We start from the raw sequence: 144,179 nt of genomic DNA, 5'->3' as shown, positions 1-144,179 counted from the left end.
ATGCGTGTTTGGCGCCGTGCAGGTGAGCGCCACAATCAGGACTGCATACGACCGAGGCACACAGGGCCAACACCCGGCATCATGGTGTGGGGAGCGATCTCCTACACTGGCCGTACACCACTGGTGATCGTCGAGGGGACACTGAATAGTGCACGGTACATCCAAACCGTCATCGAACCCATCGTTTTATCATTCCTAGACCGGCAAGGGAACTTGCTGTTCCAACAGGACAATGCACGTCCGCATGTATCCCGTGCCACCCAACGTGCTCTAGAAGGTGTAAGTCAACTACCCTGGCCAGCAAGGTCTCCGGATCTGACCCCCATTGAGCATGTTTGGGACTGGATGAAGCGTCGTCTGACGCGGTCTGCACGTCCAGCACGAACGCTGGTCCAACTGAGGCGCCAGGTGGAAATGGCATGGCAAGCCGTTCCACAGGACTACATCCAGCATCTCTACGATCGTCTCCATGGGAGAATAGCAGCCTGCATTGCTGCGAAAGGTGGATATACACTGTACTAGTGCCGACATTGTGCATGCTCTGTTGCCTGTGTCTATGTGCCTGTGGTTCTGTCAGTGTGATCATGTGATGTATCTGACCCCAGGAATGTGTCAATAAAGTTTCCCCTTCTTGGGACGATGAATTCACGGTGTTCTTATTTCAATTTCCAGGAGTGTACATTACATAATCGCAAGACAGAAATTCGCAACTGGAATGTAAACTGCAAATTGATCCAGCAGATGTGAATTGTTAACTATAATTTGTTTGTCATGAGCTTAAGATTAAAACTGAAAAAATAGCAGAAATGAAGGAAATTGAGAAGACAGGGCTGAAAGAATGGAAGAACTTGACCTTGAGGAGAATTTAAAAAGAAACATTAGGCAACGAGTGCCTCAATCAGGGTTAAAGAAAATAATATAAAACGAATGGATAGCCTTGGGAGAAGACACAGCGAAGGTAGATTAGGAACAAGTAGGCAAAAAGACCTAATACGATACGTGTCCTAGGGCAAAAGTGTAAATACTCAACTCAACTGAAGAAAGGAGAAAACGTAAGTGCGAAAAAATGAAGCAGACAAAAGGGAATACAGGCATCTAAATACTGACAGAAACTGCAAATTTATAAAGCAGTAATGTCTAGAGAAGATTTTCAAAGTTGTAAAGGCAAACATAAGAAAAATGTATCATGTAGAAAATTAAGTGTAGCTTAGGAGAAATAAGTAACATCTATATGAATATTAAAAGGTCAGAGGCAAAAATGGTTCAGATGGCTCTGAGCACTATGGGACTTAACTTCTGAGGTCATCAGTCCCCTAGAACTTAGAACTACTTAAGCCTAGCTAACCTAAGGACATCACACACGTCCATGCCCGAGGCAGGATTCGAACCTGCGACCGTAGCGGTCTCGCGGTACCAGACAGTAGCGCGTAGAGCAGCTCGGCCAGCGCGGCGGGCTCAGAGGTATAGACACCACTAAACAAAGGTATGTATAGAGGACTATATAGCGGAAAGAATCTTGAAGAGAGTACTGTGGAGAGAGAGGTCAATTTAGAAGAGGAGTAGATGAAAAATATGATTGGTGTGAGAAGAATCTGACAAAGTACTGCAAGACCTAAGTCTAAAGAAAGTATCTAGTAAACACAATATTTTCTCCGCATTATTATTGTCTTGAGGATAATTGTGGCAAACCTGTTGCACCTGAAATCCAAGATTTATACGAGAAGTGCGAAATATTTCAGACTTCAAGAAGACTTTGACAATCTCAACTAGAGAAACGTTAGCTGCTTATAAGTGTAATTATTACTGACCTGTCAGTTTAAAAAGGCACGCTTCGAAAATACTAACACAAACTATTTATCGAGAACGAACAGACTGATCGAAACCTACCCAGGAGAAGCTTAGTTTGAATTCCAGAGAAATATAGGAACACGTGAGACAATGCTGATACTAACTCTTTCTTAGAGGATAGACTAAAGGAATCCAGATATACATTTTCGGTTTTTGTAGATTTAGAGAAACATTTTGAGACTGCTGACTGGGATACACTCTTTGAAATTCTGGAAGTAGCAGAGGTAAAATGCAGGGAGTAAAAGGTTATTTACAACTTTTCCAGAAATCATAATACAAGAGTCGAAGGACATGAAAGGGAAACAGTGGTTGAGAAGGGAATGAGACAGATTTGTAGCCTATCCCCGAAGTTATTCAGTCCGTACAATGAGCAAGCAGTAAAGGAATATATCACTTCATAACACTTCCCTCGAATGTCGGATTGTCTCTTTGACTAGGTTGCAGTCGACCTCTGTTGCCTACTGTCCGTAGTAGTAAGCACGTTCTTCCCTCCAGATGGCAGTTATTCTAAGACCGTTGGCTAGTACATCTCTGTCACATGCGAAACAAACTATTACTCGAAAATACGTAGACATACTCAGCAACACACAACATATATTGTGGAACTAGTACTCGCAGCATAATCGCTGGAATGTCCTGATACATGACGATGACTTTCAGGACCACGATGTTAACCGTTCACTAAAGAATGAGGAGCACAAGTGGTTTCCCTAGCCTGTAAGTCTCCATTGCGTCTCCCATATGCCTTGACAAGTTGTTCCAAAATTTGTTAGTCCAATGAGCACCCAGTTTACTGACTGACTTCGTTCCCAACCCACATTTCTGAGAACTCTCGAAAGAATCATATGGAGTGACTTCATTAACAACAGTACACAGCTTAGAAAAGGTATTTCTACTGCTGTTTGGCGTTATCTCATTTGCTAACATTTTCTCTATTTTGGATAAGTATTTTTGGAAGTATAAACCGTACAACGTACAACAGATTCTCTCTAGATAATTTTATTCTGATTTATTGTGTTTTTGAGCAACCCGCCGTTAACTCAGTTGTAGGTATGTGACGTGCATAATGACTTGTCTGTTCTTGCTCTAAATACTGATCAGCCCTTCGTCAGTAGGTCCTACCGTATTGCGCAAAGTGTGGATGACGGGAGACAATGGCTAGCCTCAGTGAAGCAGTAAGTGCTGTCGCAAGATGATATACCTTGCCAGCCTGTCAACACAAGTTGTCACGCAGTCTTAACTACTCTGATTTGTCGCGTAATCTGTGAAAACAGTTCACATTTGATGACCCACTTGTCTTATATAACATATAAGATTGGGTCCGCCTTCAAAGATAAGCGAGTAAACAAGTCGTATATAAGTCTCGTCTGAGAACCAGACCGACCACTACAGGTCTGCGGCAGCCTAGACACAACTTGTCGCCAGAGATGGGAACCGTATTTCGGCTTCCTTCAAAGAGTGAAATTCCGAGTAGTGTTCATTATTTCAGCATGGTCAGAATTTGAATATGTAATCCCCGTGCTCAGACATAAGTTCCCTGCAGTTTCTCCATCCATCCCAAGTTGTAGATGTATACCGATTGTCATTACGTGAAGTAGTCAGTACACTTTTCATGCAAAAATAAACTTATTCTCAATTTTGGTGTGCTCTTTACCGCAACAGAGTATCCCTGTATCATGGCTGTTAGCAGCATAAAATTTGCAATAGGCTGTGCTCATCTAACATTGGCAAAACCTACATTACAATCGCTGTGGCCCCTTGTATAAAAAGAAATTCATACCAGAATAAACCCTGAACTTCCTTAATTGATTACGGTACAGATGAAGAGAAATTATGCCATTCTATAGGCCGAGGGTGTGTGGCCACTACGATGGATGGTGGAATTGGGATTGTAGGGTCAGGAGCTGGTATTCACCACCCTGGGCGGGGAAATAGTGGAGCAACGAGTGGTTATCTGGCTGCAGGCTGAAGTTCATGAGGAAAACATTATTGATTAAACATACATTTTATTGGTGAACCCACTACAACATTCGTAACGAAGCTCGGTGCTGGCAACGACCGCCAGGCCGTTTAATGGAGACAGCAAATGTGGTACCGTTGAGTTAAGCAAGCAGACTGCGGCCTATAATAGCCCACGGTAACGCCAGTGACTCAGCGAGAATGCTGACGCATGGTCGTGTGGCTGCATGTACACCAGCTGGAAGTAACTTTGCAGCTCAGGGCAGGTCGCGTCGGAAGGTGCAGAATCTCTCCGTGGACTCCGTAGAGGAAAACAGCTCTCAGTAGTTTGTTGTTGTTGTGGTCTTCAGTCCTGAGACTGGTTTGATGCAGCTCTCCATGCTACTCTATCATGTGCAAGCTTCTTCATCTCCCAGTATCTACTGCAACCTACATCCTTCTGAATCTGCTTAGTGTATTCATCTCTTGGTCTCCCTCTACGATTTTTACCCTCCACTCTGCCCTCCAATGCTAAATTTGTGATCCCTTGATGCCTCAAAACATGTCCTACCAACCGATCCTTTCTTCTAGTCTTGTTGTGCCACAAACTTCTCTTCTCCCCAATCCTATTCAATACCTCCTCATTAGTTACGTGATCTACCCACCTTATCTTCAGCATTCTTCTGTAGCACCACATTTCGAAAGCTTCTATTCTCTTCTTGTCCAAACTAGTTATCGTCCATGTTTCACTTCCATACATGGCTACACTCCATACAAATACTTTCAGAAACGACTTCCTGACACTTAAATCTATACTCGATGTTAACAAATTCCTCTTCTTGAGAAACGCTTTCCTTGCCGTTGCCAGTCTACATTTTATATCCTCTCTACTTCGACCATCATCGGTTATTTTACTCCCTAAATAGCAAAACTCCTTTACTACTTTAAGTGTCTCATTTCCTAATCTAATTCCCTCAGCATCACCCGACTTAATTCGACTACATTCCATGATCATCGTTTTGCTTTTGTTGATGTTCATCTTATATCCTCCTTTCAAGACACTGTCCATTCCGTTCAACTGCTCTTCCAGGTCCTTTGCTCTCTCTGACAGAATTACAATGTCATCGGCGAACCTCAAAGTTTTTACTTCTTCTCCATGAATTTTAATGCCTACTCCGAATTTTTCTTTTGTTTCCTTTACTGCTTGCTCAATATACAGATTGAATAACATCGGGGAGAGGCTAAAACCCTGTCTTACTCCTTTCCCAACCACTGCTTCCCTTTCATGCCCCTCGACTCTTATAACTGCCATCTGGTTTCCGTACAAACTGTAAATAGCCTTTCGCTCCCTGTATTTTACCCCTGCCACCTTCAGAATTTGAAAGAGAGTATTCCAGTTAACATTGTCAAAAGCTTTCTCTAAGTCTACAAATGCTAGAAACGTAGGTTTGCCTTTTCTTCTCTCTTTTTTTTCTTTTTTTTCTCTCAGTAGTACCAGAGTTTAAATATGGAGACATATACGACAATATGCCCACACAGGCGAAGGTGGCTGAGTGACTGCCCAGCCCCAGTCTCAAACAGTAGCCCTCCAGGGTGGAAGGCTGGCAGTGACTGGAAGTAGCCCTGGAGGTGCCTCACTGGATGGAAGCAGCTAAGTCCATGACATCGGACGCAGAATCAGCAGTAGGCTTGTAGTTAGAGGACAGCTTGCAGATTCATGTCAACTTTTGGACCAGCCTGAACCTCTCCTCGAAGCTTGCCGCAGCCAGATGCATGCATTCGCCTACAAACCTACAAATGGCTTGTATGGGCTTGGTGTGTGTTTGCTTTGACAAGGCATCTGTTCCCATCACGTGGCCCCAGCAGAGTCTATGGCCTGATCGTGAACCGCAGTGGCTCTTTCTTTTTGTTGAGTCTCTTTAATTGCGATGCTTGTTCTCGGCTATACCGGATGTACGGTAATCAGCCGACATTGTGGTGGAAGTTTATGTCACATTAACAAGTAGTTCCTGATGTAGCCGAGTTTTGTCGGATACGGCCTGACCTGATTCCATGGCCTCTTGCGTTAGCTTTGATAGTGTTGTTATTGTTCAATCGTGTCAAAAGATAGCGGCCCAGCGGCTTGGCTATCACTTAGATGGGTGGCCGTCTGATCTGCTGAGAGCTGTTGGCAAGCCGGTTACACTGAGCTGTTGTGAGGCCAATAGAGGAGGTACTTGACTGGGCAGTATCGGTTCCAGTCACAAAAACTGACAACGTCTGGGAGGGCAATGTACTGAGTACATGCCCCTCCATACCAGCATCACATGACACCTGTGGGCTGATGATGACTCGGCGGTCGGTCGGCACCATTGTGCCTTCAAGGCCTGTTCGGACAGAGTTAAGAGTCAAAAGATAGAGTTGGGACTACACCAACATAAAAATTTAGTGATGGCTGTAAATGACGTTAATTTACACGTAGTGTTGCAATTTGCATACCCACATTGTAGCTAGAAATGTAAATATTAACGTGAGTACAGAGCTATACTTAAAATTACACAGACTTGTGGCAGCAGGAATCATCTTTGTTAAAGAAAGAAAAAGTGGCCAGGTGCGATTATGACTCGCACACTGAGGATTCTGTACAAACTTCATTATGTATATAAACAGTTCATTCATCCCGAGAATCGAGTATCTCGACCATTTTTGCTAATTATCGCCATTAACACTGGCAAGATGTGGCCCCAAGGATTTCAAGATTTTCTAGAACGTTTTAATCCCAATAATCTAAATGTTACAGCAAGTCTTCCAGGAGGAAGGCGACCATTATTATTTTAATAATCAGTAGTTCTTCAATCATGGCAACTGGATCGCGGTGGTACGAGTAAAAAAAAATTCAGCAAGGAATGATTTTATTTCTCATATGACGCGTTTCGGAAGTTACACTTCGTCAGAAATCCAGGAGCGGTTGTTGTTGTTGTTGTGGTCTTCAGTCCTGAGACTGGTTTGATGCAGCTCTCCATGCTACTCTATCATGTGCAAGCTTCTTCATCTCCCAGTACCTACTGCAACCTACATCCTTATGAATCTGCTTAATGTATTCATCTCTTGGTCTCCCCCTACGATTTTTACCCTCCACGCTGCCCTCCAATACTAAATTGGTGATCCCTTGATGCCTCAGAACATGTCCTACTAACCGATCCCTTCTTCTGGTCAAGTTGTGCCACAAACTTCTCTTCTCCCCAATCCTATTCAATACTTCCTCATTAGTTATGTGATCTACCCATCTAATCTTCAGCATTCTTCTGTAGCACCACATTTCGAAAGCTTCTATTCTCTTCTTGTCCAAACTATTTACTGTCCATATTTCACTTCCATACATGGCGACACTCCATACAAATACTTTCAGAAATGACTTCCTGACAGTTAAATCTATACTCGATGTTAACAAATTTCTCTTCTTCAGAAACGCTTTCCTTGCCATTGCCAGTCTACATTTTATATCCTCTCTACTTCGACCATCATCAGTTATTTTGCTCCCCAAATAGCAAAACTCCTTTACTAAAGTGTCTCATTTCCTAATCTAATTCCCTCAGCATCACCCGACTTAATTCGACTACATTCCATTATCCTCGTTTTGCTTTTGTTGATGTTCATCTTATATCCTCCTTTCAAGACACTGTCCATTCCGTTCAACTGCACTTCCAGGTCCTTTGCTGTCTCTGACAGAATTACAATGTCATCGGCAAACCTCAAGGTTTTTATTTCTTCTCCATGGATTTTAATACCTACTCCGAATTTCTCTTTTGTTTCCTTTACTGCTTGCTCGATATACAGATTGAATAACATCGGGGAGAGGCTACAACCCTGTCTTACTCCCTTCCCAACCACTGCTTCCCTTTCATGTCCCTCGACTCTTATAACTGCCATCTGGTTTCTGTACAAATTGTAAATAGCCTTTCGCTCCCTGTATTTTACCCCTGCCACCTTTAGAATTTGAAAGAGAGTATTCCAGTCAACACTGTTAAAAGCTTTCTCTAATTCTACAAATGCTATAAATGTAGGTTTGCCTTTCCTTAATCTTTCTTCTAAGATAAGTCGTAAGGTCAGTATTGCCTCACGTGTTCCAGTATTTCTACGGAATCCAAACTGATCTTCCCCGAGGTCGGCTTCTACTAGTTTTTCCATTCGTCTTTAAAGAATTCGTGTTAGTATTTTGCAGCTGTGACTTATTAAACTGATTGTTCGGTAATTTTCGCATCTGTCAACACCTGCTTTCTTTGGGATTGGAATTATTATATTCTTCTTGAAGTCTGAGGGTATTTCGCCTGTTTCATACATCTTGCTCACCAGATGGTAGAGTTTTGTCAGGACTGGCTCTCCCAAGGCCGTCAGTAGTTCCAATGGAATGTTGTCTACTCCGGGGGCCTTGTTTCGACTCAGGTCTTTCAGTGCTCTGTCAAACTCTTCACGCAGTATCGTATCTCCCATTTCATCTTCATCTACATCCTCTTCCATTTCCATAATATTGTCCTCAAGTGCATCGCCCTTGTATAGACCCTCTATATACTCCTTCCACCTTTCTGCTTTCCCTTCTTTGCTTAGAACTGGGTTTCCATCTGAGCTCTTGATGTTCATACAAGTGGTTCTCTTATCTCCAAAGGTCTCTTTAATTTTCCTGTAGGCAGTATCTATCTTACCCCTAGTGAAATAAGCCTCTACATCCTTACATTTGTCCTCTAGCCATCCCTGCTTAGCCATTTTGCACTTCCTGTCGATCTCATTTTTGAGACGTTTGTATTCCTTTTTGCCTGCTTCATTAACTGCATTTTTATATTTTCTCCTTTCATAAATTAAATTCAATATTTCTTCTGTTACCCAAGGATTTCTAAGAGCCCTTGTCTTTTTACCTACTTGATCCTCTGCTGCCTTCACTACTTCATCCTTCAAAGCTACCCATTCTTCTTCTACTGTATTTCTTTCCCCCATTCCTGTCAATTGTTCCCTTATGCTCTCCCTAAAACTCTGTACAACCTCTGGTTCTTTCAGTTTATCCAGGTCCCATCTCCTTAAATTCCCACCTTTTTGCAGTTTCTTCAGTTTTAATCTACAGGTCATAACCAATAGATTGTGGTCAGAGTCCACATCTGCCCCTGGAAATGTCTTACAATTTAAAACCTGGTTCCTAAATCTCTGTCTTACCAGGAGCGGTTACTACACGTAAATATGGCGTTTCGAACTGTATGTGAAACAATATACACATGACATTTGAATCTGTATGCAATATAAAAATTCGCAGACTATACCTACAATTCTGAGATTGGATTTTTTCTGTAAACAGTGGCACGCTACAACTGAAAAATTAGTGACGCTCTCTTTTTTATTATTTCTTCCAAAAATGTGGCGCATGAACAAAGCCGACTTTCTTACCTTCTTTAGCGTGCAGAAAAAGCAGGGGCTGTTTCGGCCATTCAATATAATTCACAATCCAGACCATAAGTTTTAGTTTCAAACTGTATTAAGTGTGGTATTCCAGGTGAAGTACGACATTGGAAAAAAGAATGTTCCAGTCACAGGGTCCGTGGCTGTATGTCGTTATATCCAATCTATAGCAAGTGCTTCAATGCTAAATGATTGATTCACGCCTACAGAATTTCCATTAAGTATAAAAAATTGATCATGAGAATGTTGATAGATCATATAGACCAAGCCTATGTGAGAAGTTGGTTGGAATAGCAGCAAGGTACATAGTCAGTAGATGAAAAATATGACACTATATCCATTCCAATTGAAACTTGGACCTGACGAGTCTCTTATAAAAGTATTCTATTACACCAAAATTTGTTGTGGTATCCAAAGAATTTGCATATGTATCAATGTAACATGTAGTCAAAGAAAGATGGGAGATTAATTCGTACTGCTCGTCAGTCTTAGGACACTGCCAGTGCTTTCATTGAAGACAATAAAAAAATCCAAAGTAATAGCACGTTCCCGGGTTCGATTCCCGGCGGGGTCAGGGATTTTCTCTGCCTCGTGATGGCTGGGTGTTGTGTGATGTCCTTAGGTTAGTTAGGTTTAAGTAGTTCTAAGTTCTAGGGGACTGACGACCATAGATGTTAAGTCCCATAGTGCTCAGAGCCATTTGAACCAATAGCACGTTACAGGCAGTCATTGTAAAAGATTATGAGATACAATGTGTTCAACAATGGGTAATATGCCAGCCTAACGAGGCATGATATCTGTCCTGCATTTTGGACAGAAACAGACTGCGATGGAACATTCAGCTTGTAACAAGCAGGAGTCTGCTACAAATCTCCATCTTCCAATCCTAAGTTTCTTTCATTTTTTCCTTTGTCAGAAATTTTGTACTTGTTCTTTCATTAATGCTTTCACAGCATCCCACTACGGTTTTCGCCTGTAGCGCCGCATTGGCGTTACACTGAAATGTGAAAATTAATGTGAATAAAATCATAGATCTGTGCTCACAATGTATTCTGTTTGATTTTTATACAAAAAATACAGTGGAAAAGCAGCCACTGCAGTTGGTAATTATCAGTAAAAGCAGCCACTACAGTTGGTAATTACCAGTCAGAATTTCGTAGTCGCTTTACAGCTCGCTAATCACTTTTAATCACTAAAACTGCGGGACTGTAAAACACAAGTCTCACTGTCATATCGTACAAAGTTCGCGTTTCGACACCAAAGTTGGCATCACGGATCTATACCACAGACTTTAGTGAAGGCTCGCTGGAGTCCCCAACCACTTATGCGAGGCGCTCCGTAAGACCACGCCTCCCTTCTGAGACACCAGCGCACTCACGCAGAGACCAATATAGTGCCCAGCTCGCAAGAACTCAGCCCAGGTTCATGACCTCATCTGAAGGAGTCAATCTCATAGCAAGGAACCAATGTGATAGTTAAAGTTCGTAATGAGTGTACCTCGTAAATGTGGATTATTGTACATTGGGAGAACTGTATGTTAATCTGTGCATCAAGTGACACTTTAATAGTCAATGACAGCTGTAAATTATCCAGTACTTCTGTCACAAAGCATTGACTTCAGTGGTGCTGTGAGGTCAGTCCACCACTAGGATCTCTCGCTATGCACTCCGGGCTAGTAGACAATGGTTTGCGGTAACTACCGAAGATTTGACACTAGCAGCAACTTCCCACGTATACAGCACATCTTCAGTACCAACGTCATAAATTTTTTTAAATGGAACTATGTTCAGACACACGTACTTACGACTGATTCCAGAATGTATAGAAGCAAAAGAAGCACTGAAAAAAGCTGAATCATACAGGGCAAAAAAGAAATTTTTCACGAGAGGTAAGGTACTGTTAACCCAAGCTACATAAAAGCGACACTGAGAAAAAATTATTGAAAATATTTGCTGTATATGGTGAAACTAAATAGGATGGACAATGATGACATAAATACACTTTGCGAATGGGAGGTTATTGATTACGATAGTTATTTCTCGTGTACCAAGCAGAGAGGCGAAGAATTGTAGTGCGATTTAGAGGAAGATATAGTCAAAAAAGGGAAAAGACAGAGGTACCTAAGCAGTGATAGCCATCAAAAACTCTCAAACTGTACGAAAGGGCTTTAATGATAAGAAAGAAAGATAGTAGTTGGACTTATTGTGAGCAAATGGTTAAAAAAAATTGGTATCGGGGAAGTTTACTTCAATATATCCCCGGCCGACCACCTATCTCGTCCTTTCTACATGAGACACATGAGTGTATTAATTTGTCTGTACATATGACCTACGTTTCCCTCATTCTGGGCCGACAGAGCCTATATTATTTATACTGATACTAATTCTGAACATGGACAATCATAATGATGAACTCTGGAAAGTGTTTGCTGTCCTTTTTAAATGGAATGTTCAATATGCTTTCTTAAATTTTCTTACCACCCAATACCAATACCTCCCCCTCTCTCTCCCCTCCCCCCTTTGTCACCCTGCAAAGCAACGTGCGATGTACATAGTGAATCCGTTGCTTTGCCATTGTAGCGTCAGTCGAGCCCTATTCGCTGACTCTGTAAGAATGATTTTCTGCACTAAAACAGTACAGCTGAATTTTGAGAACAATTATTTTGGCGTTAATTGTTTCAGTCTTCAGTATGTTCTGGATATTTCTGTCAGATTTAGTAACGTGGAAGTAATGCGGTTACTATTAGTGTACGAAACGGCAAGATAATATTGTAAAAATATTACCGAAGATTCCAAAGTTGATTTTCTTGCTGCTGATCGGTTTCTCGTAATGCCCTACCGGTGCTACCTTTCCCACGTTTCATAGTCAGCCTTTCAGTAGCTGGTTTAACATTGGATTGTTTTGAAAGTCAACCTTACGCAAAAACAACTCCTAGACATGTTTTGACACCTATGTGTCATCTTCTACCGGTCCAATTTTTATTCTTTAAGGGACAATACTAAATTTATAATAATTTAACTGCTGTAGGCCAAAGAATTGCAGTATGTGTAATTTGCTTTGTTTTGTTTAGACGCGCACCTTAAAATTACATCGCTAAATGAACTGCATTATTATACACCCTTTTATGTGCTCTTTTTTGTCGTTTTTTGAACAGTATGTCATCTGCAAACTAGCCACGAAGAAAATTAATGCATATTTATCAAGAACTGTTTCGTGGGTTATGTGCGTTCCTGTACTCACATTTTTTTTCGCCCCGTTGCGTCTCTAGTTTCGATTAACAGCTATTCAGTGTACTGTTTCCGTACAGTTTTTCACACAATTTTTGCTCAACAAAAATAAACAAATTGTGTTTGCATAACGCTTATTTTCAAAAAAACTCAATTTTAAATCGCAAACATGGAAGAACATCAAGAGGAGCTTCAAACCTTAGTAAAATGGGCTGATTTAACATGTTGAATGCCACACTAAGTGAAAATACATCATAGTTTAGTCTGGATTTCTTAAAGGTCTGTTTCCGTCCAGAAAATAAAGTCGAAAGTCTAAATCAGCATTTGAGATGTTTACATATTAATGCCGCTGAACGTGTTTTTCCATGTAGCTGCTGTAGATCTTTCGGGTTGTAAAACCGTGGCATATTTCGTTTCACTTCCAAACCTGACGAAAAACTGATCATGAACGCGCTCGTTATGTTCCGTTTTATCCTTTGATGCACCAACTGCCTTCCTCGCAGACCTAAATACCTATAGATGTCGCGTTTATCCACAGGTTCAATTATTTTCCTATCGCTCTTTTCCAAAGCAGTAGACGAATCTTGCCCTTCCTTATTTCACTCCTCAACTGTCTGGACAGATACATGATTATGCTTCTAGGAAACATTTGTACAGCTACTTGGAGATCGGTCATTTGTGTTTCGATTGCGATATATTTTTTAATGTCATCTTACGTTCATCAGACTAACATCTGGAAGACTATAAAGGTCTCAAGCTTTACTCTTGAAACCTACCACTCTTGATCCTAATTTCCTCTATAACCATTTTTATGTTGTTTTTTTTTCAGATGTATATGTGTCTTCCAGTGTTTCCTCAGTGATGATAGAATGCTAAATACTGGTGTGTTTATGTAATTTTCTTATTCAATTATTATTATTATTATTATTATTATTACGGAGATGAGCTTACAATACAGATCTAAAGGAAACAGGGACATACACATAGGACTGTCATTTAAAAGATGGAATTCATGCCACAACAGGTCGAGAGGCCCATTTCGTGAAAAGCAGAAGAGGACTGTTACTATGTTAATTTATTCTTCCGTCGTTTCTTGGTGGAACAACGCGTCAGTAAATGAAAATACTGTAGAACAATCGCAATAGACAAGACTATCATTATTATTATTAACTAGTGAACAACCTGCGTTGCCCAGATACGTATTTATTTCAGTCTTCAGTTAGTCCATATCCTCCTTTCCCGTCTCTCCATCCACCAGCTCCTACCCCTTCTATACACACGTATAATTTTAATTGATGTGTTTATACAGGTTGCTGCAGTTACGTTTCCACGCAGCTCACTGTTTATGGCACCATATATCCTGAACTATGTGTCGTAAAATGATATATCTTTGCTAGTGTAACGGCATATGTGAATATTGTCTGCAAAATTTGCTGCAAACAGAATTAGCGGTAATGAAGTAACAATTTAAAAGGTCACACCAGATGCAGAAATTTTACTGCACGAACAGCGAAAATGTAGTACACAATAAACTTTTTTCCTTTCATCTTTTGAGGGGTGTGTCAACGAGATTTTTTTTTGAGTCGTCAGTCTTGTAACAGGGTTGTTGCGGACTGCCACGAATTTTCTCCTGTGGCAACGTCTTCATCTCAGAGCAACACTTGCAACCCACGTTCTCAATTATTTGCTGGATGTATTCCAACCTCTACTTTCCTCTACAGTTTTTACCTTCTACAGCTCCATCTGTTATCGTGGAAGTTATTCCGTGACGTTTTCACAATGTACTACCATCCTGTCACTTCTTCTGATTAGTGTTTTCCATAAGTCCCTTTCCTCGCCGATTCTGCAGATAACCCGTTAGTTCCTCTTCTTATCAGTCCGTCTAATATTCATAATTCTTCTATGTAGCAAATGCTTCAATTATCCTTTTCTCCGGTTTTCCCTTAGTACACGTTTCACTGCCGTACAACAAAGTGATCCAGACGTACATTCTCAGATATTTCTGTCTCAAATTAAGGCCTATGTTTGATACTAGTAGACTTCTCTTGGCCAGAAATGCATTTTTGTCCAGTGCTTATCTGCTTTTTATGTCCACCTTGCTCCGCCCGTCATGGGTTATTTTGCTGCCTAGTTAGTAGAACCCCTTAACTTCATGTAATCCGTGATCGCTAATGCTGATGTTAAATTTTTTCGCTTGCTCTCATTTCTGCTATTTCTTATTAGTTTTGTGTTTCTTCGATTTACTCTCAATCCATATTCCGTACTCATTAGACTGTCGACTCTATTCAACAGATCCTATAATAATTCTTCTTCACTTCCACAAACGATAGGAATAAAATCAGGAATCTTTCATTGATATTCTTTCACCTTGAATTTTAATTCCACTCTTGAACCTTTCTTTTATTTCCGTCATCGTTTCTCCCCCGTATAGATTGAACAATAGCGGCGAAAGACTACATTCCTGTCTTACACCCTTTTTAATCCGAACACTTCGTTCTCATCTTCCACTCTTATTGTTCTCTCCTTACCCTTGTACATAATGTATATTCTTTCCCTCTAACTTACTCTTATTTTTCTCAGATTTTGAAACATTTTGTAACATTTGACACTGTCGAACGCTTTTTTCAGGCCGACAAATCCTCTGAACGTGTCTTGGTTTTTCTTTACTCTTGCTTCCATTATTAACCACAACGTCAGTACTGCCTTTCTGTTACCTTTACCTTCCCTAAAGCCAAATTGATGGTCATCTAACACAATCTCAATTTCCTTTTCCATCATTTTGTATATTATTCTTATCAGCACCTTGGATGCATAAGCTGTTAAGGTGATTGTGCGATAATTCTCACAATGGTCGACTCTTGCAATTTTGGAAATTGTGTGGATGATGTTTTTCCGAAAGATGATGGTATATCGCCAGTCTCATACATTTTAGACACTAGCGTAAATAACCGTTTTGTTGCCACTTCCCCCAATGATTTTAGAAATTCTGATGGAATTCTTTATATCCATTCTGTCTTATTCGTTCTTAAACCTTTCAAAGCTCTTTTAAATTCTGTTTCTAATACTGGATCCCCTATCTCTTCTATATTAACTCCTGTTTCTTCTTCTATCATATCATCAGAAAATCTTTCTCCTCATAAAGGAGTGCAGTGTATTCTTTCCACCTATCCGCTCTCTCCTCTGCATTTAATAGTCGAATCCCCATTCCCCTTCTATTATAAGACCCTAGATTTTAATTTCACCTACGGCCGTTTTGACTTTTCTGTATGCTGAGACAGTCCTTCCTACAGTCATTTCGATTTCTTGACATGTTTCACGCAGCCGTTTCACCTTGGCTTCCCTGCACTTCCTGTTTATTTCATTCCTAAGTGACTTGTAGTTCTATATTCCTGAATTTCCCTGAACATTTTTGTGCTGCCTTGTTGCATCGATCAACTGAAGTATTTCTTCTGTTAGCCATGGTTTCTTCGCAGTTACCTTCTTCTTCTGTGGTTGCCTATTTTTTTAGTTATGTCCATTTCTCTTCAACTTAAACTCCTACTGAGTTATTTCTTATCGCGGTATCTCTGAGAACTTCAACCATACTTCTTAATTCTTTAGTATTTCTGTATCCCAATTCTTTGCCCATTGATTCTTTCTGATTAGTCTCTTACGCTTCAGCCTACTCTTCATCACTTCTGAATTGTGGCCTGGGTCTATATCTGCTCCTCGGTACGCTTTATCGTCCAGTAATTAATTTCAGAATCTCTGCCTGACCATGATGTACTTCATTTGTTGCAGAACTCAATTAGTCTTTCTCCTATCTCATTCATAGTACCAACCAATATTCTCCGGTAACTCTTTCTTGTACTACTTTCTCTATAACCACATTCCAATTTCCCTTGACTATTAGATTTTCATCTCCCTTTATGTACTGAATTATCCATTCAGTATCCTCGTATACTTTCTCAATCTCTTCATCTTCAGCCCGCGACGTTGACATGTACACCTGAAATATCGTTGTCGGTTTGCTGTCAGTTCTGGTAAAATGGAAATGTCGTGTGGCTAGGGTCTCCCGTCGGGTAGACCGTTCGCCTGGTGCAGGTCTTTCGATTTGACGCCACTTCGGCTACCTGCGCGTCGATGGGGATGAAATGATGATGATTAGGACAACACAACACCCAGTTCCTGAGCGGAGAAAATCTCCGACCCAGCCGGGAATCGAACCCGGGATAGCAAAGCTATCAACTGTTCACAGTTAAGTCATTGTCTGTCCTACCTTCCTATTCACAACGAGTCCTACTCCCGTTATACATTTTCTGCTGCTGTTGATGTTAGCCTACAGTCGTCCGATCAGAAGTGCTTGTCTTCTTTCCATTTCACTTCACTGACTCCCACAATGTATAGAGTGAGCATTAGCATTTCCCGTATCACATTTCCTAGCTTCCCTACTGGGTGCAAACTTCTGACATTCCAGGCCCCGACTTGTAGAGTGTTATCCTTCATTTGGTTGTTTAATCATTTTCTCGCGATCACCACTCCCTTGGCAGTGCTCCTGGAGACCTGAATGAAGAGATCATCATGATACTTTTTCAGTTACAGCCCGCATGTCCTGTGGAGACACATTATGTCTCTTCAGTGCCTTCTGCATCCTCATGCCGTTGATCATTGCTGATTCTTCCGGCTTTAGGGGCAACTTTGCACTCCAAGGGTAAGAGAGAGCCCGCTGCTCCACCCTCTTTGACAAAGCCGTTGGCTGAATGAGAGTGACTTCTTATGACGGAAGTCTTCGGCCGCCATTGTTGATGATTTGTATTCAGAATTTATGTGGTGGTGGGGTTCGAACACAGGATCGACGATATTTTGGCTACGAATCAAAGAAGTTACTCCTAGATGACGAGCGCACATGGTCATTCTCAAACACTGGAGGAATGTAGTCTGGCTTTTGGCGCGTCGTAAACTACGCTCTATTTTCACACCTCTCCCCCATCCCCGCCCGCCACTTTCTAGAGGCAGACCGCCGTTCTTGCCATTACACTGTTTCTTTCCAGTGGTGTGTATACAAAGTATGGTAGAAATCTATGCAGTAATTTAGGAGGAAATTTAGAACATATTTACATATAATATTATAACATTGTGCCCTACCCGAGACGTAATAACATTCTATTTTCTTTTTCTATCGGAATATTAAGGCTTAAAGATATAATTTAACCAATGAATCAATAAACTGCGCTGCAAGTCAGCTAATATGTACGCCCAGAATAATGAGGGCGGCTCATCATTATCATCTGTATTTTGTACTGTATAAGAATGCGCGCTCGTCTTTTCTTTCTCTTCTGAAATCGCGCGCCCTTCCGACAGAATCTTACACTATAAGACTTCTATTTTCTTCCATTTTGTTCGAATAAACTAAACTTCTATTCCTTCTGGGAATTTATTTAATCATTCTATTATTATCGCCAAATGCGAGTAATAGTATGACCTTATTGTGAATGCTTTATTCTTTCGTTCCAGATTTGAGCTAAGATTATTGTAATTTCCAAGTATTTCGCCGAAATACGGCACAACTCTTTGCTATGTTCAAACCTGTGAAGATTATTCACAAAATGTTAGATTTCTGTACAAATGATTTACTTCGTTAAATAATAATTTTTTAATTTAACATTTCTGCTTTCATTTCGTAATAGCAGTCCCAAATTTCCAATTGATAAATGTTACACACATTTCTTTACTGCATTTTTTCTTACGGTGTCAACGTGATACTCACCAGATTAAATTAAATTATTCTGAATCTCTCGTCAGGCGAGAAGATAGTTAGAAACATCCCTGAGATTACAAAAAACAAATTAACCGTATTTCAGCACGCTTCTTGCCTACTGATCGTCACTTCAAGCAAAAAATGTAAAAAGAGTAAAATAAATTAAGAAGTGAAGTGATAATATTGTGCGTTCAATAGTATTGTGTGCATTTTATGATAAAAATAATTTTTATTATAAAGTCAAAAATAAGTGGCGTGTGTGTGAAATATGTGGTGCATTTACTTTTAATTAAGAATAAGAAGTAATTCCTCTAATTACACCACGTCCTAATCGTTATGTGCGAATATTTAAGTATTAAAATTAACTAGTCTCATTTAAATAATAGTGGAACAGAAAATTTAATTGGGATACCTTAAGTTTGAAGAAATTTTGCTTAACAGTCATTCAGTTACTGAACTATTGGTAATATATGAATACACTATAAGCTTAGGTTACATCCATCGTAATTTACGCTAGCCGAAGCACAAATTTGCACAATTCCATAATAATATTTACCCATATTTATAAAATATACCATAGTCAAAAAGATTCTGTACAATATCTATGCGTTACAACAGTAAACACAGTAAATACGTTCACTGTGCTGGATTTCGTGTTTTGTCACAAGTCGGGCACTTTCTATACTTGTAAGTCTGCGTGACGTATCCGCGGTTAATTCAAGCAGATCCCAGTAGAGTATCTTCCTGTAGTTGGAAGTTGGATATTACATCAATGTCAATGGTTTTAAACAGCCCACTAAGATCTTTTGGCACTGCTCCGAGTGTGCTTAGAAAGACTGGGACCACTTTCACTGGTTTCCCCCAGCATGCTATTGTCATTATTATTGATGGTGATGATAATGTTTGGTTTGTGGGGCGCTCAACTGCGCGGTAATCAGCCACCGCAGAAATTCGCAATCTTTGCTCAGTCCAATCTCGCCACTTTCAGGAATGATGATAACACCAACAGCCAGTCATCTCGACGCAGGTGAAAATCCCTGACCCCTCTGGAAAGCGAACCCGGGACGCCGTGCTCGGGAAGCGAGAACGGGACCGCGAGACCACGAACCGCGGTTGTTATTGTTATTGTTATTATCAGGCCAGACGCACGTCTGTACACAGTCTCCTTTGTGGAGGTGTTACTTTTTGATTGAACGCACTCACAGGACGAAATTTGGACTCGCATTCACTATAAGAGATTTTATATCTTCATTGTGTTGTAACCGCTTGGAAACATGACACGCATAAACTGATTCACGTGCTTGGGTGCAGGTGGTTATCGCTAAAGCAGGAATCAAATATGATGTGTTTTTTTTTTCATTTAATTATGTGCATTACCTTGCTTTCCGGCGATATTTAACGTGAATAGTCATTCACAACGAGCTGAAAACAACGTCTTCAGTGAGTTTGCGTTTCTATGTAGTTTCTCAGCTAGTACGCGTGCGCTTAAATGCAGTGTCAGCAAAAAAACTGATGTGGCACCTGATAAAATTCTCATTACACTCCTGTCTTTCGACTCTAACACAAGTGGTCAATAAGGTTCAAGTAGGTCCGATTACTTTCCAGAGCAGCTGTGGTGGTTAGTCACGTTAAAATCTTGAGTGTGTTCGAAAATATAAAGATATGAAGTTTGAACACTCTTACGCGGTAAAAAAAATCATGAAGGCAAAAGGGGATATCATAAGAAAAAAATTGATTCCCTGCTCCCTCAAGAAAACAAAAGGAACTGCTTGTGTAGTCAAGACTATCGAAAAATGGAGCTCTTAGTGTACTTTAATTAGTCTTTCAAGAGAAGAAGATGAAAATTATTGAAACAACGACACCTTTGGAAATATTACATCGCAAGTAATTCCAAATTCCATCGTACTTGATTAGTGAAAAAATGCTATTTGTTTGATCTTTATCTACATCTACATCACTACTATACAATTAAAAATTAAGTGCCTAGTAGAGGGTTCAACGAACTGCCTTCAAGCTACTTCTCTATCGTTCCAATCTCGAACATTGCGCAGGAAAAACGAACAACTAACCTTCCGAAAGGGCTCTGAGATCTCTTATTTTAGAATGATTATCATTTTTCCTTATGTAGTGGGTGCCAACAAATTATTTTCACACTGTGAGGAGAAAGTTGGTGATTGAAATGTCAAGAAAAGGTCCTGCCTCAACGAAACACGCCTTTGTTTTAATGATTGCCACCCTAACTCGTGTATCATTTCTGTGGCAGTCTCCTCCCTATTTCACGACAGTAAAAAACGACCTGCACGTCGTTGAAATTTTTCGATATCACTCATGGGTTCTATCTGATGTGGTTCCCACACTGCACTGGAATACTCCAGAGAAGGGGGGAAGGGGGGGTGGTGGCGTGGGGCGAGGAGGGGGGGGGGGGAACGTAGTGTAGGCAGTCTCTTTAGCAGACATGTAGCATTTTCTAAGTGGTCTGCCAATAAATCGCCCACTTTAGTTTGCTTTCCTCACAGCATTATCTATGTGATGGATCCATTTGTTTTTAACTCTAATACCTAAGTGTTTAGTTGAATTTACAGCCTTTAGATTTGTGTAATTTACAGTGTAACGGAAATTTAACGGATTCTTTTTAGCGCTCATGTGTATGACTTCACACTTTTCATAATTAAGAGTCACTTGCCACTTTTTGCGCCATACAGGTATTTTGACAAAATCATTTTGCAATTGATTTTGGTCTACTGATGACTTTACATGGCGGTAAATGATAGCATGATCTGCAGACAATGTAAGAGGCTGCTCAGATTGTGTCCTAAATCGTTTATGGCTCAAAATGGTTCAAATGCCTCTGAGCACTATGGGACTTAACATCTGTGGTCATCAGTCCCCCAGAACTTAGAACTACTTAAACCTAACTAAACTAAAGACATCACACACAGCCATGCCCGAGGCAGGATTCGAACCTGCGACCGGAGTGGTCACGCGTTTCCAGACTGAAGAGCCTAGAACCGCACGGCCACACCGGCCGGCAATCGTTTATGAACATAGAGAGCAAAAGAGGGCCTATAACACTTCCTTGGGAGATGTCAGATACTACTTTTGTTATCCTCGGCGACTTTCCGTCAATTACTATTCTCTGTGACCTTTCTGACGGGATATCACAAATCTAGTCACACAACTGAGACGATGCTCATCAGTCGCGGAATTTAATTAGAAGAAGCTGTACCAAAAGCCTTCTGGAAATGTAACAATTAGGAATGAATTTGACAACGCTTGACGATAGCATTCATTACTTTGTGAGAATAAAGAGATAGTTACATTTCATAAAAACGATATTTTCTGAATTCTTGTTGGCTATCTGTCAATAAATCATTCCCTTCGAAGTGATTCATAGTGTTCGTTCATTCTGCATGTTCCGAACCCCTACAGCAAATCTACGTTAGTGATGTGGGTCTGTAATTCAGCAGATTACTCCTGTTTCCTGTCTCGGGTAGTGGTGTGACTTGTCCAACTTTCCACGGAGAGGTTGTGTATGATTCCTTAGTGTGCAGTTATTGTATCAACATATTCTTAAAGGAACCTCACTCCTATACAATCTGGACCAGAAGCCTTGCCTTTATTAAGTGTTTTAAGCTGCTTCGCTACACCGAGGATATCTATTTCTAAATTACTCATGTTGGCAGTTGTTCTCCATTCGACTTATGGAATATTTACTTCGTCTCCTTTTGTGAAAAAATTTCGTATAAACGTGCTTAGTAATTCTGCTTTAGTGACACGGTAACCAATACCACCACCATTGTTATCGCACATTGAAGGTATTGATTGTGTTTTTCCACTGGTGCACTTTACGTACGACCAGAATCTCTTTGGGTTTTCTGCAAGATTTCGAGACAGGGTTTCGTTGTGGGAACCAGTAAAAGCATCTCGCATTAACTTTCGCGTTAAATATTAAGCATCTATAACACTTCGCCTATCTTAGACATTTTACGTTCTTTTAAAATCCGCGTGCTATTTTCGTCACTTACGAAATAATGTTTTTACCTGTTTTGTGTACCACGGGGTATGAGTATCATCTGTCATTAAAATATTTGGTATACATCTCTCAATTGCCATCGACATTATTTCTTTGAACTACATATAGTCTACGCTTGCATAGTCAGATCGAAAAGAGCTGAGGCTGTGTTTAGGAAAGGTGTCAAGAGAATTTTTATCTGATTTTTGAAATGGATGTATTTTGCGTTTATTTTTGGTTGGTTTGGATTTTACGGTATTCAGTCTAGCTACAACCTTGTGGTTATTATTCCCTATTTTGTTAGGATTACTTGTTGCTAAGAGGTCCGCAACCACTCAGAGTAGGCTCCTGAACTAGGTGTAGGCCATCAGTACGATTCTGGACGACGTTTCATGCCTACCACTGACTTTAAACATGTGTTTCGCTAACATATCAATTTATGAGGGGGAATATTTAATTGAAATGACACTGAAGTTTTATTTGAACTGTTTAGCAACTGTATCATCTCAGTCGGTTGGTTGGCAAAAGATATCAATCATTAATTTACTCCATTTGTCAAGTATAACTTCTATCCACACTAACTCTATCGTTTCAGTGTCGAATAATGGTGATGTAGCAAGATGGACTGAGGATGCACTGGTGCTATTCCAATATCCCACAGACTCAATGAACCAGAGGCGATGGCTGTTGTGTATGGGGCTCAACTGAGAACACTTGAGATGGGGTTTTTTCCCCCTTCCGATCACGTGTGTATATGTTCGCCTTGCTGTGTATTGTAGTCCACAGTACCACTCGAAATTGGCAGGAACTGTCCTACAGCACGTGCCTGAAGAATTTCCTCCTACCGATCTACAAGTGTATAGCTGCTGAGGAACACGTGTATACCCACCCTCCCACCCACACACTCACACACCCACACACCCACCCACCCACCCACCCACACACAGACACACACACACACACACACACACACACACACATGTATATATATATATATATATATATATATATATATAGGTATGGATACTGGTCCTACCCTGTTACTGACAGCACACAAAGAGATCCACCTACTGACAGTGATATACTATGTTCTGTCTGCAGAAATCAGTTACAGATGAACAAAAGACTCAAGAATAGAACGCTTTCCGCAAGACAATAAACGTGTTTATTGGAAAGACTGGCCTCCCTGGAAAAATTTCTCAGAAAGACTGACCTCCCTGGAAGAAAAGCGGAATACATGACTATTCCTCACGGATGAAGAACTGAATGGTCAACAATAGAGCGCTTTCAAACGTTGTGGATGTGGCAGTACTGTGTGAGAATGGTCCTCGGAAATCGGTCCACGTAGGAAAAACATTGAAATAATACGCCCCGCGTAAATGAGGTACACACAGACCTTTATACTAGTTGTCTCACTGTGCGCCGAACTACCCTCGAGAGGTGGGGAGCAGCGCCCCGCACTCATTATCTTTCACAGCTGAAGGCGGTTATAATCTGTCGTCACTATCGTTTATTGTACTTCTTCATGTAAAGTGTCTGAAGGCTATCTGGCAGAGCTTTCAGATACTCCACAGTACCAAATAATAGCTTTCTGTATGAATGTGTGTGTGTTTATGTGTGTGTTCTCATTTGCAGTTTACGTATGAGATTCCTGCTGTACAATTGGTGGATGAACAGACAGTGAAGAAATTTTACACACATCACTTGGTTCTCATGGAGTAACACACTGCATGTCTGAGTCAAGTGTTGATGTTCTTAGCAGCTCAATTGCTGTAATATTGGCTCATTTAATAAACAAAAATAAATAAACAAATATATAAAAACGAATTATCATTTGATCCATGAAGCACTATCATCGTTTATTCTCCAGGTGTTTGATTTTTATGCTTGCTACAATAAATATTCTACCCACAGTTATCACCTCACATTGTGTAATGGGTGTAGTGTTACTCTTTTAAAACGAATACTGTGATGGAAACAGTACAAAATTTGGTCTTGCACTTAACACCATCCAACAGTCCAACAGTGATTCAGCAAGGAAGTTTCACATACTATGGTGAGTAGAAGACTTTACCAATAACGTAATGTTGATAGGAGCGAACAACATCGTGATAACCAGTAATGAGTGTTGATTCCAGGATGGATAGACGTGTTTTTCTTGTGTGTGGTACCAGTGTGTCTTAGGCAGAGAGAGAGCTAAACTTCTTATAAGCCATCAACGATTGGAAATAACACAGTAGCAACGACTGTATTAAGCCACGAATGCATCCTGGCCTTGGTTCTACAGGAAGATGAAACACTGTAATAACATCACACAACTATCGAAAAAAGAAAACCTCTCGCAGATCGTTGCGCTAATAATTAGTGTCTGTGTATGTTACCTTCATATCTCTGACCTCATATGGCACCCGTTGTCCCATGCAACATTTGTCCCACAAACTTTTCAGCTACTATTGTTGTGGCGTTGCAAGACAGCCACGCCACTCGGAAGTAGCCGAAATGCACGCGTTAACTCACGCCGGCTTGCGTGAGGTCTGAAACAGGATACGTTATGAATGCTATAAAGAAAAGTACGTAGCTTCTTTAATACTTAACTTTAATTCATCCTTGTGGTACATCGCTCTTGATAATACAAGTGAGACTCTCAGATATGGTTAATGGCGCCTTGCTAGGTCGTAGCTATGGACTTAGCTGAAGGCTATTCTAACCATCTCTCGGCAAATGAGAGAAAGGCTTCGTCAGTGTAGTCGCTAGCAAAGTCGTCGTACAACTGGTGCGAGTGCTAGTACGTCTCTCTAGACCTGTCGTGTGGTGGCGCTCGGTCTGCAATTACTGACAGTGGCGACACGCGGGTCTGACATGTACTAATGGACCGCGGCCGATTTAAAGATACCACCTAGCAAGTGTGGTGTCTGGCGGTGACACCACAACTATCATACATTTGGAGTTATTCTTGGTGGCAATAGTTAGTGACTCACCCCGTATAGTGGGGCAGATCCATACTAGATATTGCCTGAGAATTATTATCGAGACAGATCCGCCCTAACCGTTACCCTCGGGTTTGCATGAGTGAATTCACCCCACCCCCCTCCCCCCCCCAAAAAAAACCATTTTCTGGATCCAACATGAATAGTGTTCCTGGAATTATAACATGCCAGATCCATCCCAAACAATAATCTTGGAGTTACTGCAGGCGGATCCACCTTTCGGGCGCCACCTAAGACCATACACAGGGGTGGGTCCATTACGAACGTAATCGAGGAATTGTCATGTACATGGATTCAACCCATTAATATACTCATCCATCCCATATACTACATCATTGATGTGACGTGAGCTGGATCCACATCTAATATTATTCCCATATGTAGTGCAATGTGGATCTTGCATTATAGTACAGCAAACCCCAGGCAATAATTATAGGATGAACCGCCAGCACCCTCTGCCTCTATGGCTTCTAACTCTCCATTTAGAAATGTCCTACCCAGTTACCTGACACTCTAAAATATTTTGGACTAACCGTTGACCGGTGACTAACATGGAAACTTCACCTGCTAACCATCCAACAGAAGGTCGCTATAGGCTAAAACTACTCAAAGTACTAACAGTCCGAACTTTGGGTTTACACCATTCCCCTCTTCTCCACACCTACAAAACCTGATCTGACTCATACTCTGCGATACAAACGTTGTGTGGATCTCCCCCCACTAAAGTTCTCTAAGTCCCTCCAAATCGTCAAACTTGATGCACTCCATGTTGCTTTCTCCATCTGTTTACCTTTCGCTACATGGATCCTGTATCACCTCATCAGGTTCCCAAACCTCCACACCCACATCCAACACCTCTGCATCTATCTGGAAATTAGATTCCAATAACCCAATTGTCTTCCCTATGGTCATCAATCCTGGTAAGCTGCAACACGTTCACAAACACCTTCCTCTTTTCCTAGACCTACACACGCTCCATATCCCATCATAACGCAATTTTAATCAATTCCCTTTCCCAGACAATGAGATCCTCCCCAATGTCTATCCCTCCTCACGACTTTAACTATTCTGCAACTATCCCATTCCAAATCCGGGTTCCTTTCTCCTTTTTCCTCTACATTCATCCCTATCTCTTTCCTCTTGTAACCACTATCCTATCTACATACTCCTCACCCTATGCCTTTCCTACCTATTATCTGTCTCTATGCTGCTCATTTTTGGAACACAACCTACGACCAGCTTAGAGACAGAAGTGATGACACTTTCTTCAGGACGTGACCATCATTTTGCAGGACAATGCTGAAGCACGCACAGTGGAAGCTGTTACTGATTTGTTTGAATTATGGGACTGCTAAGTGCTATACCACCTACTGCACTCCCTTGACTTAAGCCCTCGTAAGTTCAACTCAATTTCTAAACTGAAGGAAACACTACACGGCATTCGCTTCAGAACTGCTATAAGTTAGTAGGGCAATAGACCGCGCCGCTCGAACTGTCAACACAACTGGCACTGTTAAGATTTTCCTACGACTTCCACATCGCTGGCAACGGGTTATACACAGTGCTGGTGCCTACTTTGAAGGTCAGTAAAACTTTGGAACACGTACCTATTTTGGACGAGCTGTAAATAAATAGTTGCCACTACTAAAGTTCCAACCCTCTTAGATAAAAGCTCCTTTCTGATACCTAGAGAGGGAGGCAAATTATGTATAAAAATTATTTTTACTTCAAATGTTATGGTTGTAAATTGCACAGTTCATCGTAAATTCACGCCTGCTACTAACCACATTCATCCTTAGGAGTAATGTATTGTCAAATAAATGTGAGAATCTCTAAGTCCCTATTAAGTCCCTAAAGTGGCCTCAGAGAGATGTCCACTTACGATCTTTACAGAATACCCTTATTAAACGATTTTTTCTCTTTTTGAGTGGGGGCTGAGTTGGATTTCCCCAGAAGTTCATATCAAAGGACAAGATCAAGTGTAAGTGCCCATAGCATGCGACCAATTCCATATATAAATTAACAGAACAAGAAAGATTTCGATGTACAAAGCAGGCAGATCTGAGCTTTGTGGTTAACTTATCTATGTAGTGATACTGCGTAAGTTTATTATCCACACAGTCGCCTAGAATTTTCAGACGTGGAGTGTCACCCAGTGAATGCCTGGCGAGTTATATTTAGGATGACCGTCAGACAGTGTTATTTGTTTTCATTTTCAGTATATGATATTTTATACGACTAAAGATTAAGCTGTTTGCTGTGAAGGTTTTGTAAGCCATTTACACTATCCTCCTACGTGTGTCTCTTACGAATATGGTTGAACCTTTTATCACTAAATATGTGTCATCAGCAAATATGACAGATTTTTAAAAATTCAAGAACTTCCGAGTAAATCACTTATATAGGTCAAGAGCAGCAGCGAAAAAGGCACCTAAAATTGCGAGGTACCATTTTTAACGTTCCTTGCTCCCAGTTTAGTCTTATTCCCGTCGTATCACTTGTTATTGTGGCCTTCCGTCTTTTGCTGTTGAGGTTAGGCTCCGTTCATGGAGAGAAAGCCTGTAATTCCACACCGGTCTTGTTTCTCTGAGAAAATTTTCTAATGTGCACAATCTAAGGCGTTGGCAAGATTACATAAAATGCCAACAGGGAGATTTTGCCCAAAAACTGAGTTCATGACGTCATATAAAGCCTTCTCAGAAGACAACCCTTCATGGAAGCGAAAATGACTTGTTGTTGAAAGGTTATTCTCAGAAACGTGGGGCAGTATTACTGCGTAGACTAACTTTTCAAAATAAATCGGGAACACGTAAAGGAGGGAAAAGAGTTATTATTATTTATTTTATCGTATGGTTTTACAAGTACACAACGTATTTACAATCAAATGGAAATGTCCAAATGTGACAACATGTCAAGAGCACTTTGAGTCACTTTATGTAAAGTCCTTAGATCATCGGTAAATGCTCAAAGGCCGGCCGTGGTGGCCAAGCGGTTAAAGGCGCTACAGTCTGGAACCGCGCGACCGCTACGGTCGCAGGTTCAAATCCTGCCTCGGGCATGATGTGTGTGATGTCCTTAGGTTAGTTCTAGGGGACTGATGACCTTACAAGTTAAGTCCCATAGTGCTTAGAGCCATAGTAGTAGTAATACTCGAAGTGGCCACTCATTAACAATGTGATCTATTGTTTGCTCTTTCGCTCCGTCGTCGCAGTCAGCGCATGGACATAAACCCCACTTCTTCATGGTGTCACCCTACCTTCCTTGGCCAGTCCTCATAGGGTTCAGCCTTGACCAGATTTGACGTGGTACTTCGAACCCCTCGACCTGCTTTGTTGGGTCTTGAACCATGTGAGTGTTGTTGGGTGGATGTTCGTTCCAGCGGTGTCGCCATTTGGAGATCATGTCAAAAGAACTGATATCCTCTAAATCAGCCCAGGGTGGTTTGCGTGATTTCAGTCGAATTGTTGATGGATCTTGTAGGGTATCACATAATGGAGAATTCTTATGAGAAGTAATCTTTTTGAGCTAGTTTATGTTGGCTTCTTTCTTTCTTAGATCTTGCGGAGCAATGTTAGCCAAGACTGGCAGCCACTGACTGGGAGAACGTCTGACAGTACCAGTGGTAACTCTCATGCCTTCATTAAGCTGCACATCAATCATTGTCTGATGGCCACTGTTTTCCCACACAGAAACGCAATATTCTCCACCAATACACTATTGCGAGTGCAACAATGCGTAGAGTATGCGTCCACATCCAAGCTGCTTTCGGCAATATTGCGAAGTAGATTTACTCTTGAGACTAGTTTCTCAGATAGCTTGATGCACTGTTGTTTGAATGTCAAGAGACTATCCAGAATGATTTCCATATATACTGGATTGTAGTTATGTGGTACTCATATTACATTGAAAGTGATATGTAGCTTGGGCTTGTTTATTACTTACAATTAGGTGGAATGCAGTAACGTCAGTTTTAGCTCGATTAGTGAGATGAGTTCATAATTCCAGACCAGTTGCATATACACACTACTGCATACTTTCAAATAAGAAGTCCAGAGTCATACATTGATTATGAAGGTGTCTCGAGGGGATGCTACGAAGTCAGCACAAGTTTTTGATACTTTGGTATCTTTATCTGAAATCCATGCCAATTGTTTCGTTTTATAATCCTTCAACTGTAGTATTCAGTAAGGACACATATCGTAACATATGCCCAACAACTGTATTTCTTCCATTCAATTTCTTCGTAAATAGGCAAGTGGATCTCAACGTCCACACGGGAAATAGCGGAGACGGATACCAACAAACCTTTTTACTCCGTTAGTGAGAGCTTATAGCTCTAGCGTGAAGGTTGTGCTGCTGTTAATCGCCTTTGCCTGTCTTTCTAATTGTTCCAAGTTTGTATTAGCCTCTTGTACAGACGGTTTCAGAAAAGTGCTTCGCTGTCCTCTAGTGCACATTCTGACTTTCATTCCTCTCTTAGCTGCTGACTCATAGTACGGCCCAGTGCTTTGCTATCGCAAGTCATTCCGAACCCTGGGAAAGCTGTCGCGAAATCACGTGGTGTGTGTCATCCTGACAACACCTCATTACCGCACAGTGGCATTACTTCGATTTGTCACGCAATCTGTGATAACAGCTTCTGTTCCACCTGCGATAAATCCCATATCTGAAATAACGGAAGATTACTTTCATGATACTGCATACTGAAATCAAGATTATTACGTAAACAAGACGTATATAAGTTTCTTCACAAAATAGACAGAGCACTATAGGCTTGTAGTAGCCTGCACACATCTTACGGTCACCGACGTCATCTGTAAGTGTTTCTGCTGCTTCTCAGTTCTGTAGTTCACAGTCAATGTATATTATATCAATGTGTAGGGAGTTTCTAGTTCTAATTCTCATAACTTAAAAAAAATGTTCCAAGTGTTTCATTTCATCGTAAGCGTGGTACTCATTGATGGTACCGATGAATAAACCTGATCCAAAAGTAAATTTGGGCGTTGCTTATATGTGTTCTGGGGTACTATCTTTAAGCGCGTTAGATTATTCTAATGTAGGTTATTGCCCACGAGAGAACTAACGCGTTAACTTGGCACTGTCAACGCAGAGAAGAGGTCTTCAAGTCCACAAGATAATTTGAGCTATGTTCAGTTAATTCATGTTCGAAGCAGTACATGAACTAATTGAATCGGAATAATAGGTTCTCATGGAGAAGACTGGCCATGAGTTAGCAATGAGTGTCAAAATTGAGCTCCATTTATCTTGAGTGATACAAAGGAATGTCATATTGTGTGCGTGGTAGACAGCATGTGGAGCGACTGAAGCGATATAAATGTGTTGTAGCACCCCCTGAAAACCCATAGAAAGGTATCGCGTCTTCGTATTCTGTCCTGTTCAAGCAGTAATTGCTTGCATCTCCATAGAATAGTGTTTACACACATTAAAATGTTTTCTCAACAATACAGACACAGCATAACTATGCGAGGAAAGGGAGTGTGGAGCTAAACTTCGTTTTCGTGAATGTGAATGGACGGCTGAACATAATTAGTACAATGTATTGTCTATTTATATGGGAACAATGTCTTGTACAAATAGAGGGACTGAAATGTCCACATATATCTCGGCCGTGGCTTGCGTTTAGAGAGTAGTAAGAAGATGAACATACTGCCAAGAAGTAATGTCCCTAATCATCTCTCAGCCACCTGCACGTTCAAGGTTGAAAGCAGGCAGTCAGACGCGAGAACTTGCTTGCGACTATCCGTGTGTAAAACCGAAATCTTGTCGGAGATAAGGCAACACGTGGTTCCTAAGACCATTCTAGAAGCGGCCAGTCGTCACTGGTTCATGGAAGCGGCCTCGTACCATTCTCTTCGTGCTGTGTGGCGACTTGATGATATTCAGAGATTTATGGATGGCTATTCTGCCACGGTCTTTACCTTCGAGAATATCGCTTCACGTCACATGGTAGTCGCAGAAAACCAGTTGTGGAAGACGCTGAGTTCTAACATCACTCGTCACCTATTCCGTCTTCTGACCCTGGCGACAGTCTTCGTTCGTTGCCACGGCCGTTCATAGGGGACAGATGTTCACTCTCTATAGCTCTGTAGTTGTTTGTTGCTCGTGTCTTGTTCTGCGTTGTCTGCCTTCAAATGTCTTCCCATCATTTACTGACACATTACCCCTACACGTCTCGTGAATGTATTCGTCTTGTCTACATTCAGGTCTAAATATACACACAGCGACCAACTGCTCAGCACATAGCGGTGTGCACAGGGTGATTCCACGGTGACATTACAAACTTTCAGGGATGATGGAGAAGGGTTAATGTCTCAGTATAAGATAAGGACCGGGTCCGAAAACGACAAGGTCGAAAGTTACAAGAGAAAATCGTTCTGATACGTCAGACAGTGGAATACATGTACTTGTACTCTAGTACTGTTGTTGTTGAGACTGTAGGGTAGGCAATTTTCAGAGGAGGTAGAATGGACCAAAACGAGAAAAAAATGTCTAGTGAACATGAGTTCAAAAATGCATACCTTACGAGCGATGTGCACTTGTTCAGTAAAACAAATGTATTCCACAAAATCGAAGATGAACAAGTGATCACGGTTGTTAAGGTTGGTATTTCAGAGCCCATGTTCACCACACCATTTTTTCTTGTTTTGGTTCGTACTACCTCGTCCAAAAATGTGGGAAATAAACAGCTCGCTACGTAAGAGATGTGCTTCCTTGAGAATACAGTCGCCTTTCTTCCAAGGATTCACAATTACGTTCCCTCAGCAGATCTGCTACTTTCTCAATGGCTACGATTATGTCACAACGCTTTTGGAGTAGCTCTATATCTACTGCCGTGGTTATTCGATGATGACTCCCTGTGCTGGAGCTGTCCTCTGCAATTGGTCCATCTAGCGTCTTGTAAGGAGTATGTTTTACAGATGCACAGCACTCTGTCAGAAATCTAAGTTTTCCCATCACCTTCCCTAAGTCTGATTTCACATGTCTCGTCCGTTACGTATCGCTTATTACTATTACCCCTAAATATTTAGCCGATGCATAACATTTTCTTTTTAACTTTTTTACTCTTTTCATAACGTAGATTTTTGCATTGTATGTTGTACGCCTAATTCATTTAAGAAAGATGTGTTACAGCCTTATCCAAACTGACAACTGTTATAGATTTTCGTACTTTACATGGATTTTCGAAATAGCGCAGCCTTGAGGTGCAAAGAAAATACTTTTGGTTTAGTAAGACATTTTTAATTTCTGTTTGCCTTTTACATCAGTATTCTGAAGTTTTACTGATACCCATTTCAACCGATGTGATTTGGCAGTGGTTACGCAATATATGTATGAGATCATTCTTAAAGTAATACCTCCGAACTTTTTATGTGAAAATTCTTAAAGGATTTTAAACAAAACAAAACTTATTCCCGTTGCACATATTTATTCTTCATGTCTACACATTTTCAGCCGCTAGAGGAATCTGAATTGTAGTGTGCAAAATGGTGGTGTGTAACGTAACTATGTTGGTGCGTGAGAAACAGCGTGCTATACTTGAGTTTCGAATTAGAAGAGTTCGTTCACTCATGGAGCACTCTCTCCTTCAGCATGACAATCCCAGACCATACAAGAGCACTGCGTTATTCGCAACAGTTCTATGCCATGGATTCATTGTCAACATTTATCCACCATATAGTCCCGACTTGGCTCAATCCGATTTTAATCTGTTACCAAAGTTTAAAGAACATCTTCTAGGACTTCACACTGATTGCGATGCAGCGACGTAAGCAGAGGTGAGGTTATGGCCTCGTCAATAAAGCCAAAAGTTCTATAGTGAAGATCATCAAAGTGGTCTCTCGGTAGGAGAAATTTGTTCGTCTTCAGGTTGACTACTTTGGTGAATAAATGTGTACATACTGTATGAACAATAAGGATGTAGAATGTTAATAAAGATTGTCTAATTAAAAACGCTATGATAGTTTTCACACAAAAAATTCGGCTTTAATTCTCAGCACGGTTTCATAATTAGAACACTTTTCAGACTGTCGGCCCTGTAACCTAAGTTTGATCTACTTTATTATTTCATTTTGTAATGACAGCATTCACTTTATGTGTGTTGTAGTTTTTTTTCTGAAGTTACCAAAATTCCTCCTGAAACCAAGGTATTTAAAATATGAAAAACTGTTCTAAGATACAACATGGCCATGCAGATATGGACAAATATTATATTCAAATTTAACAGTGCTGCAATTTATAAAATCTTATCGGTACTGTATTTAATAGTCCATGTTTTAAATAACTACTCTACTACATGCCAATAATCAGTAAATGAAATCACATTAAGAAGATGTGTTATCAAAAACTACTACAGGTTAAAAAGTTTTAAGTGGAAGCTGATGGTAACTAACACAAATTTCCACTTCAAGACAGGGAAAATTGTTAACACATTATAGAAGACTGACTGTGAGCATATCCTGGTGAACTGCTCATTGACTGTGAGTATTTCATCATTCACATAAACCTTTAGTGGTAGATTATGGTGATTGAGTGTTCAGGAGCAGCACATTTGTGTGCATTTAACAAAACACTTTTTAGCGGAGTTCAATAAGTAACGCAACACTATTTTTTCTGAAAGCAGGTTTGTTTTATTCAGGATTCCAATACACCATATTATTCCCCATCCTTTTAGTTACAAAACCACGTTTTTCAACAAAATTCTTTTTCAATGTGATGATCTTATTCCACCTTATTGGGAGGGGCTGTATACCCACATGCTACCACTCTTCTGGTCGACGTTGGAGCCAATGTCTTGTTGCAACAATAACCTCTGCATCACCCACATAACGCTTCCCATGGAGTCCATCCTTCATTGGACCAAACAGATGGAAGTTAGAAGGTGCGAGATCCAGGCTGTAGGGTGGATGTGGAAGAACACTCCAACGAAGGTTTGTGAGTTCCTCTCGGCTGTGCAGACTTGTGTGAGGCCTTGCATTGTTGTGGAGAAGGAGAAGTTCATTTGCACAATACACTTGAGAGTTGATTGTTGCACCATGAGGGAGGACATCAAACAGTCAGAGCTAATAGTAATAATTACTTACTCTGGAGTTGGAGTGCTGCACACTGCAAATTACCTTCCTAGCTGAATGTTGTAAGCTGGTCGCACAGCTCTGAAAGACTTACAAATGAATTTCGTTAGTATGACAACCATGTGTACATTTCCAGTAGAACAAGGCATTGTACTGACAGCTGTTCTGTGTCTGACTGTTGGCAGAGACATCTGGGGAGGATGCGACTGCTGGTGGTGGTGGCGAGTGTGTGGCTGGTGGCCGCCGTGGGGCAGGCAGGGGCCAAGCCGCCCAACATCGTCTTCATCGTCGCCGACGACATGGTGAGTCGCCGTTCTGTCCAAATGTCAACTGGACAAATAGTATTATACATCCTTGTTTCTTAGGATTTCATGAGGGAACGTAGGACAGATATGTCATTTATAGGTATTGAACTGCTGATGTCAATTTGTTGCAGAATTACGAGACACCAGAGAGAATGTTACGACTTTTTGAATATATAAAGTCTCGAACTTCATTGCTTCTCGTTGTAGTAGGTGTTATACGTTTGTAAGAGAGAAATGTAACTCCAAGGCAACTTTATTATTTGGCACATGACTTCATTTCATGGGAGCCATGATTTCACCATCAGTATGTTCAGAGTTCACAGTTCATTATAGCTTCTCCAGCTGCTGGTTGGTCTAATCGGCTCGTCCAGCAATCTTCACTGCATGAGTGGCAAAGCCTATGATATTTCAAAGGAGAGAAGAAATTAAAACTAGTGTTTCGAAGTGACTGATAACCACTACTCAGTCGTACATTCTCTACAGGCCAAGTAACGGGGTTGGCTCCGTACTGGGATCTGTGTCAGGGGTCAACCCTCATCATAATTGCACGCGTTCGTAGCATACTCACTAGCCTGCGAGGGTTGTTCGTCAAGGGAGGTCCGCTCGGCCGCGAAATGGAATCCACGAGGAAAACCATAAATTTTTACTTGCAACACCTACACCTTCCAGTTACTTCTCTACATCGTCACCGCTCCGTCACATTTGTCGTAGCATTGTACAAACTTTTCAATACTATCGTCATAGAAGGCAGCCGTCTGTGCCTCCCGCCAATTCTCTAAGCTACTCTACAGCTCGTTGTCTGTGCCAAAATGTTAGCGTCTTAGCCAGACGTTCATGTGAAGAGAGATAAAAATCAGCGGGAGCAAAGTCTAGGCTGTGTGGTGGACGCTCAAACACCTTCCAACGAAAACGCTGTAGGAACGTCCTCATTGCCTCTGCAGTGTGTGGGCAAGAATTGTCACGAGCAAGGAAATGCATGACAATTACGTGTGAACTGCACGAAATCAGGCGAAAACTGTTACAGGCGTTCATACTTGGCTGGAGACATTATTGTTCTAGGCGTATTTACGTGCTCACTGTCGGCTCAGAAGCGAAAACAGCGACGTGATGCAATCGACGGACACAACTGGAGGAACTGTGCAATAATTAGAAAGGGTACAGAGAAGAGAGCTAACATAACGATATACCCAGTGATCTGAACACAGAACAGCCCCAATCACGTGCAAAAGAATACCAGAACTGATATAAAAGCCTGAATGACTTCCTAAGGTCTGCTTTTCTTGACAAGGGTTAGAAGAAAATTGATGGCTGAAATGGAACGGCAACGTAAATCAGGCATCTAAAGCATATTCGAGTTATAGGGAAAAGAGTAGGAAAACAGAAAAGTAATAAGCAACACAGACGAAAGTAAAATCCTGCTAAAACAACTGTTCATGTTAACAGTTAAATACACTCTTCTCATATTTTAAAACTTTAAATCGAAAGGATGCAATGTATGCTGAAGAACTTAATGTCAGCTGAACAAGTACGCTAAGAAAAGACCTGCACCAATCAAAAAATAGTTCTTAAAAAGGCTTTTGAAATGAGTGTAACAAATGAAGTTGAATTCCAGATCAGAGATGGTAGGGAAAGAAATCTACCAAAATCTTGTGAAATTGTAGGTGATATTTTTTCCGTATGTGCGTAAGTATTCATTTCATTTTTTGGCAATGGAGGTAGGCACTGGAGATTAGTTCATTCAAATGTGTCACGTCTATCACGGGTAATAATAGTATCGATGAGAACTTGTCATTTTATTTCCTGGTTTTTTGATCAACACTACAGTGTTGTCATTCCCTAAACGAAAATTTATTACGTTTGGGGAATAGGCCCAAGCAGCTAGTGAAGACGAGTGGTATTGAGCCGAAGAATGCGTGTGACGTGACAACAAAACGTGTTGCAGGGCTGGAACGACGTGAGCTTCCACGGCTCGGACCAGGTGCCCACGCCCAACATCGACGCCCTGGCGTACCACGGGGTGATCCTCAACGGCCACTACGTGCAGCCAGTCTGCACGCCGTCCCGGTCGGCCATCATGACCGGGAAGTACCCCGTCCGGCTGGGTGAGTCTGCCATCAGCGACGGTCCGTGCTTACCACTGCAACAGCACTTTCTCGTTATTCTGCCATGTGAGAAGTTATACACAGTAAACTCCTGTAGTGTTTCTCAAACTTGCTTTGTGCATAGTCCCTTTGACGTTACCTCTGTGTAAGTTTTCGATCTCGTTCTCAATTTCTGATACCTCTACTTCAATGGGAAGTAGAATTGCAACCTACTTCCTTACTACGGTCTTGGTGTTTGTGTGTTGAGCCCCTTTTGTTTCCTCAGCTCACTGCAGAGAGCAAATGCTGTTGCGTCTACTTCAATGGGAAGTAGAATTGCAACCTACTTCCTTACTACGGTCTTGGTGTTTGTGTGTTGAGCTCCCTTTGTTTCCTCAGCTCACTGCAGAGAGCAAATGCTGTTGCGTTACCAGCAGATAGATTGCTCCACAGGTTTTCCATCTGCGTGAGTGCACTGTAACATTAGACATCTCGTATTGTTGCAGGCATGCAAGGCCACGTGATCTTGGGAGACGAGGTGCATGCGCTGCCCGAGGGCAAGATCCTGCCGCAGTACCTCAAGGACCTGGGCTACGTCACCAGGGCCATCGGCAAGTGGCACCTGGGCCACTACTCCAAGGTCTACACGCCCACATACCGCGGGTTCGACTCCCATCTAGGCTACTGGAACGCCGGCGTCGGCTACTACGACTACATATTTGCAGACCAGGTATCCAGTCGGCTTCTTTTCTGCGCTTCAGTTCACCTCAAAAATTCCCTCGGACCTGCAGAGGAGGCCGGTGGTCACTGTAAAAGCATTAAATTATAGTAATCAATGTCTTGGTGACAAATTACTTTATTAAACACTATAACCAGATTCAGTTTTGGAGTCATCACATGATTCAACTATTACAACAATGACATGTAGTACTGACTACGTGTGTGTACGTCGTTGCTATATTCCTTGAATTTAATGATGACTGCAAGATCAAAAGAAGTCATAAGTTTCAAAAGACTAACATGTGACCAAGAGATTGATTTCTATGGCTTAATCATCTCATAAAGTCTCAGGGAGTTTTCTATACTTCTTTATTAAGAACGCCTTGTAAATTTTTTAGTTAGTCCCTTGTACAGTTTCCCAAGTGGCTTCATATGAGATGAACAGAAAGGCACAACTGTTGCCTGCCTCAAAATTTTCAGAGTGGTTGTCAACACTATATGTACATTTGGTGTTCCTGATCTATGTCTTATGAAAGCGTAGTCATCTTTTAAAATAAAACAAGTGTATATTGGGGTTAACCTATAGGATGGCCCAGTTAAATTTTTCAGCACAAATATTTCTGGAGCGACTATAGGTACTGAAAACCGAGTTATTCAAAAACGTCACCAAAACTTTTTGTCAACGTAAACTAATGTTTTTTAATGGACATTCCATATTGTTTCTTACACAGTCAATAACGTAAAAAATCAGAAAAAGGATGGCATTTGTTGCAGCGCAATACGTGATTTACACCCTGAGAAATTCCAAAGCGAAATTGATGCTTGAAATGAACAAAACTCGTCGCTGTTGCACATTCCGACATACAAGCGTGAACCCCACATTGGTCGTAATCGCGATGTGATAGACGTAGTACGAGGCAACGAACGCTGTACATATTGCTATTTACACTGCTATTAAATGGGCTGGAAACGATACAGAGGTCCCGTCACCAACGATGAAAAATAAAGACAGGGTTTACTGGTTCGTGCTTTATTGATCGCTACTACAGTACTAGAATGTTGTATCGTAGAACGTCAACCACATCATGATTACGAGCAACGTGGGGTTCACGCTTGCATCTCGGGATGTGCAATAGCCTCCAGTTTAGTTTATTTCAAACGTAAACTTCATTTTGCAGTTTGTCGTTATGTAACTGACGTATTGCGTTGCAACCAAGACCGTTCTTTTCATGATTTTTCAAATTATCGATTGCGTAAGAAATGACATAGGGAATCTCTTTAAACAACGTAAGTTTGCCTTGAAAATAATAGCTGCTTACGTTTTAGAATGTCTCACGGTATTTGCTTTCATGAGCTCATAGCCTTACACTCATAATCGTGAAAGTCGGTTTTCAGTGTCTATAGTTGTTCCAGAGGTCTTTGCGCTGAAACATTTAAGTGGACCAATCTGCATATCACAAAAATATGGAGCATTACATCAATAACCGAGTAGAAATGTCTGTGCTTCAAACCCTGTCATGAGACAGCATGTAGAGCGGAGTCTGCCAGCAGTGTAGAAAACTTGTAGTTCACTACCTTATATGATACAGCATTCAGTTCGTTCCCAGAAAACCTGTACCCCACTGCAACATTAAGTAACGCGGAAACTACTATACGGAGCATAGTGGAAACAATGCCGTACCAGCATTAACAAGTTCGTGTTCTCTCCCATTTATACAAGAGGTGAGGGAAATGTAACTGTTCATATACCACAGTATTATTGTAGTAACTCTGATGTTACCCTCGTGATCTTTATTCAGATTATACGACAACGAAATGCGCCAAATTTTACTCAACACCTGTTCCTTAAATTTACTCATTTGGTAAGCTACGTCACCTTCCTTCAATTATTCGCATTAAATTCTCTCTGCATATCCCCTATCTATAAATCTTATTAAACTCTCATTATCTTCACAGTCTGTTCTTGAAATACACTCCTGGAAATTGAAATAAGAACACCGTGAATTCATTGTCCCAGGAAGGGGAAACTTTATTGACACATTCCTGGGGTCAGATACATCACATGATCACACTGACAGAACCACAGGCACATAGACACAGGCAACAGAGCATGCACAATGTCGGCACTAGTACAGTGTATATCCACCTTTCGCAACAATGCAGGCTGCTATTCTCCCATGGAGACGATCGTAGAGATGCTGGATGTAGTCCTGTGGAACGGCTTGCCATGCCATTTCCACCTGGCGCCTCTGTTGGACCAGCGTTCGTGCTGGACGTGCAGACCGCGTGAGACGACGCTTCATCCAGTCCCAAACATGCTCAATGGGGGACACATCCGGAGATCTTGCTGGCCAGGGTAGTTGACTTACATCTTCTAGAGCACGTTGGGTGGCACGGGATACATGCGGACGTGCATTGTCCTGTTGGAACAGCACGGTCTTGGCGTGCATCCGTGCGTCGCTGCGGTCCGGTCCCAGGTCGACGGGCACGTGCACCTTCCGCCGACCACTGGCGACAACATCGATGTACTGTGGAGACCTCACGCCCCACGTGTTGAGCAATTCGGCGGTACGTCCACCCGGCCTCCCGCATGCCCACTATACGCCCTCGCTCAAAGTCCGTCAACTGCACATACGGTTCACGTCCACGCTGTCGCGGCATGCTACCAGTGTTAAAGACTGCGATGGAGCTCCGTATGCCACGGCAAACTGGCTGACACTGACGGCGGCGGTGCACAAATGCTGCGCAGCTAGCGCCATTCGACGGCCAAAACGGGGGTCCTGGTGTGTCCGCTGTGCCGTGCGTGTGATCATTGCTTGTACAGCCCTCTCGCAGTGTCCGGAGCAAGTATGGTGGGTCTGACACACCGGTGTCAATGTGTTCTTTTTTCCATTTCCAGGAGTGTACTTTAGTCTCTGATGTCGTTAATGTTGTATAAGGCCTTTAAAAAATGCCACAATGCTCTATAGTTAGTCGCACTGACGTATTATGTATGCTTTTATTTTTGTAGATGCATTGCATTTTCCCCGAAAGAAGACTATGTTTTCAGTGGACCTCTCCACTACTCATTTGACGTGTAGATACCATACCACATGGCTTTGTAATACTACTTTCGACAGGTAGGAGAAATGACACTCTGCAGTAACTCACCACAAGCCTTGTAACAGGATATTCACTTCAGAGGAAAATGATGATTTCCTGAGTGCCCTGACGAACCATTCTTTACTCTAAACGACCGTCAATGCATCTAATCATACATGTTCGGTATGAATGAGCCACATTTTTCTGAAAAGGGTCGAATATCTCCACAAAGTTTCAGACTGCAATTTCCACGCTCCACACATCGTCTTGGAATGACACACCTTACCTATCTTAAATGAATGAACCACAACGACGCCACTGTACGAACTGAGCCGCGCACATTGGCCGTGCGGTCGGGGGTGCCATGTCATGGATTGCGCGGCCCCTCTCGCCGGAGGTTCGGGTCCTCCCTCTGGCATGGATGTGTGTGTTGTTCTTAGCATAAGTTCTTTTAGGTTACGTTAAGTAGTGTGTACGTCTAGGAACCAATGACCTCAGTAGTTTAGTCCCTTAAGAATTCACACATTTGTATGGGCTGTTCCTTAGATTTTGTAGTAACTCTCCTAGGTGTTCAGAAGATTTGGTGATTATCATTTATGGGCACGTACTGATGTAGTGCTTCTTTAGATGATGAAAATGAGGATAAGATTGTCGCATTTCGCATTACAATAAATTAGGTTGTTGCTGTTCAGTATATGTCCTTTTGAAGAGAGACTATTCTTGTTACGTACTGTACGAGGTGTAATCACAGCTAGAGCTTTTTCGATAGAAAATCATGCAACGGCTGAGTATTACGTTTTCCCCGGCAGGGTGCCCACGGGTACGACCTGCGCGAGAACCTGACGACGGCGTGGCAGTACAACGGCAAGTACGCGACGGACGTGTTCACCGAGGAGGCGGAGCGGCTGATCCGGGAGCACGACACGGAGCGGCCGCTGTTCCTCTACTTCGCGCACCTCGCCTGCCACCCCGGGGACCACTCGCAGCTCATCAACGCCCCGCAGGACCTCATCAACAGCTTCTCCTACATCTCGCACCCCGACCGCCGCATACTCGCAGGTAAGCTCTGTTACTGCTTTCCGTCCTCCAATGAACACCTTCACCACCAGTGCAATCATGCTGGGATGGAACGATAAGTGTGCGAGGTTGCATTTCAGACTTGTTTTAACAGCTGATGGAACTAATGCAAATGAAATGTTATTTGTTATACTTGTGTACCATGGACTGTAGACTACGGTATAATAAATAGGAGTGTTCTTATGTTGACAGCCGTGATGGCGAAGATGGACGAGTCGGTGGGGCGTGTGGTGACAGCCCTGCGCGAGCGCGACATGCTCAACAACTCCATCATAGTGTTCGTCGCAGACAACGGGGCGGGCAGCGACGTCAACTGGGGCTCCAACTTCCCGTTCAGAGGCGTGAGTCGAGTTCTCCTACACTATCGTACAGTCTGGAGTCGATAATGATTTGCTTCATTTTCAGAAGCTGTTAGCCAGTTGCACATTTTCTACTAGTAAATAAAATATGTTGTGAGGATAAATAAGTCGGCCGCTGTGGCCGAGTGGTTCTAGGCGCTCTAGTCCGGAACCGCGCTGCTGTTACGGTCGCTGGTTCGAATCCTGCCTCGGGCATGGATGGGTGTGATGTCCTTAGGTTAGTTAAGTTTAAGTAGTTCTAAGTCTAGGGCACTGATGATCTGAGATGGTAAGTCCCATACTACTCAGAGCCATTTGCACTATTTGAGGAAAATAAACACCACATCAAAAATGTGAAAGCATCGACAGTAACTTAAAACTAATGTTACAGCTGCTGTTGTAAATGAATCGTTTTGTGGAGGTCGTCGACTGCTCTTTAAAACTGTCAGCAGACGATTCTCTACAGAGAGTCTGGTTCAAATGGCTCTGAGCCCTATGGGACTTAACATCTGAGGTCATCACTCCCCTAGAACTTAGAACTACTTAAACCGAACTAACCTAAGGACATCACACACATCCATGTCCGATGCAGGATTCGAACCTGCGACCGTAGCGGTCGCGCGGTTCCAGACTGAAGCGCCTAGAATCGCTCGGTCACACCGGTTGGTAGAGAGATTCTGTATTGGGGTATCTACTAGAGGGAGGTATTTTCATTTACCTTACCTGTCAGTACGAATACAATAGATGGGACTCCCAATAATGTAGGAAGACAAGTCTTGTTGACTGCAGCAGTTTTAACGCAAGATAACGCTACGAAGTTTAACTGCAGTTGGTAGCTACAAGTGCCACGCTTTCTGTTGTAAAACATACGTAGTAGTTGTTCTCATGGTCCAGACAAGGAACACAAAACTCTTGCAACGGGCGAATAAACTTCCTGCTATTCTCTTCTTCCTGATGATGATTCTTCCGGAAACACAAACGCTATTTTTTTTTTCAAGGTCCGATTGGTCGCGAAATAAAAACCACAACAAAAATCAAAAATGCTTTATTTGCAACATTTAGCTACACCTTCCACTACTTCTCTACATAGTTGCCGCTCCGACTTAGATAAGCTGCGCGTGGTAGCCGTACGGTCTAGGGTTCTTGTCACGGTTCGCGTGGCTCCCCCCGTCGGAGGTTCGAGTCCTCCCTCGGGCATGGGTGTGTGTGTTGGCCTTAGCGTAAGTTGGTTTAATATTAAATAGTGAGTAAGCCTAGGTACCGATGACCTCAGCAAAAAAAATGGCTCCGAGCACTATGGGACTTAACTGCTACGGTCATCAGTCCCCTAGAACTTAGAACTACTTAAACCTAACTAACCTAAGGACAGCACACAACACCCAGCCATCACGAGGCAGAGAAAATCCCTGACCCCGCCAGGAATCGAACCCAGGAACCCGGGCGTGGGAAGCGAGAACGCTACCGCACGACCACGAGATGCGGGCAATGACCTCAGCAGTTTGGTCCCTTAGTCCTTACCACAAATTTCCGACTTAGATATTTGTCACAGCGTTGTAGCAACTGGTCAGTACCCTCGTCTTAGAAGGCAGCCGCCCGTGCTTCCCACCAGTTCTCTGCCTGTAGTTTCTGCACCAAAATGTCGTCCCTACAGCCAGCGGTTCATGTGAGAAAAAAGATGAAAGCGAAGTCCGGGATTTACGGTAGGTGGTCAAAACACTTGGCATCGGAAATGCTGCAGGAGCTTCTTTGTTCCAGATCAAATGTGCGGCCGGGCATTGTCATGAAGGACAACGTCTCACGACAACGTTCCTCTTCGCTTGTTCAGAATTGAAATTCATACACGATTTGACACATAGCTAGATAAGACCATTGGTTGACACTCGCTTCTTTCCTTGGCCGCATGTATCATGGAAGTTTGTACGTCCCGTTTCAAAGTTGGCACCATTGCCACACTTTGCTGTCACGGATGACAGTCACGTTATCTGGGCTGCATTCAATCAGGCGAAACCCCTCAGTATTTAGCAGTCGAATGACAGTATACGTTTCACACTTGGCGGGTGACACCATCGTTCTAGGTATTTTTACGCGCTCACTATGCACTCAGAACTGAAAAGTACGACATGACGCCATCGACGAGCATACTAGAAACATTGTACGACACATCTGCGCAAACCTTCGTGGGATCTTCACCGTGGTTTTAATTTTGCGACCTATAGGACCATGAAAAAAATGTATCCCTCGTATATCTTGACACTTCTGTGTCATTCTTGCGTGTTCTCCAGGAGATCAAGAACATTCTTCTCGGACTCTTTGCTTCCGTTTCTTGCTGATGGATCCACTTGGAATTTCCATAACGGTCGGTTACGAGTTGGCTTAGCTACCCCTTATATGAACTTTGGTTCATATAACAGCCAATCAATAGAGAAGTGCTTTCAGGGTGAGGTGTCAGATTTTCTGACTACCCCGTACTTTATCACAAGCTGCATTGAGTAGCCGTTGTAAGAATAACCTAGATTTGGCACTTCCACAGGAGAGCAGTTGTTCCTGCAAGTTGTATATTCACTGGAAGAATACGTGGATACTTTACGTAATGTAAACAGAACTTTTTATATTTTTTGCCTGTCCATTTTTTAATTCTTTCGCCTGGATTGTTTAGCAAGATAATTAAGAAATTAGCCACAGCAGAGTGAAAGAACATCTAAGAATTTCTTGAGACAATTACACATGGTGACACATCTTAGCAAGATGGTTTCAAATGGATAATAGTTATTGGGTTTTTAGAAAATACAAATTTATACAAAATCAAAGATTAACATCTTCTATTTGATTTACATTGGTACTTATGTCGTGCAAGTGGAGGTCATCTTCTTGTTACAATTGTAACTCTTTCTCAGAAGTTCCTCATAACTCGGGCCAACTGGTACTGGGCAATCAAGCACACCTCTTCTTAATGGCAGCTTTCAATTCCACTAAGATTGTTTCCTGTTCCTCTGAGGTTTTGTTACCCCTCATAGTATTGTATAGCTAGGTGTAGCTGTGCGATTAAAATACCAAATAAACATCCACCACATTGCAATGACATTCTCAGCATCTAGGAAAAAAACGTTTACCATACGTACACACATGTGATCTATCGGACACTTTTACTTAGCTACTGAAATGGCTGACAGTCCTGAAGCGAGTGACATATGTGCTGTCTCCTTCCCATCACTGACAATGGTGTACTACCAAACCTAAAAGCATCTGTTTCCCGTACTTCATTACAACAGTTCCACAAATACACTTTAAAGTTTGCAAAGGCTGATGCTAGATTAAAGCCGTGCACCACATAAAGCACAGCGTTAGATATTTTAGAAGACTTCTTCTCAGACGCACCGTGTATCACCTTCAACAATGCGGTGATCACGCTATGTTCACGATAAGGGGACTACAGAAATCCAACATATACAAGGGGACTAGAGAAATCCGACATATGCAGCGGTGTACAGTCAGTCGATCTTCGTCAAAACTTTTGAACTTTTGAAGGGGACGGGTATCCTTTGTGCTGGTGTACCTCATATATGCGATGGCTTTCACAGTACTAATATAGATTTGTATATAGCTGTAGATGTGTAGCAAGGAGTTTTTGCAGGAGGTGTACAGCTTCCAGTTATATCTGCACAGCTCCACACTTGCCACAACAGGGCCAAAAAATTTACATATCAGTTCCCTCGCCTATGTGTTGGGCCTCGAAAAATTGAAGCTAATCCGTTAAACAATGTAAATCATTCACAATATGTAATATGATATATGATGTCTGAAGTGCTGTGACGTGTCGTGATGTTTTGTTTTCAGATAAAGAACAGCCTCTGGGAGGGTGCGGTGCACGGCGTGGCTGCTGTATGGAGCCCGCTGCTGCAGAACACGTCCAGGGTGGACCACGAGCTGATGCATATATCGGACTGGCTGCCCACGCTGTACGCCGCAGCAGGTACGTCCAGGGGAGGGAGGTGGTGGGAAGAGGGGGCAGGGTGCTCATTTGGGAGGGTAGCCAGGGAAACAGCCACAGGCAGTGCCCACATCAGTGGCATTCACATCTAATAACACTGTCTGACAAAAAAAGGTGAAGTACCAAGAAGACATGGTCTGATGTGAATGTACGTTCGTACAGCACACGCCATCAGCAAGTATCACTGATTAGAATTTCAATTCTCTGCGACAGTTACAATATTCAGCAGAGTGCATTAGCATTGTGTTGTCACCAGGTGTGGTAAGATATATGAGGGACATGAACAGAGTCTGACGTTGAATGATCACTGAGGAACACATGGAGATGCCGTGTAATCGAGAGAGCTTCATCAGCACTGACAAGAGTTAGAGACACGCCTCATTTTGCGTCCCTATTTGACCGACTGATCAAATTTTGCAGTAACCAGAGTATAACAGTGGCCCAATGTTGGACTGCATTCGAATGTGAGGGCCAGTATACTCGTCACAAAGTACCAGTCGACTATGTCTAACCACCATAAGGGGTAGGGGGAGGGTAGCTGTATTGCTGACGAAGACCATCATAACCACTTAACATCTGTAACTACCATCCAGTAACAAGCAATTAACACTGTACAACATACCGTGTCTTACTGTGGCATTCATTTGAGCCATACTAGGGAATTACAATCCTACACATGGCCTGCTGTTCACAGTACAATACAGATGGGTGCATTTGGAGTGGTGCAGTGACTAGGAAGCATGGACTGCTAATGAATGGCGTTGAATTATGTTCAGTAACGAATCGCGGTGCTGCACTACCCTCGATGACCATCGTTGGTGAATATGGTGGCGACCTGGTTAGAGGAACATTCTTCCAAGCTGTTTTACTTATGGAGTCACGGTGTGGGGGCCTTTGGGTATAACTTCAGTCGCAGCTGGTAGTCAATAGGGCGCAACAGTATGTCATGGACATTCTGCATACTTATATGTTACATCTTATGCGACAGAATCGTAGTGTCACTTTTCAGCAGGACAATGCCCATCCACACACAGCACTTGTCTGTTGCGTTTGTTGAGGTACTCAAATGGCCTGCAAGATCCCCAGATCTGGCACCAACAGAACTTGTACTCTACCACTGAAGACGTCAACTCGTAAGTGCCAGTATTCAGGATATCAGGAATAGCTATTCAGTTGTGGGATATCTTGCCTCATTAGTGGATACAACAGCTTCATAACAGGCTTCCCAACTACATACAGACCGAACAGTGGTGGAGGGGGGAGGTTACATCACCACACATAGAGGTGGGCTGAGATACCAAGTTGTTTGTGTATTTGATTGGATTTTGTAATCGCTGAAATAACATCACATATCCTCTCAGCCCATGGAGTTTTGGTTTGTTTTCCCGTCTCGGTGTGCTTCATCTTTACCGTCACGCCATTTAGTTGGCACAGCTGTGCACCGCGATTAGATTGTGGGTCATATTTCACGTCATTTTAAAAAATGTCCCTATTGGAATTCCGTCAAGGAGTGTAGCAGTTCAGTTTTGCAGTAGGCTTAATTAACTTCTGAAACGTAACACTGTGACGATTGCATTTAACTTTACAATATTTATATTGCAGCGTTATTTTGCAGAGCACAAGTACCAACTTCGTGTTCATTTTGAAAAAACTAACTCCGTGCATCTTTCCTGTGGCCAACGCCTGATTATCGTCCTGGGGCAATAAAATGGATATTTTCGAGCACATTCATTACTCTCTTGTACAAAGGATGTCTATTGTGATTTTTGCAATTATAAACAAAAGTCCTTCATGTCAAAACATGATGCATCATAGCAAACAGTCCATTGTGTATTAAAAGTGGTAATTCGTTAAACGCAATTTTTCTTAATGTTTTCACAGGAGGTAATGCGTCCGACCTGCCGGACGACCTGGACGGCGTGAACATGTGGCCGCGGCTGGTCTCTGGAGAGCCCAGCCAGCGCACGGAGATACTCCTCAACTACGACGAGGTGGCCGAGAACGGCGCCGTCCGCGTCGGCGACTGGAAGCTCGTCAAAGGTGAGTAGCAGCCCTGTCCGCGCTGGCGTTGTCTGGAACCTATCAAATACATCAGACGTTGTGCTACCGGGTCAGTCCACATCCCACAACAGTTGCAGTTGCGGAATGGCACAGCGAACAGTGCACAATTAAGTGATATGTGACAGACTTTGTGTCTGCGATGAGCATAGAGTTCATCTATAGAGGGTGTAACGAGTATAGCTGCAGATAGCTTTATATGTCGTACATGAAATGTGTTGGACTGTGCGGCTGATCCCGGCGGAGGTTCAAGTCCTCAATCGGGCATGGATGTGTGCGTTTGTCCTTAGGATAATTTAGGTTAAGTAGTGTGTAAGCTCAGGGACTGATGACCTTAGCAGTTAAGTCCCATAAGATTTCACACACATCTGAACATTAAATGTGTAAACATTACAGTGTATTGGTTGTTTTTTCTCTGCATCTAACAGCATTCCCACAAACACCTCACATAATGTACTACCTGATGTTTTCTGCACAGTTGTAACTGCATCATTAAGTGGACTACAGCAGTCGTTATAGACTTACCATTTTGTGTCCACACGTTCAAGCTTCAATACCTGACTTGATGTCCAGGGTAAATTAGCATTAATGGATTACTCTTGCCACATGTTCTGGAAGGTACAATTCCCCACTGAGAGATACGACTTGTGATAGCTATAATTGTTAGTGTGGTTCAAATAGTTCAAATGGCTCTGAGCACTATGGGACTTAACATCTATGTCCGCATCTCGTGGTCGTGCGGTAGCGTTCTCGCTTCCCACGCCCGGGTTCCCGGGTTCGATTCCCGGCGGGGTCAGGGATTTTCTCTGCCTCGTGATGGCTGGGTGTTGTGTGCTGTCCTTAGGTTAGTTAGGTTTAAGTAGTTCTAAGTTCTAGGGGACTTATGACCACAGCAGTTGAGTCCCATAGTGCTCAGAGCCAATTTTTTTTATCATCTATGGTCATCAGTCCCCTAGAACTTAGAACTACTTAAACCTAAGTAACCTAAGGACATCACACAACACCCAGTCATCACGAGGCAGAGAAAATCGCTGGCCCCGCCGGGAATCGAACCCGGGAACCCGGGCGTGGGAAGTGGGAACGCTACCGCACGACCACGAGCTGCGGACAATTTTTAGTGTGCAAATGACGTACATACTGATGTAATGCTGTTCAGTACAGAATCCTCAGTCGCCAACGGAAGTATGTGCACTTTCACCCACGATAGCCTGTATAAGTCTGACGCGTGTATTATAAATATTATTCTTTATTAATATTCAGTGAAATCGTATTTCGTAGATCGAAAAAATTTTGTAAATATTTGCTGTCTTAAGGCTATTCAGTGATAAATGGGTAAGTTCATGAGATATTTAGGTGGAAGGATTCTGTCACATATTTATATGATCATAAAATTTTGTGAACAGATTTTGGCCATGAAGTGTATGGAAGCATATAAACCAAAAAAACCTGAGGAAAATCGACGGGGCACAGTAAGATTTAATAATGGATACTCGATTGTTGAAGATAAGGGGAACATTTCTTATTTTGTTGCCACTGGCAGTGTGCTATGGAAAACAGTGTCGACGGTACTAAAGAAGGAAAGTGTGCAATATAGAAAGTGGTTACGCATATGGCGTTCGCACATCGTGTAGTGGTTTCCGTGAGATGTGTACAACACCAGCTGGCAGCCTTAACAAGTGGTCAAAGAAGGGTGGCTACATTTATATTAATAATTTAATGCACACTGCGCCTTCTGGTGAGGTGAGAAAAATAGTGGCAGGTGTGGGAAGAATGGGAGACTATGAAGAAGTAGGAGTTTCTATGAAGTTGGGTCATTTAGTATAAATTTAATGTTGTAAGTTGTTTGAATCGAAACTGTAAGCGGCGTGCTGGTGCGGTAGGTGTGCAGAACAACGACTACTACGCCGGGGCGAGCGGCGCTGAGGACCCGCTGTTCACGCCAGCCTACGACCCGGAGGAGGTGCTGGCCAGTCCAGTGGGGCAGGCGCTCTCCAGCGTGGTCGGGGCGTCCCCGGAGGCGGAGGACGTGCTGCGGCTGCGCGCTGAGGCGACCGTGTCCTGCCCGGAGCGGCCCGCGCACGGGCTGTGCAACATCACGAGCAGCAGCGGCTGGTGCGTCTTCAACATCAGGCAGGACCCGTGCGAGGCGGGCGACGGCCAGCCGGCCGACATGCCGGAGGGCCTGGTGGACACTCTGCTGGAGCGGCTGGAGACGCTGTCGCAGCCGCTGATGCCGCAGCCGGGGGCCAACGTCACGCAGACCGACCTGGCCGACCCCAAGCGCTGGAACAACACCTGGGTGCCCTGGGTCGACTGCATCGCCGACAACGCAGACCCCATGTGCAACGTCGTCACGTAGTGGTCTCTCTCTCTTTCAGCACTGACTTTGCTTCAGTAGTGTTTTGTAGCTATCTAAAGAGCAATAAATGGCTGCACATATCATACTTCTTGAATTTTACTCAACAGTATGTGTACTTTAATACCAATTCCATTACAAATCTTACAACCATTACCCCTGTGTTTATACCTTAATTAAGTTGTTGAAATACCAATATTCCTTCACCAACCTGATGATCAGCTGTGGTCCTGAAAAGGAAAAGATTGGCCAGCGTTCCAGTCTTTGCAAACAGCAGTACTGGTCATAAACTCTTCATGTCACTGACAACATTCAAAGGGAAGCTGGGATAGAAACTGTTGAAGAACCGGATATAACTAGAAATAGCAACAAAGTCTGGAAATTATGGAAACATCTCAATAACGATACAATTAAGATTACTGCACATTACAGTAACGCTGTAGACCAGGTAACTCATGAATCGAGAAGTCAGACACGAAGCCGAAGTGCCTGAAAAACACTATGTAGGTGTAAAGGAATGTGACGCCCTCACTAGCCTATTTCAGATACTAGAACTCAAAGTGGCTGTCAAGAAAAAGAAAAGCGCTAGAGTTGCCGGCTTAGACGACATCACATTAGAACAAATTAAGACCTGTCAACAAAATAATGGATCCTACATGTCCTCAACACTTGCAGCAGCAGATGACAGTTAGCACAGGTATGACGAAAGAGCAGAGTATAGTTCATCTTAAACCAAGCGAGGGAACAAAGGATATCTAACTATAGACAAGTTAGCCTTTTCAGCCGCCTTTACAAACAGCTAGAACGAGTGTTTCTGAACAGATTTGTGTGTATTATCGGTCCTCTATTTGCAGCGTTTTAACCTGGGCGTAGCTGCACATGGCAGCTCTTGAATCTTAGTATAGTATGAGTTTGAAACTCTTCATGTTACTAGTGTGGCTTTCGCGGATCTGACAACAGCATATGACATTTTCAGTCACTGGCTGCTACATAAATTCTACAACCTTCCCAGGTACTACATTTCACCGAGTTTAGCACCTTATTTCTGCCACGGTGATTGTTTTTCGTTGAGTTCCAAAGACATAGTACTGACTGGAGAGCACAGAAAAATAGCCTACTTAAGGAAGTGGACTACCTCCATCGCTCTTCGACATGTAGCACAAGAATCAACCGCTGACTGCGAATAAATAAAATTATCTCTGTGCTGATGATACAGCCCGTCGTAGCAAAAACTTTGTTGCAGTGCAGGGAGATCTGACAAATGCCAAAACAAAATTATCAAGGTACTATAAATCGAACCTGCTATGAAAGAACTCTTCCAAGATAAGTGTATGCATTCGATCAACAGAACAGAAAAAAACGCGAGGATTCCAGGAACTCTATTATAGGATTGTCCCCTCTAAAATATTTGAACAATAGTCTTTGCTATGGAGCTATGGCCTGAATGCCATCCATATCAGAACTCCAACCACAACAGCGGGGACTCCGTGGGAAGACCAGACTAACCTGTGATTCCTGAAGATGGTCCGTAGCCTTTTAAGTAGTTACAGCAATTACATTCTGGATGATGTGCTGATCAGACCTTGTAATACTATCTTATACAGGCTTTATGTAGTTTGAATGAATATCAGAAAACAAACAAAAACCACATACGGTATTAATTTTACCTGACGGCTTGGCTCTCTACAGGGCTGCTTAATGATGATGTCATCTTCTTGGCGACTGTTCAGAAAGAAATTATCAGGAACAACAAAACTAGCATTTTGCGGGTCGAAGTATGGAATGTTAGATCGTTAAATGTGTTAGATATGCTAAAGAATTTAGGAAGGGAAATGGATAAGTTGAAGTTAGATATAATGGGAATTAGTGAGGCGGGAGAATAAGGACTTTGGATCAATGAACACAGGCTTATAAATCACGCCCCGCATTGACCACCGGTTCTCATATTTTTTTTTTCTTTATTGTTATTTGTATACCTGTACAAATCAGGCAGGCTGGCAGCGGCACACTACACCGCTCTTCAGCCATAGTGTTCACAAAAGCATAAGAACGAAGAATGATAATGAACATAGTGACGGACAAAAGAGAGAGGTCACAGAGACACAAAAAACACGGAGTCGTTCACACGTGAAGATAACAACACTGAAAACACGTTGACACGGCGCACAGAACACTGATGAATCCGACGGCAGAAGTGAATGGAGTAGCGGGACGGCGGACACCAAAAACACTAAACGTCGTCACACACACGAGACACAGAAGGCGATGATCTCCGGCGCGCGAAAGTTCACTATGCGTGTGCGAGTCCGGGGACCTGTCAAGAGAGGAGGAGGAGGAAGGGGAGTGGGAGAGCGAGAGGGGAGAGCAGGGATGGCACGGGCATGGGAGAGAGGGGGAGGGAGGATGGGGTAGGGGAAGCCCGGGGGAAGAGGGGTGGAGGGAGGGGATGGGGGAAAAGGAAAGAGAAGGGAAGAGAAGAGAAGGGAGGGAGGGTGCCTAAAGGAAAGGACACCGGAAGTGGGGGTGTGGGGCAGGATCAATGTTGATAGGAGGGGTAGATGGAGGGGACGAGGACATCATCAGGGAGGGGGAGCTGGCGGAAGCCACCTTGGGAGAGGGTGAGGAGGGTTGAGAGATGGAGACCGGGTGGGACATGGGAATACAGGCGCGGCAGCGGGCGGGGGTGGCTGAGGATCGGGGAGACGAGCGGGTGAGGAGGATCGAGTTTACGGGAGGTGTACAGGATCCGTATCCTTTCCAGGAAAAGGAGGAGGTGGGGGAAGGGGATGAGATCGTACAGGATCCGCGTAGGGGAGGGGAGACGGATGCGATAGGCGAGGCGGAGAGCATGGCGTTCAAGGATTTGGAGGGATTTATAAAAGGTAGGGGGGGGGCGGAGATCCAAGCCGAATGGGCATAACAAAGGATAGGGCAGATGAGGTATTTATAGGTGTGGAGGACGGTGGAGGGGTCCAGACCCCATGTACGGCCAGAGAGGAGCTTGAGGAGACTGAGTCGGGAGCGTGCCTTGGCTTGGATTGTCCGGAGGTGGGGAGTCCAGGAGAGGCGACGGTCGAGAGTGACGCCAAGGTACTTAAGGGTGGGAGTGAGGGCGATAGGACGGCCATAGATGGTGATGTAGAAATCAAGGAGGTGGAAGGAAGGGGTGGTTTTGCCTACAATGATCGCCTGGGTTTTGGAGGGATTGACCTTGAGCAACCACTGGTTGCACCAAGCGGTGAACCGGTCAAGATGGGATTGGAGAAGGTGTTGGGAGCGCTGCAGGGTGGGGGCAAGGGCAAGGAAGGCGGTGTCATCGGCAAACTGGAGAAGGTGGACGGGAGGTGACGGTGGCGGCATGTCCTCCGTGTACAAAAGGTACAGAAGGGGGGAGAGGACGGAGCCCTGGGGCACATCGGCGGAGGGGAAAAAGGTGTAGGAATCTGTGTTATGGATGGTGACATAGGAAGGACGGCGGGAGAGAAAGGAGCCGATCAGACGGACGTAGTTTATGGGAAGGGCGAAGGTTTGGAGCTTGAAGAGGAGACCGGAATGCCATACGCGGTCATAGGCACGTTCAAGGTCCAGGGAGAGGAAGATTGCGGAGCGACGGGAATTAAGCTGTTCGGAAAGGAGATGAGTGAGGTGAAGGAGAAGGTCGTCGGAAGAGAAGGACGGCCGAATGCCACACTGGGTAACGGGAAGGAGACGGTGCTGATGGAGATGCTGGTGGATGTGTCAGGTGAGGATAGATTCCAGGACCTTGCTGAAGACCGAGGTAAGGCTGATGGGATGGTAGGAGGAGACGGCGGACGGCTGTTTGCCAGGTTTAAGGAACATGAGGATACGGGAGGTTTTCCACAGGTCAGGGTAGTAACCAGTGGACAGGACTACATTGTAGAGCCTGGCCAGGGTGGAGAGAAAAGAGACAGGAGCTTCACGAAGGTGACAGTAGGTGACACGATCCTGACCAGGAGCTGTGTTGCGTTTTGTGCGGAGTGTAGCAATGAGATTCTGTGTAGTGATAGGGGTATTGAGTTCCGTGTGTGCAATGTTGTCCAAGTACTGGAAACCAGGAGCTAGGGGAGGGACAGAGGTGTCAGTTCGATCGCGGATATCCGGGAAGAGGGAGTAATCGAACTGGGGATCATCGGGGATGGAAAATACATCGGAGAGATAGGAGGCAAAGTGATTGGCCTTACTAAGGGAGTCAGGGAAAGGGTGATCATCATGGAGAAGAGGATAATAGGGGTAGGGTTTAGTGCCGGTAAGGCGACGGAAGGCCGACCAGAACTTGGATGAGTTGATTGGTAGGGTAGCATTTAAACGGGTGCATGTCTGTCGCCAGTCCCGGAGTTTCTTAGCCGCGAGCAAATTACGAATGTGTCACTGAAGTTGCCGGTGGCGTCGTAGTGTGTCTGGGTCACGTGTGCGGAGGAAAGCACGGTAGAGACGACGGGATTCACGGAGGAGGAGGATGGCCTGTGGGGGTAAGGTAGGACGGTGGGGGTGGATGGCGACAGTAGGGACGTGGGCCTCCACGGCCTCAGACAAGGTCTGCTGGAGAAAGGAGGCGGCATGGGTGACATCGTCAGGGTGGTGGTAGGTGAAGGGGTGGCTATCGACCTGGGTGGAAAGGGTATCCCGCTAGGCATTCCAGTCGGCACGGGAATAGTCATGGACGTACTTAGGGGGAGGGTCATTACGAGGGTTGGGGCGGGGGCGACGACCGTCTGAAAGGGTGAGGAGGACAGGGAGATGGTCGCTACCAATAGGCTCCAGGACATCCACCGTTATGCGGCCAAGGAGGTTGGGGGAGGAGAGGATAACATCAGGAGTGGAGTTGGATTCGGGACGGGAAGGCGCGGGGATGGGAACGACGTCACCTTGAAGGGTGGAGAGGAACCGATGCCACCGCCGTAACTGGGCAGCGGAACGACTATGGATGTTGAGGTCGGCGGCGATCTCGTAGGAGGAGAAGGTACGATCGACGTGGGAGAGGAAGTCGAAGGGAATAGGAGCGTTGGGGCGGACATAGATGGTGGCGCAGGTAACGGTAAGGCCGGGGAAGAAGAGACTAAGGATCAGGTGTTCGGTGGGGTCGGGAAGGAGAGGTTGGAGCCGAACGGGGATCTGGCGGTGGTGACTAATGGCAACTCCGCCACGCGCAATTGGGAGGGGATTATCGGAGCGGTGGAGGAGATAGGGCGAAGTGTGGAAGGTGTGGTGGGGTTGGAGGAATGTTTCATTAAGGAGGAAGGCATCCACGCGGTGGGTGGCAAGGGTGTGCAGGAAGAGGTTCCTGTTGGCGGGTAGGGAGCGGATGTTGTTGAAAAGGATACGTTGCTGTCGCGCCATGATAGGGATTTAGACGAGGGTGTCAAGGCGGGAGAAGGTGAAATGGGCCTGGTTATTGGAGTAGGTGGCGTACATCTTGAGTTGGAATATGGAACGGGCGGCAAGGGAGATCTGCTGGAGGGTGTGGGGGCGCTGAAAGGGATGAACATTCTTGTGGACGATGGTAAGGAACCTGATGATGTCCTCAGCGGGGGGGGGGGGGGACGAAGGGAATTGCCAGGAGGGGTGGGGGCGTCCAGGGGACGGACAGGGACGGTGAGTTCAGGAGTGGTTGGAGGGGGTCGGGTTTTACACTTTTGGGAGTAGGTGGGAAGGGGGAGATTGCAGGTATTGCAGGAAGGAGGGGATTGGAGGTTAGGGCACTGCCTGAGGAAGTGCGCTTGCCCCGGTTCTCATCGCAGTGGGTTTGGTTTATTGATTTGGAAGAAGGGACCAAACAGCGAGCTTATCAGTCCCATCGGATTACGGAAGGATGGGGAAGGAAGTCGGCTATGCTCTTTCAAAGGAACTATCCCGCACGTCGGAGTATTTGCACTCTGAAACCGTACAGAAACCAAAGTCGCCAAGTTACTTTACAATCCTTTCAAACGTAGTTATCTTCGAGGTCGATAACCTGCCAATCTTTCGGTAGCCAGAACCTTCGCCTACGCTCACGCCACCTGTTGTCAAGTCAGTTGAAAACCTGTCGTAGTGAAAAATACTTTCACTTATCCGTGCGCTGTTGTTTATGACATTGGTTTCTCTCGCTTTTATAATTAAGTTTAGGTAAAGAGAGGAGCTGAATATGGAAAAGAAAGATATGAGCTGTATTTCTTTTACAGGCATGAAGTTTTAGCCGATGGCAATTGTTCAACACGGTAATGTTGTCCATTCTCATCCGCGATTTTGTTTTCATATTCATTCAAAATGAAATGTTAAATTACGTACAGTATTGCAAAATGGCAGTTTTTCTTTTACTCTGTTGTATGTTCTCTGCGAACAGTCAAGAAATTTTCCAGAAAATCTCGGTACGGTAATTTTAGAGCAGTTTAAAGGAAAGAAAATGGATAAGAAGTTTTCATTCATGGAAGTAAGACTTGCAGCAATATTAAAACGTCCAGATCATCAAACAGCTGTTTTAAGTAGTGCTTTGAGGTATTTGAAAAATGACATCCAGAAAAAAATGGACAACGGCTTGATACAAACATGAACGTCTCTTGGAGATAAATAAACAATGCCTTAACTCATTGGGTCAGTTGCCTTACAGACCTGCGGCACATGAGGGGAAAAAAAATGAAAACAACCGGGACGACCTCCTAAAACATTACAAGAAGTAAGTGACCTCAGCAAGCGGCAGTCCAGAATAAATTTTGCTCGTAACATTTTGATTGCAACAGAGGTGGTGAACTACGCAGATAGTTAGAAAGTTCGAACCCATTTTTAAACAAGGCACTGTAAGGAAACAGTCCCATGTTCGCAAGAGGCAGTCATTCTAACGGATGTAAGTGGCTGCGACGAAACTACAGAGGAAGGTGAAGGTGGTGAAGAGGACGAGGTCAACTGTTTGACATTGAATGAGGGTGTATTGAGGCACAAAGAAATCGTAGACGTTGGCTGCGAGTGGGCACTGATTTAAATCGATCGGAAAGTTGGAAATTTGTGCCGGACCAGTGTTCGAACCTTGGTTTTCAGCTTACTAGGCAGATTCACTGACCACTGCTCCATCCAGACACAGTGATCACTGTGGTTGCATCGAGTACCCTAGCACGCCTCTCGCCAACCAAATTCTGAACTTACCCACACACTACTAATGTAGTGGCCCTTGCCCGTTATCCCCGTGACCCGCGACATTTCGCCGCTTTCGGAAAGCGTTCGAGCCTGGTGCGGCTCTGCATTGAAGAAAAAAAATGGTTCAAATGGCTCTGAGCACTATGGGACTTAACATCTGTGGTCATCAGTCCCCTAGAACTTAGAACTACTTAAACCTAACTAACATAAGGACCGTAGCGGCCACGCGGTACCAGACTGAAGCGCCTAGAACCGCACGGCCACACCGGCCGGCGTGCATTGAAGAGATCACTGGCCGTCCTCACCCTGATTTTATATGTATATAATGTAGCACTTTTCATGTCTAGTTTGTGTATTTTGTAAATAAATATGTACTTAGGTTCAGCCGGCCGGAGTGGCCGATCGGTTCTAGGCGCTACAGTATGGAACAGCGCAACCGCTACAGTCGCAGGTTCGAATCCTGCCTCGGGCATGGATGTGTGTGCTGTCCTTAGGTTAGTTAGGTTTAAGTAGTTCTAAGTTCTATGGGACTGATGACCTCAGATGTTAAGTCCCATAGTGCTCAGAGCCATTTGAAGCACAGGTGGAGAGTTCATTGTTGCCGGTTCTCAGCGACAGCTGGCGTACTTGCATACACGTGCTTTCCGCTTGAAGAAAGCATTTATCTTGAAAATCATATCTGCCGCGTGCTTATGTAGAGTTTGTCGCTTACTATCACCATCAGTGATGACAACTAACAACAAATGGAATAAAAATTTGCTAAATATCTAGATACGGTCACTTCTAATGCTCGCGTTGGCTACAAAATTCAGAACAGAGCGCTCAGAGCACTACACAGCTGACACTGGCTGTCGGAGAATGCGTGACGTAGGTGCGCCGTACAGGACTAAACTGACCGGTCATCGTTCGTGACTTCGCTATACAATTTGTAAACTATGCAAATTTGTCTACATAAGTAAAACATGCAGGCACTTCACAACTAGGTATTCTGAACACGCCAGAGCCTTAAAAAGTGACCATACATGCTTCACTTATTTAAACTAAGTCATAGAAGAAAACCACCATCCAAATGATACTGAAACTGTTGATAACCACAGAAAACAACACACTCTACCAAAAGCTAATAATAGAGGATAACTACGACGCTGAAAAACCAGTAATTCGGGGAAAGAAAACTCTGAACAAACTCACAATACTGTGCAACAAACACTATTTGGAACGCTTAATTTCTCAAAGTAAACATAGTGTATGAAACATGATCGATACTCCAAAATCACCTGTTTATCAACCCCTTTCGTCCCCCACCTCTCTCTCTCTCTCTCTCTCTCTCTCTCTCTCTCTCTCTCACACACACACACACACACACACACACACACACTCATACACAAATCAAATAAGTTTCTTTAGCAGACGCACCATGAAAACTTGCAAGAGAAGCATTCAAAATTAGTGTCGTACTGGACAAAAACAAAACTTGAAACAAGTGAGCAGCGACAATAACTGCGTCTCTCGATGACTAATGCGCCGTTAGTTTACTCCCACATCTTGTCCTGCGTATGAAAATGTATGATACCAGCTGTGGGCGAAGTGTAACAGGTGTGGAAGACTGTGTATGTAATTACAACCAAACAACAAAGCACATCAATTATGTACAACAAGATGGGAAATGCAAACCTAGGACACGCACGACCACTACTCTCTAAAATATACTTGAAAATGAATAACTCTCAGTGTTCCCGACTGTTGACATGCTGTAAAACCGTAAAAAGGCGTAATTGCAAGCCAACCATTCCCTCAAGATAATTCCAGGAGAGCAAACAAAACGAAAATCGAAATGCATAATCTATAATTTTTATACCTAAAATAGAAAACAACCACAAAACTTGTATAACATTTTTAAAAGAGTAAAGCGAGATAGGTGACACATAGGTGCCGTAACATGTCAGGGTAAACAGAAAAAAGAATTGCAGTGTGTTTTGCAGCACTCAGAGTTCAAGAACACAACTTGCAAGACAACGCCACCCGAGGCTTCCATCACAATAAGATGAGAAAATTATATGAACTCGTTATTTCTTGTCTTATGGTTAACCTGCATCGGCAGTCTTCGTTGTAGACCTAATTAGTTCTGGGTGTCATGTTCATACATAAGTTCAACTATGTATCTACCATTCTCCTCAAATCCAGTAAGAATGATCTTTCCCTTCCTTATGTTCATTCTTCTTACCAACTGACATGCTATTGTTCAAGTAATCATTTTTGCAGCTTACAGGAGATCAGTCATCTGTGCTTCTATTGAGACATGTAGCTTAATGTCATCCATGTACATCACACGATTTAACACATTCTTTAAGCCGTTGCTGCTTTTGGTGACGAAACTATATCAATTTGAATCAAGTATAGATATAAATGGATTTAGTGCTCAAAAATAAGGGTCTCAAACTGTACCTTCTGTGTCTCTCAATCCTAATTGACTCAGTTATCATAATTTTGTTGCCATTTGTCAGGTGTAGACGTGTCTTCTAGTGCTTCATCACTGACGTACGTGGCTTGATGACTGAACTGTTGATTTTAGTTTTTCTCCTTAATATGTATTATCATCGCTTTTGAAGCATTTCGAACTGAATCGTTATTAACGAGCAGATCACACTTACTTCTATGCTCTCTTCCCTTTAGAATTACCACTCTCTATAAGAACTCACTCAATAGACGAACTCGTGATTTGCCGTCTCTGTAACAGATTTTATGTCTTCATTCTACCGTAACGGCTTTTTATCACGACTAATATAGACTGAATAGTTGGATGCCGAAGTTTATCGCGTAACAAGTGATCAAATTTAACGTTGAATCTTACTCGCAGATTAAAACTGTAGCCGGACCGAGACTCGAACTCGGGACCTTTGCCTTTCGCGGACAAGTGCTCTACCATCTGAGCTACCCAAGCACGATTCACACCCCATCCTCACAGCTCTACTTCTGCCAGTATCTCGTCTCCTACCTTCCAAACTTTACAGAAGCTCTCCTGCGAACCTTGCAGAACTAGCACTCCTGAAAGAAAGGATATTGCGGAGACATGGCTTAGCAACAGCCTGGGGGCTGTTTCCAGAATGAGATTTTCACTCTGCAGCGGTGAGTGTGCTGATATGAAACTTCCTGGCAGATTAAAACTTTGTTTCATTTCTCTGCTAATAAATCACATTACCTTGCATTTATCGACATTTAAAGTGGATAGGCATCCATGACGAGCTGAAAACAATGAAGTGAGTGATTTTCGTTATCTGTAGTTACACAGCTAACAACTGCAGACTCAGAGGAGAATTGGAGTGTGTGCTGCTCAGCACTTGATAGCGATCTCTTCACACTCCCATCTTTCGACTCCAACATAGGTGCCCTCGTCAGATTTAAGTAGGTCTGATTACCTTCCTCAGCTGCTGGGATGAGTAGGCGCAATAAAATACTGTGTGACATCGAAAACATTTCGATAAGTGGTTCGAACATCTAAACAAGGCTAAACATTGTAATGGTAAAAGAGGATTTAAGATAGTAAAAAATAGGATGAATTTGGTGACTTGCTTATCTGGTTGCTACAGCAACCTGCAGAGGTTGGCCCTCATTGTTGCAGAATGTCCCGTCTCATTTGTTTAAAGGCGCTACTCTCCTAGGATGACACAGAAAATTTCCTTCTGCTTCCCATGCGGACTTCGCGTTGTATGTCCATCAGTACCAGGCTAGCTTTCTTGATTCTGGGTAATTTGCGTAATCGTTGTATTTCTTTCGTGGTCTCACTGAAACATTCCACAGGATCTTTTGTGACAATCCATTTCAGCAACTCTTATCTTTTCTAGTAAGTTTGACATGCTCGCCCACTACTTTCGAGTTTGTTACAGTTCCACCACTGCACAGGTATACATTGTTCTCAAAATTTACCTTGAATCTCCACTTATCAAATTCTTCTAACAATTTTCTTAGCGTAAAGCATATATTATCTTCACCATTGCCTGATCACCCGAGAAGAACAATGCACACAAACAGTTTTTTTTAACTGAATACCCGTTCCTGCACATTTCCTATTCCACAGGTACAAGTACAAGAAATGAAAGAAAGACGGCAGTCAGCGTGCCGACTCGTCGCGCTGCACAGTACAGATATGCGGAAGCACACAGAGAACGCTGGTTAGCCTGCTCGTCAAGGTGTAGCTCAGCCATTACGGATAGGACGTCATGAGCGCTCCATTATCTCTATAGCGTTTCCCACAAGATTTTACAGAAACAACTCATAAAAAAAATTGCTTTTACGTTACGTAGAACTATATATGTCACTTTCATGGGAAAGTGCCCATCGTGTCGCTAACGGTCATAGTCATTGTGATGCTCGCAGCATTGAAAAATATTGGTCGATATGATTTTGCGAATGGTGCGTATTACGCCGAATGTTGCTGCGGAAGAAATTTAGCTAAGATATTTAATATTTCTCTACGCTACAGGAGATCTTCATCTGTCTCCAACCTCGAGAAAAAGGAATTTACGTTGCTCTTTCACTTCCGATCGCACGCGTTCGAGAAGGATTTCTTCATAACATACCTCATATTTCCCATAACCCTCGCGATATCGAAACCAGATTTTGGCAAATGATGACACACAATAAAGAGAGTATTTTGCCATATGCTTACCATAAGGATCTTCCTTATCTATGTCGATGTAACCGTCCAGTATTCTAATATTTAAAAGTCATTTATAGCTATCAAAAACAGAGTTTGCTAGTCTGAAGATAAAGGTGCTATTTCTTCTCTTACGTTACAGCAAATCCGACACAATGTGGTTCTCCGAAAGATATTGACCTCTCTGGTCGTCAATTGCTTGTTTAATAAGAAATTCAAGTTTCAATCGCGATAGTTATTGAAAGGGAAATTTGTGCAGTTTATAGTGTGTTTTGGCAAAAAAGCAAAATTTTACAAGGCAGTTACATAAACGCATGTGTTACTCAAATCTCGTAACTGGTGACACTTCTCTTAAGAAAAGAGTTTAGCAACTCAGACGAAAATAAATCGCGAATTCTGTTGCAGGACCAGGGGAATACTGTAATCCAGTGTATTTTTAATAACGGGCGACTGTGACTGACACAAAACGATTTCCTTTCAGCACTTCAGTTATATTTGACATATGAAAAAGTACAGAAAATACTGTACCATCTTTCCGTTCTTGTCCCTGCACAGAGCGAGGGAATGAATCTTCTTACCTTTTAATTCACCGGTAATATTGACTTTCAGGAATAGTTGGCAAGGTTCTGTGAGTCGCCATTGTGTTCACAGCTTCATAAAAATGGTTCAAATGGCTCTGAGCACTATGGGACTTAACATCTATGGTCATCAGTCCCCTAGAACTTAGAACTACTTAAACCTAACTAACCTAAGGACAGCACACAACATCCAGCCATCACGAGGCAGAGAAAATCCCTGACCCCGCCGGGAATCGAACCCGGGACAGCTTCATAGTTACGAAAGAGTTTTATTGGGTCAGTTCTACTCTGTAGCAAAAATCCAGCATTTTTCCAATAGAAATAACAAATGTGGTACCTGTGTGTCTCTAGATCACGATGTTATAAAAATGGGATAGCCATTACTTTATGAACCGCTTGAGAGTAGTCAAGGTTAAAATAGATTATAAATATATATAATCTATTTTTAACACATCCAAGGACTCTTAAAGTGAAGAGGATCACCACTGAATGGGGTTAGGAACGGAAAGATGGTACAATGACTACCGACAGGAAGAAGATGCTGTGATATGCAAATGATTAGCTTTTCAGAGCATTCACACAAGGATGGCGCCGGTGGCGACACCTACAGAGTGCTGACATGAGGAAAGTTTCCAACCGTTTTCTCATACACAAACAGCAGTTGACCGGCGTTGTCTGGTGAAACGCTGTCGTGATGCCTCGCGTAAGGAGGAGAAATGCGTACCATTACGTTTCCGACTTTGATAAAGGTCGGATTGTAGCCTATAGCAATTGCGGTTTATCGTATGGCGACATAGCTGCTCGCGTTGGTCGATATCCAATGACTGTTTGCAGATTATGAAATCGGTGGGTTCAGGAGGGTAATACGGAACGCCGTGCTGGATCCCAACGGCCTCGTATCACTAGCAGTCGAGATGACAGGCATCTTATCCGCATGACTGTAACGCATCCTGCAGCCACGTCTCGATCCCTGAGTCTACAGATGGGGACGTTTGCAAGACAACAACCATCTGCACGAACAGTTCGACGACGTTTGCAGCAGCATGTACTATCATCTCGGAGACCATGGCAGCGGTTACCCTTAGCGCTGCATCACAGACTGGAGCGCCTGCGATGATGTACTCAACGACGAACCTGGGTGCACGAATGGCAAAACGTCATTTTTCGGATGAATCCAGGTTTTGTTTACAGCATGTTGATGGTCACATCCGTGTTTGGCGACATCATGATGAACGCACGTTGGAAACGTGTATTCGTCATCGCCATACTGGCGTATCACCCGGGCATGATGGTATTGGATGCCTTTGGTTACATGTCTCGGTCACCTCTTGTTCGCATTGACGATACTTTGAACAGTTGACGTGACATTTCAGATGTGTTACGACCCGTGGCTCTACCGTTCATTCGATCCCTCCGAAACCCTATATTTCAGCAGGATAATGCACGACCGCATGTTGCAGGTCCTGTACGGGCCTTTCTGGACACAGGAAATGTTCGAATGCTGCCCTGGCCAGCACATTCTCCAGATCTCTCACCAATTGAAAACGTCTGGTCAATTGTGGCCGAGCAAGTGGCTCGTCACAATATGCCAATAACTACTCTTGATGAACTGTGGTCTCGTGTTGAAGCTGCATGGGCAGCAGCTGTACCTGTACACGCCATCCAAGCTCTGTTTGACTCAATTCCCAGGCGTATCAAGGCCGTTATTATGCCCAGAGGTGGTTGTTCTTGGTACTGATTTGTCAGTATCTATGCATCCAAACTGCGTGAAAATGTAAGTTGTTGGGAGTTGTTGGTGTAGAGAGAACTGTTACCCTTCTTGTGTCTTGCCGCTTAATCGCAACAAGTGAATCTTTGATCTGTGCCTTCGCCTCGTGAAAGTTTGTCGTTTTTCTCCATCATTTTTCTGTTGACTCTGAAGTACCTACAGAATAAATTGCAGTATCAAAAGGTGTTTTCATTAGATGTTCAGTGTATTATTTTCCTAATACTTTGAATAATCGTCTGATTCAATGTCGAAAATGACTCATCTTCAGGGAGAGAAAAGAGATACTCCAGCATATGTTCCTCTCTGGTAAAGTAATTCTGTAATGAGTAATATCCAAGCTAAGGGAATATGCCTAATAACACCTCAGTAAACAGGCATTTGGTCTACACTGTAGGTGTGAAACAGTGATAGATGTATGGTGAGCTGGGACCATGGGAGAAATTATTCCCACATGTTTACAACATATTTTTGATGTGGTACATTGGATTATAAATTACCATTCATGCATTAACATCAAGAAACTTTCATAACAAATGAAGGAAGTATGGTTGAGTGCTTAGAAACGCCATTGTCTGCAGAAAAACAAACAAAACCACGAAATAACACCAAAACTAAGTCTTTCTATCATCACATTGGGCACAACACACATGTAATACTCCATCAATTGTTGCCAGTGCGACTGCTGGCACCGGTGGGAATGTTTAATGTTTCTCTTTATAATGTACAGATGGCAGCACGAGCAAGACGTGGGAATGTCGAGTTCCTTGGACCCTGTAGGACATAAAAATATGTGGGTAGGTATCTTCCTATTGCCCATGATAGGCTACAAAGATGAAGCTCAACGGTCTGAATTTTAGAAGTAAAAAATGTAGTGTGAAATGTCAGGACTAGATGCTGCCTCTTCTCCAGTGAGAAAAATTCCGATAACTAACCTTAGAATTCAATGAGTGAAGAAACGAATTTCACATCTGGAATTGAGGCCTTTCCTTCTCCTCTGTTTTTTTGCCTTTCCTTTCTTAATTTTTTTAAAGAAAATGTTCAGTACGAAGGAACTCTTCGCCGTGCCAGATCGGTCACAGTTAACAATGCACAACCAAAATGTTCGGCAGAGACAAGTCTCCTTAAGCACGAGGTTTAACAACGCAATGCAGATTATATGCTTTGCCTCTTACAAGATTGACTGGTAACACCAAACAATAAACAGAACCCAACAGGGCGATGACAAAATAAGGAACTAAAAACAATCTGTTTGCGTCTAGGCACAGCGCCTACGAAGTACAGTAAACTGTGGCCAAACCAAGCATGAGGCCCATTAAAGCCAGTGCCGTTACAGCCCCCGATTTATGATCCAGCGTTAGACACAACGGGACGCATCTTGCACATACTTTTGAATATCCAAGAGTGCGGATTGACAGATGCAGCCCCAACAGCCGAGTCGTAATGCGTCTATCCTCGCGAATGACAACATCAGCTCGCTGCAGCATGTCAGGTGTGACAGCCGTGGATGGTCTCCCCGACCGCTGCAATTCGTGGAGCTTCGGCGAACCGCCTTCTGATGGCGTCACCCTCCGTGCCCAGCGACTAACTGTACTTCTGTCGACAGCAGATGCTCCATAGAGTTTGTGAATGTTCCTCACATTTTCTTTCTCTGCAGCCATAAATTCAGTGACGGCACGTTGCTTGTAACGTACATCACCCATAGACGCCATTTTGAAACTGTCGGAAGTGACGGAAACTTGGCGCGCTCACTCAGGATACCCAGACTGTAGCACCTAGAACCGCTCGGCCACTCCGATCGGCTAAAAGCAACCTGTTTGCGTCTGGGTAAAGCGCCTACGAAGTACAGTATACTGTATCCAAACCAAGCACTAGCTCCGTGAAAGCCACTGCCGTTACAGCTCCCGATTTGTGATCCACCAGTCTGTAACCGCGAGACCCCTACGGTCGCAGGTTGGAATCCTCACTCGGACATGGATGTGTGTGATGTCCTTAGGTTAGTTAGGTTTAAGTAGTTCTAAGTTCTAGGGGACTGATGACCACAGATGTTAAGTCCCATAGTGCTCAGAGCCATTTGAAGATTGTTTTTAGTTCCTTATTTTGTCAAGTCATCGCCCTGTTGGCCCATTTGAACCATTTTTGTGATCCACCGTTAGATACAGCGGGACCCATCTTGCACATACTTTTCAATATCCAAGAGTTAGTTCCATCCACTCTTCCTTTGTTGACTGACAGATGCAGCGCCAACTGCCGAGTCATAATGCGTCTGTCCTCGCGAATGACAACATCAGCTCTCTGCAACATGTCAGGTGTGACAGCCGTGGATGGTCTCCCCGGCCGCTGCAAATCTTGGAGCTTCGCCGATCAGCCTTCTGATGATCTCACTCTCCGTGCCCAGCGACTAACTGTACTTCTGTCGACAGCAGATGCCCAGTAGACTTTGCACAAGAGTTTGTGAATATTCCCCACATTTTCTTTCTCTGGAGTCAGAAATTCAATGACGGCACGTTGCTTGTAGCGTACATCACCTTCAGACACCGTTTTGAAACTGTCTTACAACTACGCTATCTGTCGGAAGTGACGGAAACTTGGCGCGCTGACTCAGGAGACTTCAAATAATACATGCGTAACGTTTCGAATTCGTAGCATTTCGGGTGAGAAAAAAAAAATTCAGTGCATTACATTCTGGGCAACCCTCGTGCATAGGCACTGGAAAACAGACATATGGGGCAGTAAGGCCGTAAGGCAGTAACGTAGTAAGACCGGAACAATTACGCTCGCTCGTAAAAGTTCGAACTACCCTCTTAGAGAGGAAATGGGCTTTCCGGAGCCAAAAGTAGATGAGCAAGCAACAAAGGGGCTTAATTTCAGGGCCACGAATCAGGTATCAAACGCAGCTAGATTACCACACTGCGAATTAATCAGTTCCTGAAGACTTGAGTGAGCTCTAGACTAAGAAAGCCGTTGTACACACACAAACTTCCCATTGCCCAAAGTCGGTGTGCCTCGCCACAAATTCGAGCCACTTGACGCCCTAGGAACCGGGAGACGAGGACGTCGCCGCCCGAGCACGAGCTGTCCCAGTTCACTACTATCAGTGGCAACGCCTCGCTTCCCCGACGGTGACACAGCTTCCACGGCCTCTAGATGGACAGCGGACTCTGTACTGCGGCTGTAAACCAATGTGGACGAAGCGGGCAATTTCTAAAAGGAAAGGGACCCGACACAGCTCACGGGATGTGAACTATGCCATATAGTGCTCTCCTCTTTGCGTGCTATCATTTGCCAAAATCTCTTATCGATATCTCTAATGGTTTAGGATACATAATGGATGTTATGAATACTTCATTATCGTATGAGTGAGGGCGGAATTGAACGTGCCGCATAAACTCATATAGGGGCTTCCTACACAATCTAAGGAAAAATTCATTGACTTAACTAAATTTCATTGCCTCGCGCGATTAGCCAAGCGGTCTCAGGCGCTGCGGTCATGGACTGTGCGGCTGGTCCCGGCGGAGGTTCGAGGCCTCCCTCGGGCATGGGTGTGTGTGTTTGTCCTTAGGATAATTTAGGTTATGTACTGTGCAAGCTTAGGGACTGATGAACTTAGCAGTTAAGTCACATAAGATTTCACACACTTTTTTTTTTAATATCATTCGCAACAACATATGGTGTAATATGCCCAAAAGACAACTTCATAGCGATCCATATTTTTCACTGCAAACTTTTTTGAATTTCGAGCAGCGTCTTAACTGCAAATATCACAAGTACGACAATTAGCGAGATGATGGGCACTTTATCATGGAGCTTGCAAACGTACTCTCGAACTGTTAGTCAGTGTAATGCCTCTTATAAATTCATTATATAAGGGCATAATACTATTTGATCTGATTTTCGATGCTACCTCTTCCTGCATATTGTGAATGTTGGGCAGCAGGGTAATTTTTTTTATTAATGGCACGACAAGAAAAAAGACAACTTAGCACTCGTCAAGAGTGAAACTTTTCTTACACTTCCCTGTATTCAGAGCGAGCAGTCTAGAACGATGGTGAAGTTTGTGTATTTGCCCATCTGCTTCGTTCTTTAATGAACTATCTCAAATTTCTCTATAAGTATGTGACTTGACATCCGGTTGATGTCACTCTCAGGAGGTATCTCCTAACTATGGGAGATTTGAGTATAATCATGACATATTTTCTATTTTAGAAACATTGCTTGTGTTCAGTTCATTTTCTGTATATGCAGAATTAATTGTTCATTACTTTAGGGGTCTATTGTCAATGGGTCTCTTAATCCTTAGTTAAGGGTGTCACACTATAAAGGACTCAACGGGAGTAAATAATATCTGAAATGTATTCCTAATTGCGAATATTGACAATCATCATCTGTATAATGGTATGACGACAACGAAATTTGTGCCAGACCAGGTCTCGAACCCCTAATTTCCAGCTTATCCGAGCACGACTCACTACCAGTATGTCGTCAGCCATACGTTTACAACCTGTACTGAGACATCTGTATATATTTCTGTACAAATATGACATTTTACATGAAAGTCGCTTGCCGACTGTCGGCGGATAAGTTCGGTTTTGCAGCACCTGTGTTATTCCGAATTACGATGCAACATCACGCATGTATGTCCGGAGGAACACTGCATAATAATTCGGAATAACATAGGCACTGCAACATCGTGGAATACATAATTATGTGAAACAAAATGTTCCGGATTCAACACACGGGTTTGCAAACCGTACGATAATCTAAGCTACTACAGTTATAAAATCATTGTGCAGCGTTGACTTAGTTGGACCTAGCAGAATAACGCGTAATAAATTGTTTTAGCTCTCAGTAAAGTATTTAGGACGGAAATAGTTATTTTAATATAATGGGAAGGAACTTTGATTATCCTATTGTTTGTACTCTCTGTGCTTTCTAATTGCATCTGACTGGTTATGCGATTGATCTCGGGAACGCCACGACTTACGATAAATTAGCGTGGACTGAAAATTTCCCCTATATTCAACAAGCAATGTTATTATTCTGAATTGCTCAAACCACTGGAAACACTACAAGCGTCTGGTGTCCATCACGCTTCTTAGAACAGACTAACACAAATACTCAGTACCTACTAACTGATCTTACACATGTCAGCAGTTACAGCACACATGATAAGCATTATAATACCATTTAAATACACTGACTGGGCTGCAATTGCCTTTAAATAATACCTAAATTTATACTAATGAACACACATGAGGATATGAGCCAACTCAAACCCACTAAATGATTTGTCGCGAAGTGCGCTTCCATGTGTGAAGTACAAAGGAAATGGCGCAAAATACCGAAAATTATCCCACATTAAGTTGTGCTTGAATTCGCAGCTATTTCTGCTAACTATTCGGTTATTTCGTATCCAACGCCAGAATGTACTGTTCGTTGTCAGTACGTAACACAAACCGTTACACCAGTAACCAACACAAAAATATTCTCCAAAAATTTCTAATTCGCTGATGTAAACCAACGACGCTTCTTTTCCACAAACAAGTAAAACCCTTCTAGAGCAGAACGGTGAAAGAAAATTACATGGCTTAAGGCCCCTGTCCGTTTTTGCGTCAATTGTACACTCTACTATGATAGAGAGATAGGTATGTAACTTTATCATTCAACAATTACAAACTGCACAAGAGATCGCACCATTTCACTTGAGCTATGCACTGAGACACCTTCAGCTACCAACTACTGACTTACGCTGGTGCGAATCTGATAGGCACTACTCCATCTCAAGAACCTAAATCTCTGTCTTACCGCCAGTTAATTAGACCAAAAGCGCCAAAATAATTGTGCTATCATATATTTCTCCATTGACACTGACTACAAAGCACACATTGCTCTGAAGATTAACGATTCGATGCCTCATTTACTGGCCACTTTTCTTACAATTTTGGCTTCGAGCATGGAGACTTCTTCCTTGTCATCCAGCCTGGAACACACTGCCACAATGACATATCCCGTACACAGCGTTCTCTGCCCCATACAAGAAGGCTGCTATCGGCTCAGCCGTCTGACTCCCTCTCTAGCTATCAATACTCGCTACCTTTAACGCCTCCTACTTTTCTTGCCCAGCCTTACCAACAGTTTCATCTCTCCAAACCACCACCCTCACTGTATCTTTGGTTAGTCTTTCTGCTACTAGCACAAACACACCATCATTCATACTTACACATGGTAGGAAGGACAAAAGGGAAAAGGAAGTGAGACCATTGAAGTAAAACAATACTCTCTGCTTTTCCATATACTCATGGCCCTGAAGTGTGATTCTATACGTGTAGCTACATATTCTGTCATTATGAAATTATTTCCAGAGAGTATAATTAACTTCAAACGCAAATAGTCTCAAGGTCTAGTAGTTAAGTTTCTAGATTACAAAGAAAAATCAGTTTTTTACCGATTAGTTTTTGTAAAATATTTTGAGAAAAACTGCAGGAAGTGTGACTCCATTCTGTCAGCACAGCGCCTTGCCAACGAACGTACCAAATGTCGGAAAAGCTTGCCCCGTTCATTTTGGCCCGCTGGCAGCTGTAGGGGGGGAGGGGGCGCATGTCGGTGGTAGTCATTTCGTGCTGCCTCATTAGATAACTAGGGAATATTTTCTGCCATGGGGCTAGCTGCAAGGCTTTCTGAATGTATATTTTAAATGCTGTAGCAGATAAGCAGCATCATTGATTTAATTCTTTCCTAATTCTGAAAGACTTTGTCGAAATTTTATTCCCCATTTGGTTACACGTTCTGCAGACTTTGAGCGGTTGCATATACTGTGTACCTCCAACACATGACATTTGAAGCTCACTGCCCCTCAGGACTAAAAATAGTTTCTTCAGTGACACGGTGTCATAGGGCTTCTCGAGATCTGTGGACACTAACTGGCTACTCAGATTCCTTTCAGTCACCTTGCCATTATCTATCTTAAAGTACAAATGTTGTTATTGCAAGATTCTTCCTTTCCAGAATCCACTTTACTCTGTCCAACCACATCCCCTCTATCTCGTCTTTTAGGAGCCGACCGTGCAGTGTACCAATGGTGTTTGTAACATTGATTCCACGATAATTTCCACATATCTTCTTACTCCATTTCTTATAAAATGGAGTTAAACATGCGAAATTCCGTTCCTTGGGCATTTCTTTTCCCTCTAACATGTAAGCTTTAAACAACTTGCTCAAACATTCCCGTTACACATCCGACACCTACTTCACTAATTTTATTCAAAAAATGGTTCAAATGGCTCTGAGCACTGTGGGACTTAACATCTAAGGTCATCAGTACCCTAGAACTTAGAACTACTTAAACCTAACTAACTTAAGGACATCACACACATCCATGCTCGAGGAAGGATTCTAACCTGCGACCGTAGCGGTTGCGCGGATCCAGACTGAAGCGCCTAGATCCGCTCGGCCACACCGTCCGGCACTAATTTTATTGGTATGTTTCCTTGTCCAGGAGATTTTCCACTTCTTTCACAGATTTTCAACTTCTTCCGCAGTTATTGGGTCTACATATCCAGTGGTAACTCATTTTAGAAATTCTGTACTTATACCCCTTTCTCTTTTTCGTTAGCAGTGTCTTGAAATGATTTTCTCATTTTCTGTTCCTTCTTTGACATCTAGAACTCTTCACTGTTTCCCAAGGTTCTGCTGCCTTTGTACCTCCAATACATTTATCTGATTTCTCACATAATTTTCCCAAGTCTCATTTTTCCTGTTAATAGTTTGTTTTCTAACCTTCCTAACCTCCCTGTTTATTTGCACATACTTTTTCCTATCTTCAAGACCTCTCGTCCAAATGTTATACTTTTTCTTCTTCATTTTTATATTTTCGCCTTATGTTCTCCATCCACCCATCCACCACTCTATGCTTTACTTTGTTGACACTCATATACTGCCTCATGAAAGCATCTTTTAATTTTTCCACATTTCCCTTCAGTATTATTGCGTTCATCAAAATTTTAGAGACTGCTAGCTAGTCTCAGCTATTAACTAATTTCGCACTTTCATCTTTGACAATATATGCGTTATGATTAACGTAATTCAGAATTTTAAATAGGAACACTATTTTCCTAGGTGGAATGACAAACTTTGCTACAAGCAAAAAGTAGTCGGAGTCACATTCCAGACATCTGTAGGCATCTAAATACCATTACGACAGTCACCCTGCCTAGAAATCAGTGATTGTCCTCAAATATCAGATTCACGTGTATGTATATATTCATTTATGTGGGAAGACACCATTTAAAATTTTCAGATCCAATGCAGTGGATGTATTTACTAGTCTTTCGCCATTTTCATTTACGAAATACTCTGGAGATTTCCTACTATATCATCATCCTCCTCTGAACGTCTTCGACCATTCAAATATCCCATAAGGACTAACTCTATTTCCTTAAATAGGTCCTAGATCCTTGACAATTTCACAGGAATTTCTATTACGTGTTCAGATACGAGAGTCAGTATTATATTTAGCTCTTTCATCATCTTCTGGAACGAGAAACACAAATGTGTACTCATATCAATTGATAATACAATTTTCCAGTCAGAGAGAACACATATAGTGAGTGCGCATTTGAAAATCACACTCATACCACAGAAGTCATTCGAATCCTGGATATTTAGTCCATGAGGCAGCTTCACTGAAATGACAAGTGGAAAATGTAACCTTTAGCAGTTAGTTTTATATCATTCGTAATTCTTCTTTACGGAGAAGGTGGTAAAAATTGTAAGAAAGACATATGCCATTACCTGATTAGACTAAATACGCAGTACTGGTCGTTATATGCACTTTCGAGAAACATAGGCATGCTATTCACCAAAAAGTGCCTTCTTAGTAGTCCCTTGCAAGATTAGATTACCGTGGGAGAACTACTTGAACACACTTTGCAAACACGTCTGCGTAATCAATAGATTATGGATGAAAGTGCAGGAGATGGACAGTACGTGCTATCACTCGTATCACGAATCTAATCGGCATAAACACTTCCTTCATGAATCTCACCTGCAGATATTCGATGAAACACTCATCGTCCATTAAAAGTCATACGACATGACAACAGAAACTTACAGAAACGCTGGGTATGGCCGGCCTCACCGCTGTACTGATACTTGTAAAGAATTACGTACTCCACAAGTAGAACAGGCACTCAGTACTTGAAAGAACCACCAAATCACCATTAATTATGTGATAGTTTGCGTAAAACCGTGAAACAAGTGTATTCCAACATCATCAAGCTGCTAGCTGTCATACTTACTGGGTGGAATAGTTGAGGAATTTTGCTGGTGGTCAGACATTGTCCACACTCCTAGGCTCTGATCTAGAGGGTGAGGGACGGAGGAGAGTCTTTGGGCTTTACGCCCTCATTCCCACATTTTACTAAAACAGTAAAATTTTTTGTCAGCGTTGCTTCTGTGACTGTATTACTTTCTTAAAGCAATTGTAGTCGCAATGTGCCACTTTTCAATTTAGCTATGTACTCTTAACAGAATCAGTACTAACCTTAATTCGAAAAATGATGTAGACTGTACAAACACCTGAAGATGAGCCCGAAGACTCGAAACGCACCGCCTGTTTTTTTAAATTGGGAAAGGAGTCGATATTTTTACATACATTGGTCTTCAAAGTTTTCAACAAACTTTCAAACAATTCAGTATTGGAAGAGAAAAAAGAGTCTCGAAACTGGAAAGAAACTTTAACAAGTTTCATGTTTCGTTTGACACAAGATATTTTTGAACTAAGTTCCTGAGGGTTAGCGCATACGGATTAGTTTGCGGCCTGACTTGTTGCGGGAACAACAAGGAAAAATCCCCCATTCCTAGGCTGAAGATACAGAATTCCTTCCATCTACACGCTGGAATAGCTGTAGTTTGCAGATTTTTATTCATAACCTCACAGCTAAGTGGAATAATGATAGTGATGAATGCACACTTCGGTTTTATGTCATATAGAATATGAATCGGTCAAAGTAGATTTAAACTGATAGGAGGATCATCTGGCATATCACGCAGGTATAGAATTTTTCAAGAGAAACTATGATGCCGTTCATTTTAGCATAGCTCTATCCATTCTCGAGCTACGTTGTATTTTGCACAAAACGAGTAAAATGCCGATGATAACGCATGAAGGCTACTGGATGTGTTCCACGTTTTGTTCTGCATGTTGAGATGTTCTTGTTATCCTTTTTACCCATTCTTCCTGAACATTAAACAACACATGTACCACAATGCTACATCAACCATCTGATTTCTGAGGTGTGAGTGGTTTGTAATCTTAGGCACACATACCGATTTCTTCCCGAGCCCCCATAGATGGCTATATAATCGATTTTAATCAAAGCGTGTGGCGGCCTCTACATCCTATACTACTCCGAGGAAACGGGGTATACAGGTAATGCTCGGAGAGCTAGCATGTAATGAGATAGGGCACCATTGTTCTGGGAAGAAGAATGGAAATGTCCTATCTTCAGAGATCAGCAAATGGCAGAACACATTCGTTTAACAACTGCAGATAATGGGCTGCTCTTAGCGGACTTCGAATGAAGTAGTTCCCAACAATGCGGAGCCCTCATATACCACGCCAAGCCAGCACTTTGTATGTTCCAGTTATCTTTGATCTTTTCATCCAAGAAGGCTGGCATTTGACCAATATCTCTGATTCCATTCGCATAGAAATTAGCTCGACACGTAACACTACATCAACTCGGAAGCGATGTTTTTGGTACGGCTTGCATGTCACCAATTCCGTAGACTGTAGTCAATCATCTATATCGTCGCCCATGAGTTATTGAAGTGTTGAATTCCGTATGTGTACCAGTTACGTGCGGCCAAAATCCTCTTCTTTAATTGAGGCTGGCCTGTGTTTTTTGAGAGATGCGGCGAGTCCTGCTCTCTGGACTCCTAGAGCACGTTTATGTTGCAGCCGCCCTGCTCTCTGGTGGCACATCCTACCTCACGGCTCTCTACTCGCCGGGCCACCGGGGAATAGAGCTGTCCACATATCGAGCAGAGTGATGGCAGCATAAAATGCGGCACCGTTGGAATCACCTCTAAGCAACCAATCACAGATCAAGTTTCAGTTAGCAGTGCGAAACAAAGACTAGTTTGATATCATCGAAGATCGTTGCGAGCAGTGGGGCGAGCTTTGATGGTGTAGGTTAAATACACCAATCTGTAACCTGTACCATAGCTGTTCGCCCCACTGCTACTCTACACTAGTATGAATAAAGCTCAACCGTTGGTATTGCGTAAGGAACCCATCCACACATCCATACAATCTCCAGCGAAAACACATGCAAACACGCAGCTCCGGCAAGACACAATTACTCGACACATACAGGTTTCCACAGGGTAGAGTAGCATGGAGAATTGCATCAACCCAATCTTCGGGCTACAACAACAACATTAAATGAAACGATCTACTCGTCATACGCTCAGCAGTAGGGACAGCAGGTGACAGACGTCGGTTCATTGGTAGAGCGCTAGGGAAATGCAATGAGTCCGCAAACGAGACTGCTTACGAATCTCTCTTGCGACCAATTCAGGAATATGGCTCATGTGTGTGGGACGCATACGAAATAGGGCTAACAATACTATACGTATTGGTTCAAATGGCTCTGAGCACTATGGGTCTTAACTGCTGTGGTCATCAGTCCCCTAGAACTTAGAACTACTTAAACCTAACTAACCTAAGGACATCACACACATCCATTCCCGAGGTAGGATTCGAACATGCAACCGTAGCGGTCGTGCGGTTCCAGAATGTAGCGCCTAGAACCGCTCGGCCACCCCGGACGGCACTGAACGTATTCGAAGAAGAGTAGCACGAATAATTTTGATACATTGGAGAATGTCACACAGACGCTGAAAGACACTTGAAGATGTAGGAAAATTACCTCATAAACGCGTACTTAAAAAATTCAAGAACCACATCCAAGTGAGGAACTTAGGAGTATACTACAACCTCTATGTATCGCTGTCATAAGGATCACGAACAGAAGATTAGTCTAACTGCAGAGAGCACAAAGGGAATCTTACCTCCTGCCCTCCATACACGAGAAAGCTGCAGTAAGTTGTACAACGTAAAGTACATTCTCTCATGCTCCTCAGAGCGATTTGCAGATGTGGAGGAAGTTTTCAACATAAATTAGATTTCTACGTCACGGAACGACATCCATATAAATTTAGTAGTAGCAGTTATTGAATTTCTTGATGAATAAACTTCTATAGTTTTCAAAAGTTGCAGTTTGATGCGTCGTCAGTTATTAAGAGCACATTATGAAGCAAACATCTTAAATGATACATGTCAGTCTGCGCGAATAATTGTGGTTTGAAACTGAAATTAATTCTTCTTGTAACTTTCTTAGCCTGTGCTGTGCGTTGAGATTAGATAATGTTGGACAGCACTTCACGTTATAAAGTCTCTTTACACTTGGCATTCTGAAAATAGTTTGCTATCGTTGCTGATGACTATCTTAAGTTATATCGGAAAACGCGTGTAATACTACATCTGCGTTACAGAGACCTCTTTACGACAAGAGCCGATTTGAAATTAACTCGTGGGAGTCTATGACATTTCGAAACATTTCTTCATCACAATAACGGGTGAAATAAGAATATAGCGAATGTCCCAATTAATCTCAAGTTCTCTGCTAAGAGAATCTCTTATTAGCTTCTTCTAACTTTGGATGCAGTATTTCAATACAAAATACAGTGTTACTGAATATTAGATTGTAGTACATGCATCATTTCAGGCAGGAGATTGATCAATAACATTTTGAACCAAATGAAAAATAATCTAGATTTATTACAACGTTTTTAGCTCGAATTATTTTCATTAGACATCAATCTTGATGCATTTTTAAACAGAAACGGAATCTTAATATGTTTTGGATGACAAATTCTTCTAATGTAGAATGAAGTTTTCGCCTTGCAGTGGTGTCTGTGCTGATATGTTATTTCCTGGAAGATTAGACGAGTGCTGGATTGGGACTCGAACGTGGGACCTCTATATTTCCTGAGCAAGGGCTCTACCAACTGAGAAAACCAAACACGACTCCCGTCCGCTCCCCAGGGCTCTCTTTTTTTTTTTTTATTAATGTGTGTGAAATCTTATGGGACTTAACTGCTAAGGTCATCAGTCCCTAAGCTTACAAGCTTACACACTACTTAATCAAAATTATCCTAAGGAGAAACACACACACACCCATGCCCGAGGCAGGACTCGAACTTTCACCGGGATCTGTCTCACAATCCATGACTGCAGCGCCTAGACCGCTCGGCTAACCCTGCTCGGCCCCCACAGCTCTGCTTCCGCCTGTACGTCATCTTCTACATTCCCAACTTCAAAGAAGCTCTCTCGTGAATCTTGCAGGACTAATACTCCTGCAAGGAAGGCTACTGCGGAGGCGTGCCTCAGTCACAGCCTGGGGAATGAAATCTGCAGCAATTTGCGTAAGGGTTCACTTCTGTCACTATGAACGATTCTGTTCAGTTGTCGTTGGTCCCATTTTTGTAAGATTTTTTTCCGGGCGCAACGATGTCAGAGGTTTGATGTTTTACCGGATTCCTGATATTCAGAGTACACTCGTCAAATAATCGTACGGGAAAATCTCCACTTCATCGATACGTAGGTGATGCTGTGTTACTTAAATCTTGATAAGCTGCCACTTTAGCAATAGTAACCGTGTTACTTAAATCTTGATAAACTCCCATTTTAGCAATAGTAACCGACCTAAGAACTTCGCCAGACATTTGTTGTCTTCCATAGGCGTTGACGACCGCAGCGCCATATTCTGCTTGTTGACGTATTTCTGTATATGAATGTGCATGCTTATACCAGTTTCTTTGGCGCTTCTGTGTAGATGCTTACAGCTTTAAGCACTCATTAACTGTTTGTAGTTTAGTAACTCAATACACAGAAAACTTGGAGAATATTTCGCTTAAATTTCCTGGTTATGTCATAATTTTTGGTGGAGGTTTTAACTTACCAGTTATAGTACTGGGCACACAAATGATTAAGACGGGTAGTAAGGACAGAGAATTGCGTGAAATTGTTGTAAGTGTTTTATCCGAAAATTGCATTTAGCAGTTAATCAGAGAACCGACTCGTGAAGATAACATATTGCTGTGACCGAACGGTTCTAGGCGCTTCAGTCTGGAACGAAAATTGTATCTCCAGCCTTAACAACGTTAAGCACCAATGGATAAGTTTCAAAAGCAATAAGCAACAGGGTTTAAACAGATATGTGCCAGGCATGGTTGTGAAATCCACCGTCATTCGACAGTCATGTTGGAAAACTGCTACAAAAGCAGAGAGAGCTTCACTGCAAATTTCAACGTACCAGAAGCTACAATAAATAAAAACTAAACGGAACCATATCAGCATAAGGAGAGTCATACGTGTAGCATCCAACGAATTCGAAAGTAAAATTCTGTCTACCTACTTGACAGAAAATCCTAAGAAGTTTTGGTCTTATGCAAAGTCACGAAACAGACCGAAGCCATCATTCCCGACATACTACGACCATAACGGCATGGAAACGGAGCATGACACAGTAAGATCAAAATGCAGTGCCTCGATTAAATCGATGGACGAACAAGAAAATCGCTTAAATCGAAATCAATGACCATGGGACAGAAAAGAAACTGAAATCGTTCAACAGAAGGAAGGCCAGTGGATCTAACTGGATGACAATACGATCTTACACAGAGTATGCGAAAGAACTGCCGCCTCTTCTTGCAGCAGTGAACCGTAGATCTCTAGGGGAGTTACGTGTTCCTGATAAGTGGAAAGAAGCACATGACAGTACCGTTTTCAAGAAGAGTTGTCGAAGAGAAGCACAGAATTACACGCCAATATCTCTGGTGTAGGTCAGTTTGAATTTTGGAAGATGTTTTATGCATGCTTATTACAACATTTCTGGAGGCTGGGGATCGTGTGAGTAGTAGAGCAACCTTCGTTTTGGGCCATTTTGTTAGTGCATGTTGCCTACATCAGGGTCAGGTATGAACTCGGGTGCAAAACTGAGTGCCTACCTGCCCCTGATGTAGGCAACACACACTTGCAAAATGGCCCAAAACGGAGGTTGCTCTACTACTCATGTGAAACCCTGCTCACTCTTTTCATCCACGAAACCCAGAAAGCTGTAGGTTCAGGTGTTCAGGTAGATGGCATGTTCCCTGACTTTCAGAAAGCATTCGATGTGGTTCCACACTTCCACCTAATGAACAAAATACGAACATAATGAATATCAGAACAACTCTGTGCAACTGTGTGGCTGGACTGTAGAGATTCTAGGAGACCAAAGACAGATGTCATTCTGAACAGAGAGAAGTCTTCAGATGTAGAACTTAGAAGTAACTTCGAGCATGCCCCAGAGGAGTGTTTTAGCACCATTAGTTTTCCATATATATGTATACACACACTACCTAGTAGATAAAGTAAAAAGTTCCATAACGCTTTACATGAATGATGCTGTTGTATACAGAAAAGTCACGACGCTAGAAAACTGAATCGAAATGCAGAGAGTCGACTCTTGGTGCAGGAAACGGCAACTGACCCTCATTGTAAACAAATGTAACGTATTGCGAATACATAGGCGGGAAGGAAGTTTAACGTATGATGATACAATGGCAGAACAATCACTGGAAGCCGTTGCTTCAGTAACATGTCTAGCAGTATGCATCCAGAATGTTCCGAAATGCAACGACCACTTAAAATTAATCGAGAGTAAGACGTATGTCAAACTTAGATTCATTGGAAGAATCTGCAGAAAATGTAGTCCATCAACAAAGGAAGTAGCTCACAAAACATGAGCAGATACGTCAGTATTGCTCGGCAGTATGGGATCAGTACCACATAGGACTTATAGACGAAACAGAGATGATCCAAAGATGAGCAGCGCGTTTCGTTACACTTTCATGTAGTAAGATGATCAAGCAGCTCCTGTGGCAGACGCTGCAGTAACGGGGTTCTACGTCACGATGAGGTTTATTGTTAAATCTCCATGAGCGTACCTTCCTAGAAAAGTCAGTACCTCGTGAAAAGACCATGAAGATAAAATTTGAGGGACTTAAACTCACACGGACACTTATAGGTAATTGTTCTTCCCTTGAACTATTCGAGTGCCACAAAGTATCCTTTGTACTCACTGTTAGGTGGCATGTGTGCTGACAACGTACCCCTCCACATCCGCATCCAGTGACGTGTGTGGGCTGAGGGTAACATGGTGGCCGGTCGGTACCGTTGGACCTTCATGACTTGATCGGGGGGAGCTTAGTTTTAGGTTCCCTTTATGCAATTTCTAAGTTGTTATTTTTTGTCACCTTGAAAGAAAATAAATGTTCATAGTCTGTTTTGTCTGAAAGATATCTTTCTGCATACCAAAAAATTTCAGGATAGTACTGTAATGAATAAAGGAAGTATGTCAGGCTACGTAAGCCTCTCGATTTTGAATTTAAAACTTATATTCGACGTACAACACGCTCCTGGGCCTATTAAAGTATTACCACTATATGTTAATCTTGGGATTGCTGATCGACCTGTTTCACCTTGTTGTTCTAGCGAAATAAAGCAACGCTTCGCGTTCAGACCCAGATGGACCAATCGCATCCGACCAGCCTCCGTGCCATCATATTCGAATGGTATCATTTGGATGTGGCATGGAGCGGCGTGGGGTGGTGTGCTACACCACCCTACAGCCCGTTGTCGGCTTTTTTGACCTTGGAGTCGCTACTAATCGGCCAAGAAGTTCCTCAGTCGACATCAAGAGGCTGAATGGATCCTGCTCCAGGCGTCTCACTAAGTAAAAACGCTTTCAGTACCGGCCGTCGGACACATGACTGGCACAGAGATGCGCTAACAAATGAGATACGCAGGCAGACTCTGATTCTGTCTAGTCTACATCTGCATCTACATCTACATGGATACCCTGTAAATCACATTTTAGGGTCTGGCACAGTGTTCATCGAACCACCTTCATAATTCTCTTTTAATCCAATCTTGTACGGCGCGCGGAAAAAACGAACACCTATATCTTTCCGTAAGAGCTCTGATTTTCCTGATTGTATTATGATGATCGTTTCTAATTAAGTAGGTCGGCTTCAACAAAATATTTTCGCATTCGGAGGACAAAGTTGGTAATTGTAATTTCTTGAGAAGATTCCGTCGCAACGAAAAACGCCTTTGTTTTAGTGATGTCCAGCCCGAATCCTGCATCGTTTCAGTGACACTCTCCTCCGTATTTCGCCATAATACAAAACGTACTGCCCTTTCTTAACTTTTTCGATGTATTCCGTCAGTCCTATCTGGTAAGAATCCCACATCTTCCAGCAGTATTCTAAAAGAGGACGAACAAGCGTATTGTAGGCAGTCTCTTTAGTAGATGTGTTACATTTTCTAAGTGTCCTGCCAATAAAACGCAGTCTTCGGTTAGCCTTCTTCACAACATTTTCTATGTGTTCCTTCCAATTTAAGTTGTTCGTTATTGTAATACGTAGGTATTTAGTTTAATTTACGGCTTTCAGATCTGACTGATTTATCGTGCAATCTAAGTCGAACGGATTCCGTTTAGCTCTCTTGTGGATGACTTCACAGTTTTCGTTATTTAAAGTCAATTGCCAATTTTCTCACCATACAGATATCTTTTCCAAATCGTTTTGCAATTTGTTTTGAATTTCTGATGAGTTTACTAGTCATCTGTAAACACCCAAAGACGTCTGCTCAGACTGTTTTCCAAATCGTTTATATAGATAAGGAACAGTAAAGGACCTGTAACACTACCTTGAGGAATACCAGAAACCACTTCTGTTTTACTCGATGACTTTCCGTCAATTACTACAGACTGTGACCTCTATGTCGGGAAATCACGAATCCAGCCACATAACTGAGACCATACTCCATAAGGACACAATTTCACTACAAGACGCTTGTGTGGTACAGTGTCTCTGTCTCTGATTTATATTGAGCCACCAATTTTCTAGTTTAGACCGATCTCATATGGCTGACTGCCACCAGTTATTTCTTTATGTTGTACCTAGCAGGTGTTTCCATCATCTCTGTGACTGTACTTATGTTCATTTTCCCACTATTGAAATGAATTACATCATTTAATGTACCCAGTTTTTTGTTATTTACACCAGAAGATTTTCATAGACACTATCATATTATGTAATTGAAACAATTATTCACTTTTCTGCTTTTCTCTAGAAGCACACAAATCATTATTATACATAATATACTCAGTTTGGCCATATCATTTTAAGGATATTACACTAGATTCTCTGAGTTAATAGTCTCGCACCAGTCTCTGATCATCTACACTCCTGGAAATTGAAATAAGAACACCGTGAATTCATTGTCCCAGGAAGGGGAAACTTTATTGACACATACCTGGGGTCAGATACATCACATGATCACACTGACAGAACCACAGGCACATAGACACAGGCAACAGAGCATGCACAATGTCGGCACTAGTACAGTGTATATCCACCTTTCGCAGCAATGCAGGCTGCTATTCTCCCATGGAGACGATCGTAGAGATGCTGGATGTAGTCCTGTGGAACGGCTTGCCATGCCATTTCCACCTGGCGCCTCAGTTGGACCAGCGTTCGTGCTGGACGTGCAGACCGCGTGAGACGACGCTTCATCCAGTCCCAAACATGCTCAATGGGGGACAGATCCGGAGATCTTGCTGGCCAGGGTAGTTGACTTACACCTTCTAGAGCACGTTGGGTGGCACGGGATACATGCGGATGTGCATTGTCCTGTTGGAACAGCAAGTTCCCTTGCCGGTCTAGGAATGGTAGAAAGATGGGTTCGATGACGGTTTGGATGTACCGTGCACTGTTCAGTGTCCCCTCGACGATCACCAGTGGTGTACGGCCAGTGTAGGAGGTCGCTCCCCACACCATGATGCCGGGTGTTGGCCCTGTGTGCCTCGGTCGTATGCAGTCCTGATTGTGGCGCTCACCTGCACGGCGCCAAACACGCATACGACCATCATTGGCACCAAGGCAGAAGCAACTCTCATCGCTGAAGACGACACGTCTCCATTCGTCCCTCCATTCACGCCTGTCGCGACACCACTGGAGGCGGGCTGCACGATGTTGGGGCGTGAGCGGAAGACGACCCACTATACGCCCTCGCTCAAAATCCGTCAACTGCACATACGGTTCACGTACACGCTGTCGCGGCATGCTACCAGTGTTAAAGACTGCGATGGAGCTCCGTATGCCACGGCAAACTGGCTGACACTGACGGCGGCGGCGCACAAATGCTGCGCAGCTAGCGCCATTCGACGGCCAACACCGCGGTTCCTGGTGTGTCCGCTGTGCCGTGCGTGTGATCATTGCTTGTACAGCCCTCTCGCAGTGTCCGGAGCAAGTATGGTGGGTCTGACACACCGGTGTCAATGTGTTCTTTTTTCCATTTCCAGGAGTGTATTTTGAAGCACCTGCACAATTCCATATAGGAATGTTTCTGTTTGTTAGTGGACATGCTCTCTTTAGAGTGTTGTTATTGTCCGATCCTTATTAAATTGCAGTAAAACGTCTTCCAAAACCAAAATCTGAGGAACTTCTGGTAGCCATAGTAGCTCCAAGATAGCAAAAACTTGAACTATGAAAAAAATTCCTGAAGTAAAAGAATACAAGTAAACACAGATTCTGTGTATAAAAGCATGTTATTGCAAGGCATGATTTCTGACAGAACCGCGAGCGGCAAAAAAGAAGAAGCCTTTGCATAATGAGGTGACGAATGTCTTGCGATAGCGATTTGTACATATACAGATGACGGTAGTATCCCGTGCACAAAATATATTAGGGCATAGCAGCGACGAAGCTATCATTTCTACTCAGGTGATTCGCGTGGAAAGGTTCTCCGACGTGATTATGGCTGCACGAGGGGAATTAACAGACACTGTACGCGGAATGGTAGTTGGAGCTAGACACGTGGGACATTACATTTAGGAAATCGTTAGGAAATTCAGTATTTCGGGCATTACGTCTCACCATGGACAACGCAGTGGTCGATGGCCTTCACTTAACGACCGAGTGCAGTTTCATTTTTGTTGAGATGTCTTTGCGAACAGAGAAGCAACACTGCGTGAAATACCCGTGAAAATCAGTGTGGGACGTACGACAAACGTATCTGTTAGAACATTGCGGCGAAATTTGGCGTTAATGGGCTATGGCAACAGACGACCGAGGCGAGCGCCTTTGCTAACAGCACATCACGTGCAGCGCCTCTCCTGGGCTCATGACAATGTCGGTTGGACCCTAGGCGATTGGAATACAGTGGCCTGGGTAGTTTGGTCCCGTTTTAGTTGGTAAGAGCAGATGGCAGGGTTCGAGTGTGGTGCGGAGCCCACGAAACCATGGACCCACGAAGTCAACAAGGCACTGTGCAAGCTGGTGGTGGATCCATACTGGTGTGGCTGTGTTTACGTGTAATGGACTGGGCCCTCTGGTCCAACTGAACCGATCGTTCACTGGAAATAGTTATGTTCGGCTACTTGTAGACCATTTGCAGCCCTTCATGAACTTCATATTCCCAGACAACGATGGAATTTTTATGGCTGAGAATGTGCTTTGTCACTGGGCGAGTGGTTTGAAGAACATTCAGTGACAGTTCGAGCGCCCACATGTATTGCATTGAACATTTATAGGACGTAATCGAGAGGTTAGTTCGTATAGCAAAATTCTGCAGCATAGCTCCATATTTCTTCAGGGAACTCCAAACGTCTTGTTGAGGCCATGTCACATCAAGCTGCAGCACTACGTCAGGCAAAAGGAGGTCCGACACGATATTAGGAGTTATCCCCCGACTTTCGTCACTTCAGTGTACATATACAGGCACACACACTGCCTGAGAAGAAAGGAGAAAGACCAAGAAGATACGAGAGGATATCAATGTAACTTTGTACATGTGACTGGTAGATTGGCGAAAATACTGCATTTGTATTGTTCATATTTGATGTTGTTACAGTATGTGGTGTATAAGAATCGTGAACAGCAGCGGATGTTGAATGATCAGAGTGAAGAACACGGATATGCCACGTAGTCGTGTGAGACAGCATTATCGGCACCTGACAAGAGAATGGGCCCTCGTGGTGAGACCCCATTTGACCGGCTGATGTAAATCTGCGGGACGTCGTGAGGGTTCCGGTCGGTCCCGTCTGACCACCACAAGAGACGACCGCCATATTGTGCACCAGGCACACCGGAACTCCTTCGCATCTGAGTCTGTCGTCCGAGAACTAGAAATGGACTCCCTGCAACATGCGGAGTCATCCCACAACATTAGTCGTAGACCAGCACTATCTGGACTAGGGATCAAATCCGCAACAGGCAATGAGGATTTTGTATTTCCGTGATTTTTCTAAATTGCGCTCTGCAAATGCCGACATGTTTCCTTTCAAAGTACAAAGTACACAAGAAAAAAAATGGTTCAAATTGCTCTGAGCACTATGCGACTTAACATCTGAGGTCATCAGTCCCCTAGACTTAGAAGTACTTAAACCTAACTAACCTAAGGACAGCACACACATCCATGCCCGAGGCAGGATTCGAACCTGCGACCGTAGCAGCAGCGCGGTTCCGGACTGAAGCACCTAGAACTGCTCGGCCACAGCGGCCTTGCTACCTACAAATGGCGGCATGTTTCCTTTCAATGTACAAGGCTGATTATCTTTCCCATTGTTGAAATATTATGACATGTCCTCCGTCTCTTATAATCTCGATCTTCTAGGGAATTAGCGCCCCATGCGTTGGCCGTCATCAGCACCAAATCACAACTGCTATATTTTGATGGTGGAGTGACCAGGAAGCATGGATTGCTGAGAGGTGGCCTCGCACTGTTTTCTCTGACGAATGGCGGTTCTGCATTACTCGGATGACCATCATTGGCGAGTATTGTACCGACCGAGCAAGAGGTCCCATTCCTGTTCTTCCAGTGGTGTAAGAGAGGCACAGAATGTTTTTCCTGACGTCACGGTGTGGGGAGCCATTGTGTACGACTGCAGGCCACGGCTGGTAGGGACAGAGGGCACTGAAGTCACAACGGTAGGTGATGGACATCCTACGTCCTCATGCGGCACCTTTCATGCAGCAGTATCTTGGAACCATTTTTTAATAGAACAGTCCTCATCTACGCCTGGCACATATCTCTGCGAACAGTCTGCGAGACTCTAAGGCATCCCGTGATCAGGAAGAATCTGCCCCTTACAGACAACGTGTTTGTGACCAACTTGAATCGAACCAGTCCCATTGCCACCACCCAGGATTCCAGGCCCAGGTACAACAGTTATTGTCCAGCTTGTCTCAGGGCAGGATACAACGGCTGTATACTTCCATTCTCAACCCAGACAGTACACGTATCCAGACAAGAGTGTGTGCATCGTCATACTGATAGATGAACTGATACTGCTCAGTCTTTTGTAATTTTGACTCGACATAATCACCAGTGAAACATCATCACACGCCTTCTCAACCTGTCAAGTTTCATTTCGTTTACTCCTCCCCTTCCACATCCTTCACATTTTGTGTCAGGCAGTGTATGTGAAGTACCGGGAGTTACCGTGCACTTGGCGAACCGTGGATTTCTCCGCATACCGTAGCTGCAACCACATCGAGGGGTACCTATGGAGCTGCAAGAGTAACGTATGTCTCCTGAAGAGCGGTAGCGGTCTTTTCAGAAGCTGACAGGGCAACAATTTGGGTGGATGGGTAATGTGGCCCTTTAACAATGCCCAGTACAACTTTTATACGTGGATACTGCAACACGGCTAAAGGGAAGATAGTATTTCCCGAGGAGCTGCAGCTCTACCGCATGGCTTTCATTTTAGGAAAACATTCCAGATGTGTAATAATCTCCAATTCCGATGCCAAGATGGGGGCCACTCAGAAGGTTCATATTATGAGAAACAATTCTGACGTTCTACGAGTCGGAGCAAGGCATATTACATTCTTTAATCACGTAGGGAAGTTAGACAATTTGAAAAGAGAAATGGATAGGTATAGTGGAAATTAGTGAAGTAGGGTGACGGGTAAAAAAGGTTATCTAGTCAGGTGAGTGCAAGACTATTAATGCAAAATCAAATAGGGTTAATGCAAAAATAAGTTCAGTAATGAGTAAGAAATAGGAGTGAACTATTATGTGCTTCATTGTACCGGAGGTATACAGAAATCATTATCCACCACAGTAGTTCAAGTACATCTACATACGTCCACTAGCTCCGTTGACGATCAAGAAACTGGAAAAATGTATGATAAGGTAAAAGAAATTATTCATTGTATTAACAGAGATGAAAATTTAATTCGACAGCAAGAAAACGGAAAGAAGAAAAAATAGTAGCTGAACATAAACTGGAGAAAAGGAATGTAAGGCAGAGTAGTCTGATGGCATTTTCCACGCAGTATTGTTTACTCATTCGAAAAATCTGATTGAAGGATCATGAAAGGAAGCTATATACGTTGTAGGTAGTTTGGAATCATCGGCAGTTTGAACATACATTACATAATCGCAAGACAGAAATTCGCAAGTGGAATGTAAACTGCAAAATATTTGATCCAGCAGATGTGAATTCTTAAGTATAATTTGTTTGTCATGAGCTTAAGATTAAAACTGAAAAAATAGCAGAAATGAAGGAAATTGAGAAGACAGGGCTGAAAGAATGGAAGAACTTGACCTTGAGGAGAATTTAAAAAGAAACATTAGGCAACGAGTGCCTCAATCAGGGTTAAAGAAAATAATATAAAACGAATGGATAGCCTTGGGAGATGACACAGCGAAGGTAGATTAGGAACAAGTAGGCAAAAAGACCGAATACGATACGTGTCCTAGGGCAAAAGTGTAAATACTCAACTCAACTGAAGAAAGGAGAAAATGTAAGTGCGAAAAAATGAAGCAGACAAAAGGGAATACAGGCATCTAAATACTGACAGAAACTGCAAATTTATAAAGCAGTAATGTCTAGAGAAGATTTTCAAAGTTGTAAAGGCAAACATAAGAAAAATGTATCATGTAGAAAATTAAGTGTAACTTAGGAGAAATAAGTAACATCTATATGAATATTAAAAGGTCAGAGGAAAAAATGGTTCAGATGGCTCTGAGCACTATGGGACTTAACTTCTGAGGTCATCAGTCCCCTAGAACTTAGAACTACTTAAGCCTAGCTAACCTAAGGACATCACACACGTCCATGCCCGAGGCAGGATTCGAACCTGCGACCGTAGCGGTCTCGCGGTTCCAGACAGTAGCGTGTAGAGCAGCTCGGCCAGCGCGGCGGGCTCAGAGGTATAGACACCACTAAACAAAGGTATGTATAGAGGACTATATAGCGGAAAGAATCTTGAAGAGAGTACTGTGGAGAGAGAGGTCAATTTAGAAGAGGAGTAGATGAAAAATATGATTGGTGTGAGAAGAATTTGACAAAGTACTGCAAGACCTAAGTCTAAAGAAAGTATCTAGTAAACACAATATTTTCTCCGCATTATTATTGTCTTGAGGATAATTGTGGCAAACCTGTTGCACCTGAAATCCAAGATTTATACGAGAAGTGCGAAATATTTCAGACTTCAAGAAGACTTTGACAATCTCAACTAGAGAAACGTTAGCTGCTGATAAGTGTAATTATTACTGACCTCTCAGTTTAAAAATGCATGCTTCGAAAATACTAACACAAACTATTCATCGAGAACGATCGAAACCTACCCAGGAGAAGCTTAGTTTGAATTCCACGTGAGACAATGCTGATACTAACTCTTTCTTACAGGATAGACTAAAGGAATCCAGATATACGTTTTCGGTTTTTGTAGATTTAGAGAAACATTTTGAGACTGCTGACTGGGATACACTCTTTGAAATTCTGGAAGTAGTAGAGGTGAAATACAGGGAGTAAAAGGTTATTTACAACTTTTCCAGAAATCATAATACAAGAGTCGAAGGACATGAAAGGGAAACAGTGGTTGAGAAGGGAATGAGACAGATTTGTAGCCTATCCCCGAAGTTATTCAGTCCGTACAATGAGCAAGCAGTAAAGGAATATATCACTTCATATCACTTCCCTCGAATGTCGGATTGTCTCTTTGACTAGGTTGCAGTCGACCTCTGTTGCCTACTGTCCGTAGTAGTAAGCACGTTCTTCCCTCCAGATGGCAGTTATTCTAAGACCGTTGGCTAGTACATCTCTGTCACATGCGAAACAAACTATTACTCTAAAATACGTAGACATACTCAGCAACACACAACATATATTGTGGAACTAGTACTCGCAGCATAATCGCTGGAATGTCCTGATACATGACGATGACTTTCAGGACCACGATGTTAACCGTTCACTAAAGAATGAGGAGCACAAGTGGTTTCCCTAGCCTGTAAGTCTCCATTGCGTCTCCCATATGCCTTGACAAGTTGTTCCAAAATTTGTTGGTCCAATGAGCACCCAGTTTACTGACTGACTTCGTTCCCAACCCACATTTCCGAGAACTCTCGAAAGAATCATATAGAGTGACTTCATTAACAACAGTACACAGCTTAGAAAAGGTATTTCTACTGCTGTTTGGCGTTATCTCATTTGCTAACATTTTCTCTATTTTGGATAAATATTTTTGGAAATATAAACCGTACAACGTACAACAGATTCTCTCTAGATAATTTTATTCGGATTCATTGTGTTTTTGAGCAACCCGCCGTTAACTCAGTTGTAGGTATGTGACGTGCATAATGACTTGTCTGTTCTTGCTCTAAATACTGATCAGACCTTCGTCAGTAGGTCCTACCGTATTGCGCAAACTGTGGATGACGGGAGACAATGGCTAGCCTCAGTGAAGCAGTAAGTGCTGTCGCAAGATGATATACCTTGCCAGCCTGTCAACACAAGTTGTCACGCAGTCTTAACTACTCTGATTTGTCGCGTAATCTGTGAAAACAGTTCACATTTGATGACCCACTTGTCTTATATAACATATAAGATAAGCGAGTAAACAAGTCGTATATAAGTCTCGTCTCAGAACCACACCGACCACTACAGGTCTGCGGCAGCCTAGACACAACTTGTCGCCAGAGATGGGAACCGTATTTCGGCTTCCTTCAAAAAGTGAAACTCCAAGTAGTGTTCATTATTTCAGCATGGTCAGAATTTGAATATGTAATCCCCGTGCTCAGACATAAGTTCCCTGCAGTTTGTCCATCCATCCCAAGTTGTAGATGTTATACCGATTGTCATTACGTGAAGTAGTCAGTACACTTTTCATGCAAAAATAAATTTATTCTCAATTTTGGTGTGCTCTTTACCGCAACAGAGTATCCCTGTATCATGGCTGTTAGCAGCATAAAATTTGCAATAGGCTGTGCTCATCTAACATTGGCAAAACCTACATTACAATCGCTGTGGCCCCTTGTATAAAAAGAAATTCATACCAGAATAAACCCTGAACTTCCATAATTGATTACGGTACAGATGAAGAGAAATTATGCCATTCTATAGGCCGAGGGTGTGTGGCCACTACGATGGATGGTGGAATTGGGATTGTAGCGTCAGGAGCTGGTATTCACCACCCTGGGCGGGGAAATAGTGGAGCAACGAGTGGTTATCTGGCTGCAGGCTGAAGTTCATGAGGAAAACATTATTGATTAAACATACATTTTATTGGTGAACTCACTACAACATTCGTAACGAAGCTCGGTGCTGGCAACGACCGCCAGGCCGTTTAATGGAGACAGCAAATGTGGTACCGTTGAGTTAAGCAGGCAGACTGCGACCTATAATAGCCCACGGTAACGCCAGTGACTCAGCGAGAATGCTGACGCATGGTCGTGTGGCTGCATGTACACCAGCTGGAAGTAACTTTGCAGCTCAGGGCAGGTCGCGTCGGAAGGTGCAGAATCTCTCCGTGGACTCCGTAGAGGAAAACAGCTCTCAGTAGTTTGTTGTTGTTGTGGTCTTCAGTCCTGAGACTGGTTTGATGCAGCTCTCCATGCTACTCTATCCTGTGCAAGCTTCTTCATCTCCCAGTACCTACTGCAACCTACATCCTTCTGAATCTGCTTAGTGTATTCATCTCTTGGTCTCCCTCTACGATTTTTACCCTCCACACTGCCCTCCAATGCTAAATTTGTGATCCCTTGATGCCTCAAAACATGTCCTACCAACCGATCCCTTCTTCTAGTCAAGTTGTGCCACAAACTTCTCTTCTCCCCAATCCTATTCAATACCTCCTCATTAGTTACGTGATCTACCCACCTTATCTTCAGCATTCTTCTGTAGCACCACATTTCGAAAGCTTCTATTCTCTTCTTGTCCAAACTAGTTATCGTCCATGTTTCACTTCCATACATGGCTACACTCCATACAAATACTTTCAGAAACGACTTCCTGACACTTAAATCTATACTCGATGTTAACAAATTCCTCTTCTTGAGAAACGCTTTCCTTGCCGTTGCCAGTCTACATTTTATATCCTCTCTACTTCGACCATCATCGGTTATTTTACTCCCTAAATAGCAAAACTCCTTTACTACTTTAAGTGTCTCATTTCCTAATCTAATTCCCTCAGCATCACCCGACTTAATTTGACTACATTCCATTATCCTCGTTTTGCTTTTGTTGATGTTCATCTTATATCCTCCTTTCCAGACACTGCCCATTCCGTTCAACTGCTCTTCCAAGTCCTTTGCTGTCTCTGACAGAATTACAATGTCATCGGCGAACCTCAAAGTTTTTACTTCTTCTCCATGAATTTTAATGCCTACTCCGAATTTTTCTTTTGTTTCCTTTACTGCTTGTTCAATATACAGATTGAATAACATCGGGGAGAGGCTACAACCCTGTCTTACTCCTTTCCCAACCACTGCTTCCCTTTCATGCCCCTCGACTCTTATAACTGCCATCTGGTTTCTGTACAAACTGTAAATAGCCTTTCGCTCCCTGTATTTTACCCCTGCCACCTTCAGAATTTGAAAGAGAGTATTCCAGTTAACATTGTCAAAAGCTTTCTCTAAGTCTAAAAATGCTAGAAACGTAGGTTTGCCTTTTCTTCTCTCTTTTTTTTCTTTTTTTCTCTCAGTAGTACCAGAGTTTAAATATGGAGACATATACGACAATATGCCCACACAGGCGAAGGTGGCTGAGTGACTGCCCAGCCCCAGTCTCAAACAGTAGCCCTCCAGGGTGGAAGGCTGGCAGTGACTGGAAGTAGCCCTGGAGGTGCCTCACTGGATGGAAGCAGCTAAGTCCACGACATCGGACGCAGAATCAGCAGTAGGCTTGTAGTTAGACAGCTTGCAGATTCATGTCAACTTTTGGACCAGCCTGAACCTCTCCTCGAAGCTTGCCGCAGCCAGATGCACGCATTCGCCTACAAACCTACAAATGGGTTGTATGGGCTTGGTGTGTGTTTGCTTTGACAAGGCATCTGTTCCCATCACGTGGTCCCAGCAGAGTCTATGGCCCGCTCGTGAACCGCAGTGGCTCTTTCTTTTCGTTGAGTCTCTTTAATTGCGATGCTTGTTCTCGGCTATACCGGACGTACGGTAATCAGCCGACATTGTGGTGGAAGTTTATGTCACATTAACAAGTAGTTCCTGATGTAGCCGAGTTTTGTCGGATACGGCCTGACCTGATTCCATGGCCTCTTGCGTTAGCTTTGATAGTGTTGTTATTGTTCAATCGTGTCAAAAGATAGCGGCCCAGCGGCCTTGCCGCAGTGTTAACACCTGTCCCAGTCAGGTCAGGCTTGGCTATCACTTAGATGGGTGGCCGTCTGATCTGCTGAGAGCTGTTGGCAAGCGGGCTACACTGAGCTGTTGTGAGGCCAATAGAGGACTGGGCAGTATCGGTTCCAGTCACAAAAACTGACAACGTCTGGGAGGGCAATGTACTGAGTACATGCTCCTCCATACCAGCATCACATGACACCTGTGGGCTGATGATGACTCGGCGGTCGGTCGGTACCATTGTGCCTTCAAGGCCTGTTCGGACAGAGTGAAGAGTCAAAAGTTAGAGTTGGGACTACACCAACATAAAAATTTAGTGATGGCTGTAAATGACGTTAATTTACACGTAGTGTTGCAATTTGCATACCCACATTGTAGCTAGAAATGTAAATATTAACGTGAGTACAGAGCTATACTTAAAACTACACAGACTTGTGGCAGCAGGAATCATCTTTGTTAAAGAAAGAAAAAGTGGCCAGGTGCGATTATGACTCGCATACTGAGGATTCTGTACAAACTTCATTATGTATATAAACAGTTCATTCATCCCGAGAATCGAGTATCTCGACCATTTTTGCTAATTATCGCCATTAACACTGGCAAGATGTGGCCCCAAGGATTTCAAGATTTTCTAGAACGTTTTAATCCCAATAATCTAAATGTTACAGCAAGTCTTCCAGGAGGAAGGCGACCATTATTATTTTAATAATGAGTAGTTCTTCAATCATGGCAAGTGGATCGCGGTGGTACGAGTAAAAAAAAAATTCAGCAAGGAATGATTTTATTTCTCATATGACGCGTTTCGGAAGAAATCCAGGAGCGGTTACTACACGTAAATATGGCGTTTCGAACTGTATGTGGAACAATATACATATGACATTTGAATCTGTATGCAATATAAAAATTCGCAGACTATACCTACAATTCTGAGATTGGATTTTGTACTGTAAACAGTGGCATGCTACAACTGAAAAATTAGTGACGCTCTCTTTTTTATTATTTCTTCCAAAAATGTGGCGCATGAACAAAGCCGACTTTCTTACCTTCTTTAGCGCGCAGAAAAAGCAGGGGCTGTTTCGGCCATTCAATATAATTCACAATCCAGACACATAAGTTTTAGTTTCAAACTGTATTAAGTGTGGTATTCCAGGTGAAGTACGACATTGGAAAAGAGAATGTTCCAGTCACAGGGTCCGTGGCTGTATGTCGTTATATCCAATCTATTGCAAGTGCTTCAAAGCTAAATGATTGATTCACGCCTACAGAATTTCGATTTAGTATAAAAAATTGATCATGAGAATGTTGTTGGATCGTATAGACCAAGCCTATGTGAGAAGTTGGTTGGAATAGCAGCAAGGTACATAGTCAGTAGATGAAAAATATGACACTATATCCATTCCAATTGAAACTTGGACCTGACGAGTCTCTTATAAAAGTATTCTATTACACCAAAATTTGTTGTGGTATCCAAAGAATTTGCATATGTATCAATGTAACATGTAGTCAAAGAAAGATGGGAGATTAATTCATACTGCTCGTCAGTCTTAGGACACTGCCAGTGTTTTCATTGAAGACAATAAAAAAATCCAAAGTAATAGCACGTTCCCGGGTTCGATTCCCGGCGGGGTCAGGGATTTTCTCTGCCTCGTGATGGCTGGGTGTTGTGTGATGTCCTTAGGTTAGTTAGGTTTAAGTAGTTCTAAGTTCTAGGGGACTGATGACCATAGATGTTAAGTCCCATAGTGCTCAGAGCCATTTGAACCAATAGCACGTTACAGGCAGTCATTGTAAAAGATTATGAGATACAATGTGTTCAACAATGGGTAATATGCCAGCCTAACGAGACATGATATGTGTCCTGCATTTTGGACAGAAACAGACTGCGATGGAACATTCAGCTTGTAACAAGCAGGAGTCTGCTACAAATCTCCATCTTCCCATCCTAAGTTTCTTTCATTTTTTCCTGTGTCAGAAATTTTGTACTTGTTCTTTCATTAATGCTTTCACAGCATCCCACTACGGTTTTCGCCTGTAGCGCCGCATTGGCGTTACACTGAAATGTGAAAATTAAAGTGAATAAAATCATAGATCTGTGCTCACAATGTATTCTGTTTGATTTTTATACAAAAAATACAGTGGAAAATCAGCCACTGCAGTTGGTAATTATCAATAAAAGCAGCCACTACAGTTGGTAACTATCAGTCAGAATTTCGTAGTCGCTTTACAGCTCGCTAATCACTTTTAATCACTAAAACTGCGGGACTGTAAAACAGAAGTCTCACTGTCATATCGTACAAAGTTCGCGTTTCGACACCAAAGTTGGCATCACGGATCTATACCACAGACATTGCTGAAGGCTCGCTGGAGTCCCCAACCACTTATGCGAGGCGCTCCTTAAGACCACGCCTCCCTTCTGACACACCAGCGCACTCACGCAGAGACCAATATAGTGCCCAGCTCGCAAGAACTCAGCCCAGGTTCATGACCTCATCTGAAGGAGTCAATCTCATAGCAAGGAACCAATGTGATAGTTAAAGTTCGTAATGAATGTACCTCGTAAATGTGGATTATTGTACATTGGGAGAACTGTATGTTAATCTGTGCATCAAGTGACACTTTAATAGTCAATGACAGCTGTAAATTATCCAGTACTCCTGTCACAAAGCATTGACTTCAGTGCTGCTGTGAGGTCAGTCCACCACTAGGATCTCTCGCTATGCACTCCGGGCTAGTAGACAGTCGTTTGCGGTAACTACCGAAGATTTGCACACTAGCAGCAACTTCCCACGTATACAGCACATCTTCAGTACCAACGTCATAAATTTCTTTTAATGGAACTATGTTCAAACACACGTACTTACGACTGATTCCAGAATGTATAGAAGCAAAAGAAGCACTGAAAAAAGCTGAATCAAACAGGGCAAAAAATAAATTTTTCACAAGAGGTAAGGTACTGTTAACCGAAGCTACATAAAAGCGACACTGAGAAAAAATTATTGAAAATATTTGCTGTATATGGTGAAACTAAATAGGATGGACAATGATGACATAAATACACTTTGCGAATGGAAGGTTATTGATTACGAAAGTTATTTCTCGTGTACCAAGCAGAGAGGCGAAGAATTGTAGTGCGATTTAGAGGAAGATATAGTCAAAAAAGGGAAAAGACAGAGGTACCTAAGCAGTGATAGCCATCAAAAACTCTCAAACTGTACGAAAGGGCTTTAATGATAAGAAAGAAAGATAGTAGTTGGACTTATTGTGAGCAAATGGTTAAAAAAATTGGTATCGGGGAAGTTTACTTCAATATATCCACGGCCGACAACCTATCTTGTCCTTTCTACATGAGACACATGAGTATATTCATTTGTCTGTACATATGACCTACGTTTCCCTCATTCTGGGCCGACAGGGCCTATATTATTTATAGTGATACTAATTCTGAACATGGACAATCATAATGATGAACTCTGGAAAGTGTTTGCTGTTCTTTTTAAATGGAATGTTCAGTATGCTTTCTTAAATTTTCTTACCACCCAATACCAATACCTCCCCCTCTCTCACCCCTCCCTCCTTTGTCACCCTGCAAAGCGACGTGCGATGTACATAGTGAATCCGTTGCTTTGCCATTGTAGCGTCAGTCGAGCCCTATTCGCTGACTCTGCAAGAATGATTTTCTGCACTAAAACAGTACATCTGAATTTCGAGAACAATTATTTTGGCGTTAATTGTTTTAGTCTTCAGTATGTTCTGGATATTTCTGTCAGATTGAGTAGCGTGGAAGCAATGCGGTTACTATTAGTGTACGAAACGGCAAGATAATATTGTAAAAATATTGCCGAAGTTTCCAAAGTTGATTTTCTTGCTGCTGATCAGTTTCTCGTAATACCCTACCGGTGCTACCTTTCCCACGTTTCATAGTCAGCCTTTCAGTAGCTGGTTTAACATTGGATTGTTTTGAAAGTCAACCTTATGCAAAAACAATTCCTAGACATGTTTTGACACCTAAGTGTCATCTTCTACGGGTCAAATTTTTATTTCTTTAAGGTACAATACTAAATTTATAATAATTTAACTGCTGTAGGCCAAAGAATTGCAGTATGTGTAATTTGCTTTGTTTTGTTTAGACGCGCACCTTAAAATTACATCGCTAAATGAACTGCATTATTATACACCCTTTTATGTGCTCTTTTTTGTCGTTTTTTGAACAGTATGTCATCTGCAAACTAGCCACGAGGAAAATTAATGCATATTTATCAAGAACTGTTTCGTGGGTTATGTGCGTTCCTGTACTCACATTTTTTTCGCCCCGTTGCGTCTCTAGTTTCGATTAACAGCTATTCAGTGTACTGTTTCCATACAGTTTTTCACACAATTTTTGCTCAACAAAAATAAACAAATTGTGTTTGCATAACGCTTATTTTCAAAACAACTCAATTTTAAATCGCAAACATGGAAGAACATCAAGAGGAGCTTCAAACCTTAGTAAAATGGGCTGATTTAACATGTTGAATGCCACACTAAGTGAAAATACATTATAGTTTAGTCTGGATTTCTTAAAGGTCTGTTTCCGTCCAGTAAATAAAGTCGAAAGTCTAAATCAGCATTTGAGATGTTTACATGTTAATGTCACTGAACGTGTTTTTCCATGTAGCTGCCGTAGATCTTTCGGGTTGTAAAACCATGGCATATTTCGTTTCACTTCCAAACCAGAGGAAAAACTGATCATGAACGCGCTCGTTATGTTCCGTTTTATGCTTTGATGCACCAACGGTCCTCCTCGCAGACCTAAATACCTCTAGATGTCGCGTTTTTCCACAGGTTCAATTATTTTCCTATCGCTCTTCTCCAAAGCAGTAGACGAATCTTGCCCTTCCTTATGTTCACTCCTCAACTGTCTGGACAGATACATGATTATGCTTCTAGGAAACATTTGTACAGCTACTTGAGATCGGTCATTTGTGTTTCGGTTGCGATATATTTTTTAATGTCATCTTACGTTCATCAGACTAACATCTAGATTCAGCTGTTTCCTGTTCTAATGGTAAACCTGTATCAGTTGGAACTTTGTACATATAAAAACTGATTGAGTGCTAAAAAAGACCATAAAGGTCTCAAGTTTTACTCTTGAAACCTACCACTCTTGATCCTAATTTCCTCTATAACCATTTTTATGTTATTTTTTCAGATGTATATATGTCTTCCAGTGTTTCCTCAGTGATGAGAGAATGCTAAATACTGGTGTGTTTATGTAATTTTCTTATTCTATTTATTATTAGTATTATTACGGAGATGACCTTACAATACAGATCTAAAGGAAACAGGGACGTACACATAGGACCGTCATTTAAAAGATGGAATTCATGCCACAACAGGTCGAGAGGCCCATTTCGTGAAAAGCAGAAGAGGACTGTTACTACACTCCTGGAAATTGAAATAAGAACTCCGTGAATTCATTGTCCCAGGAAGGTGAAACTTTATTGACACATTCCTGGGGTCAGATACATCACATGATCACACTGACAGAACCACAGGCACATAGACACAGGCAACAGAGCATGCACAATGTCGGCACTAGTACAGTGTATATCCACCTTTCGCAGCAATGCAGGCTGCTATTCTCCCATGGAGACGATCGTAGAGATGCTGGATGTAGTCCTGTGGAACGGCTTGCCATGCCATTTCCACCTGGCGCCTCAGTTGGACGAGCGTTCGTGCTGGACGTGCAGACCGCGTGAGACGACGCTTCATCCAGTCCCAAACATGCTCAATGGGGGACAGATCCGGAGATCTTGCTGGCCAGGGTAGTTGACTTACACCTTCTAGAGCACGTTGGGTGGCACGGGATACATGCGGACGTGCATTGTCCTGTTGGAACAGCAAGTTCCCTTGCCGGTCTAGGAATGGTAGAACGATGGGTTCGATGACGGTTTGGATGTACCGTGCACTATTCAGTGTCCCCTCGACAATCACCAGTGGTGTACGGCCAGTGTAGGAGATCGCTCCCCACACCATGATGCCGGGTGTTGGCCCTGTGTGCCTCGGTCGTATGCAGTCCTGATTGTGGCGCTCACCTGCACGGCGCCAAACACGCATACGACCATCATTGGCACCAAGGCAGAAGCGACTCTCATCGCTGAAGACGACACGTCTCCATTCGTCCCTCCATTCACGCCTGTCGCGACACCACTGGAGGCGGGCTGCACGATGTTGGGGCGTGAGCGGAAGACGGCCTAACGGTGTTCGGGACCGTAGCCCAGCTTCATGGAGACGGTTGCGAATGGTCCTCGCCGATACCCCAGGAGCAACAGTGTCCCTAATTTGCTGGGAAGTGGCGGTGCGGTCCCCTACGGCACTGCGTAGGATCCTACGGTCTTGGCGTGCATCCGTGCGTCGCTGCGGTCCGGTCCCAGGTCGACGGGCACGTGCACCTTCCGCCGACCACTGGCGACAACATCGATGTACTGTGGAGACCTCACGCCCCACGTGTTGAGCAATTCGGCGGTACGTCCACCCGGCCTCCCGCATGCCCACTATACGCCCTCGGTCAAAGTCCGTCAACTGCACATACGGTTCACGTCCACGCTGTCGCGGCATGCTACCAGTGTTAAAGGCTGCGATGGAGCTCCGTATGCCACGGCAAACTGGCTGACACTGACGGCGGCGGTGCACAAATGCTGCGCAGCTAGCGCCATTCGACGGCCAACACCGCGGTTCCTGGTGTGTCCGCTGTGCCGTGCGTGTGATCATTGCTTGTACAGCCCTCTCGCAGTGTCCGGAGCAAGTATGGTGGGTCTGACACACCGGTGTCAATGTGTTCTTTTTCCATTTCCAGGAGTGTATGTTAACTTATTCTTCCGTCGTTTCTTGGTGGAACAACGCGTCAGTAAATGGAAATGCTGTAGAACATACATAATAGACAAGACTATTATTATTATTATTATTAACTAGTGAACAACATGCGATGCCGAGATACGTATTTATTTCAGTCCTCTGTTAGTCCATATCCTCCTTCCCCCTCTCTTCGTCCACCAGCTCCTACCCCTTCTATACACACGTGTAATTTTAATTGATGTGTTTATACAGGTTGCTGGTGAGGAGGAAATTTAGTTATTAGTATTTCACTAATGATCTCATTCATAAGCACCCATATCACAGTCATCATAGTCGCTCAAGAAAGTTGTAATTAAGCTTTACTTGTTTAATCAGAATCGGACGATGACTCTCCTTGTCCGCAGTCTCGATGATTCGAAGCGATCTGTAATCCTGTGTAAATAAAATATCTTGGTTTTCTTGCGTTGAAGAGTCAGTCGGGAAACCTCAGATCAAGCGGAAAGTTTGCTTTGATAGAGTTTAATTGTCCGATGAAATAATGGAGCTCTTGGATCTAATAATTATAGGTTCGTTTCCGATTCATCTGAAATTCCCTTCTGATTACCAACCAAATGACACATTCGTGCAAATTTCCAATTAGAGAATACATATATAATTAATTCCTTTACAGACCTTTTTTGTAAATGCTCAGTATATATTCTCTTGATTAGCATACAATATATTTCCAATCTCTTTCTTCCAGTAACCTCGATAGCAAAATTACAATTATTCAATGCGACTATTCGGCACGGAGAAAATTCTAGAAATCCTCTCAACACACACCAGGGAGAATATTACAAAGAGTAATTATGCGCTCATGGAATAGTAATAGTACTGTACTACTTTGCGCATCGATTCTGCGAGTATATAGACGGTCAAGTAGGAAACGTAATTCACCCATAGAATTGTGCAGGGATAATTAGTAGAATATAAAGAGATATTACACACGTTATCACCCTCACCTCAATAGGTGGTTGCTGGTTTATACCACCATAATAGTTCTTTCAAGATAGTAAGTACCAATTTTATATGAAATCAGTCCAGGGGATTAGGATGAGCTTTCTACTCTTGGCTTTACTCGTATACGCATGTACATTTAACATATATCACAAATATTTTTGGCACATAGTTCACTTATATCTCTAGCGAATTTCATCCTGCAGTTACGTTTTCACGCAGCTCACTCTTTATGGCACCATATATTCTGAACTATGTGTCGTAAAATGATATATCTTTGCTAGTGTAAAGGCATATGTGAATATTGTCTGCAAAATTTGCTGCAAACAGAATTAGCGGTAATGAAGTAACAATTTAAAAGGTCACACCAGATGCAGCAGTTTTACTGCACGAACAGCGAAAATGTAGTACACAATAAACTTTTTTCCTTTCATCTTTTGAGGGGTGTGTCAACGAGATTTTTTTTGAGTCGTCAGTCTTGTAACAGGGTTGTTGCGGACTGCCACGAATTTTCTCCTGTGGCAACGTCTTCATCTCAGAGCAACACTTGCAACCCACGTTCTCAATTATTTGCTGGATGTATTCCAACCTCTACTTTCCTCTACAGTTTTTACCTTCTACAGCTCCAGCTGTTATCGTGGAAGTTATTCCGTGACGTTTTCACAATGTCCTACGATCCTGTCACTTCTTCTGATTAGTGTTTTTCATAAGTCCCTTTCCTCGCCGATTCTGCAGATAACCCGTTAGTTCCTCTTCTTATCAGTCCGTCTAATATTCATAATTCTTCTATGTAGCAAATGCTTCAATTATCCTTTTCTCCGGTTTTCCCTTAGTACACGTTTCACTGCCGTACAACAAAGTGATCCAGACGTACATTCTCAGATATTTCTGTCTCAAATTAAGGCCTATGTTTGATACTAGTAGACTTCTCTTGGCCAGAAATGCATTTTCATCCAGTGCTTATCTGCTTTTTATGTCCACCTTGCTCCGCCCGTCATGGGTTATTTTGCTGCCTAGTTAGTAGAACTCCTTAACTTCATGTAATCCGTGATCGCTAATGCTGATGTTAAATTTTTTCGCTTGCTCTCATTTCTGCTATTTCTTATTAGTTTTGTCTTTCTTCGATTTACTCTCAATCCATATTCCGTACTCATTAGACTGTCGCCTCTATTCAACTGGTCCCATAATAATTCTTCTTCACTTCCACAAACGATAGCAATATCATCAGGAATCTTTCATTGACATTCTTTCACCTTGAATTTTAATCCCACTCTTGGACCTTTCTTTTATTTCCGACATCGTTTCTCCCCTGTATAGATTGAACAATAGCGGCGAAAGACTACATCCCTGTCTTACACCCTTTTTAATCCGAACACTTCGTTCTCATCTTCCACTCTTATTGTTCTCTCTTTACCCTTGTACGTAATGTATATTCTTTCCCTCTAACTTACTCTTATTTTTCTCAGATTTTGAAACATTTTGTAACATTTGACACTGTCGAACGCTTTTTTCAGGCCGACAAGTCCTCTGAACGTGTCTTGGTTTTTCTTTACTCTTGCTTCCATTATTAACCACAACGTCAGTACTGCCTTTCTGTTACCTTTACCTTTCCTAAAGCCAAATTGATGGTCATCTAACACAATCTCAATTTCCTTTTCCATCATTTTGTATATTATTCTTATCAGCACCTTGGATGCATAAGCTGTTAAGGTGATTGTGCGATAATTCTCACAATGGTCGACTCTTGCAATTTTGGAAATTGTGTGGATGATGTTTTTCCGAAAGATGATGGTATATCGCCAGTCTCATACATTTTAGACACTAGCGTGAATAACCGTTTTGTTGCCACTTCCCCCAATGATTTTAGAAATTCTGATGGAATTCTTTATATCCATTCTGCCTTATTCGTTCTTAAACCTTTCAAAGCTCTTTTAAATTCTGTTTCTAATACTGGATCCCCTATCTCTTCTATATTAACTCCTGTTTCTTCTTCTATCATATCATCAGAAAATCTTTCTCCTCTTAAAGGAGTGCAGTGTATTCTTTCCACCTATCCGCTCTCTCCTCTGCATTTAATAGTGGAATCCCCATTCCCTTCTTATTATAAGACCCTAGATTTTAATTTCACCTACGGCCGTTTTGACTTTTCTGTATGCTGAGACAGTCCTTCCTACAGTCATTTCGATTTCTTGATATGTTTCACGCAGCCGTTTCACCTTGGCTTCCCTGTACTTCCTGTTTATTTCATTCCTAAGTGACTTGTAGTTCTATATTCCTGAATTTCCCTGAACGTTTTTGTGCTGCCTTGTTTCATCGATCAACTGAAGTATTTCTTCTGTTAGCCATGGTTTCTTCGCAGTTACCTTCATTGTAGGTATACTTTTCTTTCCAACTTCTGTGGTTGCCTATTTTTTTAGTTATGTCCATTTCTCTTCAACTTAAACTCCTACTGAGTTATTTCTTATCGCGGTATCTCTGAGAACTTCAACCATACTTCTTCATTTTTTAGTATTTCTGTATCCCAATTCTTTGCCCATTGATTCTTTCTGATTAGTCTCTTACACTTCAGCCTACTCTTCATCACTTCTGAATTGTGGCCTGGGTCTATATCTGCTCCTCGGTACGCTTTATCGTCCAGTAATTAATTTCAGAATCTCTGCCTGACCATGATGTACTTCATTTGTTGCAGAACTCAATTAGTCTTTCTCCTATCTCATTCATAGTACCAACCAATATTCTCGAGTAACTCTTTCTTGTACTACTTTCTCTATAACCACATTCCAATTTCCCTTGACTATTAGATTTTCATCTCCCTTTATGTACTGAATTATCCATTCAGTATCCTCGTATACTTTCTCTATCTCTTCATCTTCAGACCGCGACGTTGACACGTACACCTGAAATATCGTTGTCGGTTTGCTGTCAGTTCTGGTGATAGCAAAGCTATCAGCTGTTCACAGTTAAGTCACTGTCTGTCCTACCTTCCTATTCACAACGAGTCCTACTCCCGTTATACATTTTCTGCTGCTGTTGATGTTACGCTATAGTCGTCCGATCAGAAGTGCTTGTCTTCTTTCCATTTCACTTCACTGACTCCCACAATGTATAGAGTGAGCATTAGCATTTCCCGTATCACATTTCCTAGCTTCCCTACTGGGTGCAAACTTCTGACATTCCAGGCCCCGACTTGTAGAGTGTTATCCTTCATTTGGTTGCTTAATCTTTTTCTCGCGATCACCAGTCCCTTGGCAGTGCTCCCGGAGACCTGAATGAAGAGATCATCATGATACTTTTTCAGTTACAGCCCACATGTCCTGTGGAGACACATTATGTCTCTTCAGTGCCTTCTGCATCCTCATGCCGTTGATCATTGCTGATTCTTCCGGCTTTAGGGGCAACTTTGCTCTCCAAGGGTAAGAGAGAGCCCGCTGCTCCATCCTCTTTGACAAAGCCGTTGGCTGAATGAGAGTGACTTCTTATGACGGAAGTCTTCGGCCGCCATTGTTGATGATTTTTATTCAGAATTTATGTGGTGGAGGGGTTCGAACACAGGATCGACGATATTTTGGCTACGAATCAAAGAAGTTACTCCTAGATGACGAGCGCACATGGTCATTCTCAAACACTGGAGGAATGTAGTCTGGCTTTTGGCGCGTCGTAAACTACGCTCTATTTTCACACCTCTCCCCCATCCCCCATCCCCGCCCGCCACTTTCTAGAGGCAGACCGCCGTTCTTGCCATTACACTGTTTCTTTCCAGTGGTATGTATACAAAGTATGGTAGAAATCTATGCAGTAATTTAGGAGGAAATTCAGAACATATTTACATATAATATTATAACATTGTGCCCTACCCGAGACGTAATAACATTCTATTTTCTTTTTCTATCGGAATATTAAGGCTTAAAGATATAATTTAACCAATGAGTCAATAAACTGCGCTGCAAGTCAGCGAATATGTACGCCCAGAATAATGAGGGCGGCTTATCATTATCATCTGTATTTTGTACTGTATAAGAATGCGCGCTCGTCTTTTCTTTCTCTTCTGAAATCGCACGCCCTTCCGACAGAATCTTACACTATAAGACACTATTTTCTTCCATTTTGTTCGAATAAACTAAACTTCTATTCCCTCTGGGAATTTATTTAATCATTCTATTATTATCGCCAATTGCGAATAATAGTATGACCTTATTGTGAATGCTTTATTCTTTCGTTCCAGATTTGAGCTAAGATTATTGTAATTTCCAAGTATTTCGCCGAAATACGGCACAACTCTTTGTTATGTTCAAACCTGTGAAGATTATTCACAAAATGTTAGATTTCTGTACAAATGATTTACTTCGTTAAATAATAATTGTTTAATATAACATTTCTGCTTTCATTTCGTAATAGCAGTCCCAAATTTCCAATTGATAAATGTTACACACATTTCTTTACTGCATTTTTTCTTACGGTGCCAACGTGATACTCACCAGATTAAATTAAATTATTCTGAATCTCTCGTGAGGCGAGAAGATAGTTAGAAATTTCCCTGAGATTACAAAAAACAAATTAACGGTTTTTCAGCACGCTTCTTGCCTACTGATAGTCACTTCAAGCAAAAAATGTAAAAAGAGTAAAATAAATTAAGAAGTGAAGTGATAATATTGTGCGTTCAATAGTATTGTGTGCATTTTCTGATAAAAATAATTTTTATTATAAAGTCAAAAATAAGTGGCGTGTGTGTGAAATATGTAATGCATTTACTTTTAATTAAGAATAAGAAATGATTCGTCTAATTACACCACGTCCTAATAGTTATGTGTGAATATTTAAGTATTAAAATTAACTAGTCTCATGCGTATATTTAAATAATAGTAGAACAGAAAATTTAATTGGGATACCTTAAGTTTGAAGAAATTTTGCTTAACAGTCATTCAGTTACTGAACTATTGGTAATATATGAATACACTATAAGCTTAGGTTACATCCATCGTAATTTACGCTAGCCGAAGCACAAATTTGCACAATTCCATAATAATATTTACCCATATTTATAAAATATACCATAGTCAAAAAGATTCTGTACAATATCTATGCGTTACAACAGTAAACACAGTAAATACGTTCACTGTGCTGGATTTCGTGTTTTGTCACTAGTCGGGCACTTTCTATGCTTGTAAGTCTGCGTGACGTATCCGCGGTTAATTCAAGCAGATCCCAGTAGAGTATCTTCCTGTAGTTGGAAGTTGGATATTACATCAATGTCAATGGTTTTAAACAGCCCACTAAGATCTTTTGGCACTGCTCCGAGTGTGCTTAGAAAGACTGGGACCACTTTCACTGGTTTCCCCCAGCATGCTATTGTCATTATTATTGATGGTGATGATAATGTTTGGTTTGTGGGGCGCTCAACTGCGCGGTAATCAGCCACCGCAGAAATTCGCAATCTTTGCTCAGTCCAATCTCGCCACTTTCAGGAATGATGATAACACCAACAGCCAGTCATCTCGACGCAGGTGAAAATCCCTGACCCCTCTGGAAAGCGAACCCGGGACGCCGTGCTCGGGAAGCGAGAACGTGACCGCGAGACCACGAACCGCGGTTGTTATTGTTATTGTTATTATCAGGCCAGACGCACGTCTGTACACAGTCTCCTTTGTGGAGGTGTTACTTTTTGATTGAACGCACTCACAGGACGAAATTTGGACTCGCATTCACTATAAGAGATTTTATATCTTCATTGTGTTGTAACCGCTTGGAAACATGACACGCATAAACTGATTCACGTGCTTGGGTGCAGGTGGTTATCGCTAAAGCAGGAATCAAATATGATGTGTTTTTTTTTTCATTTAATTATGTGCATTACCTTGCTTTCCGGCGATATTTAACGTGAATAGTCATTCACAACGAGCTGAAAACAACGTCTTCAGTGAGTTTGCGTTTCTATGTAGTTTCTCAGCTAGTACGCGTGCGCTTAAATGCAGTGTCAGCAAAAAAACTGATGTGCCACCTGATAAAATTCTCATTACATTCCTGTCTTTCGACTCTAACACAAGTGGTCAATGAGGTTCAAGTAGGTCCGATTACTTTCCAGAGCAGCTGTGGTGGTTAGTCACGTTAAAATCTTGAGTGTTCTCGAAAATATAAAGATATGCAGTTTGAACACTCTTACGCGGTAAAAAAAATCATGAAGGCAAAAGGGGATATCATACGAAAAAAATTGATTCAGTGCTCCCTCAAGAAAACAAAAGGAACTGCTTGTGTAGTCAAGACTATCGAAAAATGGAGCTCTTAGTGTACTCTAATTAGTCTTTCAAGAGAAGAAGATGAAAATTATTGAAACAACGACACCTTTGGAAATATTACATCGCAAGTAATTCCAAATTCCATCGTACTTGATTAGTGAAAAAATGCTATTTGTTTGATCTTTATCTACATCTACATCACTACTATACAATTAAAAATTAAGTGCCTAGTAGAGGGTTCAACGAACTGCCTTCAAGCTACTTCTCTATCGTTCCAATCTCGAACATTGCGCAGGAAAAACGAACAACTAACCTTCCGAAAGGGCTCTGACATCTCTTATTTTAGAATGATTATCATTTTTCCTTATGTAGTGGGTGCCAACAAATTATTTTCACACTGTGAGGAGAAAGTTGGTGATTGAAATGTCAAGAAAAGGTCCTGCCTCAACGAAACACGCCTTTGTTTTAATGATTGCCACCCTAACTCGTGTATCATTTCTGTGGCAGTCTCCTCCCTATTTCACGACAGTAAAAAACGACCTGCACGTCGTTGAACTTTTTCGATATCACTCGTCGGTTCTATCTGATGTGGTTCCCACACTGCACTGGAATACTCCAGAGAAGGGGGAAAGGGGGGGGTGGCGTGGGGCGAGGAGGGGGGGGGGAACGTAGTGTAGGCAGTCTCTTTAGCAGACATGTAGCATTTTCTAAGTGGTCTGCCAATAAATCGCCCACTTTAGTTTGCTTTCCTCACAGCATTATCTATGTGATGGATCCATTTGTTTTTAACTCTAATACCAAAGTGTTTAGTTGAATTTACAGCCTTTAGATTTGTGTAATTTACAGTGTAACGGAAATTTAACGGATTCTTTTTATCGCTCATGTGTATGACTTCACACTTTTCATAATTAAGAGTCACTTGCAACTTTTTGCGCCATACAGGTATTTTGACAAAATCATTTTGCAATTGATTTTGGTCTACTGATGACTTTACATGGCGGTAAATGATAGCATGATCTGCAGACAATGTAAGAGGCTGCTCAGATTGTGTCCTAATTCGTTTATGGCTCAAAATGGTTCAAATGCCTCTGAGCACTATGGGACTTAACATCTGTGGTCATCAGTCCCCCAGAACTTAGAACTACTTAAACCTAACTGAACTAAAGACATCACACACAGCCATGACCGAGGCAGGATTCGAACCTGCGACCGGAGCGGTCACGCGTTTCCAGACTGAAGCGCCTAGAACCGCACGGCCACACCGGCCGGCAATCGTTTATGAACATCAAGAGCAAAAGAGGGCCTATAAAACATCCTTGGGAGATGTCAGATACTACTTTTGTTATCCTCGGCGACTTTCCGTCAATTACTACTCGTTGTGACCTTTCTGACCGGAAATCACAAATCTAGTCACACAACTGAGACGATGCTCATCAGTCGCGGAATTTAATTAGAAGAAGCTGTACCAAAAGCCTTCTGGAAATGTAACAATTAGGAATGAATTTGACAACGCTTGACGATAGCATTCATTACTTTGTGAGAATAAAGAGATAGTTACATTTCATAAAAACGATATTTTCTGTATTCTTGTTGGCTATCTGTCAATAAATCATTCCCTTCGAAGTCATTCATAGTTTTCGTTCAATCTGCATGTTCCGAACCCCTACAGCAAATCTACGTTAGTGATGTGGGTCTGTAATTCAGCAGATTACTCCTATTTCCTGTCTCGGGTAGTGGTGTGACTTGTCCAACTTTCCACGGAGAGGTTGTGTATGATTCCTTAGTGTGCAGTTATTGTATCAACATATTCTTAAAGGAACCTCACTCCTATACAATCTGGACCAGAAGCCTTGCCTTTATTAAGTGTTTTAAGCTGCTTCGCTACACCGAGGATATCTATTTCTAAATTACTCATGTTGGCAGTTGTTCTCCATTCGACTTATGGAATATTTACTTCGTCTCCTTTTGTGAAAAAATTTCGTATAAACGTGCTTAGTAATTCTGCTTTAGTGACACGGTAACCAATACCACCACCATTGTTATCGCACATTGAAGGTATTGATTGTGTTTTTCCACTGGTGCACTTTACGTACGACCAGAATCTCTTTGGGTTTTCTGCAAGATTTCGAGACAGGGTTTCGTTATGGGAACCAGTAAAAGCATCTCGCATTAACGTTCGCGTTAAATATTAAGCATCTATAACCCTTCGCCTATCTTAGACATTTTGCGTTCTTTTAAAATTCGCGTGCTATTTTCGTCACTTACGAAATAATGTTTTGACCTGTTTTGTGTACCACGGGGTATGAGTATCATCTGTCATTAAAATATTTGGTATACATCTCTCAATTACCATCGACATTATTTCTTTGAACTACATATAGTCTACGCTTGCATAGTCAGATCGAAAAGAGCTGAGGCTGTGTTTAGGAAAGGTGTCAAGAGAATTTTTATCTGATTTTTGAAATGGATGTATTTTGCGTTTATTTTTGGTTGGTTTGGATTTTACGGTATTCAGTCTAGCTACAACCTTGTGGTTATTATTTCCTATTTTGTTAGGATTACTTGTTGCTAAGAGGTCCGCAACCACTCAGAGTAGGCTCCTGAACTAGGTGTAGGCCATCAGTACGATTCTGGACGACGTTTCATGCCTACCACTGACTTTAAACATGTGTTTCGCTAACATATCAATTTATGAGGGGGAATATTTAATTGAAATGACACTGAAGTTTTATTTGAACTGTTTAGCAACTGTATCATCTCAGTCGGTTGGTTGGCAAAAGATATCAATCATCAATTTACTCCATTTGTCAAGTATAACTTCTATCCACACTAACTCTATCGTTTCAGTGTCGAATAATGGCGATGTAGCAGGATGGACTGAGGATGCACTGGTGCTATTCCAATATCCCACAGACTGAATGAACCAGAGGCGATGTCTGTTGTGTATGGGGCTCAACTGAGAACACTTGAAACGGGGTTTTTCCCCCCTTCCGATCACGTGTGTGTATATGTTCGCCTTGCTGTGTATTGTAGTCCACAGTAACACTCGAAATTGGCAGGAACTGTCCTACAGCACGTGCCTGAAGAATTTCCTCCTACCGATCTACAAGTGTATAGCTGCTGAGGAATACGTGTATACCCACCCTCCCACCCACACACCCACCCACCCACCCACACACACACACACGCAGACACACACAGACACCACACACACACACACACACACACACACACACACACACACACACACACACACACACACACACACATATATATATATATATATATATATATATATATATATATATATATATATAGGTATGGATACTGGTCCTACCCTGTTCTACCCTGTTACTGACAGCACACAAAGATCCATCTACTGGCAGTGATATACTATGTTCTGTCTGCAGAAATCAGTTACAGATGAACAAAAGACTCAAGAATAGAACGCTTTCCACAAACAATAAACGTGTTTATTGGAAAGACTGGCCTCCCTGGAAAAATTTCTCAGAAAGACTGACCTCCCTGGAAGAAAAGCGGAATACATGACTATTCCTCACGAATGAAAAACTGAATGGTCAACAATAGAGCGCTTTCAAACGTTGTGGATGTGGCAGCACTGTGTGAGAATGGTCCTCGGAAATCGGTCCACGTAGGAAAAACATTGAAATAATACGCCCCGCGTAAATGAGATACACACAGACCTTTATACTAGTTGTCTCACTGTGCGCCGAACTACCCTCGAGAGGTGGGGAGCAGCGCCCCGCACTCACTATCTTTCACAGCTGAAGGCGGTTATAATCTGTCGTCACTATCGTTTATTGTACTTCTTCATGTAAAGTGTCTGAAGGCTATCTGGCAGAGCTTTCAGATACTCCACAGTACCAAATAATAGCTTTCTGTATGAATGTGTGTGTGTTTATGTGTGTGTTCTCATTTGCAGTTTACGGATGAGATTCCTGCTGTACAATTGGTGGATGAACAGACAGTGAAGAAATTTTACACACATCACTTGGTTCTCATGGAGTAACACACTGCATGTCTGAGTCAAGTGTTGCTGTTCTTAGCAGCTCAATTGCTGTAATATCGGCTCATTTAATAAACAAAAATAAATAAACAAATATATAAAAACGAATTATCATTTGATCCATGAAGTACTATCATCGTTTATTCTCCAGGTGTTTGATTTTTATGCTTGCTACAATAAATATTGTACCGACAGTTCTCACCTCACATTGTGTAATGGGTGTAGTGTTACTCTTTTAAAACGAATACTGTGATGGAAACAGTACAAAATTGAGTCTTGCACTTAACACCATCCAACAGTCCAACAGTGATTCAGCAAGGAAGTTTCACATACTATGGTGAGTAGAGGACTTTACCAATAACGTAATGTTGATAGGAGCGAACAACATCATGATATCCAGTAATGAGAGTTGATTCCAGGATGGATAGACGTGTTTTTCTTGTGTGTGGTACCAGTGTGTCTTAGGCAGAGAGAGAGCTAAACTTCTTATAAGCCATCAACGATTGGAAATAACACAGCAGCAACGACTGTATTAAGCCACGAATGCATCCTGGCCTTGGTTCTACAGGAAGATGAAACATTGTAATGACATCACACAACTATCGAAAAAAGAAAACCTCTCTCGCAGATCGTTGCGCTAATAATTAGTGTCTGTGTATGTTACCTTCATATCTCTGACGTCATATGGCACCCGTTGTCCCATGCAACATTTGTCCCACAAACTTTTCAGCTACTATTGTTGTGGCGTTGCAAGACAGCCACGCCACTCGGAAGTAGCCGAAATGCACGCGTTAACTCACGCCGGCTTGCGTGAGGTCTGAAACAGGATACGTTATGAATGCTATAAAGAAAAGTACGTAGCTTCTTTAATACTTAACTTTAATTCATCGCTCTTGATAATACAAGTGAGACTCTCAGATATGGTTAATGGCGCCTTGCTAGGTCGTAGCCATGGACTTAGATGAAGGCTATTCTAACTATCTCTCGGCAAATGAGAGAAAGGCTTCGTCAGTGTAGTCGCTAGCAAAGTCGTCGTACAACTGGTGCGAGTGCTAGTACGTCTCTCTAGACCTGCCGTGTGGTGGCGCTCGGTCTGCAATTACTGACAGTGGCGACACGCGGGTCCGACATGTACTAATGGACCGCGGCCGATTTAAAGCTACCACCTAGCAAGTGTGGTGTATGGCGGTGACACCGCAACTGTCATACTTTTGGAGTTATTCTTGGTGGCAATAGTTAGTGACTCACCCCGTATAGTGGGGCAGATCCATACTAGATATTGCCTGAGAATTATTATCAAGACAGATCCGCCCTAACCGTTACCCTCGGGTTTGCATGAGTGAATTCACCCCACCCCCCTCCCCCCACAAAAAGACCATTTTCTGGATCCAACATGAATAGTGTTCCTGGAATTATAACATGCCAGATCCATCCCAAACAATAATCTTGGAGTTACTGCAGGCGGATCCAACTTTCGGGCGCCACCTACGACCATACACAGGGGTGGGTCCATTACGAACGTAATCGAGGAATTATCATGTCCATGGATTCAACCCATTAATATACTCATCCATCCCATATACTACATCATTGATGTGACGTGAGCTGGATCCACATCTAATATTATTCCCATATGTAGTGCAATGTGGGTCTTGCATTATAGTACAGCAAACCCCAGGCAATAATTATAGGATGAACCGCCAGCACCCTCTGCCTCTATGGCTTCTAACTCACCATTTAGAAATGTCCTATCCAGTTACCTGACACTCTAAAATATTTTGGACTAACCCTTGACCAGTGACTAACATGGAAACTTCACCTACTAACCATCCAACAGAAGGTCGCTATAGGCTAAAACTTATCAGAGTACTAACAGTCCGAACTTTGGGTTTACACCATTCCCCTCTTCTCCACACCTACAAAACCTGATCTGACTCATACTCTGCGATACAAACGTTGTGTGGATCTCCCCCCACTAAAGTTCTCTAAGTCCATCCAAATCGTCAAACTTGATGCACTCCATGTTGCTTTCTGCATCTGCTTACCTTTCGCTACATGGATCCTGTATCACCTCATCAGGTTCCCAAACCTCCACACCCACATCCAACACCTCTGCATCTATCTGGAAATTAGATTCCAATATCCCAATTGTCTTCCCTATGGTCATCAATCCTGGTAAGCTGCAACACGTTCACAAACACCTTCCTCTTTTCCTAGACCTACACACGCTCCATATCCCATTATAACGCAGTTTTAATCAATTCCCTTTCCCAGACAATGAGATCCTCCCCGATGTCTATCCCTCCTCACGACTTTAACTATTCTGCAATTATCCCATTCCAAATCCGGGTTCCTTTCTCCTTTTTCCTCTACATTCATCCCTATCTCTTTCCTCTTGTAACCACTATCCTATCTACATACTCCTCACCCTATGCCTTTCCTACCTATTATCTGTCTCTATGCTGCTCATTTTTGGAACACAACCTACGACCAGCTTAGAGACAGAAGTGATGACACTTTCTTCAGGACGTGACCATCATTTTGCAGGACAATGCTGAAGCACGTACAGTGGAAGCTGTTACTGATTTGTTTGAATTATGGGACTGCTAAGTGCTATACCACCTACTGCACTCCCTTGACTTAAGCCCTCGTAAGTTCAACTCGATTTCTAAACTGAAGGAAACACTACACGGCATTCGCTTCAGAACTGCTACAAGTTAGTAGGGCAATAGACCGCGCCGCTCGAACTGTCAACACAACTGGCACTGTTAAGATTTTCCTACGACTTCCACATCGCTGGCAACGGGTTATACACAGTGCTGGTGACTACTTTGAAGGTCAGTAAAACTTTGGAACACGTACCTATTTTCTACGAGCTGTAAATAAATAGTTGCCACTACTAAAGTTCCAACCCTCTTAGATAAAAGCTCCTTTCTGATACCTAGAGAGGGAGGCAAATTATGTTTAGAAATTATTTTTACTTCAAATGTTATGGTTGTAAATTGCACAGTTCATCGTAAATTCACGCCTGCTACTAACCACATTCATCATTAGGAGTAATGTATTGTCAAATAAATGTGAGAATCTCTAAATCCCTATTAAGTCCCTAAAGTGGCCTCAGAGAGATGTCCACATACGATCTTTACAGAATACCCTTATTAAACGATTTTTTCTCTTTTTGAGTGGGAGCTGAGTTGGATTTCCCCAGAAGTTCATATCAAAGGACAAGATCAAGTGTAAGTGCCCATAGCATGCGACCAATTCCATATATAAATTAATAGAACAAGAAAGATTTCGATGTACAAAGCAGGCAGATCTGAGCTTTGTGGTTAACTTATCTATGTAGTGATACTGCGTAAGTTTATTATCCACACAGTCGCCTAGAATTTTCAGACGTGGAGTGTCACCCAGTGAATGCCTGGCGAGTTATATTTAGGATGACCGTCAGACAGTGTTATTTGTTTTCATTTTCAGTATGTGAGGTTTTATACGACTAAAGATTAACCTGTTTGCTGTGAAGGTTTTGTAAGCCATTTACACTATCCTCCTACGTGTTTCTCTTACGAATATGGATGAACCTTTTATCGCTAAATATGTGTCATCACCAAACATGAGAGAATTTTAAAAATTAAACAACTTCCGAGTAAATCACTTATATAAGTCAAGAGCAGCAGCGAAAAAGGCACATAAATTTGCGAGATTCCATTTTTAATGTTTCTTGCTCCCAGTTTAGTCTTATTCCCGTCGTATCACTTGTTATTGTGGCCTTCCGTCTTTTGCTGTTGAGGTTAGGCTCCGTTCATGGAGAGAAAGCCTTTAATTCCACACCGCTCTTGTTTCTCTGAGAAAATTTTCTAATGTGCACAATCTAAGGCGTTGGCAAGATTACAGAAAATGCCAACAGGGAGATTTTCTTATTAAGTTGCCCAAAAACTGAGTTCATGACGTCATATAAAGCCTTCTCGGAAGACAACCCTTCATGGAAGCGAAAATGACTTGTTGTTGAAAGGTTATTCTCAGAAACGTGGGGCAGTATTACTGCGTAGACTAACTTTTCAAAATAAATCGGGAACACGTAAAGGAGGGAAAAGAGTTATTATTATTTATTTTATCGTATGGTTTTACAAGTACACAACGTATTTACAATCAAATGGAAATGTCCAAATGTGACAACATGTCAAGAGCACTTTGAGTCACTTTATGTAAAGTCCTTAGATCATCGGTAAATGCTTGAAGGCCGGCCGTGGTGGCCAAGCGGTTAAAGGCGCTACAGTCTGGAACCGCGCGACCGCTACGGTCGCAGGTTCAAATCCTGCCTCGGGCATGATGTGTGTGGTGTCCTTAGGTTAGTTCTAGGGGACTGATGACTTTAGAAGTTAAGTCCCATAGTGCTCAGAGCCATAGTAGTAGTAATGCTCGAAGTGGCCACTCATTAACAATGTGATCTATTGTTTGCTCTTCCGCTCCGTCGTCGCAGTCAGCGCATGGACATAAACCCCACTTCTTCATGGTGTCACCCTACCTTCCTTGACCAGTCCTCATAGGGTTCAGCCTTGACCAGATTTGACGTGGTACTTCGAACCCCTCGACCAGCTTTGTTGGGTCTTGAACCATGTGAGCGTTGTTGGGTGGATGTTCGTTCCAGCGGTGTCGCCATTTGGAGATCATGTCAAAAGAACTGATATCCTCTAAATTAGCCCAGGGTGGTTTGCGTGATTTCAGTCGAATTGTTGATGGATGTTGTAGGGTATCACATAATGGAGAATTCTTATGAGAAGTAATCTTTTTGAGCTAGTTTATGTTGGCTTCTTTCTTTCTTAGATCTTGCGGAGCAATGTTAGCCAAGACTGGCAGCCACTGACTGGGAGAACGTCTGACAGTAGCAGTGGTAACTCTCATGCCTTCATTAAGCTGCACATCAATCATTGTCTGATGGCCACTGTTTTCCCACACAGAAACGCAATATTCTCCATCAATACACTATTGCGAGTGCAACAATGCGTAGAGTATGCGTCCACATCCAAGCTGCTTTCGGCAATATTGCGAAGTAGATTTACTCTTGAGACTTGTTTCTCAGATAGCTTGATGCACTGTTGTTTGAATGTCAAGAGACTATCCAGAATGAGTTCCATATATACTGGATTGAAGTTATGTGGTACTCATATTCCATTGAAAGTAATATGTAGCTTCGGCTTGTTTATTACTTACAATTAGGTGGAATGCAGTAACATCAGTTTTAGCTCGATTAGTGAGATGAGTTCATAATTCCAGACCAGTTGCATATACACACTACTGCATACTTTCAAATAAGAAGTCCAGAGTCATACATTGATTATGAAGGTGTCTCAAGGGGATGCTACGAAGTCAGCACAAGTTTTTGATACTTTGGTATCTTTATCTGAAATCCATGCCAATTGTTTCCTTTTATAATCCCTTCAACTGTAGTATTCAGTAACGACACATATCGTAACATGTTCCCAACAACTGTATTTCTTCCATTCAATATCTTCGTAAATAGGCAAATGGATCTCAACGTCCTCACGGGAAATAGCGGAGACGGATACCAACAAATCTTTTTACTCCGTTACTGAGAGTTTATAGCTCTAGCGTGAAGGTTGTGCTGCTGTTAATCGCCTTTGCTGTCTTTCTAATTGTTCCAAATTTGTATTAGCCTCTTGTACAGACGGTTTCAGAAAACTGCTTCGCTGTCCTCTAGTGCACATTCTGACTTTCATTCCTCTCTTAGCTGCTGACTCATAGTACGGCCCAGTGCTTTTCTATCGCAAGTCATTCCGAACCCTGAGAAAGCTGTCCCCAAATCACGTGGTGTGTGTCATCCTGACAACACCACATTACCGCACAGTGGCATTACTTCGATTTGTCACGCAATCTGTGATAACAGCTTCTGTTCCACCTGCGATAAATCCCATATCTGAAATAACGGAAGATTACTTTCATGATACTGCATACTGAAATCAAGATAATTACGTAAACAAGACGTATATAAGTTTCTTCACAAAATAGACAGAGCACTATAGGCTTGTAGTAGCCTGCACACATCTTACGGTCACCGACGACATCTGTAAGTGTTTCTGCTGCATCTCAGTTCTGTAGTTTACAGTCAATGTATATTATATCAATGTGTAGGGAGTTTCTAGTTCTAATTCTCATAACTTAAAAAAAATGTTCCAAGTGTTTCATTTCATCGCAAGCGTGGTACTCATTGATGGTACCGATGAATAAACCTGTTGCAAAAGTAAATTTGGGCGTTGCTTATATGTGTTCTGGGGTACTACCTTTAAGCGCGTTAGATTATTCTAATGCAGGTTATTGCCAGCGAGAGAACTAACGCGTTAACTTGGCACTGTCAACGCAGAGAAGAGGTCTTCAAGTCCACAAGATAATTTGAGCTATGTTCAGTTAATTAATGTTCGAAGCAGTTCATGAACTAATTGAATTGGAATAATAGGTTCTCATGGAGAAGACTGGCCATGAGTTAGCAATGAGTGTCAAAATTGAGCTCCATTTACCTTGAGTGATACAAAGGAATGTCATATTGTGTGCGTGGAGCGACTAAAGCGATATAAATGTGTTGTAGCACCCCCTGAAAACCCATAGAAAAGTATCGCGTCTTCGTATTCTGTCCTGTTCAAGCAGTAATTGCTTGCATCTCCATAGAATTGTGTTTACACACATTAAAATGTTTTCTCAACAATACAGACATCGCATAACTATGCGAGGAAAGGGAGTGTGGAGCTAAACTTCGTTTTCGTGAATGTGAATGGACGGCTGAACATAATTAGAACAATGTATTGTCTATTTATATGGGAACAATGTCTTGTACAAATAGAGGGACTGAAATGTCCACATATATCTCGGCCGTGGCTTGCGTTTAGAGAGTAGTAAGAAGATGAACATACTGCCAAGAAGTAATGTCCCTAATCATCTCTCAGCCACCTGCACGTTCAAGGTTGAAAGCAGGCAGTCAGACGCGAGAACTTGCTTGCGACTATCCGTGTGTAAAACCGAAATCTTGTCGGAGATAAGGCAACACGTGGTTCCTAAGACCATTCTAGAAGCGGCCAGTCGTCACTGGTTCATGGAAGCGGCCTCGTACCATTCACTTCGTGCTGTGTGGCGACTTAATGATATTCCGAGATTTATGGATGGCTATTCTGCCGCGGTCTTTACCTTTGAGAATATCGCTTCACGTCACATGGTAGTCACAGAAAACCAGTTTTGGAAGACGCTGAGTTCTAACATCACTACTCGCCTATTCCGTCTTCTGACCCTGGCGACCGTTCTTTGCCACGGCCGTTTATTGGGGACAGATGTTCACTCTCTATAGCTCTGTAGTTGTTTGTTGCTCGTGTCTTGTTCTGCGTTGTCTGCCTTCAAATGTCTTCCCATCATTTACTGACACATTACCCCTACACGTCTCGTGAATGTATTCGTCTTGTCTACATTCAGGTCTAAATATACACACAGCGACCAACTGCTCAGCACATAGCGGTGTGCACAGGGTGGTTCGACGGTGACATTACAAACTTTCAGGGATGATGGAGAAGGGTAAATGTCTCAGTATAAGATAAGGATCCGGTCCGAAAACGACAAGGTCAAAAGTTACAAGAGAAAATCGTTCTGATACGTCAGACAGTGGAATACATGTACTTGTACTCTAGTACTGTTGTTGTTGAGACTGTAGGGTAGGTAATTTTCAGAGGAGGTAGAATGGACAGGTAAAATGGACCAAAACGAGAAAAAAATGTCTAGTGAACATGAGTTCAAAAATGCATATCTTACGAGCGATGTGCACTTGTTCAGTAAAACAAATGTATTCCACAAAATCGAAGATGAACAAGTGATCACGGTTGTTAAGGTTGGTATTTCAGAGCCCATGTTCACCACACCATTTTTTCTTGTTTTGGTTTGTACTACCTCGTCCAAAAATGTGGGAAATAAACAGCTCGCTACGTAAGAGATGTGCTTCCTTGAGAATACAGTCGCCTTTCTTCCAAGGATTCACAATTACGTTCCCTCAGCAGATCTGCTACTTTCTCAATGGCTACGATTATGTCACAACGCTTTTGGAGTAGCTCTATATCTACTGCCGTGGTTATTCGATGATGACTCCCTGTGCTGAAGCAGTCCTCTGCAATTGGTCCATCTAGCGTCTTGTAAGGAGTATGTTTTACAGATGCACAGCACTCTGTCAGAAATCTAAGTTTTCCCTTCACCTTCCCTAAGTCTGATTTCACATGTCTCGTCCGTTACGTATCGCTTATTACTATTACCCCTAAATATTTAGCCAATGCATAACATTTTATTTTGAACTTTTTTTCTCTTTTCATAACGTAGATTTTTGCATTGTATGTTGTACGCCTAATTCATTTAGGTAATACGTGTTACAACCTTAGTAATAATTATCCAAACTGACAACTGTTATAGATTTTCGTACTTTACGTGGTTTTTCGAAATAGCGCAGCGTTATGGTGCGATGAAAATACTTTTGGTTTAGTACGATATTTTCAATTTCTGTTTGTCTTTTACATGGGTATTCTGAAGTTTTACTGATACCCATATCAACCGATGTGATTTGGTAGTGGTTACGCAATATATGTATGAGATCATTCTTAAAGTAATACCTCCGAACTTTTTATGTGAAAAAGGATTTTAAACAAAACAAAACTTATTCCCATTGCACATATTTATTCTTCATGTCTACACATTTTCAGACGCTAGAGGAATCTGAATTGTAGTGTGCAAAATGGTGGTGTGTAACGTATCTATGTTGGTGCATGGGAAACAGCGTGCTATAGTTGAGTTTCGAATTAGAAGTGTTCGTTCACTCATGGAGCACACTCTCCTTCAGCATGACAATCCCAGACCATACAAGAACGCTGCGTTATCCGCAACAGTTCTATGCCATGGATTCATTGTCAACATTTATCCTCCATATAGTCCCGACTTGGCTCAATCCGATTTTAATCTGTTACCAAAGTTTAAAGAACATCTTCTAGGACTTCACACTGATTGCGATGCAGCGACGTAAGCAGAGGTGAGGTTATGGCCTCGTCAATAAAGCCAAAAGTTCTATAGTGAAGATCATCAAAGTGGTCTCTCGGTAGGAGAAATTTGTTCGTCTTCAGGTTGACTATTTTGGTGCATAAATGTGTACATACTGTATGAACAATAAGGATGTAGAATGTTAATAAAGATTATGTCATTAAAAAAGGTATGATAGTTTTCACACAAAAAATTCGGCTTTAATTCTCAGCACGGTTTCATAATTAGAACACTTTTCAGACTGTCGGCCGTGTAATCTAAGTTTGACCTATTTTATTATTTCATTTTGTAATGACAGCATTCGCTTTATGTGTGTTGCAGTTTTTTTTCTGAAGTTACCAAAATTCCTCCTGAAACCAAGGTATTTAAAATATGAAAAACTGTTCTAAGATACAACATGGCCATGAAGATATGGACAAATATTGTATTCCTATTTAACAGTGCTGCAATTTATAAAATCTTATCGGTACTCTATTTAATAGTCCATGTTTTAAATAACTACTCTACTACATGCCAATAATCAGTAAATGAAATCACATTAAGAAGATGTGTTATCAAAAACTACTACAGGTTAAAAAGTTTTAAGTGGAAGCTGATGGTAACTAACACAAATTTCCACTTCAAGACAGGGAAAATTGTTAACACATTATAGAAGACTGACTGTGAGCATATCCTGGTGAACTGCTCATTGACTGTGAGTATTTCATCATTCACATAAACCTTTAGTGGTAGATTATGGTGATTGAGTGTTCAGGAGCAGCACATTTGTGTGCATTTAACAAAACACTTTTTAGCGGAGTTCAATAAGTAACGCAACACTATTTTTTCTGAAAGCAGGTTTGTTTTATTCAGGATTCCAATACACCATATTATTCCCCATCCTTTTAGTTACAAAACCACGTTTTTCAACAAAATTCTTTTTCAATGTGATGATCTTATTCCACCTTATTGGGAGGGGCTGTATACCCACATGCTACCACTCTTCTGGTCGACGTTGGAGCCAATGTCTTGTTGCAACAATAACCTCTGCATCACCCACATAACGCTTCCCATGGAGTCCATCCTTCATTGGACCAAACAGATGGAAGTCAGAAGGTGCGAGATCCAGGCTGTAGGATGGATGAGGAAGAACACTCCAACGAAGGTTTGTGAGTTCCTCTCGGCTGTGCAGACTTGTGTGAGGCCTTGCATTGTTGTGGAGAAGGAGAAGTTCATTTGCACAATACACTTGAGAGTTGATTGTTGCACCATGAGGGAGGACATCAAACAGTCAGAGCTAATAGTAATAATTACTTACTCTGGAGTTGTAGTGCTGCACACTGCAAATTACCTTCCTAGCTGAATGTTGTAAGCTGGTCGCACAGCTCTGAAAGACTTACAAATGAATTTCGTTAGTATGACAACCATGTGTACATTTCCAGTAGAACAAGGCATTGTACTGACAGCTGTTCTGTGTCTGACTGTTGGCAGAGACATCTGGGGAGGATGCGACTGCTGCTGGTGGTGGCGAGTGTGTGGCTGGTGGCCGCCATGGGGCAGGCAGGGGCCAAGCCGCCCAACATCGTCTTCATCGTCGCCGACGACATGGTGAGTCGCCGTTCTGTCCAAATGTCAACTGGACAAATAGTATTATACATCCTTGTTTCTTAGGAGGGAACATAGGACAGATACAGGTATTGAACTGCTGATGTCAATTTGTTGCAGAATTACGAGACACCAGAGAGAATGTTATGACTTTTTGATGATCTAAAGTCTCGAACTTCATTGCTTCTCGTTGTAGTAGGTGTTATACGTTTGTAAGAGAGACATGTAACTCCAAGGCAACTTTATATTATTTGGCACAATGACTTCATTTCATGGGAGCCATGATTTCACCATCAGTATGTTCAGAGTTCACAGTTCATTACAGCTTCTCCAGCTGCTGGTTGGTCTAATCGGCTCGTCCAGCAATCTTCACTGCATGAGTGGCAAAGCCTATGATATTTCAAAGGAGAGAAGAAATTAAAACTAGTGTTTCGAAGTGACTGATATCCACTACTCAGTCGTACATTCTCTACAGTCCAAGTAACGGAGTTGGCTCCGTACTGGGATCTGTGTCAGGGGTCAACCCTCATCATAATTGCACGTGTTCGTAGCATACTCACTAGCCGTACCTGCGAGGGTTGTTCGTCAAGGGAGGTCCGCTCGGCCGCGAAATGGAATCCACAAGGAAACCCATAAATTTTTACTTGCAACACCTACACCTTCCAGTTACTTCTCTACATCGTCACCGCTCCGTCACATTTGTCGTAGCATTGTACAAACTTTTCAATACTATCGTCATAGAAGGCAGCCGCCTGTGCCTCCCGCCAATTCTCTAAGCTAGTCTACAGCTCGTTATCTGTGCCAAAATTTTATCGTCTTAGCCAGAGGTTCATGTGAAGAGAGATAAAAATCAGCGGGAGCAAAGTCTAGGCTGTGTGGTGGACGCTCAAACCCCTTCCAACGAAAACGCTGTAGGAACGTCCTCATTGCCACTGCAGTGTGTGGGCAAGAATTGTCACGAGCAAGGAAATGCATGACAATTACGTGTGAACTGCACGAAATCAGGCGAAAACTGTTACAGGCGTTCATACTTGGCTGGAGACATTATTGTTCTAGGCGTATTTACGTGCTCACTGTCTGCTCAGAAGTGAAAACAGCGACGTGATGCAATCGACGGACACAACTGGAGACACTGTGCAGTAATTAGAAAGGGTACAGAGAAGAGACCTAACATAACGATGTACCCAGTGATCTGAACACAGAACAGCCCCAATTAAGTGCAAAAGAATACCAGAACTTATATAAAAGCCTGAATGACTTCCTAAGGTCTGCTTTTCTTGACAAGGGTTAGAAGAAAATTGATGGCTGAAATGGAACGGCAACGTAAGTCAGGCATCTAATGCATATTCGATTTATAGGGAAAAGAGTAGGAAAACAGAAAAGTAATAAGCAACACAGACGAAAGTAAAATCCTGCTAAAACAACTGTTCGTGTATATAAATTAACAATTAAATACACTCTTCTCATATTTTAAAACTTTAAATCAAAAGGATGCTATGTATGCTGAAGAACTTAATGTGAGCTGAACAAGTACGCTAAGAAAAGACCTGCACCAATCGAAAAATAGTTCTTAAAAAGGCTTTTGAAATGAGTGTAACAAATGAAGTTGAATTCCAGATCAGAGATGGTAGGGAAAGAAATCTAGCAAAATCTTGTGAAATTGTACATGAAATTTTTTCCGTATGTGCGTAAGTATTCATTCAAATTTTTGGCAATGGAGGTAGTCAATGGAGATTAGTTCATTCAAATGTGTCACGTTTATCATGGGTAATAATAGTATCGATGAGAAGTTGTCATTTTATTTCCTGGTTTTTTGCTCAACGCTACACTGTTTTCATTCCCTAAACGAATGCGTGTGACGTAACAACAAAACGTGTTGCAGGGCTGGAACGACGTGAGCTTCCACGGCTCGGACCAGGTGCCCACGCCCAACATCGACGCCCTGGCGTACCACGGGGTGATCCTCAACAGCCACTACGTGCAGCCAGTCTGTACGCCGTCCCGGTCGGCCATCATGACCGGGAAGTACCCCGTCCGGCTGGGTGAGTCTGCCATCAGCGACGGTCCGTGCTTAGCACTGCAACAGCACTTTCTCGTTATTCTGCCATGTGAGAAGATTATACACAAGAAACTCCTGTAGTGTCTCTCAAACTTACTTTGTGCATAGTCCCTTTGACGTTACCTCTGTGTAAGTTTTCGATCTCGTTCTCAATTTCTGATACCTCTACTTCAATGGGAAGTAGAATTGCAACCTACTTCCTTACTACGGTCTTGGTGTTTGTGTGTTGAGCCCCTTTTGTTTCCTCAGCTCACTGCAGAGAGCAAATGTTGTTGCGTTACCAGCAGATATATTGCTCCACAGGTTTTCCATCTGCGTGTGTGCACTGTAACATTAGACATCTCGTGTTGTTGCAGGCATGCAAGGCCACGTGATCTTGGGAGACGAGGTGCACGCGCTGCCCGAGGGCAAGATCCTGCCGCAGTACCTCAAGGACCTGGGCTACGTCACCAGGGCCATCGGCAAGTGGCACCTGGGCCACTACTCCAAGGTCTACACGCCCACATACCGCGGGTTCGACTCCCATCTAGGCTACTGGAACGCCGGCGTCGGCTACTACGACTACATATTTGCAGACCAGGTAACCAGTCGGCTTCTTTTCTGCGCTTCAGTTCACCTCAAAAATTCCCTCGGACCTGCAGAGGAGGCCGGTGGTCACTGTAAAAGCATTAAATTATTGTCATCAATGTCTTGGTGACAAATTACTTTATTAAACACTATAACCAGATTCAGTTTTGGAGTCATCACATGATTCAACTATTACAACAATGACATGTAGTACTGACTACGTGTGTGTACGTCGTTGCTATATTCCTTGAATTTAATGATGACTGCAAGATCAAAAGAAGTCATAAGTTTCAAAAGACTAACATGTGACCAAGAGATTGATTTCTATGGCTTAATCATCTCATAAAGTCTCAGGGAGTTTTCTATACTTCTTTATTAAGAATGCCTTGTAAATTTTTTAGTTAGTCCCTTGTACAGTTTCCCAAGTGGCTTCATATGAGATGAACAGAAAGGCACAACTGTTGCCTGCCTCAAAATTTTCAGAGTGGTTGTCAACACTATATGTACATTTGGTGTTCCCGATATATGTCTTATGAAAACGTAGTCATCTTTTAAAATAAAACAAGTGTATATTGGGGTTAACCTATAGGGTGGCCCAGTTAAATTTTTCAGCACAAATATCTCTGGAGCAACTATAGGTACTGAAAACCGAGTTATTCTAAAACGTCACCAAAACTTTTTGTCTACGCAAACTAATGTTTTTTAATGGACATTCCATATTGTTTCTTACACAATCAATCACGTAAAAAATCAGAAAAAGGATGGCATTTGTTGCAGCGCAATACGTGATTTACATCCTGAGAAATTCCAAAGCGAAATTGATGCTTGAAATGAACAAAACTCGTCGCTGTTGCACATTCCGACATACAAGCGTGAACCCCACATTGGTCGTAATCGCGATGTGATAGACGTAGTACGAAGCAACAAACGCTGTACATATTGCTATTTACACTGCTATTAAATGGGCTGGAAACGATACAGAGGTCCCGTCACCAATGATGAAAAATAAAGACAGGGATTACTGATTCATGCTTTATTGATCACTGCTACAGTACTAGAATGTTGTATCGTAGAACGTCAACCACATCATGATTACGAGAAACATGGGGTTCACGCTTGCATCTCGGGATGTGCAATATCCTCCAGTTTAGTTTACTTCAAACGTAAACTTCATTTTGCAGTTTGTCGTTATGTAACTGACGTATTGCGTTGCAACCAACACCATTCCTTTCATGATTTTTCAAATTATCGATTGCGTAAGAAATGACATAGGGAATCTCTTTAAACAACGTAAGTTTGCCTTGAAAATAATAGCTGCTTACGTTTTAGAATGTCTCACGGTATTTGCTTTCATGAGCTCATTGCCTTACACTCATAATCGTTAAAGTCGGTTTTCAGTGTCTGTAGTTGTTCCAGAGGTCTTTGCGCTGGAACATTTAAGTGGACCAATCTGCATATCACAAAAATATGGAGCATTACATCAATCACCGAGTAGAAATGTCTGTGCTTCAAACGCTGTCATGAGACAGCATGTAGAGCGGAGTCTACCTTATCTGATACAGCATGTATCTGCATTCAGTTCGTTCCCAGAAAACCTGTACCCCACTGCAACATTAAGTAACGCGGAAACTACTATACGGAGCATAGTGGAAACAATGCCGTACCAACATTGACAAGTTCGTGTTCTCTCCCATTTATACAAGAGGTGAGGGAAAAGTAACTGTTCATATACCACAGTATTATTGTAGTAACTCTGATGTTACCCTCGTGATCTTTATTCAGATTATACGACAACGAAATGCGCCAAATTTTGCTCAACACCTGTTCCCTAAATTTACTCATTTGGTAAGCTACGTCACCTTCCTTCAATTATTCGCATTAAATTCTCTCTGCATATCCCCTATCTATAAATCTTATTAAACTCTTATTATCTTCACAGTCTGTTCTTGAAATGCTTTAGTCTCTGATGTCGCTAATGTTGTATAAGGCCTTTAAAAAATGCCACAATGCTCTATAGTTAGTCGCACTGACGTATTATGTATGCTTTTATTTTTGTAGATGCATTGCATTTTCCCCGAAAGAAGACTATGTTTTCAGTGGACCTCTCCACTACTCATTTGACGTGTAGATACCATACCACATGGCTTTGTAATACTACTTTCGATAGGTAGGAGATATGACACTCTGCAGTAACTCACCACAAGCCTTGTAACAGGATATTCACTTCAGAGGAAAATGATGATTTCCTGAGTGCCCTGACGAACCATTCTTTACTCTAAAACGACCGTCAATGCATCTAATCATACATGTCCAGTATGAATGTCCCACATTTGTCTGAAAAGGGTCGAATATCTCCACAAAGTTTCAGACTGCAATTTCCACGCTCCACACATCGTCTTGGAATGACACACCTTACCTATCTTAAATGAATGAACCACAACGACGCCACTGTACGAACTGAGCCGCGCACATTGGCCGTGCGGTCGGGGGTGCCATGTCATGGATTGCGCGGCCCCTCTCGCCGGAGGTTCGGGTCCTCCCTCTGGCATGGATGTGTGTGTTGTTCTTAGCATAAGATCTTTTAGGTTACGTTAAGTAGTGTTTACGTCTAGGGACCAATGACCTCAGTAGTTTAGTCCCTTAAGAATTCACACATTTGTATGGGCTGTTCCTTGGATTTTGTAGTAACTCACCTAGGTGTTCAGAAGATTTGGTGATTATCATTTATGGGCACGTACTGATGTAGTGCTTCTTTAGATGATGAAAATGAGGATAAGATTGTCGCATTTCGCATTACAATAAATTAGGTTGTTGCTGTTCAGTATATGTCCTTTTGAAGAGAGACTATTCTTGTTACGTACTGTACGAGGTGTAATGACAGCTAGAGCTTTTTCGATAGAAAATCATGTAACGGCTGAGTATTACGTTTTCCCCGGCAGGGTGCCCACGGGTACGACCTGCGCGAGAACCTGACGACGGCGTGGCAGTACAACGGCAAGTACGCGACGGACGTGTTCACCGAGGAGGCGGAGCGGCTGATCCGGGAACACGACACGGAGCAGCCGCTGTTCCTTTACTTCGCGCACCTCGCCTGTCACCCTGGGGACCACTCGCAGCTCATCAACGCCCCGCAGGACCTCATCAACAGCTTCTCCTACATCTCGCATCCCGACCGCCGCATACTCGCAGGTGAGCTGTGTCGCAAACTGTTTCTGCTTTCCGTCCTATGAACACCTTCATCACCAGTGAGGTGATGCTCGGATGGCACATTTAGTGTCCAAAATGGCACTTCAGCGTGTTGTTTATAGCTTATGGTATTAATATGACTCAGATATTGTTATACACCAAGGTCTGTAAATTATGGTATAATAAGTGGGAATGTTGTTATGTTGACAGCGGTGATGGCGAAGATGGACGAGTCGGTGGGGCGTGTGGTGACAGCCCTGCACGAGCGCGACATGCTCAACAACTCCATCATAGTGTTCGTCGCAGACAACGGGGCGGGCAGCGACGTCAACTGGGGCTCCAACTTCCCGTTCAGAGGCGTGAGTCGAGTTCTCCTACACTATCGTACAGTCTGGAGTCGATAATGATTTGCTTCATTTTCAGAAGCTGTTAGCCAGTTGCACATTTTCTACTAGTAAATAAAATATGTTGTGAGGATAAATAAGTCGGCCGCTGTGGCCGAGTGGTTCTAGGCGCTCTAGTCCGGAACCGCGCTGCTGTTACGGTCGCTGGTTCGAATCTTGCCTCGGGCATGGATGGGTGTGATGTCCTTAGGTTAGTTAAGTTTAAGTAGTTCTAAGTCTAGGGCACTGATGATCTGAGATGGTAAGTCCCATAGTACTCAGAGCCATTTGCACTATTTGAGGAAAATAAACACCACATCAAAAATGTGAAAGCATCGACAGTAACTTAAAACTAATGTTACAGCTGCTGTTGTAAATGAATCGTTTTGTGGAGGTCGTCGACTGCTCTTTAAAACTGTCAGCAGACGATTCTCTACAGAGAGTCTGGTTCAAATGGCTCTGAGCACTATGGGACTTAACATCTGAGGTCATCACTCCCCTAGAACTTAGAACTACTTAAACCGAACTAACCTAAGGACATCACAGACATCCATGTCCGAGGCAGGATTCGAACCTGCGACCGTAGCGGTCGCGCGGTTCCAGACTGAAACGCCTAGAATCGCTCGGTCACACCAGTTGGTAGAGAGATTCTGTATTGGGGTATCTACTAGAGGGAGTATTTTCATTTGCCTTACCTGTCAGTACGAATACAATAGATGGGACTCCCAATAATGTAGGAAGACAAGTCTTGTTGACTGCAGCAGTTTTAACGCAAGATAACGCTACGAAGTTTAACTGCAGTTGGTAGCTACAAGTGCCACGCTTTCTGTTGTAAAACATACGTAGTAGTTGTTCTCATGGTCCAGACAAGGAACACAAAACTCTTGCAACGGGCGAATAAACTTCCTGCTATTCTCTTCTTCCTGATGATGATTCTTCCGGAAACACAAACGCTATTTTTTTTTTCAAGGTCCGATTGGTCGCGAAATAAAAACCACAACAAAAATCAAAAATGCTTTATTTGCAACATTTAGCTACACCTTCCACTACTTCTCTACATAGTTGCCGCTCCGACTTAGATAAGCTGCGCGTGGTAGCCGTACGGTCTAGGGTTCTTGTCACGGTTCGCGTGGCTCCCCCCGTCGGAGGTTCGAGTCCTCCCTCGGGCATGGGTGTGTGTGTTGGCCTTAGCGTAAGTTGGTTTAATATTAAATAGTGAGTAAGCCTAGGTACCGATGACCTCAGCAAAAAAAATGGCTCCGAGCACTATGGGACTTAACTGCTACGGTCATCAGTCCCCTAGAACTTAGAACTACTTAAACCTAACTAACCTAAGGACAGCACACAACACCCAGCCATCACGAGGCAGAGAAAATCCCTGACCCCGCCAGGAATCGAACCCAGGAACCCGGGCGTGGGAAGCGAGAACGCTACCGCACGACCACGAGATGCGGGCAATGACCTCAGCAGTTTGGTCCCTTAGTCCTTACCACAAATTTCCGACTTAGATATTTGTCACAGCGTTGTAGCAACTGGTCAGTACCCTCGTCTTAGAAGGCAGCCGCCCGTGCTTCCCACCAGTTCTCTGCCTGTAGTTTCTGCACCAAAATGTCGTCCCTACAGCCAACGGTTCATGTGAGAAAAAAGATGAAAGCGAAGTCCGGGATTTACGGTAGGTGGTCAAAACACTTGGCATCGGAAATGCTGCAGGAGCTTCTTTGTTCCAGATCAAATGTGCGGCCGGGCATTGTCATGAAGGACAACGTCTCACGACAACGTTCCTCTTCGCTTGTTCAGAATTGAAATTCATACACGATTTGACACATAGCTAGATAAGACCATTGGTTGACACTCGCTTCTTTCCTTGGCCGCATGTATCATGGAAGTTTGTGCGTCCCGTTTCAAAGTTGGCACCATTGCCACACTTTGCTGTCACGGATGACAGTCACGTTATCTGGGCTGCATTCAATCAGGCGAAACCCCTCAGTATTTAGCAGTCGAATGACAGTATACGTTTCACACTTGGCGGGTGACACCATCGTTCTAGGTATTTTTACGCGCTCACTATGCACTCAGAACTGAAAAGTACGACATGACGCCATCGACGAGCATACTAGAAACATTGTACGACACATCTGCGCAAACCTTCGTGGGATTTTCACCGTGGTTTTAATTTTGCGACCGATAGGACCATGAAAAAATGTATCCCTCGTATATCTTGACACTTCTGTGTCATTCTTGCGTGTTCTCCAGGAGATCAAGAACATTCTTCTCGGACTCTTTGCTTCCGTTTCTTGCTGATGGTTCCACTTGGAATGTCCATAACGGTCGGTTACGAGTTGGCTTAGCTACCCCTTATATGAACTCTGGTTCATATAACAGCCAATCAATAGAGAAGTGCTTTCAGGGTGAGGTGTCAGATTTTCTTACCACCCCGTACTTTGTCACAAGCTGCATTGAGTAGCCGTTGTAAGAATAACCTAGATTTGGCACTTCCACAGGAGAGCAGTTGTTCCTGCAAGTTGTATATTCACTGGAAGAATACGTGGATACTTTACGTAATGTGAACAGAACTTTTTATATTTTTTGCCTGTCCATTTTTTAATTCTTTCGCCTGGATTGTTTAGCAAGATAATTAAGAAATTAGCCACAGCAGAGTGAAAGAACATCTAAGAATTTCTTGAGACGATTACACATGGTGACACATCTTAGCAAGATGGTTTCAAATGGATAATAGTTATTGGGTTTTTAGAAAATACAAATTTATACAAAATCAAAGATTAACATCTTCTATTTGATTTACATTGGTACTTATGTCGTGCAAGTGGAGGTCATCTTCTTGTTACAATTGTAACTCTTTCTCAGAAGTTCCTCATAACTCGGGCCAACTGGTACAGGGAAATCAAGCACACCTCTTCTTAATGGCAGCTTTCAATTCCACTAAGAATGTTTCCTGTTCCTCTGAGGTTTTGTTACCCCTCATAGTATTGTATAGCTAGGTGTAGCTGTGCGATTAAAATACCAAATAAACATCCACCACATTGCAATGCCATTCTCATCATCTAGGAAAAAAACGTTTACCATACGTGAACACATGTGATCTATCGGCCACTTTTACTTAGCTACTGAAATGGCTGACAGTCCTGAAGTGAGTGACATGTGTGCTGTCTCCTTCCCACCACTGACAATAGTGTACTAACAAACCTGAAAGCATCTGTTTCCCGTACTTCATTACAACAGTTCCACAAATACACTTTAAAGTTTGCAAAGGCTGTTGCTAGATTAAAGCCGTGCACCACATAAAGCACAGCGTTAGATATTTTAGAAGACTTCTTCTGAGACGCACCGTGTATCACCTTCAACAATGCGGTGATCACGCTATGTTCACGATAAGGGAACTACAGAAATCCGACATATACAAGGGTGTACAGTCAGTCGATCTTCGTCAAAACTTTTGAACTTTTGAAGGGGACGGGTATCCTTTGTGCTGGTGTACCTCATATATGCGATGGCTTTCACAGTACTAATATAGATTTGTATATAGCTGTAGATGTGTAGCAAGGAGGTTTTGCAGGAGGTGTACAGCTTCCAGTTATATCTGCACAGCTCCACACTTGCCACAACAGGGCCAAATAATTTACATATCAGTTCCCTCACCAAAGTGTTGGGCCTCGAAAAATTGAAGCTAATCCGTTAAACAATGTAAATCATTCACAATATGTAATATGATATATGATGTCTGAAGTGCTGTGACGTGTCGTGTTGTTTTGCTTGCAGATAAAGAACAGCCTGTGGGAGGGTGCGGTGCACGGCGTGGCTGCTGTATGGAGCCCCCTGCTGCAGAACATGTCCAGGGTGGACCACGAGCTGATGCATATATCGGACTGGCTGCCCACGCTGTACGCAGCAGCAGGTACGTCCAGGGGAGGGAGGTGGTGGGAAGAGGGGGCAGGGTGCTCATTTGGGAGGGTAGCCAGGGAAACAATCACAGGCAGTGCCCACATCAGTGGCATTCACATCTAATAACACTGTCTGACAAAAAAAGGTGAAGTACCAAGAAGACATGGTCTGATGTGAATGTACGTTCGTACAGCACACGCCATCAGCAAGTATCACTGATTAGAATTTCAATTCCCTGCAACAGTTACAATATTCAGCAGAGTGCATTAGCATTGTGTTGTCATCAGGTGTAGTAAGATATATGAGGGACATGAACAGAGTCTGACGTTGAATGATCACTGAGGAACACATGGAGATGCCGTGTAATCGAGAGAGCTTCATCAGCACTGACAAGAGTTAGAGACACGCCTCATTTTGCGTCCCTATTTGACCGACTGATCAAATTTTGCAGTAACCAGAGTATAACAATGGCCCAATGTTGGACTGCATTCGAATGTGAGGGCCAGTATACTCGTCACAAAGTACCAGTCGACTATGTCTAACCACCACAAGGGGTAGGGGGAGGATAGCTGTATTGCTGACGAAGACCATCATAACCACTTAACATCTGTAACTACCATCCAGTAACAAGCAATTAACACTGTACAACATACCGTGTCTTACTGTGGCATTCATTTGAGCCATACTAGGGAATTACAATCCTACACATGGCCTGCTGTTCACAGTACAATACAGATGGGTGCATATGGAGTGGTGCGGTGACTAGGAAGCATGGACTGCTAATGAATGGCGTTGAATTATGTTCAGTAACGAATCGCGGTGCTGCACTACCCTCGATGACCATCGTTGGTGAATATGGTGGCGACCTGGGTAGAGGAACATTCTTCCAATGTTTTGTAGGGGCCCAGCCGTTTTACTTATGGAGTCACGGTGTGGGGGCCTTTGAGTATAACTTCAGTCGCAGCTGGTAGTCAAGAGGGCGCAACAGTATGTCATGGACATTCTGCATACTTATATGTTACATCTTATGCGACAGAATCGTAGTGTCACTTTTCAGCAGGACAATGCTCGTCCACACACAGCAGTTGCCTGTTGCGTGTGTTGAGGTACTCAAATGGCCAGCAAGATCCCCAGATCTGGCACCAACAGAACTTGTACTCTACCACTGAAGACGTCAACTCGTAAGTGCCAGTATTCAGGATATCAGGAATAGCTGTTCAGTTGTGGGATATCTTGCCTCATTAGTGGATACAACAGCTTCATAACAGGCTTCCCAACTACATACAGACCGACCAGTGGTGGAGGGGGGAGGTTGCATCACCACACATAGAGGTGGACTGAGATACCAAGTTGTTTGTGTATTTGATTGGATTTTGTAATCGCTGAAATAACATCACATATCCTCTCAGCCCATGAAGTTTTGGTTTGTTTCCTTCTCCCCGTCTCGGCGTGCTTCATCTTTACCGTCACGCCATTTAGTTGGCACAGCTGTGCACCGCGATTAGATTGTGGGTCATATTTCACGTCATTTTAAAAGATGTCCCTATTGAAATTTCCGTCAAGGAGTGTAGCAGTTCAGTTTTGCAGTAGGCTTAATTAACTTCTGAAACGTAGCACTGTGACGATTGCATTTATCTTTACAATATTTATATTGCAGCGTTATTCTGCAGAGCACAAGTACCAACTTCGTGTTCATTTTGAAAAAAAAAAACTAACTCCTTGCATCTTTCCTGTGGCCAACGCCTGATTATCGTCCTGGGACAATAAAATGGATATTTTCGAGCACATTCATTACTCTCTTGTACAAAGGATGTCTATTATGATTTTTGCAATTATAAACAAAAGTCCTTCATGTCAAAACATGATGCATCATAGCAAACAGTCCATTGTGTATTAAAAGTGGTAATTCGTTAAACGCAATTTTTCTTAATGTTTTCACAGGAGGTAATGCATCCGACCTGCCGGACGACCTGGACGGCGTAAACATGTGGCCGCGGCTGGTCTCTGGAGAGCCCAGCCAGCGCACGGAGATACTCCTCAACTACGACGAGGTGGCCGAGAACGGCGCCGTCCGCGTCGGCGACTGGAAGCTCGTCAAAGGTGAGTAGCTGGCGTTGTCTGGAACCTATCAAATACATCAGACGCTGTGCTACCGGGTCAGTCCACATCCCACAACAGTTGCAGTTGTGGAATGGCACAGCGAACAGTGCACAATTAATTGATATGTGACAGACTTTGTGTCTGCGATGAGCATAGAGTTCATCTATAGAGGGTGTAACGAGTATAGCTGCAGATAGCTTTATATGTCGTACATTAAATGTGTTGGACTGTGCGGCTTATCCTGGCGGAGGTTCAAGTCCTCAATCAGGCATGGATGTGTGCGTTTGTCCTTAGGATAATTTAGGTTAAGTAGTGTGTAAGCTCAGGGACTGATGACCTTAGCAGTTAAGTCCCATAAGATTTCACAAACATCTGAACATTAAATGTGTAAACACTTCAGTGTATTGGTTGTTTTTTCTCTATATCTAACAGGCTTCCCACAAACACCTCACATAATGTACTACCTGATGTTTTCTGCACAGTTGTAACTGCATCATTAAGTGGACTACAGCTGTCGTTATAGACTTACCATTTTGTGTCCACACGTTCAAGCTTCAATACCTGACTTGATGTCCAGGGTAAATTAGCATTAATGGATTACTCTTGCCACATGTTCTGGCAGGTGCAATCCCCCACTGAGAGATACGACTTGTGATATCTATAATTGTTAGTGTGGTTCAAATAGTTCAAATGGCTCTGAGCACTATGGGAGTCCCCTAGAACTTAGAACTACTTAAACCTAAGTAACCTAAGGTCATCACACAACACCCAGTCATCACGAGGCAGAGAAAATCGCTGGCCTCGCCGGGAATCGAACCCGGGAACCCGGGCGTGGGAAGTGGGAACGCTACCGCACGACCACGAGCTGCGGACAATTGTTAGTGTGCAAATGACGTACATACTGATGTAATGCTGTTCAGTACAGAATCCTCAGTCACCAACGGAAGTATCTGCACTTACACCCACGATAGCCTGTATAAGTCTGACGCGTGTATTATAAATATTATTCTTTATTAATATTCAGTGAAATCGTATTTCGTAGATCGAAAAAAATTTTGTAAATATTTGCTATTCAGTGATAAATGGGTAAGTTCATGAGATATTTAGGTGGAAGGATTCTGTCACATATTTATACGATGATAAAATTTTGTGAACAGATTTTGGCCATGAAGTGTAAGGAAGCATATAAACCAAAAAAACCTGAGGAAAATCGACAGGGCACAGTAAGATTTAATAATGGATACTCGATTGTTGAAGATGAGGGGAACATTTCTTATTTTGTTGCCACTGGCTGTGTGCTATGGAAACCAGTGTCGACGGTACTAAAGAAGGAAAGTGTACAATATAGAAAGTGGTTACTCATATGGTGTTCGCACATCGTGTAGTTGTTTCCGTGAGGTGTGTACAAACCAGCTGGAAACCCTAACAAGTGATCAAAGAAGGGTAGCTACACATATCTAAATTATTTAATGCACACTGCGCCTTCTCATGCGGCGAGAAAAAAAGTAGCAGGTGTGAGAGGAATGAGAGAGTATGAAGAAGTAGTAGTTTTTATGAAGTTGAGCCATTTACTGTGAATTTAATGTTGTAAGTTGTTTGAATCGAAACCGTAAACGGCGTGCTGGTGCGGCAGGTGTGCAGAACAACGACTACTACGCCGGGGCGAGCGGCGCTGAGGACCCGCTGTTCACCCCGGCCTACGACCCGGAGGAGGTGCTGGCCAGTCCAGTGGGGCAGGCGCTCTCCAGCGTGGTCGGGGCGTCCCCGGAGGCGGAGGACGTGCTGCGGCTGCGCGCTGAGGCGACCGTGTCCTGCCCGGAGCGGCCCGCGCACGGGCTGTGCAACATCACGAGCAGCAGCGGCTGGTGCGTCTTCAACATCAGGCAGGACCCGTGCGAGGCGGGCGACGGCCAGCCGGCCGACATGCCGGAGGGCCTGGTGGACACTCTGCTGGAGCGGCTGGAGACGCTGTCGCAGCCGCTGATGCCGCAGCCGGGGGCCAACGTCACGCAGACCGACCTGGCCGACCCCAAGCGCTGGAACAACACCTGGGTGCCCTGGGTCGACTGCATCGCCGACAACGCAGACCCCATGTGCAACGTCGTCACGTAGTGGCTGCTCTCTCTTTCAGCACTGACTTTGCTTCAGTAGTGTTTTGTAGCTATGTAAAGAGCAATAAATGGCTGCACATATCATACTTCTTGAATTTTACTCAACAGTATGTGTACCTTAATACCAATTCCAGTACAAATCTTACAACCATTACCCCAGTGTTTATACCTTAATTAAGTTGATGAAATACCAATATTCCTTCACCAACCTGATGATCAGCTGTGGTCCTGAAAAGGAAGAGATTGGCCAGCGTTCCAGTCTTTTGCAAACAGCAGTACTGGTCATAAACTCTTCATGTCACTGACAGCATTCAAAGGGAAGCTGGGATAGAAACTGTTGAAGAACCGGATATAACTAGAAATAGCAACAAAGTCTGGAAATTATGGAAACATCTCAATAACGATACAATTAAGATTACTGCACATTACAGTAACGCTGTAGACCAGGTAACTCATGAATGGAGAAGTCAGACACGAAGCCGAAGTGCCTGAAAAACACTATGTAGGTGTAAAGGAGTGTGGCGCCCTCACTAGCCTATTTCAGATACTAGAACTCAAAGTGGCTGTCAAGAAAAAGAAAAGCGCTAGAGTTGCCGGCTTAGACGTCATCACATTAGAACACATTAAGACCTGTCAACAAAAAATGGATCCTACATGTCCTCAACACTTGCAGCAGCAGATGCCAGATAGCACAGGTATGACGAAAGAGCAGAGTATAGTTCATCTTAAACCAAGCGAGGGAACAAACCATATCTAGCTATAGACAAGTTAGCCTTTTCAGCCGCCTTTACAAACAGCTAGAACGAGTGTTTCTGAACAGATTTGTGTGTATTATCGGTCCTCTATTTGCAGCGTTTCAACCTGGGCGTAGCTGCACATGGCAGCTCTTGAATCTTAGTATAGTATGAGTTTGAAACTCTTCATGTTACTAGTGTGGCTTTCGCGGATCTGACAACAGCATATGACATTTTCAGTCACTGGCTGCTACATAAATTCTACAACCTTCCCAGGTACTACATTTCACCGAGTTTAGCACATTATTTCTGCGACGGTGATTGTTTTTCGTTGAGTTCCAAAGACATAGTACTGACTGGAGAGCACAGAAAAATAGCCTACTTAAGGAAGTGGACTACCTCCATCGCTCTTCGACATGTAGCTCAAGAATCAACCGCTGACTCCGAATAAATTAAATTATCTCTGTGCCGATGATACAGCCTTTGCTGTTCGTAGCAAAAACTTTGTTGCAGTGCAGGGAGAGCTGACAAATGCCAAAACAAAATTATCAAGGTACTACAAATCGAACCCGCTATGAATGAACTCTTCCAATATAAGAGTGTGTGCATTCGATCAACAGAACAGAAAAAAACGTGAGGATGCCAGGAACTCTACTATAGGATTGTCCTCTCTAAAATATTTGAACAATAGTCTTTGCTATGGAGCGATGGCCTGAATGCCATCCATATCAGAACTCCAACCACAATAGCGGGGACTCCGTGCGAAGACCAGACTAACCTGTGATTTCTGAAGATGGGCTGTAGCCTTTTAAGTAGTTACAGCAACTACATTCTGGATGATGTGCTGATCAGACTTCGTAATACTGTCTTACACAGGCTTTATGTAGTGGGAATGAGTATCAGAAAACAAACAAAAACCACATACGGTATTAATTTTACCTGACGGCTTTGCTCTCTACAGGGCTGCTTAATGATTATGTCATCTTCTTGGCGACTGTTCAGAAAGAAATTATCAGGGACAACAAAACTAGCATTTGCGGGTCGAAGCATGTAATGTTAGATATGCAAAAGAATTTATAAAGGGAAATGGATAAGTTGAAGTTAGATATAATGGGAATTAGTGAGGCGGGAGAATAAGGACTTCGGATCAATGAACACAGGCTTATAAATCACGCCCCGCGTTGACCACCGGTGCTCATTTTTTTTTTTTTTTTTTTTTTTTTACTTTATTGTTATTTTAAAACCTGTACAACTCAGGTTGGCTGGCAGCGGCACACAAACGCCGCTCTTCAGCCATAGCTATTTACAAGAGTATAAAAACATGGTGAATAACAATGAACAAAGTGACGGGCAAAAGAGAGAGGTCACAGAGACATAAAAAACACGGTGTCGTTCACATGTGACGATAACAACACTGAAAAGACGTGGGCACGGCGCAGAAATCACTGATGAGTTCGACGACACAAGTGAACTTAGGAGTGGGACGGCGGACACCAAAAACACTATACGACGTCACACACACGAGACACAAAAGGCGACGATCTCCGGCGCGCGAAAGTTCACTAGACGTGTGCGAGTCCGGGGACCTGCCAAGAGAGGAGGAGGAGGAAGGGGAGTGGGAGAGCGAGAGGGGAGAGCAGAGATGCCACGGGCAGGGGAGATAGGGGGGAGGGAGGAAGGGGGAGAGGAAGCCCGGGGGAAGAGGGGGAAGGGAGGGGACAGGGAGATGGAAAAAGAAGGGAAGAGAAGAGAAGGGAGGGAGGGTGCCGAAAGGAAAGGACACGGGGAGTGAGGGGCGGGGCAGGGTCAAAGTTGATAGGAGGGGTAGATGGAGGGGGCGAGGACATCATCAGGGAGAGGGAGCTGGCGGAAGCCACCTTGGGAGAGGGTATGGAGGGTGGAGAGATGGAGACCGGGTGGGACATGGGAATACAGGCGCGGCAGCGGGCGGGGGTGGGAGAGGATCGGGGAGACGAGCGGGTGAGGAGGATCGAGTTTACGGGAGGTGTATAGGATTCGTATCCTTTCGAGGAAGAGGAGGAGGTGGGGGAAGGGGATAAGGTCATACAGGATCCGCGTGGGGGAAGGGAGACGGATGCGATAGGCAAGGCGGAGAGCATGGCGTTCAAGGATTTGGAGGGATTTATAAAAGGAAGGGGGGGCGGAGATCCAGGCGGGATGGGCGTAACAGAGGATAGGGCGGATGAGGGACTTATAGGTGTGGAGGATGGTGGAGGGGTCCAGACCCCACGTTCGGCCGGAAAGGAGCTTGAGGAGACGGAGTCGGGAACGTGCCTTGGCTTGGATTGTCTGGAGATGGGGAGTCCAGGAGAGGCGACGGTCGAGGGTGACGCCAAGGTACTTAAGGGTGGGGGTGAGAGCGATGGGACGGCCATAAACGGTGAGAAAGAAATCAAGGAGGCGGAAGGAGGGAGTGGTTTTGCCTACAATGATCGCCTGGGTTTTGGAAGGATTGACCTTGAGCAACCACTGGTTGCACCAAGCGGTGAACCGGTCAAGATGGGATTGGAGAAGGTGTTGGGAGCGTCGCAGGGTGGGGGCAAGGGCAAGGAAGGCGGTGTCATCGGCAAACTGGAGAAGGTGGACGGGGGGTGACGGCGGCGGCATGTCCGCCGTGTACAACAAGTACAGAAGGGGGGAGAGGACGGAGCCTTGGGGCACACCGGCGGAGGGGAAAAAGGTGTAGGAATCGGTGTTATGGATAGTGACATGGGAAGGACGGCGGGAGAGAAAGGAACCGATCAGACGAACGTAGTTAATGGGAAGGGCGAAGGTTTGGAGCTTGAAGAGGAGACCGGAATGCCATACGCGGTCATATGCGCGTTCGAGGTCAAGAGAGAGGAAGATTGCGGAGCGACGGGAATTGAGCTGTTCGGAAAGGAGATGAGTGAGGTGAAGGAGAAGATCGTCGGAAGAGAAGGACGGCCGAAAGCCACACTGGGTAACGGGGAGGAGGCGGTGCTGGCGGAGATGCTGGTGGATGCGGCGGGTGAGGATAGATTCCAGGACCTTGCTGAAGACCGAGGTAAGGCTGATGGGACGGTAGGAGGAAACGGCGGACGGCGGTTTGCCAGGTTTGAGGAACATGAGGATACGGGAGGTTTTCCACAGGTCGGGGTAGTAACCGGTGGACAGGACTACATTGTAGAGCCTGGCCAGGGTGGAGAGAAAAGAGACAGGAGCTTCACGAAGGTGACGGTAGGTGACACGATCGTGACCAGGAGCGGTGTTGCGTTTGGTGCGGAGTGTAGTGAGGAGATCCTGTGTGGTGATGGGGGCATTAAGGTCTGTGTGTGGAATGTTGTCCAAGTACTGGAAACCAGGAGCGAGGGGAGGGACAGAGGTGTCAGTTCGATCGCGGATATCTGGGAAGAGGGAGTAATCGAACTGGGGATCATCAGGGATGGAAAACACATCGGACAGGTAGGAGGCAAAGTGATTGGCCTTACTAAGGGCGGCAGGGAAGGGGTGATCATCGTGGAGAAGAGGATAGTAGGGGGAGGGTTTGGTTCCGGTAAGGCGACGGAAGGCGGTCCAGAACTTGGACGAGTTGATAGGGAGGGTAGCATTTAAACGGGTGCATGTCTGTCGCCAGTCCCGGCGTTTCTTAGCCGCGAGCAAATTTCGAATGTGTCGCTGTAGTTGCCGGTGGCGTCGTAGTGTGTCCGGGTCACGCGTGCGGAGGAAGGCACGGTAGAGACGACGGGATTCACGGAGGAGGAGGACGGCCTGTGGCGGTAAGGTAGGACGGTGGGGGTGGATGGCAACAGTAGGGACGTGGGCCTCCACGGCCTCAGACAAGGTCTGCTGGAGAAAGGAGGCGGCATGGGTGACATCATCGGGATGGCGGTAGGCGAGAGGGTGGCTATCGACCTGAGTGGAGAGGGTATCCCGGTAGGCATTCCAGTTGGCACGGGAATAGTCATGGATGTACTTAGGGGGAGGGTCATGACGAGGGTCGGGGCGGGGGTGACGGCCGTCTGAAACGGTGAGGAGGACAGGGAGATGATCGCTACCAATAGGCTCCAGGACATCCACCGTAATGCGACCAAGGAGGTTGGGGGAGGAGAGAATAACATCGGGAGTGGAGTTGGAATCGGGACGGGTGTGCTGGGGGATGGGGATGATGTCGCCTTGAAGGGAGGAGAGGAACCGATGCCACCGCCGTAACTGGGCAGCGGAGCGACTATGGATGTTGAGGTCGGCGGCGATCACATAGGAGGAGAAGGTACGGTCGATGTGGGAGAGGAAGTCGAAAGGAAGAGGGGCGTTGGGGCGGACATAGATGGTGGCACAGGTAATGGTAAGGCCGGGGAAGAAGAGACTAAGGATCAGGTGTTCGGTGGGGTCGGGAAGGAGAGGTTGGAGCCGAACGGGGATCTGGCGGTGGTGGCCAATGGCAACTCCGCCACGCGCAACTGGGAGGGGATTATCGGAGCGGTGGAGGAGATAGGGGGAGGTGTGGATTGAGTGGTGGGGTTGGAGGAAGGTTTCATTAAGGAGGAAGGCATCCACACGGTGGGTAGCAAGGGTGTGCAGGAAGAGGTTCTTGTTGGCGGGAAGGGAGCGGATATTGTTGAAAAGGATACGATGCTGTCGCGCCATGATAAGGACTTATACGAGGGTGTCAAGGCGGGAGAAGGTGAAATGGGCCTGGCTATTGGAAAAGGTGGCGTACATTTTAAGGTGGAATATGGAACGGGCTGCGAGGGAGATCTGTTGTAAGGTGTGGGGGCGCTGAAAGGGATGGACGTTTTGGAGGACAATGGTGAGGAACCTGATGATATCCTCAGCAGTGGGGGGGGGGGGACGAAGGGAATTGCCAGGAGGGGTGGGGGCGTCCAGGGGACGGACAGGTACAGTGAGTTCAGGAGTGGCGGGAGGGGGTCGGGCTTTACACTTTTGGGAGTAGGTGGGGTGGGGGAGGCTGCAGGTATTACAGGAGGGAGGGGATTGGAGGTTGGGGCACTGCCGGAGGAAGTGCGCTTGCCGACAATGAGGGCAGGTTGGGGCCTCGCGGCACTCTGCGGTTGGATGTGCATTGTAGCGCAGACACCTCTGGCAGCGCAGGGATTGAGGGGGGGAACGGGAGGGGTCGACCTTGTACCGTTGATTGAAGAGGAGGGCACCCTCCTTCAGGAGACGGTCAATGGAGGGGGCGTCCTCAGAGAAGACCCGCATAAGGCGGGTGGGGCCGGTCGCGTTGAAAATGCGGCGGACTGCCCGCACCTCCAGGGTGGGATGGGCCTTCAGCTCCGCCAGCACCTCCTCCTCCGTGATCGACGGGCTAAGCCGAGTGATCACGGTGGTGAGGGTCGGCGGGCGACGCGGGGGTTGGGGTTGGCGGGTAGGAGATGGGGAGGGAGCAGGGGTGAGGGAGGCGTGAGGACCAAAACGGGTGATGGGGAGGCGGGAGAGGATGTCAGTATGGAGGGTTGGGCTGGGGGAGGAGATAAGAACAGAATCCCGTCTGGGAGTAAGGAGAGAGATGGGGGCGCCTGGGAAATGTTGGCGGAGGAGGAGGGAGAGATTCCGGGCCTCGAGGAAGGAAGGATCGGGACGGGACAGGAGATATTTGTAGAGACCGGGTGGGGAGGAGGAGGAGGAGGAGGAGGAGGAGGAGGAGGAGGAGGGAACGGGGCCTGGTGGGGAGACGTCCATGGCATTTTGGGGTGGGGATGGGGGGCGGGGTGGAGCCTTTTTAGGAGTAGAGGAAGTGGAGGCGCCACTAGGGCGTTTGACAGCGGCAGATGGGCGGGTGGTGACAGGAGGGACGGGAACGATGGGGAGGTGGTGGGAAGGGACAGGTCCCGGCACGGACGCAGCAGTCGGCGCCGGAGGAAGTGACTGTGACGGTGCAGGCGAATGTGGCAGTGATGGCGATGGCGACGATGACGATGACGGCGGTGGCGATGGCGATGGCGATGGCGATGGCGATGGCGATGGGGAGAGCTGGGCGTGGGCAGTGGCCCGACGGGCCACCACCCTAGCCGGAGCTGCAGTGACAGGCTGGGGGAGTGGGGGGAAGGGATCAGAACGAGAGGAGGAAGCGGGAGAGGGGGCGACAAATAGCGAGGGCGAAGGGATAGAGAGGAGGGGAGGGATGGAAGGAGGGGGATGGGACTGGGCACACCAAGTGATTGTGGTGGAGGCGGCGGAAGGGGACGTATACACGATGGCGGTGGTGGTAGTAGTGACGGTGGTGGTGGGGGCGGACCGGTGCTCATCGCAGTGGGTTTGGTTTATTGATTTGGAAGAAGGGCCCAAACAGCGAGGTCATCAATCCCATCGGATTACGGAAGGATGGGGAAGGAAGTCGGCCATGCTCTTTCAAAGGAACTATCCCGCACGCCAGAGTATTTGCACTCTGAAACCGTACAGAAACCAAAGTCGCCAAGTTACTTTACAATCCTTTCAAACGTATTAATCTTCGAGGTCGATAACCTGCCAATCTTTCGCTAGCCAGAAACTTCGCCTACGCTCACGCCACCTGTTGTCAAGTCAGTTGAAAACCTGTCGTAGTGAGAAATACTTTCACTTATCCGTGCGCTGTTGTTTATGACATTCATTTCTCTCGCTTTTGTAATTAAGTTTTGGTAAAGAGAGGAGCTGAATATGGAAAAGAAAGATACGAGCTGTATTTCTTTTACAGGCATGAAGTTTTAGCCGAAGGCAATTCTTTAACACGGTAATGTTGTTCATCCTCATCCGCGATTTTGTTTTCATACTCATTCAAAATGAAATGTTAAATTACGTACAGTATTGAAAAATGGCAGTTTTCCTTTTACTCTGTTGTATGTTCTCTGCGAACAGTCAAGAAATTTTCCAGAAAATCTTGGTACGGTAATTTTCGAGCAGTTTAAAGGAAAGAAAATTGATAAGAAGTTTTCATTCATGGAAGTAAGACTTGCAGCAATATTAAAACGTCCAGCTCATCAAACAGCTGTTTTAAGTAGTGCTTTGAGGTATTTGAAAAATGACATCCAGAAAAAAATGGACAGCGGCTTGATACAAACATGAACGTCTCTTGGAGATAAATAAACAATGCCTTAACTCATTGGGTCAGTTGTCTTACAGACCTGTGGCACATGAGGGGAAAAAAATGGAAAAAAGCGGGACGACCTCCTAAAACATTACAAGAAGTAAGTGACCTCAGCAAGCGACAGTCCAGAATAAATTTTGCTCGTAACCTTTTGATTGTAACAGAGGTGTACTACGCAGACGGTTAGAAAGTTCGAAC

The 144,179-nt window shown here is 43.3% G+C and overlaps 1 protein-coding gene across 3 annotated transcripts; it reads left to right on the top strand.

Annotated features, from left to right (window-relative positions):
• The first annotated feature begins 29,943 nt into the window (after positions 1 to 29,943).
• LOC126101012 (arylsulfatase B-like) lies at positions 29,944 to 136,251 on the top strand. 3 transcript variants are annotated; one of them, XM_049911680.1, is made up of 9 exons: positions 29,944 to 29,986; positions 34,445 to 34,561; positions 36,507 to 36,666; positions 37,152 to 37,375; positions 41,256 to 41,505; positions 41,716 to 41,864; positions 45,696 to 45,831; positions 133,915 to 134,073; positions 135,707 to 136,251. In XM_049911680.1, the coding sequence occupies exons 2-9, from the start codon at positions 34,460 to 34,462 to the stop codon at positions 136,183 to 136,185; spliced, it is 1,659 nt and encodes a 552-aa protein (XP_049767637.1). In that variant the 5' UTR covers positions 29,944 to 29,986; positions 34,445 to 34,459; the 3' UTR covers positions 136,186 to 136,251. The 3 variants fall into 3 exon arrangements, with proteins under 3 accessions (XP_049767637.1, XP_049767636.1, XP_049767635.1); XM_049911679.1 differs by lacking the exon at positions 133,915 to 134,073 and adding an exon at positions 47,731 to 47,889; XM_049911678.1 differs by lacking the exons at positions 133,915 to 134,073; positions 135,707 to 136,251 and adding exons at positions 47,731 to 47,889; positions 49,788 to 50,335.
• The last annotated feature ends 7,928 nt before the right edge of the window (positions 136,252 to 144,179 follow it).

The sequence above is a fragment of the Schistocerca cancellata genome, chromosome 9 (genome assembly GCF_023864275.1).
Source record: "Schistocerca cancellata isolate TAMUIC-IGC-003103 chromosome 9, iqSchCanc2.1, whole genome shotgun sequence".
NCBI lineage: Eukaryota > Metazoa > Arthropoda > Insecta > Orthoptera > Acrididae > Schistocerca > Schistocerca cancellata.
Note: the sequence above shows the minus strand (reverse complement) of the source record. Positions and strands in the feature narration are given on the sequence as shown.

What these genes read in the sequence shown, in the direction of transcription:
- LOC126101012 (XM_049911680.1), top strand. Translation starts at nt 34,460, where the DNA reads ATGCGACTGCTGGTGGTGGTGGCGAGTGTGTGGCTGGTGGCCGCCGTG. An exon ending in GAAGTACCCCGTCCGGCTGG is followed by an intron (nt 36,667 to 37,151) that starts GTGAGTCTGCCA and finishes GTATTGTTGCAG; the next exon opens with GCATGCAAGGCCACGTGATC. An exon ending in CCAACTTCCCGTTCAGAGGC is followed by an intron (nt 41,865 to 45,695) that starts GTGAGTCGAGTT and finishes TTTTGTTTTCAG; the next exon opens with ATAAAGAACAGCCTCTGGGA.